The sequence below is a fragment of the Sminthopsis crassicaudata genome, chromosome 3 (genome assembly GCF_048593235.1).
Source record: "Sminthopsis crassicaudata isolate SCR6 chromosome 3, ASM4859323v1, whole genome shotgun sequence".
In the NCBI taxonomy this organism is placed as follows: domain Eukaryota; kingdom Metazoa; phylum Chordata; class Mammalia; order Dasyuromorphia; family Dasyuridae; genus Sminthopsis; species Sminthopsis crassicaudata.
In genome coordinates this window covers 66,175,777-66,319,955 of record NC_133619.1, presented here as the reverse complement: position 1 = coordinate 66,319,955, position 144,179 = coordinate 66,175,777, and the positions used below count along the sequence as shown (strand labels likewise).

The following is a 144,179-nucleotide window of genomic DNA, read 5'->3' as shown; positions in this document are numbered from 1 at the left end:
TTTTAACAGTGGAAAAATTCTCAGGCCAGTTGTGTTGTTGATAAATGTGTAGACTTTTTTCCCCATCATTATCAGAACATTGAGCAGATTCACTAATTATGATTTAATTAACTGATATTATTAAATTAATATATGACATTAGACTGAACAGATATATATATATATACACATTCAATGTATATACAAGATGAAACCAATAAAATGAATTTACATTTTTCATAATTAATCTACCACATCCACATTATTACATACCCTCATTATCACTGAATATATATATATACATATACATATATGCATGTATATCATATATGTATATATATCATATATACTATACTATGTGTATATATATATGTGTGTATATATACACACATACATACATACAACTCCATTTTTCTCAATGTAAAGCAAGTATCATTTATTCATCTTTGAGATAAAAAAATTTTCTGTGTTTAAATTAACCTTAGTTACTTTCCCTTCCACTACATGTGAAAAGTCTTCTGTTAATCAATTCCAAACTGCTAAATTCATTATCTCAAGATAATTAACTTAAGGAAGCTGGATGCTAGTTAGTATACATAATTAAATGACTTGGACCCTGCCTAGAGCTCACTAATCTGAAAGACTACATTAATTAAGAAACAGCAAACATGCATTCCCCTCAAAATGATTGGGCTGGGAAATTAATATGGTTTTGATAGCGTTTCCCTAAATATATTTGAAGGCACTGAACACCAAGATCCTCTCTTCTCTCTATTTACATAGCCTTGTGTGAAGATACTCTTGCAAGTTTTTTCTATCAGCTAAGAACACTGCATCCCAGAAGAGCTTACCAACCTAAAATGTTAGTGGATGCAGCAACTATTTAAAGTTCTTTTTAAAATTGAATGGGAACACTTCCAGGGGTGAAGCCAAAATGGCGGAGTAAAGCCAGGATGCTGCTCAAGTTCTCCCAGTTTCTCTGGAAAACGACATGAAACTAAAACTCTGAATAGAGTCTGAGGAAATGAAACCTCTCTCCAGCTCAAGATGAACTGAAAAACTTTAAGAAAGGCCAGTCTCACTGAGGTGAAAACCCAGGTCAGACAGACTCTGGGAAAGCTGGTGAGAGAGTCTTAATCACAACAAATCAGCAACTAAGACCTTCAGTCCTAGCTCAACAGGGAAGCACAGCAGGGGGGCGGCTTCCAGTCCCAGCTCAGAAGTTAAACTCTGGGAAACCAGGATGTGTCGTGGAAAGAGCAGAGAAAGCTACCCTTGCAAATACAGGGGGACACTGTGCTCAAAGCCAAGGCTCAGAGCTGCACAGGAAGCTTGGGATAGTGACCCTTTTATCCCAGGAGTAGAACTCTACCATAAAATTTTTAAAAAAAATAGTAAATACCAAAAGAAAAGGAAAGAAAATGAACAAGAAACAGAAAAGAACCTTGACTTCAGAAAACTACTATGGGGCAGGCCCAAACACCAACTCAGATGAGGATAGAATGTCCACAGAGGTAATATGTCAAACAGACATTTCTCCAGAGCACAAATGTCAAACCCAGACTCCTAAATCTGGCTGGAGCCAGAGTAAAGTGTAATTGGAATATGTTTAACAAAATAAATTTAAATAAATTTATAAATATTAATATTATTAAATATTAATAAATATTATTTATATATAAATAAATAAATAAATAAATTTAAATAATAACAGATGATGTTAATTTGTGGTTTCCTAAGCTAATATGCAGGTTATAGGGATCCATTTGTATTTGATACCCTTGTTCTACAATATCTAGAATTTGAACGTCGATGCAGAGTGGAAGTCTTTTAATTTTTGAAGTATTAGTGCTGTTTTGTCCCCTATTTTATATCCTTTACTACCTCACACTACAGGGTTAAGATTTCTCACCTGAAAAAAGACCTCTCCACATATTTCTTTCTTTTTGTGTTTTGATAAGCTTCATTAAGATGAAGCTGTTGAGGTTAGAAGAAAAACTCAGCTGGTTTGTTTGTTATTGTTGTTGTTTGTTTTTGTTTTGTTGATTTGGAAACAATTAGAAGGCTACTGAATTAGTCTCATGAGAGATAAGATAAACCAGTCCTATGGTGGTAGTTGTATGAGTGTAAAGGAGACATATGGGAGAGATGTTGTGAATGGTGAATATTGAAAAGCCAAGATTTGATAATGGATTGGATAAGTAAGTGTGAATGACTATATAAGGATGGGGAAAAGGGCTGTTGCATTTTTATTTGCCTATCCAAGCATCTAGCATAATACTTTGCACATAGTTATAGTGACAATACTATGCTTACAAAGACAAGAAAGTACATATTGCAGAAATATTTTCAAAAAAGGATTCAAACAAAAGTATTTATGATTAATCTGCTATTAGCCAGAAAAAGATTAACAATTTCCCAAGCATTTTTACTAATCAGGAGTACATTATGTCAAGGAAAATATATATCCAAAAAGTACTTAAGTCCTTGCTGCTCTCTCAAAATTATTTTCATAACTCTCAGCGAAAGAAAAATTAAAGGTATTAATTTTACCTCTACTTCTTTCTAAATATTGCACTGAATGGAGTAACAATTGGAGGGCAGGCATTCAGCATTCAACTCTTCTCCTGGAGAGTTTAATCTATTAAAATTATGGGAGGTGATAACTACATTACACTCCGGCAAGAAAACCAAAGAATAAATAAAACAATCTTTATTAGAAAATAAAATAAAATTGATTTAAATTTTCAGCTGTTCCTAATTTTACCAGTAATAATAATATAGCATATATTTCAGTAAATCTATATCCTAATGTGTTTGGTACTCCCATCAAGAGATCAAGATAAAAGAGAGAGAGAGAGAGAGAGAGAGAGAGAGAGAGAGAGAGAGAGAGAGAGAGAGAGAGAGAGAGAGATCTCCTAAAGTTTTCATTCTCCTCTATGCAATACTTTTTGGTCTTTCTATATCCCTTCATAAAGAATCTACCCAGCGTCTGTTGGATGGCCTATGTGAATTCATAAAGGCAGAAAGGATCTGAGCATCTCTAATTTAGCAATGATAATGATCTTCCTCACCCCTCAATTCTAATATGCTCATGCAGAATAGATAAGGCAAGTTGTAAATAATATCTCTTACATGGCTGGCCATGAAATAACACATTTCTTCAGGTAATTGAAACTTATTGTCATGTGTTTCATTACCACATTGCTATATTCACAATAAAACTTGTAGATGTATTTGTATACTCTTATTATGACACAGGATTCCTTAAACTTTTTCTTATAGATTCTCCTTTGGCAATCTATTGAAGATTATCAACTCTTTCTCCGAATAACTTTTTTTTAAAAACCCAAAATAAATTATAGTACCACAAAGGAAACTAACTATATTATTATGTAGTTATAAATATAATTATTTGGAGTTATTTAAAAGACAAGTTCATGAACGTTCTAAAATCTATTCATGTACCCTTTGGGATCTGTTAAGCCCAGGATAAGAACTACAGGCATAAAGAAAATCTTTGTGAATGTATTCAGTGTGGTTTTGTGATAGTGTTGTCATGTAGTAGGTGCTTAATAAATGTTTATTGATTGATTTAAAATAAGAAAATAGCTCTTGATTTCACCCTGTAGTTTTCAACCCAACAATACACTCTTTTCTCCTTTATTCAAAATTTGTTAAACCACTGCTATTTGTAAGGCAAAAGAAGCAGTGCAGTGGATAAAGGATCAATTTTTGGAATGAGGAAGATTGAGGTCCCTTCTCTGACACCTGCTGGCTATGTGACCATGGGCATCACTTAACTTCTCACTGCTACAAACAACTGTCTGTGGCTTCAAAGTTACAGAGGAATTTTAAGCCTTCATAGACAGAGAAAATTTCCACACCAGAATTTCCCAAACTGAAGAAATCATAGTGGGTGAGAGCAAACACACACACTACTACACAAAGAAAAATGAAAGTCTAATTTCAAGGAGCTTGTATCCTAAAAAGAAGGAATGCGATCTTGTGTGTCTGTGACAAGGGCAGAGAACAAATCAACATAATGAGTTATAAGAAATATGAGGATGGGATCCCTTTCAGTTGCTTGAGTAAAAAAGAAAACACTTCATGGAGAAGATGGAACTTAGATTTTAAAGAGAGGGATTTCAGCAGATGGAACTAGAGAGAAAATGCATGATCTGTCTGGGGAATGATCTGCATGAATGAGTAAAGAAGGAAGAGGTCAGGACAAAGTCAAGAACAGCTTTCTAGGTTGGCTGACACATAGAGTACGTAAAAGAAAACAGAGATAAATGAGCCTGGAAGGTCATTTGAAATCAGAATACAGAGGACCTTGAAGAGAGTTAAAAATTATATTTTATTATAAATGCCAAATTATATTTTTAAGCAGGAAAGTAACAGTCAGATGTAGAGACAAAACAGATGATTTTGGCAACTATTTAAAAGAATGAAGTGACCAAAGGAAAGAATGGAGACAGAGAGCAGTTAAAAATTCAGAAAAAAAATTATAAAGCCTTGAATAAGGGTAGCAGGATAGTTAATAGAATTGAGGGGATAAGCATGAGAAATATTTCATAGGATGAGGGAGGCAGGGATAAGTACTACTTAGCAATGAAACAGATATTTGGGCTAAAGGAGAGGGAAGAAAGAATTATTGCCTAAGATTTATTATGCTGCCACCAACAGAACTAGAGTTACTGGACAGGGTCACTTTAGGAGATGAGGAGTTTAGATTCATATTTGAATGTGCTGAGTCAGAGGTACTACTGGGACCTATATGTAAAAAAGCGCACTAGGTAAGTCAAAAAGTAGACCAGGGATTCAAGGAAGAGGCATATAGAGTTTGGAATCATCCACAACAAGGGGGTAATTGAATAGGGGTGGGCTGTGGATCAAATCATAAAGGTGGAAAGAAGAAATAGAAGAGAAGCCCAAGGCAGAACCTTAGAGGAGACCCATACTGTGGGACTAGGAGAAAGGAAATGAATCAGTAAAGTATAGGAGTGTTTGGATAGCTTATTTACCTTTAAATATACTATAATTCTCACAGTCCAAGTTCACTTATTTGACTGACCTAATGGAAATAGTTAAAAGGTAATAATTGACATATAAATGTCCTGAAGTTTACACTACCTATTTTAACTCACTAGAAGCTCATTACATTGAGTTAACTTTTATTGGTGTTGTTATCCCCAATTAACAACTGAGGTGTTTTGAGATCTCCTTTTCTAAGGGTCACAGCACATTTTTCCTAATTGAAATAACATTCTCATCTTTCATGATTCTAAGTTCAGGTGACTGGGAATCCTGTTTCTTCATTTGTTAAATGAAAGGATTATACTAGATGGTCTCTAAGATACCTTCCAGCTCCAATTATATAAGCCTCTGATTCCTTAAGGTAATTAATTTGTAAATATTTAAATATGTTGCTGTTGTATAGTTGTGTTGGATTTTTCATGTCCCCATTTTGGGGTTTCTTGGCAAAGTTATTCCTTTTCCACATCATTTTATAGATGAGGAAACAAAGGCAAACAGGATTAAGTGATTTGCCAAGGATCACATAACTTGGAGTCTTACTGACTCTAGGAGTTCTATCCACTGTACCACCTCGCTGTCCTGATTTCTCTGGAGCCGGGGAATTTTAAAAAAATGGAAAATAAGAGAATAAATACAATGTCCTGGCAACCTAAGGGAAGATATAGTACCAAGAAAGGGGTGACACCCTCATGCCATCCACTTTGATACATTTAGGAAATGGTTCTATCAGTTCTATTCTCTATGTCCTGACCCTCTCTCCATTTTCCTCAGTCTCTTCTGTCTCTTCTAAAGTGATAAGAAAATAATAATATAGGACTTAAAGTTTGCAAAGTATTCTTAAAAATACTCTGTCCCTTGATCTTTACAACAGATTTGATAGTTAGAAACTAAAAGAATTCTTTGCATATTTAAATCTAAATATACAAAAAAATGAACAAATAAAAAAGTAAGTCTTGTAATCTCGGAAGTTGATACTACCATCAGCAGTTTTTTCCCCCTGCTTTCAGTTTGGCCTCCTATCTGGGATGCACAATCACTGGGTCCCTTACCAGTAATTTTCTCCCAGAGGTCCCACTCTCAGTACAGCAAATTCTCCTATATTTGCCAACCACTGCCTTCTCCCTCGTGACCCTCCAGGGACCTCTCACCCCTGAAACCAGCTGCCCTCCAACCTGTCCCACGCCCCTACTTCGATTCTACAGTTTCTGCTCCTCTTAAATAAACTCTATTCCAAACCCTCCCACTGGCTGCCGAGTCCTTGTCCCAGTAGCCACTTTCTCTCTTCGAATGACTTCCCCCACACTCTTCTTCAAGTTCCCTCCACCCTCACCACCTAGTGTCCCCAAACAGTCCCCTACCCTTCCACGCCTATCCTTTCTCTCCTGTGCCCTCCTCTCCCAGAGTTACCCGGCTTTTACTCATCTCTCCCTCGAGTTTTCTTTTGCTCAGCCCCTTTTTACCCTCAAGTATCCACCCTTTATCCCTATGGTCCCTCAAACTGCCCCCAGCATCCCCTAGGGCCCTCTGCCCCAGCTCTCCCCAACCTGCTCAGTGTCCCCAGTTCTGCCCCCTCCCCTGCACCCCGGGCCGGGCCGGGCACACAGACACACCTAGGTGCAGCAGCTCGCTGGCTATGGCCTTGCCGATGCCAGTGCCCGCCGCCGGTGACGATAGCCACTTGGTTCCGCAACAACCCCCGCAGCCAGGCAGCTCTTGATCCCCGCCACTGTCCCCAGGACCTGCTTTGTTTCTGACCTACGGAGAGTTTGAACTCCGAGCCGCGGACAGACAGGGGGAGAAACTGACCCAAAGCAGCCGGGACGTCTGCTGACCTTCTCAGGTCTACTTTTTATTCTTAACTGGTTGGAGACGCTAATAGCTTAGAGGTGGGCGGAAAACTTGGATGGGACCAGTTCCTCGCCTCCGCGCGGCCATTCACTGAGGTTGTTCTCCCCACTCATGCTTTGCTTGCCCAGACTTCATTACAATTGTCTATTAACTAACTACTGGGCAAACCTGAGGTCGTTTTCTCAGTCGCTGAATCCCGTTCCTCGGTTAAGGTGCAGCTGCTTTTTTTAACTCTTAGGAAAAGAGAAAAGAAGGAAGCAAAGAGGAAAGAAGGGATGGAGGGGAAGAAAAGGAAGAAAGGAAGGAAGGAAGGAAGGAAGGAAGGAAGGAAGGAAGGAAGGAAGGAAGGAAGGAAGGAAGGAAGGAAGGAAGGAAGGAAGGAAGGAAGGAAGGAAGGAAGGAAGGAAGGAAGGAAGGAAGGAAGGAAGGAAGGAAGGAAGGAAAGGAAAGAAGGAAGGAAGGAAGGAAGGAAGGAAGGAAGGAAGGAAGGAAGGAAGGAAGGAAGGAAGGAAGGAAGGAAGGAAGGGAAAGAAGGAAGGAAGGAAGGAAGGAAGGAAGGAAGGAGAGAGGGAGGGAGATGGGTAGAGAACAAAGGGAAAGGGAGGAAAGGGAGGGAGAACTATGGAGACTGAATGTGTGTCAAAGCATAGTATTTTACCTTTTTATATATATAATAAAAACATCATAAAAGCAAACAACTTTGACAGGCAAGAATTCTAATCCATGTATTAACCAGCTATGACTCCAAAGGACTGATCATTGATGAAGGATGCACCCCAGCTCCTGAGAGAGTTAATGGATTAAAGAAGCACATTCTTTTGAAGTGTTCATATTGTTGTAAGAGTTTTCCTTCTTTTTTTTTTTTCCATGGGGAAGTTGGGAATGCAGAGTAGATGCAGAGTAGGGGAGATCTGTATGGGTAAAGGGAGTTTTGCCCAGAGAGTTTCCTATATTAATAAAATCACAGTTCAGGTTCCTTCAATCCCCCATATATCAAATATGAAGGATCTAAAAAATATAGGATTGTATATTTGAAGTGGTACAGAAAAATTAAAACAGAAGTATAATATACACACTGACAATGTAAACAATATACATGTATTGTAAATGCTATTTATATATGTATATATTTATATAGCAATGATAAATATCTATAAGGCTACAAAGAAAATATGGAAAGAAAAACATTTTATTTTATCCTTTTATCTCAAGAGCCTCCACCAGTGTGCTTCCCTTTAATAATTAGCCAGTAACGTAATTAACTTTTAGCCCAGGCATTTACTGTTACGATATGGTTTAAAAAAAAAAAAAAAAAGTTGCTTCAAAGCATTCCCCTTAAAAGCTGAGTGAATACACATATACATAGGATTCATGGGAAGAGTAAGCATAAACTTACCTTATTATGATAATTCAGGACATGTGGAGAAAATCTATGTGGCAAAAAAGCTCATAACTCTTGATACCCATGATATTCCTTCCTTCCTTCCTTCCTTCCTTCCTTCCTTCCTTCCTTCCTTCCTTCCTTCCTTCCTTCCTTCCTTCCTTCCTTCCTTCCTTCCTCCCTTCCTCCCTGTTATCTTTTTAGTTGTCTTTCCATTTATATCCACACATATGTATGTTCCTTGCTAGATGAATTTTCATTGTTGGGGGGGAGGGGAAGGGTAGATGTGAAGGGAATAGACACTTTTGCTGATTTCTGACATAGCTGTTTCTACAAAATGGTGGCAAGCCTATAAAGAACTCTTGAACTCCCACTATCCAGTTATTTCAAATTCCTAGAAGTATGGTTAAATTGTGGTGTTCTCTTCCTGATATAATTAAAATGGTTTATATATCATAAAGGGGTCACAAGACATAGAAACATTTTATTTACAAATTAAAACCTCAACTGAGAAGGATAGTCTGCTTAGAAACTAATGGGCTCCTACCCCTTGAAATTCTTTAAGCAAAGGCTATATGACCAATTGGGTTTTCTCCTCTTAGAACTAAGTTTTCCTAAAGTAGGCACCAAATTTCTCTTTTATGTTTTCGTCCTCAGTGCTTAGAACAATACCTAGAACAATAGTACTTAATAATTTCTTTTAACTTATTTATTCAAACATTAAAGGGTTTTTGTGAAACAGACTAGTCCTGCTTGCCCTCAGGAAGAAGAATTAATAACACTGAGTTGAAGTTACAAATGGATTTCAACTTGACATAAAAGAAAACTTTCAATTTGAGCTATCCAAAATCCAAAAAGGCTGACTTAAAGAGTTGACCATCACTGGTAGGCTAAAAATGGTGACTGGATGTTTACTTGAAAGGTAAATTATAAAGTAATATAATCTGGGTAGTAGGTTGAGTAGTTATGCCTTGGGATACCATCTAAATCTATTATCAAGTACTACATGGGACATATTAATCCCCTGTATACTAAGATCCAGAAATCAATTGTACCTTTCCCAGGATCACAGTGCTAAGAAGTATCATATCTTGCATTAGGGCTTGACGAAACTAAGCAATCTATTTTTTTTTCCTTTCAGGATGTCAATCCCTTTAGTCCCCTAAGCAATATATATGGTATGTGTGTGTGTTTTCTTTCAGGAGGTGTCTATTGTTAAGCACCACCTAGAGAGAAGCTGCAATGTGTGAATTGAGAACTACTTTAGTAGTTCTATCATTCTGGCCAGAATTTGTTATTGTCTATTGGTCCGAAAATGAGAAAGTAGGGAAGAAGCAGGGGGTATATGAAGAATAACATTCCATAGCAAAGGAGAATATATTCCTTGGTTATCCTATGACTGAGGGTAAGTTTTTCTGGTGTTACAAGATAACCATTTAATATATCAACCACTTTTTACTAGATGGTTTATTTCTTTTCTCCTTCTTCTTCTTTGTTTGTTTGTTTGTTTGTTTTCTAAAGCAATTGTGGTTAAGTGACTTGCCCAGGGTCACACTACTAGGAAGTGTTAAGTGTCTGAGGCCAGATTTGAGTTTACGTCTTCCTGACTTCAGGGCTGGTACTCTATCCACTACATCAACTAGCTGCCCCAGATGGTTTGTTTCTTTTAGAGGTATTAAAGAATTTACATTCTTTCTAAGTTATACTTGGAATTATTTCTAGGTTTATCCATTGATATATATATATATATATATATGTATACATGTATATATACACATATGTGTGTGTTTTAAGTTTCTAAGCTTTATTAACATTTGATTGGTTTACATTTCACAATGCATTTCATAGATGTAGTTCAGATACACAAACCACAATTTAATAAATTTTAAATCCTAATTTCCTTCATAATGTTTGATATGTCCAAATAAATTTTTCCCAGCATTTGATTTAGCCCAATTGTGTGATGAAATTAACTATAATAGTTTTGAGTAATGGAGTGTATGTTGTGAACTTTCCATGGGCATGGAGTTATTTTATGTTGAAAACAGATGATAGTGCTCCTAAAAATAGTTTCATTTCATAGCTTATGTGATTAAAAGCTTCTCATAGAACCACTGAGGGAGAGGGAGAAAAGAAGGGAGGGAGAAAAAGAGGAAGGGAGAGAGAGAACAGAGAAATGGAGGGAGAGAGAAAGAGAGGGGAGGGAGGGAGAAAGAAAGAATGGTAACGTTGCCACTTAACTTCTCAATGTCATAAGCAAATGACAGCATTCAAATGTGGAATTTAACCACTTCTGTTAATATGATTTTAAAAAGTGAAGAAAAGGATGGAGGAAGATACAACTGAAAAGGTACCACTTAAATCATTGAATCACTGTGATCTGAGCATATCTCAGTGTGCTATTCCTAATTCCAGCACTTCTGTAATTTAGCATAGTCACCTATGTGAATCAAATTCCTGTCTTCAACATCAGTGCCATGAAACTATCCATGAAGCAACTGCTTAAGTGAGGCCTTATAGAGAAAGTCCTTTGTTAGCAAGAGCAAAGAGGACTCAAAGCTTTCACAAGATAACAACTTCCAAACTTTTAATTTGAACATAAATTCAGTGGAAAAGCTGTCCCTAAAAATAGTCTCTTCATGGTACAGAGACAAAAGAAGTGGGCTGTGAGGGAGGGTAATATCTCTGAAAAAAAAGTGTTCTAAAACAAAAACTTCAAGAGAATTAGATGGTGGAACTGAAGCTCAGAAACTAGATGAAGCTTGGTCAGAATCTAAAAAGAAAGGACCTGAGGAAAAAATTGAAAACAAAGTAGAGATAAACAAAATGGTAGATTTGAAGGAAGAGAGTTCCTTGGAAGAATAAAGTAAATACCCTACTTAAAATAGCCATAGACATTATTAAACACCTGAGAGTACACCCGTCAAAAGAGACTCAAGAACAATATAAACAAAATTATAGAGTGAAAAACACTTTTAAAAATTAAAATAGATTGAAATAATTAGAGAAATATTAATTTTCAGAGGTAGGCAGGGTCAATATAATAAAAATTACAATCTATCTAAATTAATTTATATATTCAACCCTAACCCAATTAAATTGCCAACAATTTTTTTACTGAATTAGAAAAATAAAAACACATTTCATTTGGAAAAATAAAAAGGCAAGAATATCAAAAGAACTAATGAAAAAATTATGTAAAGGAAAAAGGTTTAATAGTACCACAACTTAACTTACATTATAAGGCAGTAATTATCAAAACTAAAATAGAAAGTAGAACAGAAATAGAAAATAGAAGTAGAAATAGAAAAGGTAGATCAGTGGAACAGAGTAGATATGCAATTTATAGCAACAAATAAATATGATAACCTTATATTTCACAAGTGCAAAGACTTTAGATTTGGGGATCAGAATTCACTATTTGGTAAAAATTGTTGGAAAAACTGGAAAGTAGTATAGTAGAAACTGGGCATAGATCAATATCTTATACCATTTATCAAGATAATGTCAAAATGGATATATGATCTAAAGAGAACTATTAAAAAACATGAAACATTTCTTATAAGACTTATGGATAGGCAAATAATTTGTGACTAAACAATAGAGAGAACAAAGTTGGCAGTAAAATGGATAATTTAAGTTATATTAAATTTAAAAGTTTTGTACAAATAAAATAAATGTAGTGAAGATCAGAAAGAAAGCAGAAAATTGGGAGAAATTTTTATAGTTTCTCATATCTCTTATCTCTCATATCTCAACTATATAAACAACTTTGTCAAAATATTGTCAAGAATATGAGTCATTCTCCAATTGATCAAAAGATATAAATAATTTTCTGAAAAAGAAATCAAAACAATTTATAGTCATGTAAAAAACTCTCTAAATCATTATTGATTAGAGAAATGCAAATTAAAACAACCTTGGATAACATTTTATACTTACCATATTGGCTAATATGATTGAAGGAGAAAAAAAGCAAATCTTGGAAGGAATATTGAAAAACTGAGACATTAATTCATTATTGGTAGAATGGTAAGTTTATCCAATCATTTTGAAGAGCAATCTGGAATTATGCCCAAAGTTATTAAGCCACCACTATGCCTATTTTCTTTTCTTTTTTTTTTTTTTTTAATTTTTATTTTTTTGGCTGAGGTAATTGGGGTTGTGACTTGCCCAGGGTCACACAGCTAGGCCAGATGTGAACTCAGGTCCTCCTGACTTCAAGGCTGGTGCTCTATCCACTGTGCCACTTAGCTGCCCCACTATGCCTATTTTCAAAGATGATTAGGGAAAAGGGAAAAGAACCTATATCTTTTAAAAATGTTTATAACATCTCTCTTTGTGTTGGCAAAGAACTGGAAATTTCTGGAATGCCTTTCAATTGGGAAATGCCTGAACAAATTATGATATATGATTGTGTTGGAATACTACTGTGCTATAAGAAACAATGAACTCAATGACCTTAGAAAAACATGAAAAGACTTGCATGAAATAACAAAGAACAAAATGAGCAGGACCAAAAGAAGACTGTGTGCAGGAAGCAACCTTTTTTGCTATCCCAAGTCTTTATTAATTGAAACATTACTGTAATATTTTTCTCATTCATAGCACATTTCAAGTAAGAATCTTAAAATACTATTCTAACATTATACAGATTAGGAAACGAGCGTCACTAAAATGCTGTGCCATGCCCCAAATCTCAATACAAGTTTGTGGTAAAATGATAAGAAGGTCAACAATATCTTCCATCTTTCACTTCTTATGGGAACACTAATGCTGTCTTATCATACCACTGTTCTCTCAAATATTGAATTTTGTTTTCACACTATAAGATACATACACAAAATTGGACTCTAACTTTTAAAATGTGCTTGTTTATTGTGTTGGTAAATCCAAAGAACTTCTAAGCAATATGAAAAACGTGTACATTGCTCTGGTTAATGTCTTCTCTTAAAAATGTATGAAATGAACTCCATTGTGAGTTGTAAAGTTTTAGTGTAAAAATTACCAATATTCAAATCTAGCTAAATTAACGTCTATCAATAATCAATGACACAATTGTCCATACTGGCTAGTGTTTTCTTATAAGCTGTAATCCTAACCAGAAGAATCACTTTTCTTATGCCATGGAGATAAGTGATCTTTGTAGGTGATAGTGATGCTATACCAAGTGAGTCAGTTCTTACATCTGAAGAACTTAGTGACGATGCCAGATATGGAACTTTATTGTTCCAAGGTACTCTCTTCCTTCAAATCCACCCTTTTGCTTATCTCTACTTTGTTTTTTCAATTTCTTCCTCAGGTCCTCTTTTCTTAGATTCTGACCAAGTTTCCTAATTTCTGAGCTTCAGTTCCACCATCTAATTCTCTTGAAGTTTTTGTTAGAACATTTTTTTTCAGAGATATTACCCTCCCTCACAGCCCACTTCTTTTGTCTCTGTACCATGAAGAGACTATTTTTAGGGACAGCTTATCCACTGAATTTATGTTCAAATTAAAAGTTTGGAAGTCTTTATCTTGTGAAAGTTTTCAGTCCTCCTTGTTCTTGCTAACAAAGAACTTACTCTATAAGGCCTCACTAAGCCTTATATGCAGAATTAGAACACAGTATTTGGTAATTGCAATTCAATAATCGAAGATAATTCCAAATGATTCATGATGAAATTAAAAGGCAATTTCAAATGATTCATGATGACTGAAACATATATTTTCACTTTCCCCCCTTTTCTATATTGGTTAATATAGAAATATGTTTACATGTATAGATCACATATGTAATGTATATCACATGTATATTGTGACTCCACATGTATAATGGATATCATGTTGATAGACTTCTGAATAGATGAGGGAGAATTTGGAATCAAATTTAAAGAAATTAATTACTAAAAAGAAATAATTTCTAAAAGTCATATAAATAAATAATTTATGTACAAATCAAGCCTGACTACTTCCTTCAGGGTGGTTATCGGGACTGGTTACATTGTTTTACAATTTGGGTCATTCTGGCAAACTTCCTGAAATATTAAATTAGAAGAAATGTTAGGAGATAGTGTTAATGCATAAAAGCTGCACTATGACTTTGAGGAATAAGGATCACAATAGAACGTCCTGAAGAAACTCCATCTCATAGATCATTCTTCATTAATATCTATGTTAGCTAGTAATTAGAAACCACTGCTTCCTTTTCTAAGTACTTACAAACCATTTCTAATAATCCATTGTACAACTTTGTTGTTGTACTCATTGATCTGCCAGTTTCTAAAAATCACTTTTCCCCCTGAAAATGAAGATAGCATTTGTTCATTTCACAGCAGTTCATTATGTTTTGTCACTTTTTCACTCAAAACCCGAAATACTTTATTGATGCTTTTTCTTTCATATGTCCCTATCACTTCTGTAAGACTCTTTCTACCCTTTACCTTGAACTCTCTTTTTAAAAAACTTTCAGTTTTAGGGAAATATACCAATATTTTTGCATATATTTGTATATCATCTCCCTGGTAAAACGACAGAAGCATGCTTCCTTCTCAGTCTGTGTAAATCTAAATTCACAGAATCATAGAAGCATAATATTTGATATTTGAAAAGGTCTTCAGCGACCATATAGTAAAAACCATGTAAAAGAAGTAACATACCTGACAAGTAGTCAACTGTACTATGTGTGTAGTGTTCAAAGAAGGGGGTACCCACTTTAAAGCAAGCCTCTCATTACCTTCTTATTATTGATAACTGTTTTTTTGGGGGGGTTTGTTTTGTTTTCTTAATGCAGCCCAAGATTTCATTAGCTTTTCTGGTTGCTATATTCCATTGCCCACTGCTGTCCAGTGGACTATTGAGATTGCAATCCATTAAAATCCCAAGTCCTTTTCAGAGCAATTACTATTTCTCTCTGTCTCTCCTATCCTATATTTATCCTTCTTTGTAAGAATTTATTTACACTTATTGTTAATGAATCATATCATAATAGTTTCAGCCCAATGTTTTAAGCCTGCCAATATCCTTTTGGTCATCCAGGACATTACCAATCCCTCCTAGCTTTGTGGCATCTATATATTTGATGAGCATTCCATCTATGCTACAATTATTTTTTCTCATGCTAACTTCCATAGATCATCAATATCTGTAAAGAATACTTTGCATTCAGTATTTCATTCTTGCTCTCCACCCCCATTCTTCCCATTGACTATGTGGCCAGAACTCACAGCCGCATTAAATCTAACTGAGGGAGTCATAGTCATATTATTTCTTTCTAGGAGCATCCAAGGGTAGGATGCTTGTTCATCATCAGGTTTCCCATTTCCCTTAAGTCCCATGGCTCCAAGGAATGGACTTATTTGTCCACTTCAGTTTGAGTTGCAGGGAGTGGAGTCTCCAAATCATGGGGCTGAAGCCAACATTGCCTTAGGAGCAGAGTTCCAGGTTGGATGTTGCTGTCATAACTGAGGGAAGTCCTTAGAAACCCGAGTGTCTAGAATGAAGCCCTGGGTATGGGGGGTGAAGGTGGAGGGGGGAATTCTGGAGTAGGAATGTGGTAGGCCTAAATTCTATATAGAAACTGAGTTAAACTGTGAACCTAACTCCCTTTAACTCCTCAGAACTGACTTCCAAGTTTACCATTTACATCATTTAAGGTGGTTTAAATCAACTGTGGAGTCATAGATTATATGGCTCCCACATTATAGCTAGAGTCTATTTATAAATTTTCTGTCAGCATTTATACCTCCGAAATCACAATTGCTTATGAATTGGGACTTGGTTTATTGTTTTGCTGATTGTCTAGATTTATAAGAATATCAATAATTAGATTATACTTAAAAGTATATATGTATACTCTTATTTTTAAGTGGAAAACCCAGTTGTTAAACCATCTGTATATTCCTGTATTGTTCTATAAATATTGCTGGGCCTTCAGAGTGCTGTCAAAGGCTGGAGGCCCAGTGATTGTACCAAGCTGATAACAACTATCTTTTACATGTATTTTAAGCTTCACAAAGTCCTTTATATCCATTATCTAATCTCCTTTGAACCACATGGTTCCCCTGTTTATAGACTTGATTCATGTGTCACCTAGATATCTCTAGAATCTGGCCCACTCATCTCCATCAAGGATTGCAATTTCTGCCTTAAGGGAAGTAGAAGGGCTATGACCAGGCATCTGTTTCATAAGAGATATCAGGCTAGACTTATATTTATATGGTCCCTTAAATACATATAGTTTTTTTTCTTCAGTCACTGAGTCACATTTGATTCTTCATAATCTTCATATATCAGCTGAGCTTACTATACATCCTGATTATTCTCTTTCCTCCTCCCTCATCTTAAATAGCAAAATATATTGCATATGTTTCTAATTAAACTTTTATTTCCAAAGGTAAAATTTAACTTCATTTAAATCAAACAGTGAAAACACATGGATATATCAATTGTCTGGCCAGAATTGGAATAGTTTCAGCAAGGGATACAACATAAGAATATGCAGAATTTGTGAAGGTACTCTGTGCTCTATTGGTGAAATATATGCAATGCCCTCCAGTTAAAGGACAACTACTTTGTTCTGAGATAACATGGCATGCCTGGCATCAATAAAACTAGTTATTTTTTAAAAGAGAGACCATATGGGGCGGAGCCAAGATGGGGGAGAAGATACACGAGAATTTGTAAGTTCCCTTCTTCCCTCATTACCAATTAGTTAAATCAGCCTCAAAAATAAAGCTGGACTCATAAAAACCACAAGGATTAGAAACACAATTTACCAGTTGAAGAGAATCTGGAATTTCAACATAAAAGGTCGGTTCCAAGGGGAGGAAAAAAAAAAAAAAAAAAGAGGCCAGCACAGACAGGGCTGGATTGGGTGCTAACCCACTGCACCGATCAGGCTGGGGAGAACTCTGAGATCAGAGAAGCCACTGAGATAGAGGAATCTGACACAGTCTGTAAGCTCTTCTCTGCTTATAAAACAGCAGTTCAGAAGAGAAATCAAGCCACTTTAAAATATAAAGCCAGATCCTAAATCCACCCCAATCTGGAAGTGTCCTAACAGATCTCCTCAGGGCTGCGCAGACTGTGCAGACTCCTTCTGCTGCCCGGAGCTACTCCTTGGGTCAGTTGAGAGCCTGAACAGCGGGGACACAGCCCTAGGCAGCCTCTAATCCACATAATTCAGGGCTCAGCCTAAGGCAATGGAATTCTAGCAGCCCCTGAATTCCCAGAAAAGCTGAACTCCCAGAGAAGTGGAACCTTTGTAGTAGGGACCATGGTTTTTGGGCAGACACTTCCTGTTTGAGCGCAGGGGCTTTTCACATCAGCTGCTGACATCCAGGGCCCCAAGGGAGGCATTGGCTGGGGTCTGTGATGCTTTCACTGTTCAGCCTTAAACCTCAGGGAAGTCCATGCTAAACACTTCTGAGGCATTTCCAGGGACAGGGGAGGGGAACTCTCTCCCAGAGCTCTCTCTTACCTCAGGCTCAGGGTTGTTGCATTCTACCCCTCCCCTCCCCCCTCTGGGAGGAAGCTGGTAAATAAATAAATAAACTTCTTACCCCAAGGGCAGACCCCAACAGATTTTTAACAATGAGTAAGAAGCTGAAGAGAACGATTGACACCTTCTACACAGAGAAAGAGCGGGTATCCAACCCCAAAGAAGCTAACAACAGAGAGTCTGCAGATAACATTCTAAAGGGGAATGATACCTGCCTCCCATCACATAACTTTCTCCTAGAAGAGACTATTAAAAAGTTAAGAGAATTTGAAGAAAAATGGGGAAAGGAAAGAGAAGCTATGATAGAGAATAATAACATCCTGAAATTTGAGTTGGAAAAAATAAAGAATTCACAGGAGGTGCAGGGAAACAAAATTTGTGAATTGGAAAAGGTTAAAAAATCACAGGAAAAGTAGGATTTCTGAATTGGAAAAAGAAAACTCACTAAAAAAAATTAGTGAAATGGAAAAAATTCAACGGAGCAAAATAATTCATTTAAAAACTCAATTGGGCATATACAAAAAGAACTAAAAATGTGAATGAAGAAAATAACTCATTAAAAATCAGGACTGAACAAATAGAAATGAATGATTCATTGAGAAACCAAGAATCAGTCAAACAAAACAAAACAAACAAAAAAAAAAAAAAAAGAAAAGCTGGAGAATAATATCAAATACTTACTGGGAAAATCTATAGACCTGGAAAATAGATCTAGGAGAGATAATCTGAGGATCATTGGACTTCCTGAAAACTATGATCAAAAAAAGAGCCTAGATTCTATTTTACAGGAAATCATCAAAGAGAATTGTCCAGAGATAACAGAAACAGAAGGGAAAATAGGCGTTGAAAGAATTCATCGAACACCTTCTGAAAAAGACCCTAAAAAAAGAACTCCACGGAACATTGTGGCTAAGCTGCAGAACTACCATACTAAGGAAAAAATATTGCAAGCAGCAAGGAAAAAAACATTTCAAATATCAAGGGGCTAGGTACAAAATAAATCTACATAAATCCTCAGCATTTTTACACATCACCAATAAATTGCAACAGCAAGAGATACAAAAAGAAATTCCATTTCAAACAAATGTCGAGAGCATAAAATATTTGGGAATCCATCTACCAAAGAAAAGTCAGGAATTATATGAACAAAATTACAAGGCACTTGCCACAAAAATAAAGTCAGATTTAAATAATTGGAAAGACATCCAGTGCTCATGGATAGGCCGAGCGAATATAATAAAGATGACAATACTCCCCAAACTAATCTATTTATTTAGTGCTATACCAATCAGACTTCCAAGGAACTATTTTAGTGACCTAGAAAAAATAACAACAAAGTTCATATGGAAGAATAAAAGGTCGAGAATTTCAAGGAAATTAATGAAAAAAAAGTCAGATGAAGGTGGTCTAGGTATACCTGATCTAAAGCTATATTATATAGCAGCAGTCATCAAAACCATTTGGTATTGGCTAAGAAATAGACCGGTCGATCAGTGGAACAGATTAGGTACAAAGGACAAAAAAGGGTACAACTATAGCAATCTAGTGTTTGATAAACCCAAAGATACCAACATTAGGGATAAAAATTCAGTATTTGAAAAAATCTGTTGGGAAAACTGGAAATTAGTATGGCAGAAATTAGATATGGATCCACACTTAACACCATATACCAAGATAAGATCAAAATGGGTCCATGATTTAGGCATAAAGAATAAGACCATAAATAGATTAGAGGAACAGAGAATAGTCTACCTCTCAGACCTGTGGAGGAGGAAGGAATTTATGACTAGAGAAGAACTAGAGATCATTATTGATCATAAAATAGAAGATTTTGATTACATCAAACTAAAAAGTTTCTGTACAAACAATACTAATACAAACAAGATTAGAAGGGAAGTAACAAATTGGGAAAATATTTTTACAATTAAAGGTTTTGATAAAGGCCTCATCTCCAAAATATACAGAGAATTGACTTTATAAGAAATCAAGTTATTCTCCAATTGATAAATGGTCAAAGGATATGAACAAACAATTTTCAGATGATGAAATTGAAACTATTTCCATTCATAAGAAAGAGTGTTCCAAATCACTACTGATCAGAGAAATGCAAAGTAAGACAACTCTGAGATATCATTACACACCTGTCAGATTGGCTAAGATGACAGGAACAAATAATGATGAATGTTGGAGGGGATGTAGGAAAACTAGGACACTAATACATTGTTGGTGGAGCTGTGAAAGAATCCAACCATTCTGGAGAGCAATTTTGAACTATGCCCAAACAGTTATCAAACTGTGCATACTCTTTGACCCAGCAGTGCTACTCCTGGGCTTATATCCCAAAGAAATACTAAAGAGGGGAAAGGGACCTGTATGTGCAAGAATGTTTGTAGCAGCTCTTTTCATAGTGGCTAGAAACTGGAAGATGAATGGATGTCCATCAATTGGAGAATGGTTGGGTAAATTATGGTATATGAATGTTATGGAATATTATTGCTCTGTAAGAAATTACCAGCAGGATGAATTCAGAAAGTCCTGGAAAGACTTACATGAACTGATGCTGAGTGAAATGAGCAGAACCAGAAGATCACTATACACTTCAACAACAATACTGTATGAGGATGTATTCTGATGGAAGTGGATATCTCCAACATAAAGAAGATTCAACTCACTTCCAGCTGATCAATGATGGACAGAAATAACTACACCCAGAGAAGAAATACTGGGAATTGAATGTAAACTATTAGCACTACTGTCTATCTACCCAGGTTACTTATACTTTCGGAATCCAATACTTAACATGCAACAAGAAAATTGGATTTACGCACATATATTGTATCTAGGTTATACTGTAACACATGTAAAATATATGGAATTGCCTGTCATCTAGGGGAGGGAGTAGAGGGAGGGAGGGGAAAATTTGGAAAAATGAATACAAGGGATAATGTTATAAAAATTACTCATGCATATATACTGTGAAAAAATTTTATAATTATAAAATTAATTTTAAAAATAATAAATAAATAAATAAAAATAGAAAAAAAATTTTAAAAAATTAAAAAAAGAGAGACCATAAATGTGAGTTAGGATTCAAAATTAGAGTTTTTTAAGGACCATATGAAAATCAATCCTCATTAACCATAATAATAGAAACAGTATCTGTGCTGATTGTATATCAGACACTGAGCTGACATAGTGTTATATCAGTTCAGTGCCTGATGTACAATGTATAGCAACGATGCTAGTTATTTGCCCACTCAAAAAAAAAATTTTATGTTGTCTCAAAAGAGGAGGGGAAAAGTTGGTAAAATAAACCAGTATCAACTGCACCTAATATCAACATTCCACAACTGTAGTCTTTCATATTTCTACTGAGAGAAGGAGAGTAAGTTTTATCTTCCTTTCTTTGGAACCCAGTCTGGTCATTGTATTTGATATGAATTCGTTTTTTTTTCCTTTTTGTCATTCAGTCTTTTCCCTTCATTCCCCTCTACCCACCATAATTAACCATGTTCTTTTACAAAAGGCTGGTCTTCCCATGTTAATTTTTAAGAATAATCAGTCTTTCCTGTTCCCCATATTCAACGTGATAAGTTTATTTGTTTCATTTGGATTTTGGAGGGGGGAGGTAGTCATTGTGCTTTTAATTTAAAAAAATTTTTTCAATAGTATTTTATATTTCCAAATACATGTAAAGAGAGTTTTCAACATTTATTTTTTGTGAAATTTTGTGTTCCAAAGCTTTTTTCCCTTTTTCCTTACTTCCCCTTTCCCCAAAAGAGTAAGCAATCTGATATAGGTTAAATTTGTGCAATCCTTTTAAATATATTTACATATTTGTGATGTTATGTAAGAAAAATTAGACCAAAATGGGAGGAAAAACATGAAAAAGAAAGAAAAAACCCAAAAGTTATAAATATTATATTCCAATTCATGTTCCATAGTTCATTCTCTAGATGTCACTGGCATTTTCCATCCCAAGTCTATTGGAATTGCCTCAAGTCCAAATTTATTAATTTAAAAATTTATTAATTTAAAACTCTATTATAGAAGTATGGTGGAGGGAACTACCTGAACTGAGAAAAAAATCCATTCTGAACAGAATCCACCAAATCTCTGGCAGCAGAAAAGGGCCCTGATAGATTCTTAGTCATAGTAAACATGTAGCATTGATGGTACCTTTCATTTTTGAACTTCAACATTTAAAACTGAATCCAGTCCTGATGAAAAGTCTGGATGTGAAAATTGTGTGCATTTTTATTCTTATAAGGGTACCAAATTCTGAAAAACACAAGCAAAAACCAGGAAAAGCACTGGTGTGGTCATCAATATTTTTCAGAAATTCCTTCTAAAATTAAAATTTATAAAACCCCAAATTCCCATTATAATCCAGTACTACTTCTTGGGTATGGGATTCACTACCAAAACTAGGGTTGATATGCACTGAGGAGCTATCTTTATTGTATTGTTATCCCAAATAGACTTATAGGAAAGAAAGCTAAGTATCTCCAGAGAGGAATTGACAATCAAACCTTCACCTACGTTTTAAGGGCATTTTTTTAAATTTAATTTTTTTCCCTGAGGCAATTGGGGTTAAGTGACTTGTCCAGGATCACACAGCTAGGACACATTAAGTGTCTGAGACCACATTTGAACTCAGGTCCTCTTGACTTCAGGGCTGACGCTCTATCCACTGCACCACCTATTTGCCCCAAGGGCATATTTTTTAAAAGAAAAATCTTTAGGAAAGAGACAGAGAAAAGGTAGACCATTTTATAGTGAAAGTTAATAAGCTATACTATATTTAATTTGGGTAATTAAGTTCTTGATGTCTGGAAGACAAATTAAAGTTCTCTATCAGATGCAAGACTATATTTACTGTTCTATGCTAGAAAGGATGCTCCAAGGGTAGTTTGACTTAACTTTCCCAGAGGCTTTTGATTTTTTTCAGATAAATGTGCTTCATGTTTTGCATGGCACTATGCTCGGCAATCTAATAGGCACAATTACAACCTTCAGGGTATGTCCATTTTGTAGTAAATAACAAAGATGGGAACATGTTTCTCCTTAAGAGAAGTATGCTACTAATTACACAAGGCTTATGTACTTTGCACAAATTATATTCTATACCACTATTTACAAAGTACTCACTCCTGTTTCTCCAGTTTTTAATAGGCAGCTTAAAGAAAAATTGACACTATTACCCTTTAGAAATAAACTTTCAAAGCCCTAGAATAGTAACTACATTTCAAGCTATTTGTTGTTGTTTCTGTGAAGTGTGATGGTCATTTTTATCCCTAAATGTTTACTCCTCGAGCAATGTGGAATTATGCCCAAAAAGTTATCAAACTGTGCATACCCTTTTGACCCAGCAGTGCTACTACTGGGCTTATATCCCAAGGAAATACTAAAGAAGGGAAAGGGACATGTATGTGCTAAAATGTTTGTGGCAGCTCTTTTTGTAGCTGGAAACTGGAAAATGAATGGATGCCCATCAATTGGAGAACGGTTGAGTAAGTTATGGTATATGAATGTTATGGAATATTATTGTTCTGTAAGAAATGACCAGCAGGATGAATACAGAGAGGCTTGGAGAGACTTATATGAACTGATGCTGAGTGAAATGAGCAGAACTAGGAGATCATTATACACTTCAACAATGATACTGTATGATGATGTATTGTGATGGAAGTGGATATCTTCAACATGGAGAAGAGCTAATCCAATTCCAGTTGATCAATGATGGACAGAATCAGCTACACCCAGAGAAGGAACACTGGGAAATGAGTGTAAACTGCTTGCCTTTTTGTTTTTCTTCCCAGGTTTTTTACCTTCTGAATCCAATTCTTCCTGTGCAACAAAAAAAAATTCTGTTCTGCACACATATGTTGTATCTAGGATATACTATAACATATTTAACATGTATGAGAATGTCTGCCATCTAGGGGAGGGGGTGGAGGGAAGAAGGGGAAAATTCGGAACAGAAGGGAGTGCAAGGTAAAAAATTATCCATGCATATGTACTGTCAAAAAAAAGGTTATAATTATAAAATTAATAAAAAAAATAAAAATTTAAAAAAAATGTTAGCTCCTCTGTCCTACCTCTCACCCAACTTCTGATAATGAATCTGGTCTTCTTTTGGTTCCCTTTTTCTACAGTGTCCTGAGTCACATAGTGTCCTGGGTTTGAAGAATATAACCAAATTTGGAATTGAGGCATGATTCAGGCTGCTGTCAGAAAGTCATTATCTTTTTCTCTACTCTAAATATTATTACTTAGGGTGGGGAACAAAGCCTGCTTTGGCACAATGTTTCATCACCTTTTCATCCACCCTTATGTCTTTCTATCCTTGCCACCATGGGGGAAAAAAATAGGCCAGTTGGAGAGATCCTTGATGGAGAAATGCCAGAGATTTTATCAGACTCTAGCAGCTCAACAATCTGTAAGGTGAAAAATCTTCTAGGCCAAATTTGCTGCAGAACCAGCCCTGGGACTTTCTCTATGTCCTGGGCAGCCAACCACTATGCTCTTTAAGACAGGGCTAGGCTACAGCAGTATAGAGACCTACCTAAGATACCACAGTTTCTTAAATATTAACATTCCACAGGTGAAGGATGACTTTTACCACTGGAGGAAAGTTTGTGGCTATGGCTGGGGAGGAGCAAGCACATACTGGGTGAATGCAGTACTTCAGAGAGCAAGAACATTTTCAGAAATGTGTGGCTAGGGGGCTCAACTGTGGCTTAGGAAAGGAAAGGAGAGGAGTCCCTGACGTTGCACCCCTAGACAGAATTCAGAACATAACAGTAATAAAACAAAATTAAAATTAAAAATGAGTAATGTCAAATGGCTCCTAGCCTAAAAAGGGCTCTTGGAAAAACTGAAAAAGGAATTTTAAAAATCAAATGAGAAAGCTTGAGAAAAAATTAGGGCAAAATCCCAGAAAATTATGAAAATGCAGTTAATCAATTGGGGGAAAAAAGAGGTATGTGGAATGTATGATCTGTGGGAATGCCAGAAGTCAGACGAACTGCCACTAAGAAGATACCATGAAACCTTCCCTGCCATGATAAACTTGTTATAATTATGATAATAATTTTGTAGTGCTTTTCGGTTATGATAATAATTGTATAGTGCTTTTCGGTTAGCAAAACACTTTATCAATATTACCTCATTTGATTCTCATAACAAGCATGGAATTTAAGTATGATTACTAGTCCTATTTTAATAATGGGAAAACTGAAGGAAATAGTAGTTAAGACTTCTATATTCTTTGTATCATACTATTATTCAATTATTTCTACTCTTGTTCTTTAGAGTTGTTCATTGCTTCTATGTTGCAGTCAGTTCACATTCTCAATGATCTTTAATTGTTCTGGATTGATGAAAATACTAGTTTAGGAGAGCAATTCAGAATGTGGAAAACTTATAAAGGCATTCTCATAGTCAAAACGAACACTCTATTTCCTGAAAGGTGCATAACCAAAGAGGGTCTAGCAGGGGTTGAGAGTAAAGAGATACTATTTAAAAGTCAGAAGCAGGGAGGGAGAAGGCTCTATCGAGTTAGGGAAGAGTTAGGGAGGATGCTAGGGGAGAACAACTTGCATGAACACTAGTCTATATCAGCAAGTGCATGATTAGAATCCAGAAACAAGGATATGCTATTGCATGGTAATTGGGGTGCTTTTATCACAAATTTTTGTATTGGACCAACTTTCTTTTCTTTCTTTCTTTCTTTCTTTCTTTCTTTCTTTCTTTCTTTCTTTCTTTCTTTCTTTCTTTCTTTCTTTCTTTCTTTCTTTCTTTCTTTCTTTCTTTCTTTCTTTCTTTCTTTCTTTCTTTCTTTCTTTCTTTCTTTCTTTCTTTCTTTCTTTCTTTCTTTCTTTCTTTCTTTCTTTCTTTCTTTCTTTCTTTCTTTCTTTCTTTCTTTCTTTCTTTCTTTCTTTCTTTCTTTCTTTCTTTCTTTCTTTCTTTCTTTCTTTCTTTCTTTTTGTAAGTTAAATAGATGTAAAGACATAGTATACTTTTTTTTTTGAGGTAATCAAGAATAAGTGACTTTCCCAGTCACCAGATAGTAAGAATCTGAGGCTCGATTTGACCTCAGGTTCTTCTTTCTCCAAGCCCAATGATCTTCCACTGTAGTACCTGGGCTACTCTTTATGGGATACTTTTGAAACATCTTAGTAAAATGGATATAATAGAAGTATCTATTTCCCAGGAGCAGCTAGGTGGTGCCAGAGTGCCCAGAATTAATTTAGGAAAACTCATTTTCCTGAATTCAAATGTTCTTCAGATATTTTAATAGCTGGGTGAACCTGGGTCACTTAATCCTGTTTTATTATTACTATTATTATTATTATTATTTATAGCTTTTTATTTACCAGATATATGGATGGGTAATTTTTCAACATTGGCAATTGCCAAACCTTTTGTTCCAACCTTTCCCCACCTTCCCCCTAGATGGCAGGTTGACCAATACATGTTAAATATGTTAAAGTATAAATTAAATACAGTATATGTATGTATGTCCAGTTATTTTGCTGTACAAAAAATCGGACTTTGAAATAGTGTACAATTAGCTTGTGAAGGAAATCCAAAATGCAGGTGGACAAAAATAGAGGGATTGGGAATTCTATGTAGTGGTTCATAGTCATCTCCCAGAGTTCTTTCACTGGGTGTAGCTGGTTGAGTTCATTACTGCTCTATTGGAACTGATTTGGTTCATCTCATTGTTGAAGAGGGCTGTGTCCGTCAGAATTGATCATCATATAGTCTTGTTGCTGTGTATAATGATCTCCTGGTCCTGCTCATTTCACTCAGCATCAGTTCCTGTAAGTCTCTCCAGACCTCTCTGAAATCATCCTGTTGGCCGTTTCTTACAGAACAATAATATTCCATAACATTCATATACCACAATTTACCCAACCATTCTCCAATTGATGGGCATCCACTCAGTTTCCAGTTTCTGGCCACTACAAAGAGGGCTGCCACAAACATTCTTGCACATACAGGTCCCTTTCCCTTCTTTAAGATCTCTTTGGGATATAAGCCCAGAAGCTGGATCAAAAGATATGCGCAGCAAATTAAGACAACTCTGAGATATCATTACACACCTGTCAGATTGGCTAAGATGACAGGAACAAATAATGATGAATGTGGGAGGGGATGTGGGAAAACTGGGACACTGATGCATTGTTGGTGGAGCTGTGAAAGAATCCAGCCATTCTGGAGAGCAATTTGGAACTATGCCCAAAAAGTTATCAAACTGTGCATACCCTTTGATCCAGCATTGCTGCTATTGGGCTTATATCCCAAAGAAATACTAAAGAGCGGAAAGAGACATATATGTGCCAAAATGTTTGTGGCAGCTCTTTTTGTTGTAGCTAGAAACTGGAAGTTGAATGGATGTCCATCAATTGGAGAATGGTTGGGTAAATTATGGTATATGAATATTATGGAATATTATTGCTCTGTAAGAAATGACCAGCAGGAGGAATATAGAGAGGCCTGGAGAGACTTAAATCAACTGATGCTGAGTGAAATGAATAGAACCAGAAGATCGCTGTACACTTCAACAACAATACTGTATGAGGATGTATTCTGATGGAAGTGGAAATCTTCAACATAAAGAAGATCCAACTCACTTCCAGCTGATCAATGATGGACAGAAATAACTATACCCAGAGAAGGAACACTGGGAAGTGAATGTAAATTGTTATTTTTACCTTCTGAATCCAATTCTTCCTGTGCAACAAAAAAATTCGGTTCTACACACATATATTGTATCTAAATTATACTGTAATATATTTAACATATATAAGACTGCTTGCCATCTGGGGGAGGGGGTTGGGGGAGGGAGAGAAAAAATCTGAATAGAAGTAAGTGCAAGGGATAATGTTGTAAAAAATTACCCATGCATATGTACTGTCAAAAAATGTTATAATTATAAAATTAAAAAAAATTAAAAAAAAAAAAAAAAACTATACCCAGAGAAGGAACACTGGGAAGTGAATGTAAATTGTTAGCACTACTGTCTATCTACCCAGGTTACTTATACCTTCGGAATCTAATAATTAATGTGCAAAAGAAAATGGTATTTACACACATATATTGTATCTAGGTTATATTGTAACACATGTAAAATGTATGGGATTGCCTGTCATCAGGGGGAGGGAGTGGAGGGAGGGAGGGGATAATTTGGAAAAATGAATACAAGGGATAATATTATTTTAAAAATTACTCATGCATATGTACTGTCAAAAAATTTATAAATAAAATTAAAAAAAAAAAGATATGCACAGTTTGATAACTTTTTGGGCATAGTTCCAAATCACTCTCCAGAATGGCTGGATGTGTTCACAGCTCCACCAACAATGCATCAGTGTCCCAGTTTTCCCACAGTCCCTCCAACATTCACCATTATCTTTCCCTGTCATTCTAGCCAATCTGACAGGTGTGTAGTGATATCTCAGAGTTGTCTTAATTTGCCTTTCTCTGATTAATAATGACTTGGAGCATTTTTTCATATGGCTAGAAATAGTTTCAATTTCTTCCTCTGAGAATTGTCTGTTCATATCCTTTGACCATTTATCAATTGGAGAATGGCTAGATTTCTTATAAATTAGAGTCCATTCTCTGTATATTTTGGAAATGAGGCCTTTATTGGAACCTTTGACTGTAAAAATGCTTTCCCAGTTTATTGATTTCTTTCTAATCTTGTCTGCATTAGTTTTGTTTGTACAAAAACTTTTCAATTTGATATAATCGAAGTTTTCTACTTTGTGATCAATAATGATCTCTAAGATCATTATTGATCACAAAATAGAAGATTTTGATTACATCAAACTAAAAAGTTTCTGTACAAACAATACTAATGCAAACAAGATTAGAAGGGAAGTAACAAATTGGGAAAATATTTTTAAAGTTAAAGGTTCTGACAAAGGTCTCATTTCCAAAATATATAGAGAACTGACCCTAATTTGAATAAGAAATCAAACCATTCTCCAATTGATAAATGGACAAAGGATATGAACAGACAATTCTCAGATGAAGAAATTGAAACTATTTCCACTCACATGAAAGAGTGTTCCAAATCACTACTGATCAGAGAAATGCAAATTAAGACCACTCTGACATACCACTACACACCTGTCAGATTGGCTAAGATGACAGGAACAAATAATGACAAATGTTGGAGGGGATGTGGGGAAATTGGGACACTAATACATTGCTGGTGGAGTTGTGAAAGAATCCAGCCATTCTGGAGAGCAATCTGGAATTATGCCCAAAAAGTTATCAAACTGTGCATACCCTTTGATCCAGCAGTGCTACTACTGGGATTATATCCCAAAGAAATACTAAAGAGCGGAAAGAGACATATATGTGCCAGAATGTTTGTGGCAGCTCTTTTTGTTGTAGCTAGAAACTGGAAGATGAATGGATGTCCATCAGTTGGAGAATGGTTGGGTAAATTGTGGTATATGAAGGTTATGGAATATTATTGCTCTGTAAGAAATGACCAGCAGGAGGAATATAGAGAGGCCTGGAGAGACTTAAATCAACTGATGCTGAGTGAAATGAATAGAACCAGAAGATCACTGTACACTTCAACAACAATACTGTATGAGGATGTATTATGATGGAAGTGGAAATCTTCAACATAAAGAAGAGCCAAGTCACTTCCAGTTGATCAATGATGGACAGAGGTAGCTACACCCAGAGAAGAAACACTGGGAGGGGAATGTAAATTGTTAGCACTAATATCTGTCTGCCCAGGTTGCATGTACCTTCGGATTCTAATGTTTATTGTGCAACAAGAAAATGATATTCACACACATGTATTGTACCTAGACTATATTGTAACACATGTAAAATGTATGGGATTGCCTGTCGTCGGGGGGAGGGAATAAGGGAGGGGGGGTAATTTGGAAAAATGAATACAAGGGATAATATTATAAAATATATATATATATATAATAAAAAAATTTAAAAAAAATAAATCTAGCCATAGACACTAAAAAAAAAAAAATAAATAATGATCTCTAAGAACTTTCCATTTTCTTTTTTCTTTCTTTTTTTCCCCCTGAGGCTGGGGTTAAGTGACTTGCCCAGGGTCACACAGCTAGGAAGTGTTAAGTGTCTGAGACCAGATTTGAACTCGGGTCCTCCTGAATTCAGGGCTGGTGCTCCATCCACTGCGCCCCCTAGCTGCCCCGAACTTTCCATTTTCTAAATTCCATATAGTCTACTCTCTTCTTATTCAACTCTAGGCCCAACTTACCCATTTGCATTATCTGTCCCAGTTCATACTGATATTAAGGCCCATATTCTGAGGTCCTTCTACATTTAAATAATGCTTCCAGTTCATCAGAATCTCCTCTTGCATTCTATTTTATGTTCCAATAGCCTATGTTCCAAGCCTGTTTCAAGCTTTTATTTTTCACATTCTAATGTTCTACCTTCTAAGAATGCTTCGAGGCCTAATATTCTGTCCTAATAGAACTGACTCCAGCTCGAACATTCTGTCCCAGCATCTTACCTTTTAAAATTCTATATTCTAGAATTCCTTGACCTTCTGTATTCTACCTACCTAAATTTTAAGGTCTTTCTAGTTCTAACATTTAAACCAATTGTGCTCTGAAGGGGCTTCCACTTCTAAGAGCGCCTTTCCCACGCTATATTCCGTTTTCTAAGATTGCTTCCAGCTCCTACCTTCTAAACGCTCACAATTTGTGTCTGAAGGCTGTTTTTAGCTCTGACAGTTTAATGTTTTCTTGGAAGGACGCTTTTGGTTTTTACACCCTATAGCCTATCTATATTCTCAAGTCCTATGGCCTATTTTCTCAGTCTGCTGCCAGCTCTTACATTCTATAAAAATAATGTTTCAAGGTCCCTTTAGCTCCGAGTCTGTTTTTTTTTAAGCTGCCTCCATCTTGCATATTCTCACAATGCATACTAGCTCCTATAAATCTGCTTCCAGCTCTTTCTTTCTATATAGTACAAGTCTGCGTCCCAAAGTCCCTTTTAGCTCCAATAGTCTACTCCAGTCAAATATTCTGTTTTCTAAGGCTGCTTCTAGCGTTTTCTGTAATCTTCTAAAAATAACTGTTGCGTCGCGAATTAGAGTTTAAAAGGAATCTATATTGACTGTTTTCCTGGTGCTCTTTGTGAAAAAAATGAACTAGAAGAACGAAATCGCAACTAGCTCCACGGCCAACTGGGGAGGAGAAGGGGGGAGACGGGGAGGATGGACAAAGCCCAATGCGCATGCGCAACGGTCTCGCGCTTCTTTTCCTCAGGCACTGGATTCTGTATCGGTTTCCGGTTCGCACTGGATTCTGTATCGGTTTCCGGTTCTCACTGGAACGCTGCGCCTGCGCCCTAAGCCTCCCCTCCTTTCTCGCCCCCACTTCTAGATCCGGGTGCTTCTCCGGAACTGAAGTTGTTGTAGTTTCGATTCCCGCTCGGAAGTCAGACAGGAGAGCCTCGCGCGGGGCGGCAAGATGGCGTGGTCAGGGAATAAGGTAGAGCGAGTTCAGGGAAGGGAGAAACCCTTGGCCCCGACGCTTCCTTGGGGATGCCGCCGCCGCGAACAGGGGGAGGCCGGGAGGGTCGGGACGTTTCTCAGTGCCCGGGCTCCGGATGCGTCTGTTCAGCGGCCCCCCGAGCACTGTCCCAGGCGCTGGACTGGGGGTGAGGGGCGGGGGAGAGAAAGGCTCGTGGGGGAATCCCCACCTTTCTACGGGGTCGGACCGGAGCGGGCCTCTTTGTGTCTAGGCCCCCTTCCCGCCCATTCATTGACCCAGCAAGCGTTTATAAAGAGCCTGCTACGTGCTGTACGCGGCTCTGTACGCCCAAGAGGCTGCCTGCCCTCAGGGAGCTTCCTCTCTGACCGGTAGACCAAATCGCTCTGCTAGTGTGAGTTATAAAGGGGTCAAAGGGCAGACGATCCACCGAATGTGTTTAAATGCATAAAATGAAAACGAAACTCATTATGTTGAAATGTATTACATGGAAATATATTGAAATAGAATTGAAATGTGATAATATTAAAATTATTGATATTGAAATAGAACTGAAATATGTTGACGTATATTCTCCTGTAGTATTATTATATTGAAATATAACTATTGAAATTCTATTGAAATATATTCAATTGAAATGTTATTGACACATGACTTAAATTTTTTTAATATAACTTGAAATCCTATTGAAATATATTCAATTGAAATGTTATTGACATATGACTTAAGTTTTTTTAATATAACTTGAAATTCTATTGAAATATATTCAATTGAAATGTTATTGACATATAACTTGAATTTTTTTAATATAACTTGAAATTCTATTGGAATATGATTATATTGGAACGTGACAATTATATTCTATTGGAATATGATCGAAATATGATTATATTGACATATAATTGAAATCTATGATTATATTGAAATGTAAATTATTAAAATAAAAAGATCACAGACCTTAGCCTTAGAACCTCCCAGAAGATGATCCCTTTGTGCTCTTAATTCATGGAGTTCACTGATTTTGCCCAATATTTTTTTCTCTAATATTTTTTGATTCACAATTAGCTGTCTATTATTTCATGTGCTTTAAGTATATTTTAAATGTACCTAGTTATTTATATGTTTTCTACATTAGAATGTGAGCTTCTCGAGAGCAAGATCTTTTTACTTTTTCTTTGGTACAGAGCAAGCACTTTTAATAAAATGCTGGTTGATTAATGGTATTGGGAATTGGTGTCAGAAAGCCTATTACTCCATAGCAAAAATCAGATAGGAAAAAAATTAAAACCTACTTTTTAATTTTTTTTTTAAATAAGGAATATAAGACTATGTCCACTATAAGCAGCATTTTCCTAAAGTGTGTTTCTGACCATGTCACTCCTTTAATAAACTCTAGTGGTTTCCCCTTAACTGTAGGATCATATATTTCATCTTTATCCTTTTTGATGTCTATTTTTTTTAAATTTTAAATTAATTTTATAATTATAATTTTTTTGACATTACATATACATGGGTAATACTTTTACAACATTATCCCTTGCACTCACTTTTGTTCTGAATTTTCCCCCTTCCCTCCACCCCCTCCCCTAGATGACAGGCAATCCCATACATGTTAAATGTGTTATAGTATTTTATCTCTATTTTTATTTAAGTTTTATAATGTACAAAATTATTAGCACAGTAGTCTTTGTATACATATAAAAGTGCATGCTCAAAACTTTTTTTTGCTGATAGAAATGTTATTAAATATCTCTTTTGGCTCTTAAAATTTGTGGCTGTTTCTCACAACAGATCAGTCAGGTAATAAGGATCCATTGTAGTAATGGAATTGGAGAATGGAGGACAGATGCTAGAGATAGGGATGTGACAAGATTTATCAACTAATTGGAAATGAGTAGGGAGAGAGGGAGAAGAGTTGAGGATGATAGGTTTAGAACTTGGGTGACTCGGAAGATGATTGTGCCCTTGACAGAAATTGGGAGGTTTGGAGAAATAGTAGGCAGGAGAAAAAACTGTTTCCTTTAAGAAAATGATGTACGATGTCCAGTAAATGATGAAGAATTGGTACTCAAGTACTTTTATTAAGGACTGGATGTGTTGATTTGAAAATCAAATTTGTACAGACACAGTAATTAAACCCATGGAAATTGAGAGATTTTATAGTTAGATATCTCTACAGATAAATAGAGTGTGTGTACTAACAGCTTGTTGTTTATAGATAGCTTCAAAGAATAAAAATGTCATAGGGATGGAAATGGAGCATCTTTTAGCTATATGGATGTAAGATTACAATTAAAAAACACCTTTCTATGAGTAGGGTAGTCATGCATTTAAAGTTTCAAGTTTATTTTAAGGAGAGAAGATAAAGTTGACATATGTGAAACTTCAGGCCTGGGTAATTTTGATCACTTTAAAAATTAAGTTCAATTCCAAAATGTTAAAATTACTAGAAAGATGGCAGGCAGATGGACACAAGCAAAAATCCTGCTGTTTTGAAGAAAATAGTTGAAGAAAGTAGATCTATTGATTAGCAGTTTTTTGTTTTTTTTTAATATTGATGAAACTTCTGGAATAAACTACCTTTTAGAATTTATATTTCATTTACATTACAGACTTGATTGTGTGTTTGGAAGATATTTATGTAAATTGAAGTCTTGGGAGCAAATGGAGTCCAAAAGAAAGAGAATAAAGAGAAAAAAACAAAACAGTATAGAGTAATCATATAGAGGGATTGAAACATGAATGATGAATTAGCAAAGAAATTACCAGAATCTGTGTACCATTATAGTGTAGAAAAAGAGGCACATCATTTCTGCCCTTAGAAATATCCATTTCATATCTTTAAAATGAGACCATTTCTAGAACCATAGTTTAGAACTGTAAGGTTCTGTAGAAGTTACTTATTATATAACACTCTCATTATTCAATGAAGACGAGGTCCATGAAATTAAGGCCTTGACTCCAAATCTTCAATTGATTTAGATGCTGTGCTTTCAGTTTTAACATTCTTTTATTACTGTGTTGTCCTCAGGAACTATACTGTATAACCTAAAATAATCCCCTTTCTAACTAAATAATTCTTCATATATTTGATAACAATTGTTTTATTTTCCATTTCCTTATGTGACTAGATTTCTCTGCCATTTGGTTGGTTAGTGTTCTTTTTTAAAATATAGCACCAAGAATTGAATACATTCTTTTAGATGTGATTTGATCTGAACAGGGCAGACTATATAGCAAGGTTACTACTTATCTTGATGCTGTTGGCCATTATGTGATCCTTCCCAGCTTTGTGTCACCTGCAGAGTTGATGTGTATCCATATGCCTATATGTGTGTGTGTGTATGTATGTATGTATGTATGTATGTATGTATGTATGTATTAATCTAAAACAAATTTATTAGAAAGATTAAAGGTAGGCCCCAGTGACAAAGGACTGGCAATGGAGTGTAGTAATTCCAGACAGTTAAACTGGGGAAAGGGAAATAGTGAAACATTTCCTGTTTCCTGACTGAGAGATGATGAACTTAAAATGCAAAATAAGATATAAGTTTTTTTCATGTATCTAATGTAGGAGTTGCCTGAATACATAGATATGTATTATGAAATACTTGGGTGTTGTATTTTTTACATTTGCTTAATGGAAATAGTAGTGGGAAGAGGGAGGATAAAAAATAAATTTTTTTAAAAAAATACTTGTTACTTGTAAAATAAAAGAAGAAAGCACTGAAAATGTGTTTTATTTCCAAAAGTTTTGTTAGTTTGTAGATTCCATGAACTTGATAGTCTTTTCCAGATGGTAGAGAGGAATGGAAGTAAAGATAAGAGTTTTTTAAAAAGATATTTTTGCTTCCCACAGCATATTTGAGTTCTGATTTTGCCATTATTAACTCTTCTTCATCCATTTAATGTTTGACCCCTGTTTCTATCTTCGAGTGGTAGGTATTTTGAAATAGATGAGACTGAGAGGTGGTGCTTCCCTCAATGATAAGAAGTTCTGGTCTTGCCATATTATAACAGGCATATTATTTCATGGGAGGACTATGATGGTGCCCTCCTTACTTGAAAAGGTTAGAGCACTTTTGTTGCCTGTATGTTTCTTTAATATGTTCTTGAGCCAGGGAGATTGTAGAGTGTGAATTTGCTGGCAGAAGAAGTCCCTTATGCCATCAAGGAGATTCCAAGAGGCTATCTAGAAAAAAAAAAAAAATTAGTAGGAAAATAAAATAAATCAGTAAAACTTTTTTTGAAAAATACATATATACTTTTTTCTTGATCTCCTGGGCTAACAACTCTGAAAGGAAAAAAAAAATAGATTAGTCTGGCATGCTATATGTTTTTGAAGTAACCTTCTTTGGATCATCACTTCTAGATATTCACCCTATTAATTTAACAGTAATTTCTAGAATTTTGCCAGGATCAAAGTCAAACTCACTGGCTTGTAATTTCTAGATGAAACTTCTTCCCCTCCTTCCTAAGGTACCCCAAGGGTACCTTTTGCTCTTCTGTAGCCTTACAAAAAGAGTTGGCCTTAAGGGGAATTAGGTTCAAATTCTGTCTTTTATACTTGTTTTGTGATCCTGAGTAAGTTACCTCCCCATGTACTAGGCAACTTCCTGAGACTAAGTTGGGTAGAAGCTGCTGATATGAATTAGAAGTTGTTTTCTTAAATGGGAGCTCTCTGTGCCACATAAATCATAGGTACAGTTTCCATTTATTATTCCTTTCAAAGCTATAGAATGGGTTACCTCACAGAAAATGCAGAAGCATAAGAGTTAGGTAGTTTTGAATGACAACCATTATTATTGTACCATCTATTCTATCTAAAATTCCTCTACTTTTGGTTCTTTTCTTTTCCTTAAGAAACTTTGTCATTAACATTACTAATAAGACATCTATCTCATTTTGATCTTTTGTTTTTCTTTCTTTCTTTTTTAATAGGAAGTGGCCATGTCCTCCATTACTTTCTGTGCATGTGTTTTTAAAAAAATCTTAAATTGACCAGCGAGTTCACTGTGCCTTTTAAAAGCATTTCTTTTAAGAAAATCTTAATTTTTTGTTATTCTGCATTTGATGAATACTGACAAACATGATCATATCCACAAATAAATAAATAAATAAATGAAACCACACCACCACAAATTATTTACAGTTTTTTTGTTTTGTTTTGTTTTTTACAAATACCTAATAGACTTCTAGCCAAGATAGTTACCTTAACATGAGGAAATCCAATGAAAAATTACAAGAAATTATTTCTTCTATTCTAAAACTGTACAAAAGGTCATCTAGAAGCCTGACAGTAATAGAAAAACTTATGCTATTGCAACTCTGGATGAGCCCAGCACATGTAAACTTGTAAGACTCTGTATAGTTGACATTAAAGACAGAGGACCCCAAGAAAGCCCCAGCATGAGATTCTTGGAACCCCCGGGGAGTAGCAACAGATAGCAACTAATATAGTGGCACAGTGCTAAGAACAGGCCAGCCTAGGCCTAACAGTTTGGAGGTCCCTAATATTCTGAAGTGTCAGAGCAAGCCCCAAAGTTGTGCATTCTGAACCTCAGCAATTTGTGGGGGTGTGCTCACCCTGGGAGGAGGAGGTCAGCACAGGCACCCAAGTGAGTCAGCTTGAGATCAAGGAAAAATCTCTTCAGCACCTAGACCTGGCACAATTCCTAATTGAACCAAAGTGAGAGTGATGAGTAAATCAAGGAAAACACTGAACTATCTTAAAAAATGTAACTATTTCTAGAGATACTCTCAAAAAAAAGGAATAAGTAATTGTAACAACTACAAGCAGGAATGGGATTTCTAAAAGGTTTACATAAATACTTGGAAGCAAGAAATCACACACATACACAATCTCTGAAGAAGCATAAATAGGTTAGAAGAACAAGTAGCAAAACTTAAGAGAGAACCTAAAACTAAATCAGACAGAAATCAAGGACTCTGTGACACAAGAAATATTAGAATAAAATCAATGATTGAAAGGAAAAGATCAAGAAAATATCTGGTACCAATAAGTGACTTAGAAAACATACTAAGGAGACAAAAGTTAAGAATTATTAGATTCCCTGAAAACTTTAATTTTTTTAAAAGAAGTCTGGATAATTATATTTCAGGAAACAATGAAGACTGCCCAGATCTCTCATGAAAAATATTTATAATGGAAAAGTTTCAGAAATGTCATGGTCAAAATCCAGAGTTGGCCATATCAAAGAAAAAGTACTTCCTGCATCCGCAAAGAAGCAGTTCAAATACCAAGGAACCACATACAAAATTTGGCAGCATCTATTATAAACATTATCTTCAAATACAGTATTTCAAATAGCAAAAGATAGACTTACAGTCAAAAATAACTTATCCTGAATGCTGAATACAATCCTATAGGGAGAAAAAAATAAGACCTTTAATAGAATAGAAGAATTTTAAAAGCATTTGTGATTAAAGACCAGAGCTGAATAAGAACTTTTAATGTAAACAAGAAATGAGAATTCTAAATAGCAAATTTATTTTGGCATTTGGAAGATAGTATATGATGATGTGCCAACAGTAAGGGGAGAGGAAACCTAGATCTTCAGAATCTTGATATCTATAGTGAGAGATTCAAATAAGAAAACATGGTTCTTGGGTAATAGATTGATTCTGTTCTAGGAGTCTGAAGACTGCAAAGAAGAAGTTGTGGTAATGTAGAAGAGGAAAAAAGGGTGAAATTTACTGTTTCTCTAAATTGAAGTGTGTGAGAACAGTTATAGATATACAGGAAGGGATATACTTGTCTCAATGAGAATGAACAAAAGAGAATTGAATACACACATTGGTATAGAATTAGCTATGTTCTCTACCCTTTCTTTGCAACAGTGGTTTTTCCATTGTTGAAATTTCCAATTTCCAAATTTTGCTAAATTTGTAGACATTTTTTTTTGTGAGGCTGACCAATAGATAATAATTTGGGGGAGGGGGAGCACAGCAACTCTTCTAACTATCTACTGAGGTGTACAGGGTTTGTGATTTTTTATTGGTGGAGAAATTACCCATATCATTGAAATCTTAGGTCTTCAAATTCTAAAGTTTTAGAAGTTTAAAAAAGATGACTTTTTAGATAGATTCCTGAAAGGATCAGGATTATTTTGGCTCCTCTGATAAAGATATTAAGAGTTTGTGTTGTCTTTATGTTCTTTGTGTTTACAAATGTCATTACAGCTTTTCCAAGTGAAATAAGTAATAAGATTTCTTCTAATAGGCTTAGGTGCATGCAACTGGACATCTTCTCTTCTCTTCTCTTCTCTTCTCTTCTCTTCTCTTCTCTTCTCTTCTCTTCTCTTCTCTTCTCTTCTCTTCTCTTCTCTTCTCTTCTCTTCTCTTCTCTTCTCTTCTTCTTCTGAGGGTTAAGTGACTTGCCCAGGGTCACACAGCTAGGAAATGTTAAGTGTCTGAGACCAGATTTGAACTCACTCCTCCTGACTTCAGGGCTGGTGCTTGATCCACTGCCCTACCTAGCTGCCCCCAGTTGGGCATTTTCTAATGCATTTTGGAATTTTTCCATAGGCAGCTGTAGTGCTGTGCCTAGATGTGAGCTTTAACATGATGCACTCATTTCCTGGTGAGGAGTCTTCGTTTGAACAAGCTAAGAAGGTGATGACCATGTTTTTGCAGCGGCAGGTAACTATAACATTGTTTTATACGCTGGTGCATCTATTTAAAATACCAAATAAACAGATATAACTTTGAAAGAAACTTTGTTAAGATGTTAATTATGGAGAAGGCTAAGTCTATTTAAACTTTCTTAAAGTGATTTCTAAATAAATTATCTTGCATGAGCCTCATAACAGGCCTGAGGCAGTAATCTTTTGACATTCAAGTAGAATAACTTTAGTGATTAAGTAGATGGGGGAAATTTTTTGGTTCTGGTAATGTTTTTGTTTTATTTTCATATCACCTCTCAGTATTAGCGTATAGTGAGAAATAGAAGGTTAGGGTAAAATGAAAAACATTCAGTGCTTTTTCTTAGACTTGTGCTAATGTTTAGGTTGGGGCTGACAATAACTTAAATTCTCAGTGGAATAAAGATATTGTCATCTAGCCTAATGCTCTTCAGCCAGCAGAGGTCTGAAGGGACAGGTTACTGATCCCTTTGACATCCCCCCTTTAAAAATTAGGTTTAATAAAATAAAACAGCATTTTAAAACTCTTGTGTGTAGTTTAGTGCCTTAATTTTTTTTCCAGGTGTTTGCTGAGGCCAAAGATGAAGTTGCTTTAGTTCTTTTTGGTACGGACGCCACTAAGAATGACCTTGCCACTGGGGATCAGTATCAGAATATCACTGTACACAGACACCTAATGCTACCTGATTTTGAATTGCTGGAAGACATTCAGAACTCAGTTCAGCCAGGCACCAGACAAGCTGACTGTATCCTTTTTTAGCCCACAGCAGGACTTTGCTTTAATCTGCAGGGGTGGAAAGCTGGGCAGTGAGGTAATGGCTGTGGAGTTGTGACTCAATGTGAAAGGGCTTTGGGTTTGAGAATAGTGCTGGGGATGATGAGAACCCAAAGGAAAGAGCTCAGTTGGGAGTCATAGGAGGACCAGGGCACATTCCAGTATTGGATCACTGCATGCAAATCCTGGCACTTAGAAGCAGAAAGCAGAATGGGAAGGAACCCTGGGGGTCCTCCAGGCCCACCCTCTCTTTTTATAGTGGAGGAGCTTTAAATGCCAGAAATGTCAGGTGTCTCGCAGAAGGGCATTTGAACTCAGGTCCCCCAACTTCAAAGATCTTTATCTGATGCCATGAAGAACTCTAGCCTTTCCAGGTCTTAGTTTCCTCAAAGTGAGGACTTTTGAATTGGAAACTGAAGTTCTCCTCTGGTTCTATATATCCAATTCTACATTGTATTAATAATACATACTAACGTACGTAGGTTGTGAGGTCAAGAGGTGGGGGGAGGACCAAGGCAGTAGAAGACCCAAGGGAGAGAAAAGGATCTTCTGTTAGATCTCTCTCAAGTCCTTATTCTAGTAAAGAGTAACTTTGATGGGTCATTGACTAGTCATGTTATAAAAACATGTTCTGGCACTACCAAAACCGCAATTACATTTGTGTTTTCTAAACTCTCAGCAAGAGGAATTGTTGTATAATGGATAAAGAACTGCTTCTCTGTGCCCTCATAATCATGCAGGCCTGAGTCCAAGTTCCACCTGTGGACATCCCCCTCCCCTCCCTCCACTTTTGACCCTGGGAAAGCCACGTGACTTTTCAGTGTCCCCCAGGAAACTTCTAAACTCCAAGTCAGAAGGATTGTGGAAATTTCTTTCCTGGGAGTATCTAGCTGGCAGTGGAGGCCCAGGTCCAAAGCAGAGAGCTCCAGAAGGCAGTGCTGGCCACTAGGGGGAACTGTGTGTGGGGCCTCCTGCTGCCTGCTCATGGGCTTCTGATACAGTATTATCTGCAGGACTCAGCAAAGAGAAGTTCTTTGACTCAGACAGTGCCCATAGTAATCCACTTGGAGAGTCAAGTGTCCCGGATTAGCATCAGAATAACATAACCCTGCGAAGTTTTCCTGTGATTTTTGAAAAAGAAATTTTGTTATTGGACCTCAGTAGAAAGCCTATGAAGCAAGTGGGCCTAGTACAAAACACAACTGATACACAGCTGATATAAGGGATGATCATCCAGTCATCCTTTCCAAAACAGCACTCTTCTCAGGATTAAGCAGTCCCAGTAGTGGGGGGTTTTGGCCCCTCCATATCCAGCCCTTTTTAATAGACATTTTGTACATTCCCTCAATAGAACGGGAGCTCCTTGAGGCAGAATAGGGATTGTTTCCTTCCTGATTGTGCATCCCCAGCACTTGCCAGGCTCATAGGTAGTTAGTAAATAGTTGTTCATTGGTTGATATCTTTAAAAGGATAATCTTTACTTCCTAAAAAGATGGGCAGCTAGGTAGTGTGCTAGATAGAATGCTGGGCCTTGGTCAGAAAAGCCTGAGTTCAAATCCTGCTTTAGACACTTAGTAGCAGTATTACCCTGGGCAAGTCACTTACCCCTATTAGCCTTAGTCTCCTCCTCTATAAAATGGGAATAAAAATAGCATTTACTTCCCAGGATTATGAGGTTCAAATGAGCTAATATTTGTGAAGTGCTTTGCACAATTCCTAACCCATAGTAAGTGCTATATAAATGTTAGCTGTTAATATTCTATCACCATTATCAAAATGCTAATTTTGTTAACAACAGATTGTAAATAAATCATCTATAAATGTTTTTGGGGAAACCTTTTAGCCTCTATTTACTCCTCCTAAGTTTTAAGGGGATCTTTCTTTTACTGTCTTGGGATGTGGCTTAGAAGTCCATGTGTACCTGCCCATATATTTAGCCTTTTGGGGGGGCATGCTTTTTAAGTTTTATATTTTTTGTTTTAATAAGACTAATCTTCATATGGCTGCCTCCCTATTCTTTTCTAACAACCATTTCTGAAACCTTTTCCAGTTGTTTTTCTATAGGAGTGTGGTAAACTGGATTGTGTGTAGTCATTCCACTTTAGGTGCACTACAATTTTGGATAAAGACTTTTCTCTTAATGAATTGAGCTGGAACTGTCATACTGTGAATGAAGCTGCCCATCCTAACTATAACAACAAGATTCACTTCAAAGCCAGAGGATCTATAAATGGTAACACTTCCAAAGTGGGCCACAAATAATAAGATGTTGCATTGGACAATTCCTTAATAGCTTTGTGACACTGAGAAAGCTGTTCAGCCTTTCCCCTCATTTTGTGCAATTCTAAAATGGGGATAATAAAAGGACTACCTCACAGCATTGTTGTGGGGTGGGATTAATTGATAAATCTAAAAAAAACTTTTAAAAACTTAGAACATTATAAATGTAAGCTATAATTATATGACTCAGACTGGGAAATTATTGGGAAATAGTTGTATGTTTTCATATTGAAGCAATTGCTTGGTAATGTCTCTTTCCCTTAACTAAATTAGTCCTCGATGCTCTTGTTGTGTGCATGGATGTGATACAAAAAGAAACCATGTAAGTATTATAGCCAAGCAGAGTTGGGAAAACCATCCACAAATATTTAGTCTCTTACAGCAGTATGGCAGTTAATTCTTTGTTAACCAAGTAGCCTAACTGGTTAGCTCCTAATTATGTTCACCAAAACTGCATTGATGCTTTCATTCCTAGATGTATTCAGTGTTTAGTTAAGGTTAGCCAAGGAAAGTGTCCTTAGAACATGAAGCTTTTGTCTTAACCATTGTCTTCTAGCTTAACACATGATGGTTACTAAGCTGTTGTAGTAAATTATAACATTCAGGCACACCTGAGAGGATGGTATTAATGTTGTGGAGGAAAGACAGTGTCTGAGACAGGAGACCTGGGCTGTACAACTTGATCACTCTAGGCCTTGTTTTTTTAATCAGTAAAATGAAGAGGTTGGAATCTCTTGACGATTTCAAGCTTGATGGCACATGTTCACTGTGGACAAATGAATTAATTTTTGCAATTAATTCTAATTTGGAATAAGCTAAGTACCAGAAGAAGTCTTACAAGAGACCATCTAGACCTTCTTCCTTATTTCATGTAAGCACATCATGCAGAAACATTATCTGTCTTTAGAAATGTTTCTCAGGAATCTTCTCAAAGAAAATTTCCAAAAATGTTGAAGCCATGGAAAAACAGATTTTAGGGGATTTTTTTTTTTTAATGACAAGCAAGTAAAGACAGTATGGGGAAATAGGGAAGCTGCTAGAGCTCTCCCTGTTTCCCTTGAAAACCACATAAAATCAAGCCATGGAACAGAGTCTAACAGAATGAAGCTTCTCTCCAGCTCAAGATAGACTGGAAAAACTTCCAAGAATGGTCAGTCTCTCGGGAGTGAGAAGGGCGTTTAGCCCAGGTCAGACAGATTCTCGGAAAGCAGGTGAAGAGGGTCTTGATCACAGCGAGTCAGTGACTCAGACCCTCAGTTCTGGCTCAGTAGAGGAGTACAATAGTGGGACAGCTCAGAAGGCAAACTCTGGGAAAACAAGCTACCCTTGCAAACACAAGGGGGCACTGTACTCACAACCAAGGCCCAGAGCTTCACAGGAAGCTTGGGACAGCACTCCTTTACTCCAGAAGGAGAGCTTAACCATAAAAGTAAAAAAGTAAAAACAAAAGAGGGGAAATAACAAAAGAAAAGCAAAGAAAATGAGCAAGAAACAGAAAAAGAACCTTGACCATAGAAAGCTACTATGGGGACAGGGCAGATCAAATACCAATTCAGATGAGGACAAAATGTTCACAGAAGAAATCTCAGAGTGATATGAATTAGTCTGAAGCCCAAAGAGGCTTCTTGGAAGGGCTAATAAAAGATTTAAAAAGCAAATAAGAGAGGTAGAACAAAAGATGAGAAAAGAAATGAAAGATATGAATGAGAGAGTTAACAACTTGGAAAAGGAAGGGAAAAAAATTTGAAGAAAACAAACTCCTTAAAAAATAGTTGGCCAAATGGGGGAAAAAAATCCACTGAAGAAAACAACAACTTCAAAAGTAGAATTAACTAAATGAAAAAAGAGAATATGGGGTAGTTAAGGAGAGAGAGAAATTTTGGGGAGAAAATTTAATACCTGTAATATTTTAATAATTTTTTTATTTTCATTCCTCTCTTGTTTCCACAAAAAGATTAAATGAAAGAGTCTCTTTCCTACCTGGATACTGTGTAACTTTATCTGATAGTACTAGAAATAGGGTGGCAGAATGGATTCATCTCTGACATATTCTTTTTTTCCTTTTAATTTTTTTTTCTCTCTGAGGCAATTGGGGCTAAGTGACTTGCCCAGGGTTACTTGGCTAGGAAGTGTTAAAGTGTCTGAAGCCAGATTTGAACTCTCCTCCTGACTTCAGGGCTGGTGCTGTATCCACTGCGCCACCTAGCTGCCCTTCTGACACATTCTTGGGGATGAACGGAAATTGGAAAGAAGCTGATAAGGGAGGAGGAAGCCAAAGAGACCTCAGTTAGTCACATTGATCATATTTCTCATTTAGTGGAAATCAGAACGATGTTTAAGGTATATAATCTCTTCTTAGACATTCAGGAACTTCCTCTAGGTTGTCAGAAATGATATTTTACTGAGGATTCACTTAAAAATTATTGTTAAATACATTAGAACTATTAAAACCATATTAATTTCATTTTGAATTATTTTGGTATCTTAGTGGTATGATATTCCTGATTACAGATAATATTTTCCTAATATAATAATTTTCTCTCTTCTAGTGGAAAGAAGTTTGAGAGGAAACACATTGAAGTGTTCACTGATCTGAGTAGCCCTTTCAGCAAAGACCAACTGGATGTTATCGTCAATAACTTGAAGCGGTCTGATATCTCCCTTCAGTTCTTGTAAGAGCCTAGGTCTAATGAGTTAAAACCTGCCCTTCTAGAAGTCCCCTGATTTAGGAATAAGATGGTAAATCCAAGGAATATGAAGCCTTCCTATAGTCTTTCATTCCAATATATCCTTGTTGTTTCTGTATTAGGAACAGCATATAGCTTAGTTACCAATTTTTTGGGAATAAGCCAAGAGCCAGAAGCGATCTTGCAAGAAACCATCTTCTGCCCATATTCTTTTTCATGTAAGCATGTCATACAGAAAGATTATCTACCTTTTAGAAACATTTCTTAAGAATCACCTTGTGGAGAGAAAATTTCAAGAAATGTTGGAGCTATGGCAAAACAGGTTGTAGAGGATTTTTTTTCAATAACAAACAAGAAAGGAGAATATGGGATGGTTCTGGAAGGGAAATTGTAATACCTATAATATTTTTTAAAACTTTGTTTCCAGTTATAAAATTAATTTATTAGTTTAGAAAAATAAAAAATGTGTTGTATGATTTGCTTTTATGAACATAGTTATATTGTCTGTTGTTTTAGAAAAATAAATGAAGACCTAGCAAGAAAATTAAGGGGGAAAATGATTTTCTTTTATCTCAGTTTTGTTATACTATTTACTTTAAACGAGGCAATTGGGGTTATTGCTGTGTGACAGGGTCATACAGCTAATAGGTGTCAAGTCTCTGATGCTAGAACCAGTGCTCTATCAGTGCTCCATCAAGCTTCCCATTACCCCTCATTTTGAAGAGACAGACAGACAATGCCTCAAAGCAGCAGTCCTCAAAGTGTGATCTTTAGATCCCTGGAGGTCCCTGAGACCTTTCATGGAGCCCAGGTAGCAAAAATCGTTTTCATGATATTAGAAAAATGTACTTACTTGCCTATTAAAATATTTTTCCCTTTTCCAACTATATAGTTATATGAAGTTGGATTTTCTTCATATATTTCAATCCAAACAATGTATTGCAACAAATTGAATGCACAAGTAGCTACAAGAATCCATCTCTTTTCTGCTAAGCTAGACATGAAAGACATTGGCAAATTTTATTCTCATTAAATTTTTTTGTTTTAGAAAATCAGTTTTGTTTTTTTTTTGATAAAAATGTTATTTATTATTTACATGTAAACATATGTAATGCGTCTGTTATTCTAAACTATCAATATTTTAAAATTTTATCAATTTAAATATAATTTGCTAAATACCAGTAGCTAGCACCCACATAAAAGAAAAGGTCTTTGGGGTCTGCTATAATTTTTGAGAGTATAAAAAAAAAGTCCTCAATAATTTTTAAGAGTGTAAAGGGGTCTCGAAACAAAATTTTGAGAACTGCTGCCTTAGAAAAGCAGAAGTTTTCTCCCCCAGACATCAATAATCTCTTGTCTCACAATAATTATAATGACTAAAACTCATATTTATATAGTATAGTGCTTTGGTAAAAAACTTTTGTAGTACCTAATCCTTCTGTTAAATAACTTATTTGTGCCTGAACTATCTGGTGAAAAGAGATCTAGGAGATTGGGTTTGGGGAATTTACTGAAGAATCCTGCATTAGGATACAGTAATGCAGTATTAGAGGAGAAGTGCTCTCTATCTCTAATGATTTGGTAACCTCAATGGGATCCTTTTTTGGTACAGTAGCTTTTTCAATGGCTGAGGGTTTCTCCTCTACAAATTTCTTAAGAATAGTGAGGATAGTTGCTTCCAAAAGATTTGTCAGATAATGGTTGGAAAAAACTTCAAGAATGTACTTCAGAGAAGTAAAATGCTGTTGAAATGACATTTTTCTTTTCATTGAATACAAATCTCCTTATCATTTCAAGGTTTCCACTTGGCTTCTCTTTCCTGTTGATGATTTGATGTGCTTTTGTATGGTTTGTATGGTTTAAGAAGCCTGAACCTTCTATCAGAGGCATCTTTATTTTGAAAAAATATAATTCAAGCATTTATCAAGTGCTTATCACTTGAGTAGTATATCTTAAGTGACAGAGAAGACTATTGTGGGCTTTAGTTTTGTTAGAGTGACAGTAAGAGTTTATACTTATTTAGAGCTTTACAGTTTACGAAGCACTTTCCTCACAATAATTTTGATCAGTATCACAGAACCTGGGAGTTGGAAGGCATGTCAAAGGCCATCTTATCCAATCTATAACTGACTAAAAATCTCTACATCATCTCAAGCAAATGGTCATATTTAGAAGTTTATTTTATTTTGCTTTAAAACTTTATTTAAATTATTTTTATTTAAGGTGAGTAGTCATTAATGAATATTTCCATATGCAAAGGACAGAAGAGGACTTTATGTAAAATTATGCATGTATCAAGTACAACTTATTTTTTTTAAGAAACACATTACCTTGAATATGGCAGTATCAGCATTGCCCTTCTTGTTTATGTCTCCAAACTTCTTTCTCTTCTAGATATTTTTAACATGTTTTATTGCTATTTATTTCTCTTTCTCCTCAAACTTGACTATGATTTTTGTGAAATTCAAAAATGAAAATTGCTGGAGAGGAAACAAGTTGCTGAACGATTTTTCTAATCCTAGTTATCTGAGCTGTTTCTTTTCATAATTCATTATCTTTCTCCTTTTTACTAAAAAAAATCTAATATAAGAGAGTAGAATTTGGGGATTTATGATCTGAGACATCCCATTTATTGATTTCTTTGGTTGGACTAAAACAAAGGAGAACATAAACTGGATTTTGGATAGACTAACTCTGAGATGACTTTTTGATCCCTTTCAGCTGCTTCAGGAGAGGTTCTTCCTTGTTTGGTGTTGGGGGGGAGGAGAGTTTGTGACAGACCAGCTTCTTCTTCACTCTGTTCTCTCCTTTTAATATTTCAAGTCTAAGCACAGTGTAACCTTTTGAGAGGTATTTAATTTAATTTTGAAACAACAGACTTCCCAAAAACAACCCTCTGCAAACTGTACAAAGTAAATTTCCTGAAAAAGAAAAGTATCTGTGCCCTGCAGCTTTTGGCCATTTAAAAAAAAAAAAAAGAAGAAGAAGCAATATTAACTGTGATATTTGACTAGAGTTCTGTTGACTTCTATTTTTGTTTACATTGTTGTGGTCATAATTCTGTTTTTTCCTGCATTAGTTTCCACCCATTCTTTAAGAGTTTATTTTCTAGTTAAAATGGCTTCTTATTCATGAGTAATAAGAATAGTGATGCCTTAAAAATACTGTGCTGGATGTCAAGTTTCTTGGAGCTGAATTGAAAGGTTGATGAATATATGAATGTTTCATTTGATTCATACATGTATATTAAAATTGCTATTCAAAAGTAGAGTTATGCATCATCTATCAAAAGAAATGAGCCTTTTATTATGCAGGAGTCCTGTTTTTATGTACTTAACAATTGTTAATAATGTTCTTTGCCTTAAGTCTTCCTTTTCCAGTTGATGGAGAAGATGGGTCTGGGGATACAGATGATAGCAGCTTTCATTCTGAGAGACACAAACCATCTCTCCCACCAAAAGGACTCACTGAGCAACAGAAAGAAGGTGTTTGTGTGGTGAAGAATATAATGATGTTACTGGAAGGAGAAGATGGTCTAAATGAAATTTACTCCTTCAGGTAAGGGAACAGGACCTTGATGGCAAGCATCTAAGATCTGGATTTGTCTCCATGACTTGACATTTGTTATTGGATCTTTTCTTTTGCCTTTATTTGAGCCAGAAGTGTTATTCCCGATTTTTTTTTTAAAGGGGTACTATATGCTTTTAAATTGATGGGAAAATATTTAATGACTAGAATAGATCCTCTGTTTCTTTATCCTCTGTTTCCAAATAACAATCTGTTTTAGTGGGGTTTGGAGATGTGTGGGTATTATAGTTTTAATTAATCAGACTGTGAGACAAAAGTATTGTCTCCCTCTCCTTCCTATTTACCTTTAGTGCTTGTCTTAGTCCCTTCTCTTTGATGTGCTAACCTAAAATGATCATAAATATGGAAAGTAGTACCAAATAATAGAATCTATATGCTTTTCTGATATAATCCTTATAGATTAAATGGTAAATCCCATTCTGTTAGTAATTTGAATGTTTGTTGATTGTGTAATATTTATTTTTTTAAACTTTTATAGTTTGTAGATTTCTTTGGACAGGTAAAAGATTTGTTATACCTGTAACTTTTTTTTCCTCCCATAATTGCAGAGAAACATAACTAATGGTAAGTGTAATCCTGCTTTTGCTGAAAAACATTTCACTGCCTAGTGAAATAGCATAAGAACATTTCTAAATAGATTCTTTCAATGAACTAGAATCAACTACGTAGTTCCTAAGTGATAAAATTCTAACTGATCATTTTACTTCAGGTTAATAAATTAATAACAGATTGGAAAACTTTGATATAGTTTGTGTGGACAGATAATAATGCATGCCCACATTCTTTTTTTAAAAAACCAATATTGCTCTTTCAAGAAACTTGATATTTTGATTCCAGTGATGAGATTATAAATTTTGACTAGAATGTTATATCTCTAATGCCTCAAAATACGACCCCAAAGCTCTTAAGTCAGTGAAGGTGTAGAAAGACTTTCATTATGGGACATTCTCAAGATCTTCTTTCCATAAACAATCTGTTTGCTCTAAATCTTTTCAAAAGACAGATCATCACTTTTTGATCAGTGATTTTATAAATTTTGATTTTTAAGACTCAGCTCATATGTCTGAGGTTACCCTAATGACTATAAAGCCAAAAAAAATCCGTTAAAATCTTTCACATAAACAAGTTTCTTTCACACCACTCACAGGCAGAAGTTACCTATTTTATTCTGTATCCTAACAATTAGAAATTTTGGTTTTGAGTTGATTATATTAGCTTGACTGATTAATCAGTGCTTGAGTTGAAATTGATCAGAATGTACAGGAAGTGACTTAGAGAAATACTTATGGATACACAGGATTGGGTAGAAAGCCACAATCCAGGGCCCATTTTCACTGACACGTATCATGGCCCCTCGGCACGGTTAACCCTGAGCTTTAGCTTCCTATTTTCTGAGGTGTGTTTTGGCTCCCTAGTGATATAAAATGTATGGTGGCAGCGAGGAAGGACATTGCCCCAATTATAAATTTATATTGAGTCATATGGTGCTAACCTTCAGGAAGAAGAAGACTTTATATATCAGGTGAAAGTCAGATTGAGAAAATATTGGCAGTGCCCTTAGGACATTTCTTGGGACAGTTTTATGCAAGTCACCCTAAGGGGATGTAAAGAGAGGCTTTTGATGAGGGATGGGACTTCTCTCTAGTCTAAAGAAACTCAGTGGAGATTCTGGACTTAAACCCTTCTGTGCTAATCCGATGATTGTTAATCCATACTCTTCGCTCCCTCCTTTGGCTCCACCCATCAGGAATTTAGGCTAATGTCAGTTTTAAAAATATTTGCAAGAGTTTTAATTATAGTGTCACCCTGAAGTTTCAGATTTGCTATGGTATAGACATGTGAATCCTCAAGGTTCCTGATCCTAGAGACAGCCCCAGGAAATAGTCCTGATGTGCCTCTAGAATCTCATTCTCTCAAAAAGTCTTAAGCTTTTTGCAACCCCTTTTTACAAGAGAAATTTTTACATGATCCTGGGCATATAAGTATATAAAATAGGTATACAAATCAAACATTTACCAGTAATAAATCTTAATTTCACCATCCCCATATTCGAATCACAGTTTAAGAAGCTTTGATTTACAGGACTAAGAAGCTGCTATCCTGGTGCCAGCCGTTTCCTTATTTGTTGTTCATTCTCTTTCCAGATAAATACCTTAAATCATTTTACCTCTTTGGAGATCAGTTTTCAGTTTTAACACTGTGTGTATTTGGCCATTTATTCGCTTGTCTCATTCCTTAATGAGAGAGCATCACAGTTAAAGACTGTCACTGGTTCTCCTGTGTCTCATGAACTTACTGGACCAGGACCCCTGTTGTAGAATGCAGGAAACTCCCTCCTTTTGGTGGTGGAATCAAATAGTCCCTTGTTTTTGCTTTTCCATGGTTTAGTAAATAATTTGTTAACTCTTGCTTGGCAGGATTAGAAATATTCTTGTCTTATTCCACAAGACTACATATGTAGTAATAGGCTCTTCTTCACCTCCCATCTGCCTTTATTTAAACAGACAGTAAAGATCAAATCTTTTATTTAAGAGACTTAAAGAGTTAATTGAATCACAGAGTTATACATCTTTCATGGAAGGGAGGAGAGAAAGCAATGTCCATCTCTTTAATTACCTAAAGATTGGTTGAAGGAGATTTAGCACAATGTCCCCACAATATATCCTATTTGTCTTCTGGGGCCTTTCTTCCCTTCAGCCTACCACATCATGTCACTGTTGTCATTAACATGAAGGAAAATTATAAGAAAGGGCTGGATGGGGAAGAGGGAGGGAGATCAGCCACGACATTCAGTGGGTTCTCCCCAACCAGTCTGTCTTCTCTCCTGGCACTCTCCCAATGAGGGGTGGCTGTTTTCCTGCCCCTCCTCCTGTGCTTCTATGTGTTACCAACAGAACAGCTACTCATTCGAGAAATCCAAGTACTTTTCCCAGCCTATGTAAAATGACTTTGTTTGCTTGCTTTCAAGTATTACAGCGTTGTCTTTCCTCTTTTTTCCCCCATTACTTAGTGAGAGTCTGAGGCAGCTGAGTGTCTTTAAGAAAATTGAAAAGAGACCCATGCCCTGGCCCTGCCAGCTGACCATTGGCTCTAATCTGTCTATCAGGATTGTGGCCTACAAGTCAGTAAGTAACAGAAATAGAATGTTCCAAGAAATGATACTGCGCCGACCCCGCCAATAGGATTCTTGGATACTTAGTTGGTTTTTCACATTGAATCATTTCTTCCTTTGCTGACTCTGCTTTTGCTGCCTCATTTTGGACATCCAACTAGTCATTAAAAATATCTCCTGAGGGTGGGTAAAGAAGGCTCAGTGAAGAAGGGCTCAGGTTGGTTCTAGTGAAATGTGTGTCATGCTCAGTCCTTTTTTAGTTAATTTACATTCTTTCTGTATCTGTACAGATAATTTAGACCTGGTAAGGTCACAGGATTGAGAGCATTCAGAGACCATGTAGTTCAGCACACCCCTTGTTTTTCAGATGAAAAAACTGAGGTTCCAGGTAGTATACTGACTTTGCTCGTAATTGTTACATGGGAAGTAAATAAGAAAATTAAAGTTGATCCAAACCCAGGTTCATTTGGGGAACATCAGGAAGGTCAGCAGGCTGGTGAGTAAAGTTTGTAAAGGAGAGAAATAGCAAATGATGTTGGAGAGTAATTGACATATTTCTAACTCAAGCGGAGAGCCTTTTCTTTTGTGTGGGGATAGGGGAGTGGGGAGCAGCAGTAATTACAGTCATGCAAATAATAAAATTTGTTGGTATGATACTTTCAGAAAGTCTTACCAATTTTTAATTTGGGTTCTCAGAAGAGTTTTGATCCATTGTGCTTTGGACTTGAATAAGTTTAACAAAAAGTTAAAAAAAATAATAATAGTAATTGCTAATATTAAAGTGCCACAAGGTTTTCAAAGTGCTTTATATCACTTTGTGCTTTATATCAATTATCTCATTTGATCCCACAATAACCCAGTGAGGCAGGTGTCATTGTCATTGCTGTTTTACAGATGAAGAAACTGAGACTGAGAGGGTTGAGTGATTTGCCCAGGGTCGCAAAGGTGGTATTCAGTATTTTAAGACATGTTTTCAACCCAAGCCTTCATGACTTTTAAGTCTAGGCTTTATCTACTGTGATACCTAACAAAACCAAATGGGCAGGTCCAGGGATTTTTATTTTTTTCTTGCTGCAGATGAGAGGAAAAAAGTAGGTTATCTCCCTCTTGCATTGCTTAGTAAAAGAAAAAGGGACCTCTTAACAAAAAGCAGAAACCGGTGTATATAAACCTATATACATATGTATGTGTACATAATATGATATGTATATATTTTAGTTGATTTAAAGTATATATTTTTAATTCCTATTTCTCTCTAAATTCTTACTGATGAAAATGATCTTATCTTCTATTTCTTCTTCAAATTTATTCTTGGAAAGTAGGAGAATACATTGGTAAAACACTTCCTTCAGGTAATTGTCTTAAAGAGAGCAAGAAAGCTATTGCCATCTATTCCCTCAAGATTATTTTTTTTTAAATAACTGACAATTTAATGTGAAAAAAGAAAAAGTCAGAATTTGTGCTGTTTTAAAGATAGGAATGATGGATCTAGAAAGTGAGAGAAGAAAATTAAAGAATGATAATGGAGATAGTTGGATCAAAGAGAATTTTTTCAAAGATGGGGGAGACATGGACATATTTTTGGCAGAGGAGAAAAAGAGTAATAAGAATGGTAATGATAGAAGGTAATGATAGGATATAGGAGAGAAAATGGGATAGAATTGAGATTACTTGGATGTAGAATGGTTTACTAGTGTTTAAAAATAAAGTTAGAAGAAGTAGCAAGTTTGGGGAAAAGAATAGTAACTCTAGATTCATCAGGTTTAGTCATTTCAGATTTTGAGAAAGCAAGAAAATAAGTCACATTTAAAAGAGATATTAATGTGCTGGCACATCATAAAAACAGCAAGTTGTTGATACTGTGAAATAGCCTTTCTGAATTCACCTGCTTTTCAGAAGAAAATCTCAACTATAATAGTCAATGTAAATTTCTGTCTGCGATTATTTGGATTCTTTGAAAGAACTGTGATAACATTTAAATGTGTTTTCTGGGGGCAGCTAAGTGGCGCAGTGAATAGAGCACCAGCCTTGAAGTCAGAAGGACCTGAGTTCAAATCTGGTCTCAGACACTTAACACTTCCTAGCTGTATGACCCTGGGCAAGTCACTTAACCCCAGCCTCAGGGGGAAAAAAAAAAGAAAGGAAAAAATGTGTTTTCTGATTGGAAGAAATTTGTTTTTCTGTATACTCCTTGTTGAAAAATGTTGCCTCAAGTCAATCATCTAGGTTGACATGTCTTTATTTGCAGTCTTGATGGTTAAATTGTTCCTCCCCTTTCACATAAGTGATTCAACACAGGCTAGTCTCCTAGTCTTTCTATATTCTGTACTGTCCTTATAGAAATGATACTTGAGTTTATAAAGTCTTTTTTGCTGCAACTTGGTCCATAAATGAAGTAATTTCCGTTTGGGGGCAAAGTCTGATCCATATTAATTTCCTTACACACTTAGAATGTTTTTTGTATTTGTTCTAAGCCCTCCTCTTTCTATTCTTTTTTTCTTTAAACTGTTTTGTTTGCTTTTTAAATATCCAAAGAGTGATTTCCAAAGTAAGTTTTAGAAATAGTTTTTATGTCAGTTTATTTTTGATGAATTGAGTATTTCTGAGAAACAGTGACACAGACTTCTGTTCCAGGTTTTCCTTGTTATTTAGAAAGTGGCTGTTTTCCTTAGGACCATAGACCTGGGAGTATAGCTTTATCTAATGATAATTATACTTTCAGCACCCTTAGAGAACATTGAAAAGGCAGAAGAGGTTTGCTCTACCCACATAAGATTGAAATTGTAGGGCTTTTACACTGGCTTTCCCTCTTGCTTTAATTGCACATTCCTCTACCTTTTAAAATCACTCATTTTCTGCAGTACTCTGCTCAAGGTGATTATTCTTCTACCTGAAACCTTAACTGTTTGCCCGGACTCCTGATGATCTCCTTCCTCTTGTTAAGTTACCGTATATATGTTTTGTATAGCTTTATTTTTATATAAAAGTTGTCTGCCTGATAGACTTTAAGTGCCTTAAAGAGAGGAACTGTTTGATTTTTTTTTTTTTTTACTATATAATCCCTAGTTCTTACAGAGACTTTGACTCAAAAGAGATTCTTCATAAATACCTGTCAATTGTTGATAAAAATGAATTTTAGTTGCATCTGACATTTGCTCTCTTTCAAGAGTCAATAAGTGAAATAGCAGACTTGGTCTGACCGTTTTTGGAAGAGCTGCTAAAATTTTAGTCCATTATCTCTGGCTCCTTAAATTCCAGTGCTAGATGTCTATCCCAAAAGCATAAAAGGGGAAAAGTTGCCATATATACAACAGAATATTTATAGCAATTTTGTAATTGCAAAGAACTGAAACAAAGCAGATGCCCATTTGATGGGGGAGGAGCTAAACACATTGTAGTACATGAGTGTAATGGAACAGGATGAGTTCAAAGAAACAAAGGAAGATTTATATGAACTGGTGCAGAGGAAAGGGAGTACAATCAGGAAACCATTATACACTGTAACTACAGCAGTGTAGAGAGGAAGAATACAGCCACAACAAACCCCAGAAATTAAGTATGGTATAACTGTAAGACTAGCCTCGACCTCAAAAAAGAGTTGAGAAAATGTACCTCCCTCTTTTCATATCAGTGGTGGTGAAGCCTATGGGTATAGAACATTTTATATCCTATCAGACATGCTTATTTGTATTTGTTATTTGTTACATGAATTTGTTAAACTACTTTTTTTAATCCTTTGTTATGAAGGACAACTCTTTGGGTAGGTTATATTTGGAACCATGGAATGAAAGCAAAATGCATGCATCACTTAAAAAGATAAAATACAAAGTGAAAACAGACAAAAATAATAGATACTAAAGTAGTTTGTCTTGATTGTGTTTGGGAATCAAAGAGAAGGCTCTAGACATGCTTCTTATGAGGGTCAAAACTGCTAGTCCTCCCTCATTTGTACTTTTCTTTTGGAAATAAGGTTACTCAGGAGAAAGTGAAAAAAACTTGGACGGTTGTAGATGCTCGAACTCTAAGGAAGGAAGATTTACAAAAGGAAACTGTTTATTGCTTAAATGACGATGATGAAACTGAAGTCCAGAAAGAAGACACTATCCAAGGTATGTCTGCTTTTCCCCAGTCATGCCAAGTAGGGATCTGCCTAAAGGAGGTTTTATTCAATAGGTGAGGCAGGTTAGAATTTATATTTTAAGAAGTGAATGACTTGAAATGTAACAATGCATCCTTCAGTGAGTTTGGGGCAGTCTGCTCTTCTGCGTTATGAGCGGGTAGAAATTTGAAATAAGAACTTAGCAGGCCATTCAACTCCTCTCTTGAGTCTTGGACTGTATGGCTTGGAGTATATTTTGATATTCTGTCATCTTGACTTAGCATACTCAAGGAATAGATTTCATACCTGATTGTTTTTTTAGTTGTTTTTTTTTCCAATTTTGAGACCTATTAGCCAAGGGAGTGCTTGGATTCTTAAGTCTTTCTGCTTACATGAATTTTTCTTGTGGTTTCACTTTCTGTTGAAATGTTTCCTAAATAAATTTGAAGGATAATGAAAATCATTTACTTTGATTTAGTGTTTTATGTTTGATACGGTCCTTAGAATCATGTGTATTAGTCCCCATTTGATGTTATATAATCTATCTGAATGGAGAGCAACCGTGACTAAGAGTTTAGATGATATGGCTAGAATGGCTAGATCCCAAACAAATGTTAAGGTAGAGATGTGACTCTTAAGTATATTAGTTATCACTTTACATTGTACAAAATTTCATATAAACAAAAATACTTAATCTGCATTCCTGGGGACCTGTAGCATTGTTTGTTTGGTTTTTTTTTCTTCCTCTTGCCTAGCCATAGACTCCATTTTTTGCCATTCTGCAACTGTCCATTGCTGACAAATTTTTCATGATGTGGGGTCCCATTGCAGTTTTTTTTTTTACCTTTTTATTGTTCTCTACTGTCATATCCTTGTCTTTATACCCCAAGCCTCCTAATTTCAAATAGAAAGGATAGTTAAGTCCATGTAGAAAATAAATTGAGGATGTTCTATACTCTTCAACATGTTGAATATTGCACTCTCCCCCCCCCAAAATTTGCAGAGCTCTTATTTGATCTGTACGCAGATTAACCAAAAATTGTAAGATCTTAATTTGAATGTTTGGGTTCCTATTAAAATTAGAGATTTACTGATGACACATGGAAAAATTGGAAAAATATTTTTCTTAGACATTAATGTCATGAGCTATATTTCCTAACTAGGCTCGGGGGCAGATGGGATGTTATATTTTAGTCCTTAGTTTTGAATTTAAGTTAGTAAAGACTTTTCCTGGATCCAGGAACTTGCTTCTTTTCTAATTAAAAAATTATGACAGCAACAAGAGAGTGAGCTTTGTTTATCTTTGTTTCTTATAGTTGAGCTATGTCTGCTCTTCATTTCTGCATCCAAAGCCATAATCTTCTTATTCTGATGACTGTGTGATCTTTTCTACCAATAGTAATGTCATAGATAGAAGAGCATTAACTTTCCCTGAAGGAGAGGTTATGAGAATAGAGATGCATGTTTAATAAGAAACCAAGAGTTTGTTTTTATGAATCTCACATAAGTAAAAAGGGGAAAAAGTAGTCTTACTCCAGGAAAGAGAGACAGACTGACAGAAAGAGAGATATAAATTACCAGTTGAAATGTTCAAGAATGAAGGTTTTAGATTTCTTTTTTTTTTTAGGTATCTGGTAGTCTTTCATATAAATTTTCCACAAGTGTCTTCTGTGATGTGTGTTTTCTGGTTTGTATAAAAATGTATTTCTGTTATTAAATTTGCAAATCATGCTTGTCCTGTAATCAGCCAAGGGTTGTCTTTAAAATATAACTTCCTATACTGTATTTGCTGCTTTGCCTTTTTTTTTTTTTTTTTTAAGCTATCTACAAAATGTGTATGCTGTTTTTGGTGTGTATGTTTTCTTTTTTTCTTGGTCATAGGGGAAAGTAATTTGATTAAAATTCCAGAAAGCAGAATTTAGAGGCTAGCTTCAGGGTGTGCATTCTTTGTTAATGTATGCGTAAAGCTAATTTCGGTTTGTGAAAAAATGTAGCCCCATATGCCTACCAGATGCTCTTCTCTTGTTCTCCAGGGTTCCGCTATGGGAGTGATATCGTTCCTTTCTCTAAAGTGGATGAGGAGCAAATGAAATACAAAACAGAAGGAAAATGTTTCTCTGTTTTGGGATTCTGTAGATCTTCTCAGGTGCAGTATTTTTACCACATTTGTGTGTAAAACAAGTACAAGCTGTTTTCCTAACTACTCATTGAGAAATCATACTAACCTATCATTGATACATGGGCACTACTTCAGTATTCCTCTAATGCCTCTTTGGGGTATAGAAGTGATGCTGGATTCTTTAGTCCTGCCAGACTGCATCATAGTACAAACTCTTTTATATGCCCAAATGATTTTCTCCAGCAAATTTTCTCTTCTGCCATTCCCACTCTCACTAATCTCCAGTTTCTCCTTTACTGATCGCATATACTCAATTCAAAGGCTGGAGAGCTGACTGGGGCATGAATTGTGGAATTAAACCAGCCACACTTTCCCCTCTAATAGAATCAATAGGATGTGAAATTGGTCCAAAAGTAATATGTTTTTAAGCAACTTGTGTTGGTACAGAGATTGGTATTGTTGAGATATGAGGAAGGCCCCTCATATATTTGGTGGGTCCCTATATGGTGAACTTATGGGAAGACATGGAATTATGCTTCTGTAGGAGGTCTCCTGCTACCCTCAGAGGGACCTGGCAGATTTACCTGTAGAATTAAAAGTCTGGCACCAAAGAGATACATGATTAACAAATTTGTTTATAGATGTAAGTATCCCTTTTTTGTATATGCCTATAATTTCTGGACATGAAAAAACTTAATTTACTATAAAAATATCCAAAAGTTAGTTAAGTAAGCATTTTAGAAAAACTTGGAAGTTCTGCACATCCCCTTATAGAAGACCGCAGATGTTGGGAGACTCTGAGAAATTTATACTTGAAACCAAGATACTTACAGCAAGGTGTTAGCACAGTGTGATTGATGAGATGATGGTTCTCTAATTCACATATATTTAGTATTTAGTATGGTGATGTAATAGTTCTACAGTTGGCACATGTTCCGTATGCTGTAGTGATGTAATTGTACTAAGGTATGCAAGGGCTGAGGGCTGAGAGGACTTGAAATAAGCTGACTCGAGTGAGTGTGTGCCTTGAGCTCTATCTCAGACTAGAAAGCTAGCTGGGACATTACATCCCCCTTGATGGCCTTAGTATTGTCTACCTTTGGTTTACTTAGGCAAGTAGCCATCAGATACATCATTGTAGGTATGTTTCCTTTTTTTTTTTTTTTAATTAAAGCTTTATTTACAAAGCATATGCATAGGTAATTTTTCCAACATTGACCCTTGCAAAACCTTTTGTTCCAGATTTTCCCCTCTTTCCCCCTATCCCCACTCCTAGCTGGCAGGTAGTCCAATACATGTTAAATATGTTGAAAGACATGTTAGATCCAATACACACACACACACACACACACACACACACACACACACACACACACACACATATATACACACACATACACACATACATATTTGTACAGTTATCTTGTACAAGAAAAATCAGATCAAGAAGGAAGAAAAAGAAAAATTGAGAAAGAAAACATAATGCAAGCAAATAATAGAGAGTAAGAATGCTGTGTTGTGTTCCACACTCTGAGAACGGTTCTCTCTCTGGGTGTAGATGGTTCTCTTCCTCACTGCATAAGTGGAACTGGTTTGAATCATCTCAGTGTTGAAGAGAGCCATGTCCATCAGAATTGATCCTCATATAGTCTTGTTGCCATGTATAATGATCTCCTGGTCTTGCTCATTTCACTCAGCATCAGTTCATGTAGGTCTCTCCAAACTTCTCTGAAATCATCCTGCTGCTTGTGTCTTACAGAACAATAATATTCCATAACATTCATATACCACAATTTATTCAGCCATTCTCCAACTGATGGGCATTCACTCAGTTTCCAGTTTCTTGCCACTACAAAAAGGGCTGCCACAAATAATTTTACACATGTGTCCTTTTCCTCCTTTAAGATCTCTTTGGGATATAATAGTAGAAACAGTGCTAGATCAAAGGGTATACACAGTTTGATAACTTTTTTAGCATAGTTCCAAATTGCTCTTCAGAATGGTTGGATCCGTTCACAATTCCATCAACAATGTATCAGTGTCCCAGTTTTCCCACATCACCTCCAACATTCATTATTATCTTTTCCTGTCATTTTAAGCCAATCTCACAAGTGTGTAGTGGTATCTCAGAGTTGTCTTAACTTGCATTTCTCTGATCAATGATTTGGAATACCTTTTCACTTGGCTACAAATTGTTTCAATTTCTTCATCTGAAAATTGTCTATTCATATCCTTTGACCATTTATCAATTGGAGAATGGCTTGAAGTATCAGAAATTTGAGTCACTTCTCTATATATTTTAGAAATGAGGCCTTTATCAGAACCTTTGGATGTAAAAATGTTTTCCCAGTTTATTGCTTCCCTTCTAATCTTGTCTGCATTAGTTTTGTTTGTACAAAAACTTTTTAACTTAATATAATCAAAATTATCTATTTTATGATCAATAATGATCTCTAGTTCTTCAGTCACAAATTCCTTCCTCCTCCTCAAATCTGAGAAGTAAATGATCCTATGTTCTTCTAATTTGTGTATAATATCATTCTTTATGTCTAGATCATGAACCCATTTCCACTTTATCTTGGTACATGGTGTTAGGTATGGGTCTATGCCTGCTTTCTGCCATATTAATTTCCAGTTTTCCCAGCAGTTTTTGTCAAATAGTGAATTCTTATCCCCAAAGCTGGGGCCTTTGGGTTTGTCATATACTAGGTTGTTATAGTCATTGGCTGTATCTGGTATAACTAGGCCACCTTCGTTTGTTTTTTGTTTTCTTTTTTTCATTAACTCCTTTGAAATTCTTGCCCTTTTGTTCTTCCAGATGAATTTTGTTGTTATTTTTCCTAGGTCATTAAAATAGTTTTTTGGGACTCATATTGGTATAACACTAAATAAATAGATTAAAACCTAGAGAGAAGAGAGTTTCAGGTTGGAGAGAGGGATCAACAGTGTCACAAGTTACAGAGAGATCAATAAGAATGAGGATTGTGAACCCCATTGCATTTGATAATTAAAAACATTTTAATAACTTTGGAGAGGGCAGTTTCAGTTAAATAATGATTAGAGGTCAGGAGTTGTCTCAGAAGATGTCTCCAAGTATAAGATTAAAACTGATTGCAAATAACACAACTGTGCAATGGCAATTTATTGTCATCTTTATTATATTCACTCGACCTCTCCAAGAACACTTGATATTTTTTTCAATTGCTTAGATCTGACTTTTATCAACAGCTATTTTAAGTGGAATTTCTCTTTGTATCTCTTGCTGTTGAATTTTGTTAGTAATGTATAAAAATGCTGATGACGTATGTGGGTTTATTTTGTATCCTGCAACTTTGCTAAAATTGTGGATTATTTCTAATAGCTTTTTAGTTGATTCTGTGGGGTTCATATCATCTGCAAAGAGTGATGATTTGGTTTCCTCATTACCTACTCTAATTCCTTTAATCATTTTCTTCTCTTATTGCCAAAGCTAGCATTTCTAATACAGTAGTATTATGTATTAATGAATAGTAATGGTGACAGTGGGCAATATTGTTTCACTCCTCATTTTATTGGGAATGGTTCTAGTTTATCCCCATTTCATATGATGCCTGCTGATGGTTTTAAATAGATGCTACTGACTGTTTTAAGGAAAAGTCCATTTATTCCTATACTCATGTTTTTAGTAGTAATGGGTGTTGGATTTTATCAAATGCTTTTTCTGCTCTATTGAGGTAATCACATGGTTTTTATTAATTTGGTTATTGATATAATCAATTATGCTAATAGTTTTCCTAATATTGAACTACCCTGCAGGTATGTTTCAATTAGGACTAAGGACTATTTGAAATTCCTTTATCTCTGTTATTTAATAAGCATTTATTAAACACTCACTATGCAAACAACTATATACAAACAAGCTATATACAGGACAAATATGAAATAATTAACAGAAAAAAGACACTATAATTAAGAGGGAAAGATTTTAGCTGGGACTTTAAGGATGCCAAAGAAGTCAGGGAATAGAGATGAGGTGGGGTGAAAGCTTTTCAGGCATGGAAGGCCTGAAAGAAAATACCTAGAGTGAAGATATACAGAATGGCTTGTTTGAGGAACACCAAGAAAGCAAATATGTGGGGAATTAGGTGTAATAAGATTGGAAAGGGAGGCGGGGAGGTAGGGAGGCTAGATTATAAAGGGCTTTGAATTGCAGGGGATTTTTTATGTGGTAATGGGAGGTGGTAGGGAGCTACTGGAATTTATTGAGGCTGCGAGTGGGGGTATGGAGGGGTTAGAGAGATGGCTGAACTTGGACTTCAGGAAAATCACTGGCACCTGAAGGGAAAATGGACTAGAGTGAGGAGTTATGGCAGTCAGATCAACTGGCAAACTACTGTAATAGTCTAAGTATGACATGGTAGCTTACAAGAATCACCAAGTGAAGTACTATCCAAGGAGAAAAGAAGGGACCCCAGGAGAGAGAATCCAATGGTGGTGGATGTGACCTGGATGAAGGTCAGGCAGTGATTAGATAGGTAAAAAGGGAAACAGGAGAGAGTGTTGTCAGGAAAAACCTAGAGAGAAGAGAGTTTCAGGTTGGAGAGAGGGATCAACAGTGTCACAAGTTACAGAGAGATCAATAAGAATGAGGATTGTGAACCCCATTGCATTTGATAATTTAAAATATTTTAATAATTTTCGAGAGGGCAGTTTCAGTTAAATAATGATTAGAGGTCAGGAGTTGTCTCAGAAGATGTCTCCAAGTATAAGATTAAAGCTGATTGCAAATAACACAACTGTGCAATGGCCATTTACTTCTTGAATTGGTAGCTTAATTCTAACCTCTCTGCAACCTACCTTTCAACAGATGTGGAATTCCAAAGAAGTATGAAAGAGAAGGAAAATAATGTATAGAAATGAAATGGCCCTTGAATCCAATTCTGAAAAAACTGGCACTCCCTGTGATTTCTTGTGTTACATAGCTTTAGTGTTCTCAGAAACAAAATGAAGGTCTTTTGTATAATGTTTATATATTTTGGATACTTTAATTTCCATTTAATAAATTTTAAAGCCTTTAACTGTCCATGTGACAAAAAAATGAATTTTTAACTTCTTTTTTTAAAGTAGTAACTCCTATAAACATTTTATAATTGGGTATATTTGTTTTCTTTAAAATATTTTCCTTTTAGTAAACTGCTTTCAATCCCTTCATTAGTTAACTGATTTTCAAATCATTGTTAGAATTTTTACTACCTCGTAAAACTTAATCTCCATGTCTTAGCCCATACTTGCAAAACTAAAGATTTCTATCCATCATTTTAAAAGAAAAACAAACCAAAACAAAACTTTTCACTTTGACAGTTATTAGTTTTCTGCCTGACTCACTATTTCTCAACCCTTTCAAGGATTAAGAAAACTGTTGGCTTCTAACCATTTGACTTCAAATGCTATTCAAATGAAAATGATCTAAGGTTATCAACAGTTTCTTAGCCTTTTTGTAGCTTTTAACATTGTTAACACGGCTTCTTCTCAATTCTTCTGCTTGTCCCATAACCTCTCTATTCGTGGCTGGATTATCATCCATCTGACAATGTCATTGACTCTCTTTCCTTTTCTGATTTCCTTTGTATTATCTCTCCTGAGTGATTTTCAGATTCATAGTTCTTTCTGTTCTAAATTGTAACCTGTATCATAATTATCATATGTATGTCTTAGATATTATTGGATTGTTTTGGGTTTTTTTAGTTTATATATATTCTATTTTGTGAAAGTAATGTGAATAGAATTTCTTAACGACATACTCAATGTAATTAATGTACATGGTCTCTTTCATTAGTTTTAGATAAAACTGTATTTCTCCCCAACTTTGTATCCTTCCTTGCAGGTACACAGAAAATTCTTTATGGGAAACCAAGTTCTAAAAGTGTTTGCTGCAAAAGACGACGAGGTGAGATAACCTTAGATCTTTGGACCTCAAAAAATAAATTTAGGTGTCATCGTGTGAAAGTAATATCCTAGTTTAAAAAAATAAAATAAAATCAGATACCTTTGAAGCTCTGTCCAGCACCAACTCCTATGGCACTGACACAGGCCCATTGAAGGCAACACAGGCTAATTCTTTTTTTTTTTTTTTTTTTCCCCCCCTCCTCTGAGGCTGGGGTTAAGTGACTTGCCCAGGGTCACACAGCTAGGAAGTGTTAAGTGTCTGAGACCCGATTTGAACTCGGGTCCTCCTGAATTCAGGGCTGTTGCTCTATCCACTGCGCCACCTAGCTGCCCCGACACAGGCTAATTCTTAGACTGTTTCCATTTGCCATTTCTTACTTTTCTGACTCTGTCATGAAAACAGGATGCAATGTGACAAACCTCAAACCTATGGCTTTCTCTTCCCAGGCAGCAGCAGTTGCGCTTTCCTCCTTGATTCATGCATTAGATCAATTAGACATGGTAGCCATCGTCCGGTATGCTTATGACAGAAGATCTAATCCACAGGTTGGCGTAGCTTTTCCTTTTATCAAGCAAGCGTATGAGGTAATAGTTAATACTTGATTGATACTATCCTTCTTGATCTCCTAACGAGAAAAGATTTGTATAGAATACTTTAAGTATAAAGTAAATTTTTAAAAATTTAATTGAATCAAGGAATTTAGTGACACTTCATTTTGTTTCTTATAATTTCTCTGTGAAAGGGCGAACACATTATATGCCTGATGGTATATCGTAAGATGTGTCTGAAAGTTTTCAAAAGTTTAACATATAATAAATGAATTGTGTTTTTATAGAAGGTATTACTAATAAGCATCTTCAGTTTTGTTTTTGTTTTTTTTAACCATTATAAAAAATTCCTTTTTTTCCCCCTCACTTTCATCCCCCATCCACTAGGGAAAAAAAAAATAGAAATACAAAACCCTTTATTCAGCACAATTCAGCAAAACAACTTTCCACATTAGGTCTTTGCAAAAAAATTATTTTTTCCCCATGTTGGTTTATCATTATCATTAATGTATCATAAGATATGTAATGTTCTCATAAATCTTTGGGAATTAGGGTTGATCCTTTTTACAATTGTTTTTTCTGATTCTGCTTATTTTTCTTTGTACCTGTTCATAAAAGTTTTTTTGTCTCTTTGAAATTTTATTTCTCATTTATTAAAGCATAGATTACATTCATATACCAGAATTTGTTAAGCTAGTTCCCAATATAGGGGCACCTTTACTCTTTTTTTGTCATAAAAAGAGTTATATATATTTTTGTACATTTAGGACTTTTGCCATTTCCTTTGATTACTTTGGAAGTTAGCCTAGCAATGGTATTGCTAAGTCAAAGGGCATGCACTATTTAATAATTTTTGGGACATGGTTCCAAATTATTTTCCAGAATGGTTGGATCCATTTATAGTTCAACCACCAATGCATCAAAGTATTTGTTTTTCTACTGCCCTGTCTTTTTTGGGGGGGGAACAGGGGAGGACCATTTTCTCTAATCTTAACAGACATGAGGTAGAATTGCTTTAATTTGCGTTTCTTTTATTATTAGCAATTTGGAGCATTTTTTTGTTTTGTAGCTATAGATAGCTTGGCAGTTACTGAGAACTGCCTATCCTTATCTTTAGAGCATTTAGCATTTGGAGCCTGGCTCTTATTCTTATAAATTTTGAATCAGTTCCTATATATGTTGAAAATTAGGAAATGTCTTGGCATTTAAAGTACATACAGTCTTACTGTAGCCTCCCACTCTCCCCTTGATAACCTGTGCCTGCCCTTTGCCTCCTACCCATCCCCATTTGTCATCCACTTCCTGCCCCTATCTGGCACAGATTCCCCTTTCTTCTTTTCTTCCTCCAAACTCCACCTTTCTTTGGTCTTTTGGATCAGGATTTTAAGAAATATTTTCTTGATGCCTTTTGTCATAGTCATCTCTCTCTTCCCTTCCTCCCCACAAATCCCTCTTTTTTTTGACACTCAGTTATTACCTCTCCCATAAACAGAAGCCATCAGTTATCTTCCCCAAGCACAGCCCGTGTCAGGCCTAGTAGTGTGTCCTCAACACCTCAAGGACCTCAGTGCTTTCTCCATAATAAAAGTTCATTCATTTTTATTGAGTTGAGTATTAAAGGTCTTAAAGGGGCAGGTAATATTTCACTTTAAAATATGAATGATGACCAACCGGTGAGAATGAAATATATATTATTTTTTTCAAATTCTGTTTGCTAAAGCACCTTCATGTTGAAATGTTACCTAGGCTGCCTTACAGTTCATGGAAGTAACACTTTGCTGTCCTCAAGAGAGTCTCTCTTGACTATTGGAAGGTCATGGTGCCCAGAATTCTAGCATTGATTCAAGTATATTGAGAGAGTCTCTATGTCATGTTTTTGAAGTTTTTTTTCTGGTATTTTCTGGCATCATTTTTTTTGGAAATTAATTTATTCAAAATCCAGTGGTCCCCAAACTGTATTTGTACAAGGTTATTAGCAGGAATAAAATACTTTGCTTGGCATGTCCCTTATGTGTAGCAGCCTGATTTGCTCTATGTCTGTGTGTTACATAATACTTTTATAGGGAAAGGATCAGTCAGCTTTTCCCCATGATTCAGTTGCTTCTTTTCTCATCCCTTTTCTTTCTGTTATAGTGCTTAGTGTATATACAGTTGCCCTACATGGAAGACTTAAGGCAATACCTGTTTTCTTCCTTGAGAATCAATAAGAAGTGTATTCCCACAGGTGAGTGAGTTTCTCTTTTCTTTCACAAAATAACTAAATTCCAAATGTTCTCTAGGAAATCTTATGTCCAGATAAGTTTCTGTTTGGAACCAGATGGACTAGAAATTTGATGAAATGTTTTGTCTTCATATACCAAGATGATGATGTTAATTCTTTTCTAATTTACAAAGTTGTGAAGATCAAATGGAACTGTATTTATGAAATGCTTAGCGTAGTACCTGACACATAATAGGTGCTGCATAAATGCTTATTCCCTTCCTTTCCCTAAAAAAAGAACTTTGTAGAGTACCAGATCCCTTTTGGTGTCCCAGGATATAAAGCACCCAAGGTCATTTGTCCCGTGATTTGACTTCTTTTTTGTCTTTCCCCTCTGTGAGAACTGGTTATTAAAGCCATTTAGTATTTACTAAGAATGACTAAGTATGAATATATCATGCCTAACAGGGTGGCAGGACTTTATTGTAAAAGAAGTGAGAGAGAAAGGAATGTTTTTTTTTAATAGAACAATATTTGCTTACCGTCAAGTATAATCTAATTTATCCCTGAGCCCCTGGCATGGTGGTAGTGCTGACACTTGAAACATTAAGCATTGGCCTGCTCTAAAAAGTAGACATTACATTACAGCCTAGACATTATATTATAAAAAGGGTCTGGACATGGTGGGACAAGTTTGTAATCCTTTGATTGAGCCTGAAAGGATACCTTGAGTTCAGGAGTTTAAACTGAAGTAGGTTAAATTAGTCAGGATCCCCTATTAAGTTTGTCATCAATATTGTGAGCCTTTTCACTACTGGGTTATCTGATAAGGGAAGAAACCAGCCAAGCCCAGATAATGCAGCAGGTCAAAGTTTATCTGCTTGTCCTGATGGGATCCAGTCAATGAGTTTTCTAGCCTGGGTAATTAGGGGAAACTCAATCTCAGATAAGGAGGAAAGGGGAAGGAAAAAAAGACTGCAAAAATGTTTCTTATTAAATAAGTAGATATTTAACTCCATTTTACAGTAGATATACCAAGAGAAGTTGAGAAACAGAAGCATAAAATAATTTTCAGTTGCTCTTTACTCTTATACTTTCTTTTAGTGACTGATAACTCAGAACCACTGTTTCAGGTGAATGTCCCAGACCAAACCAAGCTATAAATAACAACAGTTTAACCAGAAGTATTTTTACTTAGAAATCTTTTGTACATTTTGCTTTTGAATAATCCATTTTGAAGGGAAAAGCCCAAAAGATTAATAGTAATTAGTCAACAGGTATTTATTAATAAACACCTTCTCTAGGTAAGATGGCGTGGTGGGTTTTGATGAAGTTTATAAAAGACTTATCACATCACTAGGATACTTGTAAATTTTTCCATCTTTAACTCATTGAAAGGTCTGACTTATGGGTTTTTTCCAGAGATGGATTTTATCTGAATGTGTACTACTAACTAATAAATAAAAACTCTTTCTTATGATGTGCTATAATGATGTTAGTATTATAAGAAGAGAGAACAAAAAAAGAATTACAGTGAACCAAAATGGAACAATTGTTTTTTACTCTATGTTTTTGTACTTCATTTTAGAGGCTCAGCTTTCTGCAGTCGATGCTTTGATTGACTCCATGAGCTTAGTTAACAGAGATGATGATGAGGATACCCTTGAAGACTTGTTTCAAACTTCTAAAATTCCAAATCCCCAGTTTCAGAGGTTGTTTCAGGTGAGAGATGGATAACCTATAGCCTTGATTTTTTTATTTCAGTAATGGAGACTGTACCACCTGCTTTGCTCACTTTGCAGGGCTTTTTAAAATCACTTATTTAGAGCTGAGAAAATGCCTATCTGTGCTAGGCACTACACTAGGCCCTGGAGATATGGAGATAAACAGAAAGTGGTCCTTGTCCCCAAAGAGCTCATATTCCATGGGAGATAACCTGAGAGTACATACATATACACATACCTATGTGTGTAGGTAGAGACTAGACCTGTAATTTCTTTGGCAGTAAGGAATTCCCAGATGAAGAAATTCTCCTGATTAATGTACTTCAGCACCTTCTCTACAATTTCTAGTCTTAGTGAGTTGCCTAGAGCACTGAGAGATTAAATGACTTTTTATGTAAGTATATACAGAATAAATACAAGGCAGAGATTGTGAGGGATGAACTAGCAGCTGGAGAAGATCAGGAAAAGCTTCGTGGAGGAGCCAGTGCTGGAGCTGAGTTTGAAGGAGACAAAGGATTTGGAGATGTGGGCACCCCTGCAGGAGCATTGGGGACATTGCATCAGCCAGAGAAAAGCCCAGAGATAATGGAGGGAGTGTTTCGTGGTGAGAAGTAGCATGTCGTGTGGCCGGACCTCAAAAACATCTGTCATGGACATGGAGGGTGAAGGGACAAATAGTAAGGCTGAGAAGGCAGGCTTGAGCCGTGTTGGGAAGGACTTAAAGTGACAGTTATAAGAGGCTCTATTTGATCCTAAGGGTGTCAGGAAGCCACTGGAATTTATTATGATAAGTTAACAGTAATATGATCAGACCTTCTCTCAGGAAAATCACCTTGGTAACCATGTGGAGGTTGGACTGGGGCAGGGAGACTGATTAGGAGGTTTGTATTATAGTCCAATGGAAATAAAGAGATGGAGCAAAACAAATGGGCAGCTGAGCAGATGTGGTGTGAGGGAAAGCGAGGTGCTGATGCCCTCACGATTGTCATCTGAGTGTTGTGTGTGGTTGTGATTGTTGTTGGTCTTTTGTTTTCCAAGAGGACCAGGATACGAGGGAGGTGACACCATGACACACAAGTAAATTGGATTGAAGTGAAGGAGACTGGGCAGTAGCACCTGCCTCACCTTCTCCTTCAGAGCCATTGGGGTCAGTGGCCAGACAGATCAGGATGGCTGGAGATTGCCCTGGATATAAGGGAGTCCTTGGACCTTTTGAGCTAATAGTGACTAGAAGGATGGCACCTCTTTTTAATCTATAATTATTCTTTCCATTCTTAAGCAAAATTTTATATTCAAAGAAAAGAAAAAAATTTAGTGAAATGTAGAACATCTCTTCACAAAGATGTTTTCCAGTAACCCTTTTTTGTTAGAAATCTCTTAATTGAAAATGGAAATTCAATAAATATTTCAATTTAATTTAACAGTACCTATTATAAGCAAGGCTCTGTCTCTGTCTCTCTTGCTCTTTTTTTGGCAATGTAACTAGTATGGAAATGTTTTGTATGATTTCACATGTATAATTGATATATTGCTTGCCTTCTTTGTAGGTGAGAGAAGAATGGGAGAAAGGGAGAGAATTTGGACCTTAATAACGAAAAAGGAATACTAAAAATAAGTAATGAATTTTTTAAAAAAAAAAGTTCCTTTAAATCTCCCTAAAATGACCACATCAGATATACTTTGAGAGCCACATTTTATTCTAGGGTATCCATCCTTCTTGTCTCTCCAAATCTCAATAGTTGATATTGCTTAAGAATGGAAAGTCATTCTATAATTATAGATTAAAAAGTTTAAGATAATTAGGCCTAAGGTAACACTTTACAAGAGTTTTTAGTCTCCAACCCACAAATTAAAAAAAAAATTTAACTTTTAATATAATTTATTTCCTTTGCAATCATATATTTTGTTTTAGCTTTTAAGACATGCTTGACAGAGGTGTACCCAAGATGGTGGGAAAAAAGGCAGGGATTTGCCTAAGTTCTCCCAAATTTCTCTCCCAATAACTTTAAATCTCACCTCAGTACAAATTCTGGAGTAGCAGAGTCTACAAAAAGATGGAATGAAACAAATTTTTTAGCCCAATGCAATTTAGAAGTACTACAGGAAATTCTGTTTTGCTTGAGTAAAAGGGGAGCTAACATCAGCCAGTCCCAACACAGGTCAGCACCAAGAGCCTCCATAACATAACCACCAGACCTTTGGCAAAAGAAACTTGGAAACAGTGCCCTCAGGCTAGAAGCAGAACTCACCTTAGAAGTCAAGAAATATGCTGGAAAGTATACAAAAAAAACAACTAAAAACCCTGACGTAGAAAGCTACTGTGTAAACAGGGAAGATTAAAACAGAAATTTGGAATAGGAAAATAACGTCAAAATGCCTAGTTGTGGGGCAGCTAGGTGACGCAGTGGATAGAGCACCAGCCTTGAATTTAGGAGGACCCGAGTTCAAATCTGGTCTCAGACACTTAACACTTCCTAGTTGTGTGACCCTGGGCAAGTCACTTAACCCCAGCCTCAGGGAGAAAAAAAAAAGCCTAGTTGCAAAGCCTCATAAATATGAATTTTTGTCAAGTCCAAAAAGAACTCCTGGAGGAGCTGAGAAACATTAAAATCATACAAGAGAAGCAGAAGAAAAAAATAGAAAAAGATTCAGTTACACAAGATAATCATGGGGAAAGGATTAATAGTTTGGTAAAGGAAGCAAAAAAAAGGAAAAGGATGTACAAAAATTCATTGAAGAAAAGAATTTCTTGACAACTAGAAATAGCCAAATAGAAAAGGAGTTACAAATGCTAATTGGGCAATTGAAAGTTAATGGCTTCATGAGATGTTAAAAATAAAACAAAATCAAAAGAATGAAAATAGTAGAATAAAATGTGAAATATCTCATTGGAACAACAACTGGCATGGAAAATAGATTCAGGGGAGATAATTGAAGAATTATTGAATTACTTGAAAACCGTGTTGAAAAAGAGAACCTGAACTACATCTTTCAAGAAATCCTTAGGGAAAACTATCCTGATGACCTATTACCAGAGGGTGAGATAGAAATTGAAAGAATCCACTGATCTCTTGGAAGAGATCCCAAAATGAAAATTCCCAAGAATATTATAACCAAATTCCAGAACTCCCAAACCAAGGAGAAATACTGAAAGCAGGCAGAAAGAAACAATTCAGATATTAAGGAGCCACAGTGAATATTCCACAGGATGTAGCATTAAGGGAGTAGAGGGCTTACAATATAATATTCCAGAAGACAAACTAACTTAGATTACAACTAACATTCACTCAACAAAACTGAGCATAATCTTTCAGTGGAAAAAAATAGATATTCAATGAAGAATAGAATTTTCAAGCATTCCATTTTCTTTGGTTCTGTATCTTCTTTCACAACATGATTCATAATGGCAATGTGTTTTCCATGATTGAACATTAATTTCATAGCCTATATCAAATTGTTTACCATCTCAAGGAGAAGGGAGGTGAGGAATCAAGGGAGAAAATTCAAAATTCAAAAAGTTTAAAAAATATATCTTTACATATAATTGGAGGAGGGAGAGTTACATATATGCGTGTGTGTGTATATACACACACACATACACACAATAAATAAATAAAATAACATATTTGAAAAGGCATCTCTAGGGTCCACACTGTCAGGAGAATCTGTGATAGGAGAATTCCCTACCTTTGCAGAAATTAGGGAATTTCCCTCCAGATAGAGAAGAGCTGTGATACCATTTTTATAAAAAAAAAGTCCCTCTAGTAAAGCTGATTGACACCTTCCTTTCAAGTTATGGTTAGTAATATAACCAGCATTAGGTAATTTTCAAACTGGGTATATAAAAAAAGACAAGAGTCTAAGTGAATGGCCTGGGGCTCTGGTAGGTTAGGTGATTTGCCCATCAGAGCCCAGGCAAGACTCAAAGCACAGCACCTACATAGTGTAAGTGCTTAGTCAATGCTTGTTTATTTCATTTGATTTGACCTGAATTCGTATTCTTTATTAACTGAAATAGGAAGAAAAATGCTATTATTTTTTTCTTCTTTCACTTTTCTTCATTTTGATGAATTATCTACGCTGCATATTGACCTGCTTAGAAGGGTAGCTTTCATTATCTGACGTAATTCTTATTGGGAGAAGGAATTGAAGTCTGGATTCATTTTGGAGTAGTGCTTTTAATTAAAATGATGAATTATATTTAGGGGGAAATTCTCTGACATAAAAAGAATTCTTAAACAAAACAGCATTTGCCATACTGCCTTATTCCAGTATTCAATCAAATACAAATATATGAATGGGATTTTCTTTTTTTTTTTTTTTTTTTTTTTTTTTTTTTTTTTTTTTTTTTTGGCTAATGAAGAATGACAGAAAAGAACATAGGAGTTTCATTGATAATGAATGGAAAAGATAGGTCATTAAGATGAGGAAACATTTCAGAAAGAAGCAAGGGAAATAAAAAAAAACCCTGCCATTTTGACAATAAAGAATCCTGTTTACCTTGTTAGGAATAGAGGCTATACAGTTAATTATTTTTAATGCATAATAACTTTTCATGATTTAAACAATATAACAACAAATGTTATCAAATGAAGTAGTCCATCTAAAACATTCTGCAAAGCTGCTTTGTTATTGTAAAGGAGCTTAATGTCTAGGGGATATGTTATTTAAAATCTCATAATGTTTTTGGAAATTCCACTTGGTTGGGCATGGGGTGCAGAGCAGAGGGGAGGGGAGATAATTATTTTAGGTTACTTTAGTAGTTTCAAATGGTCTCAGCTAAACAATTATTCAACATTAAGTCCTTGTAAAACCTTGTGTTCCAAAAATTTTTATTTTCAAAACACATGCATAGTTTTCAACATTCATCCTTGCAAAACTTTGTGTTCCAAAATTTTTTTCTCCTTTTCTCCCTACACCCCTCCCCTAGATGGCAAGTAATCCAGTATATGTTAAACATGTGTAATTCTTCTATACATATTTCCACATTTATCATGCTTCACAAGAAAAATCAGATCAAAAAGGAAAAAAATGAAAGTAAAAGTGCAAGCAAACAACAAAAACAGTGAAAATACTATGTTGTGATCCAGACTCAGTCCCCACAGTCCTCTCTGGGTGCAGATGGCTCTCTCCATCACAAGAACTTTGTTATCACATCACATTGGAACTGACTTGAATCACTTCACTGTTGAAAAAAGGCCTTTCATCAGAATTGATCATCGAACAATCTTGTTTCAGCAGAGCTACTGAAATATATCATGAGCATCATTAAAGTGCCTGCAAGGCAGGTTCTTGGATTTCTTTATCCTCTAATCTTCTGACCAATCTGATAAATGCCCTTCAGCCCATTGCTTTACCAGATAGCTGAGACTAGTACCTGCATAAAAGATGAGATCTTGGGCTATGGGGTAGATTCCAGAGTTAATTAAATCTTATTCTTGCCCTCCTTTCTTTTAGCTAATGACCTTTCTGCTATTTGGATTTCCTTTGTATAAGTGACTAACTGGTTTTAACTCACCTGCTTCTTCTTTTAAAAAATTACTTTTGAATTGTTTTTCAATGAACCAGTTACTCTTTTAGAAATATTTTGTTATGGAAGGCAGAAAAAATAACAATTGTTGGAAAGAATTAACTTTGTGTTGTAACTCTTGAACAATTTTCTTAAAAGAGGTGAAGTAAAATATTTGCTTTCTCTCTGCTGAACTTTTGCTTACTAGCTTCCATAATGCTGCTAATTGAGCTTCTAACTTAAGAAGACTCTCAAAATATATGGCAAATAGACTTTGTTGGATTTAAATTATTAGAATTTCTTCAGAACTTTTTGAAATGGTATTTTAGAAGAGGATATTTTAACATTAGGATTGAAGTGAAGCTCTTCAATTAGGATGATGTTTTTAAGTCCTGGGGTTCCAAATCATTTTTGTTTTCTAAAGTTAAGATTGTGCCCTGTGGTCATTAAAAAGTATATGAAGCAATTAAAGAGGAAAGAAGAGAGAAGTTGAATTCTAAGACTGGGAGAAGATAGAAATGTTGATTAATTTTCTAATAAATAACATAAAATTTCAAGAGAAAATTAGCACCTTGCTTCCATTTCAAGAGTATCTTAGGCAGTGAGATGTTTAATTATGGATAATCTTGATTATTTTAGCTTTATTGATACAGGAGAGGAGGGAAGCAGAGGAGTACATAACAAACTACTTGTACTACAGGGAAAACAATGCTTAGATGAGTATTCTTCATTTTATTATTTAAACACTCATTGTAATCGCAAGAGTTTTTTGTTTCCAGTTTATGCTATTTTGAAATAACTTCTAAAATTTTCACTGCTTTAAGGTAGGGATGCTTAGTGGGTAACCTTGTATCCCAGCCTCATTTTGAAACTGCTCACCATAACAGGTATAAACAATGGCCAAGCAGGCTCGGATTTTTCTCTTCAATATTTTTTTTGGGGGGGTGGTGGCTTATCTGTTATATAGAATAGAGTGCTAACTTTCATAGGCAAGTGACAATACACAGCTAAGGACTAATGCTACTCACCAGAACATGTGCATTAGTGAACAGTAATCACTAATATGGGTCTTAAGGATGTTAGTTTCATGAGCACTGGAGAACTGATTTGGAGTGAATCTGGAATACTGCATTCTGATATCTGCATCAACATGCAGTGGCCTAAGAAATGGCAATAGTACTAGAAACTATTCAATTAAAAATAATTTTGATAAATTTTGGTTTTACATCATTAAAATTTGCCCCAGTATCTCATCTCACAGAGCAGTATCCTATGCAACAAATAATATTTTTTAAAGGAACAGGGGGAAGAAGAGAGGAAAATAGCTAGCTAACCAGTCATTAAAGTAGAAAATGTTTGAAAATATAGTGTTCAACCCCCATGAATAGCCCAGGTCTACAAAGGAGTGAGGTGGTGACTTCTCATTTCTTTTTTGGGACACCATGCTTTTTCTTTGTAATTTTGCAGCATTCACTTGTGAAAGTTGCTCAGTGTTTTGTATGTCATTTTTATATGTGGTTTTCTGGAGTTTTAGATTGAGAATCCGTGCTCAAGAAAACATATGAATTATCTGGTGGTTGTTGCCCTGTGAACTGAATGCTCTCTAACTTTCTCCAATAGTGCCTGCTGCATAGAGCCTTGCACCCCAGTGATCCTCTGCCCCCAATCCAACAGCATATCTGGGACATGCTAGATCCCCCTGAGGAGGTGACAGCTAAGTGCCAAGCCCCTCTCTCCAAAATAAAGACTCTTTTCCCTCTGACTGAAGCCATGAAGAAAAGGGATCAAGTAACAGCTCAGGATGTCTTTCAAGATAAGTAAGTCATCTGCTTGGTACTGTCATTGTTTTAATCATTTGTTTCAGATTACAGTTGATAGGGAGGGATGGTAACAGATGGACACTGAAAAATCAAAATGTTGAAAATAGACCTGAGGGGCAGCTAGGTGGTGCAGTGAATAAAGCAGCAGCCTTGAAGTCAGGAGGACCCGAGTTCAAATCTGGCCTCAGACATTTAACACTTCCTAGCTGTGCGACCCTGGGCAAGTCACTTATCCCCAATTGCCTCAGAGGGAAAAAAAAAGAAAATAGGCCTGAAAAATTGGAATGTTCCACATAAAAGTCCTTTTAGGACTTAAGATTCTCCCTGTTAAAATGTTGACATACATCTTACCATCAAAAGTTTAAGTTCTGTTAACTTCCATCCCCATACTTAGATCATCTGTAGGCACATCTGTAGTGTGTCTGGGCTCTTGAGTTTACCTGCCTGGTATCCATGTTACTTGGCTGCTGGAAGAACTTGTAGCCTTAGTCTCAGATTCTAGTCAGATTCTGAGTCTTTGCCTTAGCCTGTGACATTAGAGGCAGTTTTTCTGTTTCTGAATCACATGTGACATTTCTGGTATGTAATAGAGAAGCAGAAGGCATCTTAGAGAGCCAAAAATATCAGATACAGTAATTTATTTCTTTGAGCTTTTCAGTAGCCATTAAGAATCCCCATCCTCTCTAACCCTTTTATCAAGTTGTGTTTAAACTTCCACTAATTTTCATTTGGTTAAAGTAAATCAGCAAGGTAAGATTGTCTAATGAATTCATTTGTTTCTCTATGGCCTAAATGGATGGATTATTGGGAATCTTCCAGAGTTAGGTTTTCTAGTCTGGCATGCTACGTTTCTTTAAGCATCACACTAAGATCTATTTAGGACCCTTCCAGATATTTTCTCTGCTTTCCACTGATCAAGTGAAACTTAACAGTCACCCCCTACCCCAGCCAAGGATATAGTTGATTCTTTTTTCTTTGGCAATTTATAAAAGCCCTGAGGATTTAATTGTATTTTTGTAAATTATTTCTCACATTAATATAGAAATCTCCATTTTCTTGGTAGTTTTTATAGTTAATAACACTTGGGATATCCAGAATAGAAATAGTTGTAAGGTGTTAGTGTCTGTGCTGCATATGCCAGAAAACACATCAAAAATGCAGTTTCTTCCCACAAGATGCCAGTATTTCTCACCATTTATTTTCATCATGATCTTTTCTCTGTGTATGATCCCTTAATGGAATTATATTTTCCATGTGCTGCCCTCTGAATTTAACATTTGGGGCTAGTTGAATGAAATGCTGACTCTTTCTCTTCTCAAGATAACCTCACTTGGCTTTACTTCAGTCATTTCATTAATCTCAGAAACAGAGATTTTGTGGGGGCGGGGGGGGGGGGGAGAAAGACAGTCTTATAAATTTTAAAGCTTCAGTCTGTGGTTTTTATTACCTTCTGGTGTCATTGGAAAGAAATGGGCCTTTCTCTCTTCCTCCTTTGATTAAAATGTAAATTAGTTACTTAAAAAAAAACCCTACCTACCCAAAACACTATTAATGCTATGCTTTGATTATAGCTTCAGATCTTTTTGTACCATTCCCTCCTGAGAAAACTCCCCTGCTTGTGTTTCTTGTTCTCTGTTCATTCACGGAGCTGTTGTTCAGCTACATTTCCTGAATGAATGTCAGAGAAGTTTCACATGCCCGTGTGCCCTTTCTTCTCCCACCCTCTAGCTTAGGAGCACTTCAACAAGCATTTATTTATTGAGTCTGTGCTATGAACAAGGACCAGTGCCAGGTCCTGTGGAAGTCACAGGCGTGCAACTAGAGAATGTTAAGAGCTGGAAATGACCTTTAACAGACTATTCCATTCCGTTCATTATTTAGATGGGAAAATTGAGATCCACAAAAGTAACTTGCCCAAGTTTACAGAGGATAGTAAGTGGCTAATCCAAAGCCCCAAGTTCTTTCTTCTACACCTTGATAACCCCTCAAGGAACTTATAATTAGCATCTCATATAATTGCATTATAATTAACCACTGAGTCATCTGACTATGAAAGGAAAAACTGGCCAACAATAGTCTATCCATCTATAAACATCAGGTTTGCAATACATAGTTCAGTTAATTGACACCTAGGATAGAGGGCCAGCATTTAATAAGTATGTGTGAAATGGTTTTTTAAACTCAGTGTTTTATAGAAATGCCAAGATTTCTTGGATAGTTTTTCCTCTGTGTTTGCCATTGAACTTTTTATATTGTTATTTTTCACTTTCTTAGACAGGATTAGTGTTTTTCAGGATACATTTCTTTTTCTTCCTGCTTTAAGCCATTTTCTCATTATAAAATCAAGCCTAAATATCTCCTGAGTAAAGCGCCTAATACTAAGAATATGGCTACAAACACCAAGGTGGAGTTCATTGGGCTTTCTCTCTCCCCCTCTTTTCCTCTGTGATCTTGGTTAAATTATGTTCTGTTTCTGAGACTTAATTTCTCATTATTGCAACAATGGAGGCTTAGACTACTTGACTCACAGGACAGTTGTGAGGATTAGATGCTCACCTATTTCAAAATCCTTTCTGTTAGCAAAACTGCACAAAATGTAAAGCATTTTTTAAAAACATCAATACTAATAATAATGTGTTTTGGAATTTGGGGTGTCTTATCTATACAGGTCATCATGGATCCCAGGATTCTTTTGTTTATATCAAAAAAGTTAAAAGAATTAAAATACTGTTCAAGACTAGATATCTAATAATTTATTAAAAGTTATCTTAATAATCTGAAAAAGTAAAATTCTTTACTTATAATATGAATATGAGTATTCTTTTCTTGAACTTGACTCTTAGGACATCTAGGTTCTGGTAATGGTTTTATCACATTATGATATTGAGTTATTCATATTCCTTCTTTATCACCACTCAACATTTTCAACTATAAAATGGACATGCTAATTAATCTTTACCTTTCCTTACCTCATAGAGATGCTGGATAGAATTGTTAAATTCTGTCTCCTCTGTAAAGCTTTTTTTCTTAATATCTAAGGGTAAATGATCCCTTCTCATTTCTAGAAAAAGCTTTCTTAACCTGGAGCATGTGGATCTTTGGGGGATCCATCAACTTGGATGGGTAAAAAAATGATCTCTTTATTTTCACTATGCTCCAACTGAACTTTAGTGTTTCCTTTAATTATGACTCTGGGCAGCAAAACTAATAAGTTCCTTGAGGGTAGAACAACCACCTTTAATTTATTTTCTTATGCTTCACAGCACCTAGTACAGTATGTTGTACATTATAGCTCCTTAATAATTTTTTATTAAATGTCTATTAAGATGATTTGACTTAGGGTTTACAGAATACTTTATGAGTGCTTATTAAATGATATCAACCCACTTGTGAGATGGTCAAGTAACAATATCATTTGTATTTTTGCCTTTCCCCTCCCCTCAAGATCAAACATAATCATCAAATAGATATTTTATATTTATTGGTTATATTGGTATTAATTCACACTCAATGTTGATTTAATATTGACAGGTTTTCCTCAACAATCCTATAAGGTAAATAGTACAGGATATAATAATACTAATCTTTTTTTCCCCACTTAATATTTTATTTTGTCCAATTTAATGTAAAAATAGTTTTCAGCATTTGTAAGATTTTCGTTTCCTTTCCTCCCTCCCCCCTCTTCTCCCCTGGCAAGATGTTCTAATGGCAAGCAGTTTGATATAGGTTATGTACAACATTATCATATTTCAGATGAAAAGTTGTTTAAAAAAAAAAAATCCCTAAGGCCATGATATGGCTTTGCCAACTCCAAATTCATGCTTTCTCCACAGCAATGTATTTGTTCTTGGGTTTCATGTAGTGCTTTTCACCCAGTGAAGGATGATTGGTGTGTTCTATTGCAGCCCTATTAGTCTTCCCTCACCCTATGTGTCTCGTCCTCATTTCTTCTCATTTCTATTTATTATTCCAGATTCTGGAAAGAATAAAGCTGTTCTGATTTTAATCCCCCTACTTGGCCATAAGAGGTGATTCATTATTTAAATGTCACTGACTTACTTCCCAGTGGCCATTGTTATTTTTAAGATTACCACTTTTCTGTATCTCTTTTTTTTAAATTTTATTTAGAATATTTTCCCACAGTATATATGAGTAATTTTTTTAATAATATTATCCCTTGTATTCATTTTTCCAAATTATTCCCCCCTCCCTCCACTCCCTCCCCCTGATGACAGTCAATCCCATACATTTTACATGTGTTACAGTATAACCTAGATACAATATATGTGTGTAAATACCATTTTCTTGTTGCACATTAAGTATTAGATTCCGAAGGTATAAGTAACCTGGATAGATAGACAGTTGTGCTAATATTTTACATTCACTTCCCAATGTTCCTTCTCTGGGTGTAGTTATTTCTGTCCATCATTGATCAACTGGAAGTGAGTTGGATCTTCTTTATGTTGAAGATTTCCTCTTCCATCAGAGTACATCCTCATACAGTATTGTTGTTGAAGTGTACAGTGATCTTCTGGTTCTGCTCATTTCACTCAGCATCAGTTGATGTAAGTCTCTCCAAGCCTCTCTGTATTCCTCCTGCTGGTCATTTCTTACAGAGCAATAATATTCCATAACCTTCATATACCACAATTTACCCAACCATTCTCCAACTGATGGACATCCATTCAACTTCCAGTTTCTAGCTACAACAAAAAGAGCTGCCACAAATATTTTGGCACATATATGTCTCTTTCCCTTCTTTAGTATTTCTTTGGGATATAATCCCAATAGCAGCAATGCTGGATCAAAGGGTATGCACAGTTTGACAACTTTTTGGGCATAATTCCAGATTGCTCTCCAGAATGGCTGGATTCTTTCACAACTCCACCAGCAATGTATCAGTGTCCCAGTTTTCCCACATCCCCTCCCACATTCATCATTATTTGTTCCTGTCATCTTAGCCAATCTGACAGGTGTGTAGTGGTATCTCAGAGTTGTCTTAATTTTTTCTGTATCTCTTTATTAGTTTAGTTTTTCACTTAAGCTTAGGTTTTCATGGCAGCATGTTGTTTACAAGTATAGTACTTGTAACATAGTTTACTGATCGCAGCTCTCATTTAACCATTTTTCACAGTAAGATTTATACCAAATTGATTTTGTTCATTGGGATAAAAAAAATCTCACATTTTAAGCAGCAGAAAAGAAATTATGGGCAATGTCTTCGGACTTTATTTTTTACTTATTAACAAGCCTTTTCTCTTTAAGATGTGCTATTAAAAGCATACATGTTATTTGTAGGACTTTTTATCTTAGAATAAAGGTACTTTAAAGATTCATGTTAGAATGTAGCCTACAATTGTATTTAGATTTAGAAGAGAAAATTTAAAAGTTGCTTTTTGAAAATGATTTTTAAGATTCAATTTAAGGCATTCTTGCATATTTAATTAAGGTTTGTCCAGCAAGTTTTAATAGCTTTAAGTAGAAGTTTATAAAGCTCTCTTATCTGCTAATAGAGGGAAGATAGTTATACATAAAGGTCCTCTGTATGGAGAGATCTTAATAGCTATCAATTCTGCAACAGGAACTAGCAAATAATATCTGAAAGGTATTGGAGTTCTTACTTAAAAATTAAGTTTCTATTACCTGTGCATGCATTTTCATCTTCATAAGAGAGCCTTGATGTGTATGCTAATTACAGTGATTATACTCCTGGAATACAAAAGCCAGGGTTGCTGCAGCCTGGCAGTCAGGGAGGCAGGCTGGGAGGGAAGAAGGCCCTTGTGCAGCTGCCTCTTTTGAATGGTTGGCAGAATGACTTTGTACATTTCCTGCCAGTAGTTATGATTCTTTTTCTTTTTAAGATAAAAGTAGTACAGTGCAAAAGTAATTTGGTTTTTGGTTTTTTTTCCCCCCAGCCATGAAGATGGACCTGTGTTTAAAAAAGCCAAAATTGAGGAAGGGGAAGTCAACTTTAGTATCTCCAGCCTGGCTGAGGGCAGCATCACCAGTGTAAGAAAGTTAACTGTTTCTTCACTTTGTCAGAGATTAAGGATTTCATTGCATGGCCCTCAATTCTAATAGCCATATCACTGACAAATCACCTGCTCTCTTTTTATTCCTCACCTCTTAAAATATAAAATAATAATAACTATTATACACTTCCTTCTTCTCTTTTCTTCATTTTGATAAATATAGTCAGAAAATTCTCTGTACAATCCATTGTTCCATTCGCCTGGTTGGGAGGGTAGCTTTTAGCATTAGAGATTATTCTTGCTGGGAGAGTGAATTAGAGTTTGGATTCATCTTTGAGTTCTCCTTTTAGTTAGAATGATGAACTCTGGCCAAGGGGAAATGACATTGGTCTCCTTTTTTGCATACGAAGAATTCTTAAGCAAAATGGCCTTTGTCATGCTGCTCCTTTCTCTATGACACCATTAATTCAGGATTCCTGAAAGTGGACGTTTTCCATATTAATGAGAGAATACTTGGAATGTAAAGATACTGCTTTTGGGTTAGTGAACATTAGGAATAATGATGAAAGGAAGCTTCTTAAAAAGAAAGAAGTTGGAGCTGGTACTTAGTATTCTTTTGAGAAAAGAGAAAAGAATGGACACATAAAACAGTGAGAGTAGTAGACATTTCTATAGTACTTGCAGGTATAATAATGATCTTGGGGCTGGAAGTAAAAATGAAACAGCTTTTGAACATTTATAGTATCTTGTAAGCCATTTCTACTATAATCTCTCCTACTGATTCTTCATTTTGGGGGAAATTTTGATAGGAAATAATACTGTCACTTCTTGATTTCAAGGCCAGTCACTAACAGTAAAAAAAAATTACACATTATTAAGTGCTAATTGTAGAGATGAAAATTTATGTGCAATTTATGAATACAGATTCACTTTTACTCATATTTTCAAGGGAAAAAGTGCTGGACTTTATCTTTCTGTAAGAACCTGTCCTACTTTTTTTTTTTAGAATAATACCTACACAAGCAAATTAGAAACATGCCTTTAACATCATGTAGCAAAAGTTTGTCTTCTGGAGAACTGCACCCTGCATCCCATTCTGGGAGCTAAGTGGTTCCTATTCTCATGATGGCTGGGAGACAAGATGAAGAAACATAGGCATGATCTTAGAGTGCTATGCTCTTTGTGGAGCATGGATTCAATGCTCTTCCAAGTGTCTTTATGTTTTTTGGCATTCCCTCTATGCATGTTAACTCTGGGCATTCACTACATTTGTGAATACCCTTGTTCTACTCTGCATTCACTATTGCCAGCCTCTCCCAATTCCCAGGCCCTCAGAGAAATCTACGGTCACTGTCTTTTGCAGTGCTTAAACCAATTTTACCAAGCTTACCTCTATTTGAGGTCTTCAGAGATCTCTGGCCATCATTTCATAGGAATGATGGCTTAGATACACAGTAGAGTGCTCGAGAACAGCCATGTGCAAGCTCAGTATCTTTTATTCATGTGTTCACATCCTGCCTAGCTGACCTCCTGCTAACTCCCACTGAACACCAGGCCAAAGAGGGTGACTTCTTCTGCCCTACTGCTTAAATAAGGTCTATGAGGTCAGAAGCACAACCAACCAGAGAAGGAGACGCCTCCTGTTAGCCATGTGATCTCAACGTAGCCAGAGTTCCCACCCAGAGTTCCCACCCACGAGACAGTCTCTGTTTACTCACAGAAATCAATTCCGGCGTATGTGACCTGACCCTCTTTAGGAAAATGTCCAGGTTCATCATGGCCAAGCATATTCCCAGAATTTTAGTTGCAAATGTCAACATGCATCATCTCTTATCTTCCCCTCAGAAGAAAGTGTATGGGACAGGTGCTAGACCCTGTTCCCCAAATTAACTAATCAGAGACATCTTCAGGTACAAAGAGAAAGCATTTGTTTAGTCTCTGCTGGGAGAGACTCAAGCAAGCACAACTGGGAGGCATCCCAGCTCCTGCCATGTGCTCATGGAACCTGAGAAGCTTCTGGCTTGTCAGGATTTAAATAGCAAAAGACCAACCTTTTCATTGGATAGACTAAAAGGAAGTAACCATCCTTGACCAATAGTCACCAGTGTTGTCTGCTTCCTGTGGGTCACATCATTTCCTGTCACTGGCTTAGGGTCTGACTTTTAGAGACCATGTGACTTCCTACAACCCAGGGTCCAAGACCTAATCTGGCTCTGGGAATAGGGATCATGCGATTTAGACCTAGTCTTACAAACTAAGAAAACTTCATCCAATCAGTCCCATTCAAGAGCATCTAAAAGATGCATCCTTTAAAAGCTCAGAGAGAAATGAGAACCACTTAGCTGTCATCAGGATCCCTGTGGGCTGTATACCAAAAATTTAAAAATGTAACATTGTCTATGTTTTATTGTTTTTACTTATTTTGTTAAATATTTCCCATTTATATTTTAATCTGGTTTGAGCCACACTTAGAAGTATTATGGTCAGCATGTGGCCTGCAGGACATAAATTTGACATCTGATTTAGAGAATCACACGATCTTTGCCTTATGTTAGGGTGCTGGGATGAGTAAGCAGTCTATGCTACTTCATTTTGAAATCAGGCTCAACTAGTTGGTTGCTTGAGTTGCAGTTATTTCTGACTCCCATGGAAAGACTAGCTGATAAAAAAGTAGTTAAATGGAAGCTTAGACTATAGGATACTGGCCATGGGACACTGCCGGCTTTTGAATAGAGATATGAAAAAGAAAATTAATAGAAAGACGTTTATCTTCTATTTCATAAGAGCAAATGCACCCATGTTAAGCTGCATGTGTTGCCTGAGGTGATGCCAGGGAGAGAAGGAAATTGGTTTGAGTGCCATTGTTTTTGTATCTTTTCTAGGTTGGCAGTGTGAACCCAGCTGAAAACTTCCGTGTCTTAGTGAGACGAAAGAACGCCAACTTCAAGGAAGGTAAATGGAGGAACCCTGCCAGTCCCCCATTACAGAATAGATATTTAATCGCATTAACATATTTAAAATCTTGACTGTGAGCAAAATTGAGTTGTGGGATTTCATTTAGCACTAATTCTCAGAAAGGATCTCGAAGATTATCCCTCAATGGAGCTATTTTATAACTAGCCTGGAGAGAGGCACTCCCACAAGTTGTGAACTCCTGTTAAAATTTGTTGATGATTTCCCATATTAATACAAATTATGGACTAGAACTTAGAAACATTCAGTGTAGTTTCCCCCAAACTCCTTTGGAGTCCTTAACTTAACCTCTCTAAAAACTTGGAATGATGCAAAATAGGCCCAAAAAGGTTTCTATGACTGGATCCAATTCTAAGGAGTTGACTTTAGAAGAACCATTTTAGTTTTCTCCCAGTGTAGTCAAATTCAAAAGGAAACAGAAACCACTAAACTATCCATAAGGATCCCTGTGTGTCGCTTAATTTTAAAGCTTAGTATTGTCTGTATTTTATTGTATATTTATTTAATTAAACATTTCCCAGGTTACATTTTGATCTGGTTCAACCCCTCCCCCCACCTTGGGAGTGACACCTAGTTTATTGCCTAAGTCCTGCCTCAGAGTGGATCTGAAACCTCCTCTTCCTCTCAATACTGAACTATATTATCCTTTAAATTCTTCAGACCCTGTATGTTCCAAGGATTCCTCTTCTGTCACCCAGAAGTAGCTTGGGTGAGATATATAAATGTGCAACCTTTCCCCTCACTGCTTTCTGTCTCAGGCTGAACACCCTCCACAGGTCATCATTGCAAGATGCTCTTGATGGTGTCATTGTGTATCATTAGCCTTGTCTGTGCATTGCATTATGGGGGGTATCTGTCTGTGTCTGTGTCTTCTCTTTGTTTGCTCAACTTACTTAGCACCTAAAAAGTGACTGTAGTTGTGTAGCACTGACCTTGTCAGAGTCACTCTAGTGGGATAACTATTTCTCATATCTGTGACACTCACGCCTATTATGGAATTGATTAAGGGCCATCATGACCAGGTGAGTTTCAGGGATAATGTTGGATCTTTTGAGTCAGACCTGATTTTTGGTAGAGGATCCAGAGGCTGGCCTAAATGGGAGAACTTTGAGGGCAATTCCATCATTTTACTAACCTCAGGAATTTTGGAAAATACTTAGCCTTCTTCTTGCAGGTTGTATAGACAATGTATAGACAGTAACATATTTGTTTAGCTTCTTGCAGTTTTATTCACAGTTGCTGTAAAAGAAAACATTGAAATTTTAGCCCATTGTTAAATATTGCAATGGATCTATTATTTGTGTGAACAGATTATAGCTACAGACCTTTTCATTCCATGTGACTCTCTTCATATCTTTTATTTTTCACAGGGGTATCCCCAGTGTGCTGGGTATTATCTGTGTTTAAAGGGAAGTAGGATCTCCTCAGCCTTTAATCATAATATACTGTTCACCTCTTTTGATTGAGAAGTTACAGGATCTCTTTAACCTGTTTTGTATTAAAAGGTCTGTTTCACAGTCTAGAGATCCAACTACTTAGAATTTGTGTGGTGCGTATATTTGGTTAGTTGGTCTGATTCATGATTGCCCCTATACGAACCCTGTTATGATAAATAAACCCAATTATACCTACTTCCTAAGCACTGGGGTTTCGGGGCACTTGGGTTTTTGTTTGTTTTTATTTTTGGAAGATTGTATTTGTATGGCAGCTTTCCAGATCCTATCAAATTACCTATCTTGCGCTAATAGATTTGATCTTGTCTAAGACTTGGTGAGTCAGAGTTGTGTCACTTCCTCTCAAAATCAGGCAATCTTCTCTTAGGCGCATCTTTATAAATTGTCATCAGCAGTATAAGCATAGTCTCATTTCTCTCTTATCATGGGAAATATGAAGTGTGTGTCAGCAGCTCCCAAAGACTTTAAATTCCAATATATATATATATATATAATTGTTTTCACCTGTCTTACCTAGTCTTTTATCAGAACTTCTTATTAGGAGTAATATGATATTTAATGAATTTTTTTTTAATTGAGTGAATGAATGAACTAATTGGCCAAAAGCTCATTAGGAGAGAAAAGTTGTATTCCTGAAAACTAACCCTCATATTTCATAATGAGTCTTGAATAATTGAGACCTTTCCATATTCATTAGGGTTCTATTCAACGTGTGACATTTGTGTAAAACAATTTGGAAGTTTTATCTGAAGAAGACAGAGTTTGTGCTTCATACAATTTAATATAATTCAGTTTAGCAATCACTTTTAAGGTCCTTGTCTATCTTATCATCATGGGCAGAATATTATGCTAGATGTTGTGCAAAATACATCATTCAGATAAGATATTGATCTCTCTCTGGTGATGAGAGTTATAAAAAAAAAAGCAATAATATAAAATAGAGAATAATAGCTGCACAGGAAAGGTTCAAAATACTATTCAAGTGAAAGAAAATTATTTCTAGGGGAATCATGGAAGTAGAGATGATAGCACCTTTGCTTATCCCTGAAGGATGAGCAAAATTTCAACAGGTTATTGTAGACAGTAGGGGTAAAAGTCCCTTACTTCTAGGCATTTAGGACAGCATCCGCCCCAAAGCATAGCGTTAGGAACAGGTGGGGCAAGTTTGGGAAAGAATGAGTGATCCAGTTTGAAGGAATATAGAGAATGTAAAAGAGGGCGATGATGATATTGATAATAATCTCCCTCACAATAAATAAGTGTATCAAACACTTCAGAAATCTTAAAGCACAGTATTCTGTTGGTTATTTTCTTTTTTGGGAAGAGCATAGTATTCTGAATTTGTGGTTTTATTGGTGTGGGCAGTGGAAACATTCTCTTCTAATAAAGATGGGCATTTGTTCTGCAACTTAGAGTCTTAGAGGGTTACCCAGGAGGACTGAGAATTCAAGTAACTTTTTCAGGGTCACACGTTCAGTACATCATTGTAAGAGGCAGAACTTCAGCTTGGGTCTTGCTGGCTCAGAGGCCGATTCCCTCTCCACTTGGCCATGCTATTACGTTTTGAAAAAAACGGTGAAGGGCTTTGAATTACAAGTTAAGGAAATGGGAAGTCCTTAAAGGTTTTGGAGGAGGAAAGTGATAGTCAGGGCTGGGTGCTGGAAAAGTGGCCAGTGTAGTATGAAAGGTGAGCTATGATGGAGTTAGGGAAAACAGCATAAGCTATTAAAATAGGGCTGGCCAAAAGACAGTTGAGGAGGTAGAATGGACAAGGGACACAAGAGCATCTGTGGTTCTTTCATATAGGAAAATTCTTTGATCCACTGTAGATTTCACTTGTCTGTTTTAAATTAAAGCTGGTTGTTCATTTCTCTATCATTCTCAGGTCAATTTTTTTTTTTTTAAACATCTCATCCTTTAGAGATGAAAAAAGGAGTGTTTTCTCTTGAAAATGCCTTTAATTATGGTTATATCTAGCTCCCATGGAAACCCAGAACAATCATTCCTCTTCTGTGTTTTTTGATTAGTCTGAGCTATAATAGCTGAACTAGTAAAGGAGGGGGCGCAGTCCTTGGCACATCGTCATTACCAAGCAGCCAGAGTCTGTATTTAGAAAATGATTGCAGTAGGCACAGAAAGCAAGAGTAGTACCAGTGGGCCACAAGGTTTTTCATGGAATGTGTATCTGCAGTTGTAGTCAGAAGTCACTGATAAACTAATTCAGATTGCAAAAAACACAGAATAGCAAGAAGTTTGCTTGACCATGAGATTGGAAGAAGGTGTGAGCCTGTGCTGTGCCTTGTGATATATTTCAACTAGTTTTCTCTAGTTCTGGTGAAAGACCTTGTGGAAAGGGTAAATTGTTCATCTTAAAGCTTGAAAGGGGATGCCGTTTGAGGGTTGGGATTTGAGCAGGGAAGTGACCTGAAGAGAAGGGATTCAAATGAATCATAACAACAACAACAAATCATTTGTTGTAGCCACCTGAGTAATTTGCTTAATACTTTTGTCCTTTTGTTTGGCTTAGCATTTTCCCATTTGTACAGATGTAGTAGTACTAACTGGGCCACATTATCTTGATTAGAGGCCCTGCGTTTACTTTCCAAAGCCATAAATCCAGAATGGACTAGCTTGACTGTATGCACAGAATATAGAAGCTTCTGCTACAAGATATAAGTCACACATCTCCTATATTTCTAACTGGCTCTGTTCTGTGTGGTGGTGGGTAATCTACCCTTTGTAACCTTGTTTTCTGGATTTTCTAATTTTATGTAGAGAGTCAGACAGATGTTTTTAGAAGCTCTAGAATTGGTGAGAGAACATGGAATTTAACTGTCTTTACACGAGATTTGTTATTTCATAAATTACTAAATTAAAATATGTAAATTGCATTTAGGATCTTGGATATAAGGATATTAAATAAAATCAGCCAAATAGCCTTATTAGGCCCATGAAAGTTTTTACAGCTTGATGCCATTCCTCAATTCTTCTCATAAATTACAATAGTGAGTAATCTTAGAAGAAAATTCCAGAACTCAAATACTCCAAGAGGCACATATTTTAAACTGCATTAATTGTTCAACTTGCCCACAACTTTTTTTTTAACCTTGTCTAATTTTTTTTTTAAAGATCTCTACAATAGATTGGAGATTCTTTTCATAGCTTATTTTTCTTTTTTTCTTTTAAAAATTTATTTTATCATAGCTTTTTATTTACAAAATGTATGCATGGATAATCTTTCAACATTGACCCTTGCAAAACCTTCTGTTCCAAATTTCCCCCTTCCCTAGATGGCAAGTAGTCCAATATATATGTTAAAATATAAGTTTAATCCATTATTTGTGTACATATTTATCATTATCTTGCATAGCTTTTTTTTTCAAAAACAAGTAATTCTTGAGTTAAAGAAATAAACCAGAAGTCATTTTATTTGAAATTGCCTAATGAAATTATATCAGGGACATCTTAATACTTTTTTTAAAGTATGATACTTATATGATATTTAATGTATATGAAGAGAGTATGTAATCCTTTGTTACCCTCTTATTCAAATCATTTTTATAAGTAATCTCTTACGTGGAGAGGCTTAGTCCAGAATTATTAAAATCCTGACATTTCAGCTTGGGAAGCTCGTATGTGGCCAAGTAATTTAGGCTATACCTTTAATAGAAACCCTTTTTAGAGCTTCCTTAACAAATGTTCATCCAGCCTCTACCTACAAACCCCAATCATATACTCCAAAATATAACCTCAAAATACTGCCCTAAAATGGTTGGCCACAGAAGATAACCACATGAGAGCAAACCCAAGGTAGAAAGGGATCCTGCTGTAATTGTACTCTTAATGCTCCTTCAAATTACGATTAGTAAGAAGGCAGTAAGAGAAGCTGGTAAATTATGTATTCCGCTCATAATTCTCTTAGAAATAGGTGCACTTAAAAGTAATACTATACTTTCCTATGAACTTGTCATTCTTAAAAATATTGAATCAGCTCAGATAATAAAAAAAGATTGTACAATTTATATTAACTTGTGAAGTTAAACACAGTTAACTTTGATCAAGGTCAAGGGAGCAATAACTCTAAAGCTAAGGAGACCTTGAATAGATAACTTGTCTCCTATTGGAGAAAGTTTCTAAGAGAGATGAGATCTAAATTCTGTAAAGTTGATCTCATATGCTCTTTTGGATTGCATTTCTTTGCCTCTCATTTCTTCAGATGACACAAAGGATAGCTGCACCATAAATTATAATTTGAAAAAAAAAAGTGTCCACGCAAGAAATTGAGATGAAATGGTTTAAACCAAACCAGAATGAACAAAGATGTTAGGTTCTGTAAGTCCAGGGCCAATGAGCATTAAGAAAAGCAATAGTTAAATAGCATATTAAAATTAATCATCTCTTAAAAAAAAAGTCAATTCTTAAATGAGTTGAGAGACTTTTCTAGTTAATATGAAAGTGTGTATTAGAAAATCTGTAATTAGAGTAGAACTGTGGCAAAATGTAACCTAGATAACCATTAAGAAAGTGATACTATATACTGATATATACATATGCTGATACTATATGTAAAAAAAAAAAAAAAAAAAAAAAGCATGTTTTCTGTACTCATATTCTCAGCAATCACTCCATGCACTGATTTTTTTTCCTCAGAGAACTAAAGATAGGTTGATAAATCATACAATGATTTATATTTTATTCCAATACTTTTATTTTCTTGTTGTGTGTTTAATCTTACTTGTTTTAAACATGCTTAGTATTTGTGAAAAAAGAAATATATTCCCAACATGTTCCACAGCCATTAAAAATGTGATTGACATCATTCAGGGATTGACATCAGAATCATTTAGAAAAGAAAGAGATTCTGTTTCACATTAAAATGTTCATTGATAACCCTGCATTGAAGAACCTATATGATTTCCGAAGTAGATCCCTATATGTTTTTGCCCTGAAGTTATCTTTATCATTTAGTATTAGAGGGAAAAACACAAGAATACAGACAAACCAGTCACATAGTTCTTCAGTCCAAGAGATTTCAGGCTTACAAAGAATGCTAATGATCTTGGCTTACAAGTCAAATAAGGGAAGAAATACCATCATGAAAGTTCATTATGTTTCCCCCACCTTCCACAAAGTGTGACTGATTATAAATCCTTGTCACGTGGTATTGTTGCCACTCCATTTCCACACTAAGTGCCAGAATTCTTTAGTGTCCCTGATTTAGAATGACCTCAAGGCTTGTTCCGTGGACCCAGCTGGATAAAGAAAGAAAACTGATTTCAGATTGTGCTGATGGGACAAACTGCTTTTAATTAATGACTTTTACTGACTGTTCATAGCAAATAGAATAAGCTGAAACTCTCAACTAATGAAGACATTTAGGAAAAGATGTTGGGCTTTTGTTGAAAATTGTCGCTAATCAGCTGAAATGGCAAGGAGAAGCCTAAAAACATCTTGGGAGTCGCACTTGGAGGCAATAAAAATGTTTCATTTCTCCCCCCTCCAAAATGTAATCCAAAGACCCCCTTTCCCCAAAAAAATGCTGACATAGAGGGAATTAGCAAAAGTAATTTGATAGTTAACCCCATTCGTTTGATTCATGTAGATCTCCATGAAGAGATAAAGGAAATAAGATATGTTTGCTTCCTTCATCAGAGAAAGAAATTCAAGCATTAAAGTCTCCTCCAGTGGGAGATAAGAATGTTGTAGGGACATCTTTGAGAGAAGGAGAGTTTTTTGAAGTTCCATTTAGACAATTTGGGAACCTTACTGGGAGATTTCATAAGCTTGATAAGAATGTGAGATTAAAGGCTGCCCTTTAGTTATTTGTCTATACAAAGGGCAGCTAGATGGTATAGGGGATAAAGTGCCAGACCTGGAGTTGAGAAGACTACTCTTCAGTTCAAATCTGGCCTCAGATCCTTACTAGCTGTGTGACCATGGGCAAGTCACTTAACCCTGTTTGTCTCAGTATCCTCATCCTAAAATGAGCTGGAGAAGAAAATGGCAAAACACTCCAGTCTAGGTTCATGAAGAGTAGGTCATGACTGAAAAAAGTATACAAAGTCTGCGTGAGCCTAGAAAATTCCTCTTTCCTTATTTCTTACAGGGTCATAAGATTCTACTTGGAGCACTTGAGCCTATTGTTCCCATACTTATATTATAGGAATTCGGAGTCAGAATCTAGTTCTTTATGCAGTGTTCTCCTTTTGGGTCCCAGCAGAAATGGTTTAAAAAAAAAAAAAAAAAAGTTTATTGTCTTAGTTATTCTTTTAACAGAAAATCTCTTCTTTCTCTTGGTGGAAAATTTTTGTTGCTCCAGAAATGGTTTCTGGGACATACCATACTTGTTTCTGTGTCACATGAAGGATTGGAAGCTAAGCTTTTTGGGTTATAGAGGTCTTTAGACTATAATAATTCAGCATTTTCATTTACCGTACTCTCCACCATAGGCAAATCAATGAGAGTCTTCAGTGTTTTTTTTTCTCTGGTAGAGTTCTTTTCTACTTTTCCTGATTAAGCAGCATAGGTCTATTACTCAAACAGAAAAAATAAAGGCATCTAGAATATGTTTTTTTGTTTATTTGTTTTTTTTTTTTTTTTTTTTAATAAACTCAGGTATAAATCTGTAGGTTTGCTGTGTTGCAAAGATTACATTCATTTCAGATATCTCTGCTCCAAAGAAAGAGCCTATTTATGTTACTAGATAACAAGTTTATCACATACGGAAAAATTTGGGAAGATTTCAAGAATACCTAAATTTGCAAATATAATTAATAGTAAGCAATTAGAATTAATTTGAATTCTTGTGACAATTTGTGTTATAAAAAGATTCTTCAGTATTTTCTGATTTGAAGAATCAAATGGATGCTATTGGTTTTTAGAAATACATGGAATAATAACCATTCCATTTTTTTGTTCTTATATATTTTTGTATATTGCCTACAATATATCCTTTTGACAGAGATGGGATGGGACAGTGTTTATTTATTTCTGGCTTGGAGAAAAGAAATTCCTACCAAAGATCTTACATTGAATTATCTCAAGAGCTATACTATTCTTCCTCCTATAGCCAGATAGTGGCATCTAAGTCAATTGAGAATTCTAAATCATCTTAACTTTATAAGTTTTTAGGTAAGTTGGTGATCCAAATCAAGTTAGATGAAACTTTAGCTTCCCCAACTTCATTTGAGCTATCTGCCTAGATCCAGAAATAATATTTCTGTTCTCAAGATTTTTAAACAAACAGTAAACATAACAAAGGAAGTATATGTCACACAAAGGATAAAACAAAAGGATTACAAATATGATAGGAATAAGAAATAAAAAGCCGTAATATGGCAATAGTACCATGATGCTTTGTATAAGTGCTATTCCACAAATGATCTGTCATTAACCTGTAAATTAACTTTGACTTATTACCAGCATTAAAATTGTAAATTTTTATTAGTCAGGTTAAAGTCTTTTGGCACATTATGATCTGCTTTTTATAATCCAATACAGATATTAAATCACATAACCCTAGACTTTGGACAATTCTCTTACATTTCTCACAGTGACTTTACAAATATCTGGGGTGATTTCTTCAGTGTTAAGTAACTTATTATAGGTAGTCTAGATTCCATCCACAGTGCTTTATATTAAATTCCTCTTCATTCACATCTACTACATGGTAGACTTTTTAAAAAGGCACATGTTAAAACTTTTGTCCATAGAATTTTAAAAATTCTTTAAGTCTGTCTAGTATCTCCTTATTAGTCTTTTTACCCATTTTGTAGCTTTTCTGTGAATACCATCTCTGTATTCTCCACATCAGTTAATTTCATTTCATTTCTTCAAACATTTATTGAACAAAACAAAACCTGTATAGAAGTAGGTAAATACCAAATATATACAAAGGGATTTCAAGAGGGAGAGATAAACAACTGGGGGGAGTTAGGAAAGCCCTCCTATAAGATATGGCACCAGAACTGTGTAAGTGAAGAGTGATTCCAGAGGACAGAATCGAGGAGAGAGTGTATTCCAGGTAGTGGAAAACATTTGTGCAAAGGTATAGAGATGGGAGGTGGAATTTTGTATATAGGAAATAGCTCTGGGCCAACTTGTTTTGAAAAAAGAATGTGTGTGTGTATAAAGTAATATGAAATAAAATTGGAAAGGTAGGTGGGATCTACATTATGAAGGATTTTAAATGGAAAATTCGGGATTATATTTTATCCCAGAAACAACAAAATTGGGGACAATATGGTATCATATCTTTTAAAATTGTTAGTTTAGCAATTATATGCAGGACAAATAAAAGAAAATAGTGACAGAATGTCACAAGCAGAAAATTAGGAAGTTGCTGCAGTATTTGAGTTAAACTTGGTGAAGGTCAGAATTAGGATAGAGTGTAAATGGAGAAAAAGAGGAGAGGGATGAAATTTGTTGTGAAGGGATAAACAACAGGACTTTTAAACTAATTAGATATTGGATTAAAGGAGAGGGAAGCCTCCAAAGTTGTGAACCTGGATGACTGGCAGGATGATAAAGCCATCAACAGAAATTGGGAGATTGGAGGAGAGGGAGGTTTGGGGGGAACATGTCCTTTTTGGACATGATAAGTTTGTGATCCTTGGTAATCCCTCTTAAATTGTACAAACCAGTTCTAAATTCTAGTCTTGTCTATAACATTGCTTCTCAAAGTGTGATCTAAGTATTCCTGGAGAGGTCTATGAGACTTTTCAGGAAGGAGATCGATCTAAAATGTCAAAATTATTTTCATAATACTACTGAGGTATTCTAATGTCTAATGTGATAAATATCAATACATAATGCCCACATGTAAAAATTCTTTAGGGTCTTCAATCTTTTTACCTATTTTTAAAAATAAATTTTTATTAATTTCTATTTCTTATATCACCATACTATCTCATATCCTTCATTCTCTTCCTCCCTGAGAGCCATCCAATGTGACAGTATTTTTTAGAGAGGAGAAAAGAATAAGTATAACTGATCAAAAATTGAAAAAGTCTGAAAACATGTGCACTGTGTAGCACCTTTTGACCTCACACCTTCATGAAGGAGTAGATTGAGGGTGTTTTTTCATATTTCTTCATTCAGATTTTACTTATTTTTGGCTTTTTGATGTGCCATTATTCTTTCCATTTAGATTGTGATTATTGTAAACATTATTTTCTTGGTTCTGTTCATGTCACTCTGTCAGTTCATCTTGATCTTTCAGTACTTCTCTCTATTCATCACATTCATGTACCATAATTTTCTTAGCCATACCCCAATTGAAGGGCATCTATTTTGTTTCCAATTCTTAATTATCACAAAAAATGCTGCTATAAGTATTCTGTAGTATAGAAACTTTATTCTTACTAATGACTTCCTTAGAACATAAACCCAGTAATGAAGTCTTTAGAGTTTAAAGGGTATGGTCATTTAGCATTTTATTTGCAAAATTCCAAATTGTTTTCCAAAATGATTGTACCACTTCACAGCTCCACCAACAATGTATTAGTATGCCTATCTTGCTACAACCTTTCCAACATCGATTGTTACCATTTCTTTGTCATTTGCAGAGTATGACATAAAATCTTAGGGTTGTTTTGATTCTTTTGGGTAATCATGAATAGTTTGCAGTTCTTTTGAAAACTCTTTGTTCATATACTTTAGGGATCCTTAATTTTAAAGAATGTAAAGGGTTTCTGAGATAAAAGTTTGAGAACCATTGTTATATAGCACAGTGGCCGTTAGGAATAAAAGGAAGAATTAGTGTTTGGTTAGAAAAGACATGTTTAATTTCCATTAGTATAGTGTGGTATTTGTATCACAATTCTGAGCATTTTCTAAAAATTCTTTGAGATTAGGTTCAGGAGGTTAAGCCAGTTTCTGGGTTTCCATAGGCTTTTAAGGTGGAAATGAGTCTATTCCCAAGGGATATGAATGACATGTATTTATATTATTATTCCCCTATAGAATTTAAATTCACAGAGAGTTTTCTTCACAGTAGCAGCCCTATGAGGTGGATATAGTGTACTTATTAATATCCCAATTTTATAGATGAGGAAACATTCCTAGTGATTTATTCGTAGACACACACACTATCTTCATTTCCATATATAACTTTCTTCCCTTTATACCTTTGTTCATACCATTCTTTTTATTTAAAACATGCTTCCCTCTCTGTATCATCCTGCTGAAAGTGAATGTGTCCTTTAAGGTCTAGTTCAAATGACACATTTTGAATGTCTCTTTATCTTCATGTGTGTGTATATATGTATACATATCTCTCTTGTGATATATCCCATGTTGCCTTTAACATATAACTAGACATTTCTGCATTATCTTTCTACCTTCTTGAGGCTACGGATTATTTTTTATTCATAAGAAGTTAGAGATCAACTATAACAATTCCATCATTTTATATCTTTTGATCCTTATGATAGTACCAAAATACTTTTTATGTAGGCAATTGGTAAATATTAGATGAAGGTGTAGATTGTTTCAGTACTAATATTTTATTATTGTTCCTCTATAAGAGCAAAATGTGAGTATCACTGCTTCTGAGAGGTATTGGTAGGTAGGGACAGTTGTAATATACAATTAGTATCGAACTCCAAAGAAAAGCGAAAGTAAAGGATGTTTTAGAAGAACTCCCCTTTTTAAAGGGAAGAGAAGATGTCTTAGTCACATGGCAAGATTGTGGGATGGACATAATTCTCCACTGGTTCTCTTACCAGTGTTGAGAGAAAGTAAGAAAGACCATTGGTTGTAAGAAAGTACATTGGTTGGACTCCATATGCTAAACTTTGTAGAGAACATGAGCAAGAATTGCACAGAATGAACACATTTAAATTAGTTGCAATCAGTATTATCCAGAGCAAGAGGATAAGTAAATACTTCCTAAATGAGAAAATAATCACAGATCTTTCTGAGTAGATATAAATTGTGTATTGGCCAGAGAAAAGAGTTTTTTAAAACATAGTTTGGCAGCTGGTTGGATATAGAGGATAAAGAATAGAATTAGAGTGATTGAAATGATTAATTTGGATGACTAGAAGGATGATAATGTCCTCAACAAAAGTCGAGAAGTAGTGAGTTGGTGGAAGATAATGAGATCCGTTTTGGACATTTTGAGCTTGAAATGCCAATGAGTTGTCCTGTGTGCTGTTATTGATGCAAGACTAGCATTCAGAGAGATATTAGGGTTGGTTATAGATGTAGGAATAACATGGAGAGAAAAAAGCCTGGAACTTTTTGCAGCTAATGAGCTCATTGGTAAAGAATGTAGGTGGAGAGTAGTTAGAACCCTGTGGACCACCATACTGTGGGAATAGAATAATTCAACAAAGGAGACTGAGGAGTGAGACTAGTTAAAGGAGAACCAGCTGGCATAAAAGCCAAGGATGACAATATCTGGAGGAGATTTGGTTAACAAAATCAGAAGCTTCAGAGAGGTTCAGGACATTGAGAAATGAGAAAAGACCTTTGCTTTTTTTATAGACATTCAGAAAAGAGCCAGTAAGAAAAGGCAAACTATGAGACACAGAAGGATGAGTCATGGGAGAGGGTTAATAGATGGATCAAGCTCTTGAAAGAGATGAGAAAGACTGAACTGTAGAGCACAAGTAGGCGTTTTGATTTTTAAAAAGATAGTGTTTTCTTCATTATTGTTCCTTTCTACCAAGCTGTTGAAGTTTTTTTCATGATTTTCTTGTTCTTCCCAGTTTTTCCTCTACCCTTCTTACTTGGTTTTTAAAATCCTTTTTGAATTCTTCCATGGCCTGAGACTATTTTTCTTTGAGACTTTGAATGTAGCTTTTAACTTTGTTGTCTTCTAAGTTTGTGTTTTGATCTTCCCAGTCACCATAGTAACTTTCTATCATCAAGATTCTTAATTCTTAACCATACTAAAGTAGGACTCTGTTTCCCTTTTAGAGATAAGTCTGAGGACCTGTAAATTTCCTCTTCTTCTAAGGTGGTATGACCTAAGGAAGGGCTTCTTAAACTTTTTCCACTCTCAATACCTCTTCACCCAAAAAATTTTTACCTGACCCCAGGTATATAAGTGGCATTTAAATAGGCATTTAAATCAAACATTTACTGACAATAAATCATCACAATTTTGTGGCTCCCATAAAATTGTCATGATCCACAGTTTAAGAAGCTGGGATCTAGGAAGAGATGTATTTACTATTCTCCTGGCCTACACGCTGGTCTTTGACTACCTGCACTCTTTCATCCTGCAACCATGACCAGAGTTCCAACTCTCCTGTTGCTAAAAGTACTAGTGTGCTGCTCCTCATGCTGGTCCCAGGATTTTAACTAGATCTAAATAGGGGCAGTATAACAGGAAAAGAACTTCTGTAGTCTCTTTTTGGCCTCTTTTCTATCTGTGGGCTGAGAGAACTAAAAAACACCATTGCTACCACTGACTATACCCCCAAGTTACCCTGGTACAGCAGACCTTTCCTGCTGACCTTCTATGTTGTTTTGGGCTGGAAAATTGGTTTAATCTGTCCTTTTGTGGGTTCTGTCACTCCAAAATTTGTTTTGAAGCATTATTTAAAATTGTTTGGAGGAGAGCTCAGCTGAGTCCCTGCCTTTTCCCTGCTATATTGGTTTCTCTTCAGTTTGGCCTTTTTTCCTCCCCAAAAAGTTAAGCTACCTTTTTTCCTCAGAGACAAGTGTAAGAAAAATGGATGGATGAATATTTAGAGAAGTTTTGAGCAAGGAAGATGAGGGAGTCAATTTTATTGACTTGAATATTCCATTTAGGAGGTGAAGGGCCTTGAGGTTTGAAAGAGCTGTTTCCAGAATGACATAGTCACTCAAGAGAAGACCATAAGGATTGTCCTGCAGCAGTGAAGGTTCCACTGAGATTAGATGACATAGATCCATTTGGCACTGTGTTATTCAGTTGCTTGTGAGAAAGGCAGGTGATGATCCAGAGATGAGAATTGGCAGAACGTTGTCAAAAGTAGGCATTGCTCATATATTTTGTTTGATTTTACACTGTAATTAATTTTATTCTATACATCCTGTGTTTTATAGTTTATTTCACTCTGTAGTTGATTCTGTCCTAAAACCATTCTATATAACAAACTACAACCTCTTTAAGTGAAGAAGCTTGTGAGTGCAAGTCAGCCACTCTCTCAGAGTTAGATGTAAAAGTTTGACTTTTAATGAAAGAAAAACTCTTAAATGAAGAGTTTATCTCAATACCACATGCAAATTATTCCTGTCCAAGAAAGGAATCCTTGTCTTCTCTCATGACTTCTGCTCCTAAGAAAACTTTATGCATTTGTCTGTTATCCTTAGGCACAAATTGACCTTGTCCCATCTTTAGCCTCTTCACTAATTAAAGGAGGTTTTATCTACTTCTCAGGCAACTATGAGTCTATATCTCTTAGTTCATAGTCAGTGATCTCAGGATGCAGCTGGACCTCTTACATTTATAAAGCATTCCTTTGAGACAGAGAGAAGTAATCTTCCCATTTGTGTGTTCCTGTCTTCCTTAATGTAAATAAATATGATCCCTCAACCCCTTGATGCTGCTAGTTCCATAACCAGGATAAGATTTTTGTTGTTTGTGTTTTGTTTTTTATTCTGTGGTTATAAAAATTAGTTCCATCTTTAGATACAAATCTTTGGCTGGACACTGAGGCAAGCCATCGACCTGCTTTATTGGACAGTAGTGCCCCTGCTAACAAATAATTATCTTGCTCAGTATCTTATATATTGAATTCTCTAAGTTTAAGGACATAGATGGGGGAGAGAAACTATGAACCAAATATTGAACTCCCTGAGAAAAAAAAGGAAAACTGGAGTCAATAAGTCAATAAATATGCCAGGCACTACACTGAATATGTACTGAGGTTACAAAAAATTATAAAAGATGGTCCGTGTTTTCAAGGAACTCACAGTATAGTAGACTGTATGCAAATAGCTATGTATAGACAAACTATGTACAAGATAATACCACAGAAGGAAGGTACTAGCATTAGAGTAGATTGGAAAAAACTTTCTCTAGAAAGTTGAGATTTTAGCTGGATTTCATGGAAACTAGGAAGCACAGATGAAAAGGAAAGCCTTCCAGGCCTGAGGGCTAGCCAGTAAAAATGCCTCCAGTCTAGAGACCAGTATCACTGGGAGGGGTTTATAAGAGACTGGGGGGAGGGGCAGATGGGGCATGAAGGACTTTTGAACACCAGACAGAATCCTGAAGATGATAGAGACCCATGGGTCTGAGAGGGGGAAGGGGGAAGGTGATGTAGCCAGACCTATGTTTTATGAAGGTCATTTGGACAGCAGAGTAGAGGCTGTGCTAGAGTGGCAGGCTGGCCAATCAGCAGCCATTGGCAAAGGTATGTCCAACTGGTGACAAGTGTCAAAAAAGTAGTAGTTGTTCAGAAGTTGCAGTGAAGATAAAATTAATGGGCAAGGCAATAGGTAGTGAAGGGAAGAGATGGTCCTGAGTTGAGGATTGCACTGGGAAAAGTGCAATCCTCAACAGGAAAGCATGAAAGGAGGGCTTTGGGGAGAAAGATTCTAAGTTCAGTTTTAGTAAAGTCAAGTTCAGGAAGTCTATGGGATATCCAAGTTGGGATATCTAATAGGCAGTTGTAAGCATGAGACTGAATGTCAGCAGCAGTGGGGAGGGCTGAAGAAGGAGATGGGGGGAGGGAGAGAAGTGGGCCCAGAACAGAATCCTGGGAGGCTGAGTGCTTCCAGGACAGGACCTGGAGGGAGGTCCAATGGAGTAAGAGAGCCAAAAAGAGAGTAGTCTGTGACAGGCCACAGAGGGCCAAGAAGGCAGAGAAAAAGCTCTTACATTTGGCAATGAGAAGATCATTAAGGGGAAGTCAGATGGTGAAGTGCAGAGAGCTCTGCCCGAAGTCATGAGGGCCTGAGTTCAAATGCTACCTCAGACACTCACTGGCTGTGTGACCCTGGGCAAGCCCTTTAATCCCAATTGCCTCTCTTAAACAAAAAGTTTTGGAAGAGAGACCATTAATAGCTTTGGAGAGAATAGTTTCTATTAAATGATGAGGTCAACAGCCAGAATAAAAAAGTTAGAGTGAGAGGAAAAGAAAAATGGAGCTACCTGTTGAAGATGGTCTTTTTAATGAATGCAGCTACAAAAGGCGGGAGAAATAGGGGATGATAGTTCACAGGGATGGTGGGATAAAGAGAGTTTTTTGAGGATGAGACAGACATGGGTATGTTTGTAGGCAATAGGGAAGTAAAAGTAAGGAGTTATTGAAGATAAGTGGGAAAGTAAGGACAATAGAAAAGGGAATTTCCTGCAGGAAAATATAGAATGGAATTAGATCACCTATGCAAATAGAGGAGTTTGCCTTAGCAGGGCTCTTCCTTGTGAGACAGTGGAATGGATAGTGGCAAAGGGTAACCTGGGTGTTGTGAGATGAGGAGAAGGGGACAAGAGGAAACTCTTGGCAAACATCCCCAGTTTTTTGTTTTTCTTGTTTGTTTTAATGAGGCAAAGTTCTCAGCTGAGAAAGTGGGAGCCAAGCGAACCATGGGAGTTTTGATATAAAAAGATTTGGAACAGCCACTAGAGTGGGGTTAAGTCTTGCCTAGGGTCTGAGGCTGGAGAAAGTGTGTTAATTAGGAAGGTGTGAAAGGATTGCCTTGCAGCCATGTAGCACAAATTGGCATCAGCATATTTTTAATGGTTTTTCTCTAGCATTGTTCCATAGCATGTGAGTGGGCTAGTAAATCAGTCATATGGTTAAAAGATTTTTAATCTGGGGTCAGTGAACTTTATTTTTAATGTGTCAGAATCATAGATTTTCTTTGTAATTTATATTATGAACTTAAAACCAGTATTCTGAAAGTCTATAGACTTCACCACACTGCCAAAGGGGTCTGTTTCAAATTTTTTTTGAATTCTGGGGCTAAATCCCAGAGTAGGAGGCTTCTTAAGTGGTAGTAGCAGAGAGTCTATAAAGTAGTGAAAAGCAATAAGTACTTTTATAACTTTTTCTTCTGGTCCACTGTGTCAAGAGACAAGTGGGCATAAGTAGCTAGCAATAATAAAAAGGTATCTAGAGATTAATTGTCTATTGGTGAGAGCTAGGTTTCCATGAGTCCAAGAAGCATTAAAAAAAATTTTTTTTTGAAATTTTAAAAAGCTTGATGAAGGGAAGTTATAAATGATCCACTATGAGTTCCACAGGCTTCCATGTAAAGGGAGAACAGAGAAAAAATGAGCTGGGGAATGGTAGGATGGGCAACTAACAGAGAAAAGGAGTTCTTAACCTTATAAGTTTAGGAAAACAGGAGCTAACCCTGGGTCAGAAGCTGTGGGGTCTTCTACTTTCTGGAGACCTATGATCATAGGGAAGAGCTCAGTGAAGACATCTGGATTGGGATCTATTTTGAATTTACATGTTGCACCCTCTTTCTTAGTGGTTACTTCCTAAGGTGGCACATGTGGAGAGTGGACTTCAAACAACCAGAAAGAATTTGGTTAGTGCTAGACACTAGCAATAAACAGACAAAAGCCAAGTAATCCTTTACATAGTAGGTATTAAATGTTCATTGATTTCTGTAGTTAGAGTAGTGTGCTGATTGAGACAAGGGAAAGTAATTCAACTTACTGATATACAGTAAAATAGTTTTACATCATAGAAAAAACTTTTAATGTGTAATACATCTTTGCTTTGTTTGATTTTGAGAAGTCAACAAGAATTTATTAAATTCCCACTGTGTGCCACGCACTCTGCTAGTTTACTAGCTGTACATACAAATAAAGGCAAAAACCAGTCTCTGCTTTCAAAGGAGTTCGTAGTCTAATGGAAAGAAAACAGCATATACAAGATAAATTAGAAATCATTTTTTTAAAGGCACAAATATTAAGAATCCCTAAGAAAAATAGAATTACAGAAAATAGAATTTTAAGTTGAGACTTGAAGGAAGCTCACAGAGACAAGGAGGAAGAGAGTTCTAGGCATGAGGAACAGCCTGTGAAAATACAGGGAATCAGAAGAAAGAGTGTTATGTAAGGAATAAGAAGGAAACCAGTGGCATTGGATTGCAAAATGTGGGGAAAGGTGTGAAAAAACTGGAAAGGGAAGAAAGGGCAAATATTCTAAGTCTAGCTTTTATGATAGCCCATTTCTTTCTTTTAAAATTTGTTTTGTTGGGGCAGCTAGGTGGCGCAGTGGATAGAGCACCAGCTGTATAGTCAGGAGGACCGGACACTGAGACACTGAGGTCTCAGACACTTAACACTTCCTGGCTGTGTGACCTTGGGCAAGTCACTCAACCCCAATTGCCTCAGCAAAAAAAAAAAAAAAAAAATTGTTAAATATTTCCCAGTTACATGTAAAAACATTTTTAAGTCATTTAAAAAAAATGTTCCAAAATCCTTCCTTCCCAGCTTTCTCCCCTCCTTTTAGAGGCAATTTAATATTTAACTATATTCACGAAATCATGCAAAACACATTTCTAATGTAGCCATGTTGCAAAGAAAACACAGATAAAAAGAAATATAACAGGAAAAATAAAGCCCAAAAAAAGTATACGTCAGTTTGCAGTCACAATTCTGTCTGACACATTTTTTTATAATGGATTCTTTGGAATTGTATCATTGCTTTGATTAGAGTAGTTATATATTTCATAGTTGATCAAAAAAAGAATTATTACCATTGTGTATGACTTTATGGTTCTGTTTGCTTCACTTTGCATGAAAATTTTCCTAGGTTTTTCTGACTCCATTCTTCTCATCATGAATTGTACATTTCTTGTAGGGGAAGAAGGTAGGGAGGACAGAAAGGCCTCCTGCCAAAGGTGGCTTTTAAGCTGTGTATCAGGAAGGAAACTATCAGAGATGGAGAGATGAAGAAGAAGAAGAAAGAGCCTTCCAAGCACGAGTATCAGCCAGTACAAAAACACATGGGTGAAGAGGAAGTGAGAAAGCTAGGAAAGCTAGGCCATTGAATCCATGGAGAGGAGTAATGTATAAAAAGTCTGTAGATGTGGGGACCAGATTGTGAAGAATCTTAAATATCTAACTGCACTGGAGTTCTCCAAGTGGGTAGTGACATGTTCTGAAGTGCACTTTAAGAAAATCACTCTGGCAACTGCATGGAGACTGGAGTAGAGAAGTGATTTGATGCAGAGAGGTCAATTAGCCTTCTGTTGCAGTATTCTGAGAAGGAGGTGATAAGAACTTGAACTGAAGTGATAACTATGTGCACAGAAATAGGTCAACAGCAGATCAATAGATGTTGAGATAAATATAACATAGACAAGGTGTCCCAAAAGTCTTAGTGCAGCCTTAAGCACTAACAGCTTCAGGGAGTGAGTGACAGATCTGTTCTCCTGGTGGCGTTTTGCCTGTTATTTGAAGCTAGAGTGCAGTGCACGAGGTCATCTCTTGAGGGTCCCATCTTCTGGATCCAGGCCTGATTGGGATAGCACTAGGCTTTTGTCTGAGTTCCCAGTCTTTTGATTTTAAACAGTGTCTGAACTAAGTCCTTTTTTTTTTTTTTTTTTTTTTTTGCCTCGAATTCAACTAGAATAGGATGCTTAAATGTAAGCCAACACTTCAGAGTCCATTTCAAGATGGATTTTATAAGCAGCTTAGCTATTATAATTTAATGGGTCGTTCACTGCATTCCAAAGAATCTTCATCATTGATTTTTGTTGAAGTATATATTTCCTTATCTCCTGAAATATCACTTAATCTCCTGAGTCCCTTAGCTCCTTCCTTCATGAAGTCACACTTCTGGCTCAAAAACTTGCAATTTGACTGTCAGTGTCTAAGATCTGTAAATGAATAGAAGAGAAAGACTGAACAGTGAGTAAGCTGAAAACAAAATAAAATAAAACCTTTCCTTTGTTTTTCTCCCCTGTACCCTCTCTGACTCCATTTGTCTTCAGTTCAGTAGATATTTAGTAAGTAACAATAATGTATCTAATAATGTAATACACTTTGGGAGGTGCAGAAGATATAGCAATATTGTCCTCAAGGAACTTAAAATCTTACTACTTCAACTCTTTCCTCTCATTAATTTAGCAATGGCAGCAGAAGAAGAATCCATGAACCGTCTGCCTCACCTCCTCTTTCTCTAGAGAATTACTTATAGTAGATATGTCTGTAATATATTTGACCTTCTTGACCCAGTATCCAGTTGTAATTGATATTATTGATCGACCCATCATCATCACTGAGTTCCAGTAAATTCCAGTTTTCTCGTTCTCTGATCTTCATTGCTTCTTAACCTTTATGATCACAAGGTATTATCCTTATGTGCAGGGCTCTAGGAATTAAGTGAGACCCAAATTCATAAATTATGTTAAACTTTTTACTCCTCCAGTTCTTAGGATCCATTGTGTTTAATTCAAGCAGAAAAGGAGAAATTCACCTTTTGTGCTTTTTACTTTTGCCTTGAGTCTACTTCCATGGAGTATTTAAGAGAGGAATAAGGAAAATATGAAAGAAACAGGATTTGAGTCCTTTGAGTGTTACATAGGTTCGATGATTATCTTTCAAAAATGACTCCCAAATCTTTTTATGCAGTCTTCATGTCTTTTTAGAATCAAATCACATATTACCAAATGTTTATCTTATGGTGATTTCAAACTCAGCATATCCAAAACTGTCAAGGTCCAGGCTAGCTCCTCTGAAGGGCTCAGAATAAGTCCTTGTCAGGATAAGCAAAAGTGCTTGCTCCACATTGGGCACCAAATTGTAAAGATCCGGTTGTCTCTAAGTTATCCTTCCAGACTGCCATCTCAACTCACTCTCCCAGCCTAGACTCTCCTTCCAGTTCACTGTCTAAACTCAGTCTCCCAGTCAGACTATTCTCCAGGCCCAATGTTGCCTCTTTTATCCTCCCAGAGAATGGGCCTGTGAGAACTCCTACAGCCAATGAACTTGCTCCTTTTAAAGGTGTAAACTCTTTTAAATATGTAAACTCCTCTAAATGTGCAAACTCCTCTCCAGAAGTCCAAAGGTGTAAACTTCCCTTAAAGGCCCAAACCAAAGGTGTGAATTCTGAGCTAGAGAATTGCCCAGACAACCTGAGTTATCACCTTGTAATCCTAACACAAAACATAATTCAATGTCTTTCATCCTAAACCTATTCCTCCAGACTTCTCCAGTTGGTGGGTTACAGGGCACTATCACTGATTAGTACACAAGCATCTTTTGGATATTCACTATGTGTTGTGACTGTGTTGTACCCTGGATATCTTAGAATCAGCTGGAGTCAGGATAAGCGAAAGTCTTTATTCTTGGTCTTTTGAGGTCGCTGTCTGGGGATTAGACATAGGAATCTCCACACCTCTGATCTCTCTCACCCTTCTCTATCCACACCCACAGATGGAGCCAGCACCGAGTTGAATAGCTGCAAGCATAAGTTAGAGTATTGTCCAATTGTAATTAGCCTCAAGTCCTCAGTTATCTCCATTAAGTGCATCTGCTCAGTTCTAGCCCTTTACAACTATGTGAATATATTCACTAGGCATTGGGGAGACCCAGGGAGACATGAAATAGTTTTTACCCTCGTGATAGTTATGTTTGACAATCAGGGAAATAATATGTACATACATGAAAAAATCTAAACTATATACAAAACTAATTGAGACTAGTTTGGAGAAAACTGGCAGCTTAAGGGATTAGGAAAGGTTGCCTATAGAATGTGATACATAGATTCTTGAAGGGAAAGTGAGGAGATAAGGGCATCCCAGGGGTGGAAGGCCACTTGAACAACGGTGCTGAGATCAAAGATGGAATGTCACATTAGAAGAACATCAAGGGAAGTGTGGCTAAATAAGAGAGTATGGAAAAGGAGGGGATGCATTCTGAGGCCGAAATTAGAAATGCCACGCCTAGAAGCTTATATTTTATCCAGTAGACAATGGAGAATTCCTGCAAGTAGCTGAGTAAGGCAGTGACCCCATCAGACCGTTTTGGTAGGTATGTAGGAGGTGGATTGGAAAGGGAAATGACACAAACTGGGGAGACCTTGCTGCGAGGTCTCCCTGGGGTGTGGTAATCATAGAAGAAGTAAGATTTGAAGGGGGCCTGAATCTGGGTGGGGTTGTCTATGGTTGGAGAGTTGAAGACAGATGTGGAATTAGAAATTATACGGTTTAGCAGCTGATTGAGTGTGTGTAGTTAGAGTGTCTAGAGAGGATATTGAAGTTGCAAGCCTGAGTGTCCAGAAGGATGATGAAGATTTCACCTGAAGTAGAAGTTTCAAGTGGTCTGATTTGGGCAGGTAAGAGTTTTTTTGGGCATTTTGAATTTGAGATGTCTCAAGGAGGTGGATAGGAGGTAAACATTTATGTGGTACCTGCTATGTACCAGCTGCTGTGCTAAGTGCTTTGCACACCGTCTTATTTGATCCTCAGAACAACCCTGTAACATAGGTGCTGACATAGAGGTGTCTGTAGTCAAGACAGATTATGAAGGACAAACCAAGAAACATCTAAAAGTTATGGAGCACCAAACTTGCTTTTATCTTATTTCTTTTTCCTTTTCTACATCTTCCATTTTCTGGTTCTTAAAGAGACCTGCTTCCAGCCTGAAGGTGAAATTTCTCTGGCTGTATTTTTCACACACCTCCCTCAATTTGGATGAGGTAAAGAGTTGGAATTCTCCTTGCTCCAATTGTTCCTTCAGTTCTTTCCTCTACCACCATCTTCAGTAATCCCTCCAGTGATTCACTCATTCCACATCTATCTCCCATTCAAAATTCTGGTAATTGTTGTCTTCCCTCCTCCAAGGCACTTCCCTTAACAAGTTTGGTACTTTGCTTGGAGTTTTTCCTTCCTCATTTCAACCCTCGTAGTAGGAAATTTGCCACCATATATATTAATATGCCTTCAAGTATCCTGACCTCATAGTTGCTCATTTCCCAAGATCTCTTCTACTCTACTTGATCTTGACCTTACCCATAGCACCCACTGCTGCCTTTTTTTGAGCTTTAAAATTCCTCTCATCTAATTATAGTCTTATTTTCATTTTTACCCTCCTTTGCCTCATAACCTGGAAAACCTGTTCTTTGTACACATCATAACCTCCCATCTCTTGATTTCTCAAGTCTTACCTAAGCCATCATTTTGGCACCATCTATATTCATCCTTCCTCGTATTGACCCCTTGACGAACCGTTCAGCTCTCCTGTCTTCTCTTAACTCTCCCGCTGCCCTTGACCTGCCGAGCTTTGGCTCATTCCCACTGACCACAGCCTTTGCTGCTGCACATGTGAAATTGAACAAAAGTGGAAAAAAATCAAGACACCATGCTGTCTACATCCATTACAAATTAATTTTATAAAATCTTACCTGGGTCCTCATTGCTTCCAGACATTCCTTTTATACCTTTTTAATTAATATGCCATCCCTCTCACCATAGTGGCTCTTTTAGATCTTTTTATTACTCCTCATATCCCCTATAACCTTTCCCTCCCACTAATCTCTGCTAAAAACCTTGATTCATATTTTATACCCCCCCAAAAAATCAAGGCCATTCTCTATCTGGGACTCTTTTATTTTTCCTCTATCCTGTTTCACTTGGTGCTAGCATCAGCATAAATTCAGTTTTCATCTCTTTACTGATGATTCTCAGACCTATTTATCCAGCCCTAATATCTCTGCTGATCTCTGTTGCCTATTGGGCATCTTGAACTGGATGTCCTGTAGACAACTTAACTCAGTATGTCAAAAGCCAAACTCATTTTCCCTCTCCTTCAACCCCCCCCTTGTTGTAACTTCTTGATTAATCCTTTCCGTCAACCAGGTGCATAACTTAAGTGTCATCCATTGCTATTAACTCTTACCCTTGTTATCCAATCTATTGCCAAGATTACATATCCTTCTTTGACACTGCTACTACCTTGGTGCATCATTACTTTATACCTGGATTATTGCAATATCCATCTGGTTGGTCGGCTTGCCTCGTCCTTGCAGACTCCATTCTATCTTCCACCTTGTCTCTCAAGGCATTTCTCTCCCCTTTTCCCTCACCCCCACCCCTTTAACACCCTATTTGGTGAACTAAGGTAACTCCTACTCATCTCTGGGATCAAACACACACTTTCTTCCTCTCTCCCTCCTCCCCTCTTTCTCCCTATTGCCTCTTTCCTTTTTCCCCTCCATCCCTTTCTACCTTCCTCCTTTTTTCTCTTCCCCCCTTTCCCCTTCTCTCTCCCTCTCTTTCCTTCCCTCTCCTCCTTTCTCTTTACCTCTTTCCTTCTCCCTTCTCCCCTCCCTCTCCTTCCTCTTTTCCTCCTCCCTCTCCCTCCCTTTTCTTTCTTTTCTCTTTCCTCCTTTTCTTCCTCCTCCTTTTCCTCCCTCCTTTCCTTCTCTCTCCCTTCCCCCACCTCACCCTCACAGTCTTCTTTGCTCTTCCTCAAACAAGACACATCTCCTAACTCCAGGCATTTTTATTGGCTGTCTTCATACCTGGAATGTTCTCTCTCCTCTCCTCCAACTCCTAGCTTCCTTTAAGTCCCAACTAAAATCCCACCTTTTACAGGAAGTTCTTTCTGATCCCTTGTAATGCTGGTGCCTTCTTTCTATTGATTTCTAATTTATCTGGACATTATTGTTTGCATGTTGTCTCCGCTATTAGATTGGTGAGCAGCTTGAGAGCAGGCCCTGTCTTCTGCTTTTCTTTATATCCCCAATGCTTGGTGTGGTTCCTGGCACATAATAGGTGCTTAATACATTTTTGTTAACTGACTGACAGAATCTGGAACAGAAACTTGGTAGGGTATTCTCAATAAGGCTATACCAAATATATTAAGAGTTATTGACTCATAAGTGAGTAGTCACACAAGTTTGGACAAAAAGACCAAATATCACAAAATCCCAGGTAGAGAGTGTAATTAGGAGGTTACTGTCAAGGACTGCAGAAAGGTCAGGAAGGACTGGAATTGAGAAAAGACCATAAGATGTGACAACTGAGAGATCACTGGTAGCTTTAGAAAGAATATTTCTAATGGTGAGATCAGACGTTAGTTTGCAAAGAGCTAAGAAGCAAGTGAAGGAAAAGGAGATGAAGTAAAAGGCAATGAGTGTAGACAGTCTTTTCTAGGAGTTTCATTGTGAAAGGGAGGTAGACATAGATTGGTAGGATTTGTTTAGTGTTTTTTAAGGATGGTGGGGACTTGGGTATATTTATAGGCATCAGAGAAGGAACCAGAAATAAGGAAAAATTGAGGAGGTGTGTGTTAGATCATATCTTTAGAGCCATCTTTGACACTTCTCCTTCAGCTGCTTTCCACATCCATTTATTTCACATCTTATTGATTCTTTCTTCTAAACCCACATTTTTATCTTGGTTCAGGCTCTCATCACCTCTTATCTGAATAACTACCACAGCTTCCTGTTTGGTTTCCCTGCTTCTGGTTTTTCCTCTCTTCAGTGCATCTTTCATATGGTTACTAAAGTAATCTTCTTAAAACATGTTATTCTCCCATTCAAAAATCTGCAATGGCAGCCCATTAATTGTAGGATAAATCTGTCTTCTTTCCAATCTTGTTTTGTATCTTATTTTCCTTAATGAACTCTACATTCTAGTCAAGCTTTGATGTTTCCTACACTTAGTCTTTATTCTGCCTCCTGATTTTGCAGATTGTCCCTCACCCTCATACTTGAAATGCTTTCACTTCTCATTCCATTTTTTAGGAAATCAGAAATTTTGTCAAAGCTCAACCCAAGTGGTACTGTCTCTGAGAATCCCTGACAAATTCTCCTAAGGGTTAGTGCTTTTCTTTCCTCAAAATATGCTTTTTAGTCAAATAGAAAAGTATGTTTGCATACTATACTATAGTATAGTTTTAACTATAAAACAACTCTAAGGTACCACCTCATACCAATCAGATTAATTACTATGACAAGAAGGAAAAATGATAAATGTTGAAGGGAATATGGGAAAACTGGGACACATAAGGCATTGTTAATGGAACTATGAACTGATTCAGCTACTTGTAATTATGCCAAAGAGCTATAAAACATATGTGCCCTTTGATATAGCAATACCACTTCTAGGTCTGTATCCCAAAGAGATTAAAAAAAAAAAAAAAAAAAAGGATGGGAGTGTGTTTCTGGGGAAAAAATATCTATTTGTACAAAAAAATTTATAGTAGCTCTTTTTGTGGTAGTTAAGAATTAGATGTCAAGGAAATACTCATCAATTGGGAAATGGCTGAATAATTTTTGGTATATGAATATAATGGAATATTATTGTTCTATAAGAAATGATGAGCAGGGTGATTTCAGAAAAACCTGGAAAGACTTACATGAACTGATGCCAAGTGAAGTGAACAGAACCAGGAGAACATTATACACATTTTATGATGAATTGTGAATTCTCAGAAATGCAGTGATCCAAAATAATCTCAAAGGACTCATAATGAAAAATGCTATCTGCTTCTAGAAGAATTGATGATGTCTGAATATAGATTGAAACATACTATTTTTTCATTTTCTTTTTTTTCTTGTTCGTCTTGTACAAAATGTCTAATATGGAAATGTTTTATTTGATTGTACATGTATAACCTATATCAGATTGTCTAAGGGAGGGAAGGAAGAATAGAAGTTGGAACTCAAAATAATAACAAATATTAAAATTTGTTTTTATATGTAATTGGGCACATATTTTTTAAAAAACCATATGTAGCATAAAGTACTTTGCCATCCTTAAAGCACATGTTATATGATATTGTTATTAAAATATTATTGTTTCTCAATTATTAAAGTACATGTTAATGTTAAGAGGTAGGAGCAGCAGCAGCAGTAGTAGTAGAGGAGGAATAGTATTTAGTTGCTTACATGCCTCACCTCCTATAGAAGATAAGCTTTTTGAAGGAAAGAACTTGTTTTGGTTTTTGTATTTCTAGTGTGCACACAGTATAGTTTCCTATAAATAATAGGCACTTAATGTTGAATGATTTGTGAATGAAAGTATTTTCAGAATCTCTGTAATTATTATTTCCTTTTAATATTGAGGAATACTCTTGTTGCATTAAAGACATTGAATGTGTTCTCTCTCCCCTTCTAATGTTTGCAAAAGCACATTCAGCCAGTACCCTGGTTCCCTCCTGAGTGAGAAATCTGACTCATCACTCACTAGTATCTCTTCAAGTGATACATGAATTTTAATTCCATTCAATTACCAACTTTTAATTGGATTCTTTTGTCAAGTTAGGAGCATACTCCAGAATGTTTTATTCCAAATGCAGTTATTTAGCTACTTGGTGGTACTAGTTTTTTTCTTTCTGCCTGGTTTGATGATGTCTATTCTAACATGATGATCAATGATAGAGGTAAAATAAGTATACTTATTGCTCCATTTTTTGGGGGTGTCATCTTTCATTCTGCTTTCCTACCATTTTCCATCTGAAATTTCTTGTAGGTGGTTAGGTATCTTTTTCATCTCTGTTTCTGTTTTCAGTTATTGTGGTTTGTAATTCTGTGGATGGAAGTTACCTTGAAAGGTTATTGTCTTGTCTCAGGTCTGAGCAAGCTTTACACAAACTAGTCAGAGAAATTAGTATCTTACTTAGTAAAGGTTGTTTTGTTTTTGTTTGGTTTTTTAAGTTTTCCCGTAGCTACTGAAATTTAATGTAACTATACTGGTCTGCAATTTAATCCTTCTTCTATGGAGATAAAGATTGGTCAAACTAGAGAGTATTTATATATATATACTAAATATATCTATTTGCCTGTCAGGTTGAAGCTAATAAGGGAACGCAATGTTCTTGCTGGGCTGCCATACACTCATTAATTTTTTTTTCTTCAACACATTTTTTTTTTTCAAAATACATGTAATGATATTGTTTTCAACATTGATTTCTGTAAAATTTTGAGTTCCAAATTTTTCTCCCTCTCTCTCCTTACCCCTCCTCCCTCTCCCCAAGACAGCAAGCAATCTGATATAGGTTAAACATGTGCACTCTTTCTAAACACATTTCCATATTTGTTATCTTGTGCTAGAAAAATCAGAACAAAAGAGGGAAAAAAAACATGAGAAAGAAAAAACAAACCAAAAAAATGGTGAAAATATTAAATATGCTTTGATCCACATTCAATCTCCATAATTTCTCTGTATGCAATTTTTACATGGCAAATCTATTGGAGTTGTTGTAGATTATTGCATTACTAAGAAGAACTAACTCTGTCATAGCTGATCATCACATAATCTTGTTCTCCATATTCTACTCATTTTACTCAGTATCAGTTCATGTAAGTCTTCCCAGGCATTTCTGAAATCAGCTTGCTCATCATTTCTTATAGACCAGTAGTATTCCATTACCATCATATACCACAACTTGTTCAGCCATTCCCCAGTTAATGGGCATCCACTCCTTTTCCAATTCTTTGCCATTACCAAAAAAAAAATGTTGCTACAAACATTTTTGCACATGTGGGTCCTTTTCCCTCCTTTATGATCCTTTTGGGATGCAATTCCAATACACTCATTAAATATTAACTAATAAGCAGACGAGCTTCAAGTTCTATGTATTTTGTTCTTTGACATTTGATAGAATGAATTGGTAGGGAAAAAAATTAGGAAAGCATTGTTTTATAGCACTTCCTTTGAGTTGTAGCTGAAGGTTTGCCAACTCTTCTGAGGATAGACATGCTGTTGTGCCCAGAGGCTTTCAAATGACAAATTGTGGTACCTCAGGAGAAAAACTGCTTCTAAAAAGGTGAACTCACTGACCAATAGGTTACCTGAACAAAGCTTGTGTCTCCTCTTAGTTGAAGCTCCAAGTTATGCTTTGGACCAACTAAAGAAGTGACCCACAACATCATCTCTCCGATGGCTTCAAAATTGGATAAACAGTAAAATCAGACAACAAAATAAAATGGGGAAGAACTCATAGTGTGCAGGAATGGGCTCTGACAATAAAGACTTTGCTTCTACTCTTCTGTTAGTGCCTGGGGTTTTAATTTAACACATCAATGAAAAGGCAGCATTTAAAAGAAGAGAAAACACCCAGCAGGACTTGCTTTTATTAGTGCAATTTGTAAGAAATTACAGCATTTAATGAGAAAATCGTTAAGCATGAAAAAAATGGACTGTGACTTAACTTGTGGAGCTTAAATGGTAAGGTTTTAATTGACTTTGTTAGTTATTGATAAGAAGAAATGATGATAATGGTAATAACAATAAACAAAACTGTGAGTGCTTCTGTACTGTTGAGGTGGTCAGGACTGTACCTGCCTTGATTCCCTTTCCTATGCCACCAACTGTGCATATTACCATTCTAGTCTGCTCCATCTGTCTTATGACCTCTGACATTGCCCCTCTTTAAAAGGGGAGGAGTGGCATTAAGCTGGTACATGAGAAGGATTTAGCCCCACAGTTGAGCATAATATTTATAAAGATGAGGGCTTTGTATTTATATATCTATTTGCCTGTCAGGTTGAAGCTAATAAGGGAACGCAAGGGGTGTGAACAGCATCCTTAAATACAATAAAGCTCATGGCTTTTTCTAGCATTTAGGTCTTTTCTCTGTCCTTAATATTCTATACATGAGAATACATTTTGTTTTGTTTTATTTTTAAAACCTGTGCCCTTCCTGCAAACTCTTGCCCAATGATGTTATCAGTTCCCACGAGTTCATCTCTACACAGACGACTTCCAGCTCTCTGTAATTTTCTCCCTATCTCTCCTAAGCCCTTGTCTCTCTTCACTGACTGCCTGTTTGACAATTTGAAACTGGATAACCTGTAGGGACTGTTTGTGTCCAACCTATGCTGAACACTGAGCTTGTATTGGTCTGAGCAGCCATGGTTGGATACACTGTAACTCATCTCTCTCACAGTGTTGTCATTTTGTTCCTCTTTGAGAACAAAGGACAACAATCGTTATTTTCCCTACCTCCCAGTGCTCCCTTCCCTTATTTGAGTTGGAGGTACCATCATCTTTCTAGTAACTTTTGTCCACACCCCCAGGGTCATCTTTGACTCTGTTCTCTACTCTGACCTCACATTGACTTACCAAGCTTTTTTTATTCTCCTTTGAGACATTTTTCCTATCTGTCTCCTCACCATTTGCCCTCTATCAGCCTGGTCCAGGCCTTCATCATCTCTTCTCTGGACTATTGCATTAGCCTCTGAATTGGTCTCCCTGCTTTCAGCCTCTGCCCTTATCAGGCCATTCTCCACTTAGTTGCCATATGATGTTTCTTCCCCATTCAAGAAGTTCCCACTTGTCTCCAAGATAAGTTATCCACTTCTCTGTTTAGCATTTTAAAGCTCTTTACCATCTTATCCCAGGCTAACTTCCAGGCATATTATGTATAACTTTTCATGTACTCTTCATTCCAGTTCACCTAGCCTACTTGCTATTCCAAAGTCATAGGATAACTATCAATTCCTCTGTTTGGCTTTTAAAAGTCATTTATGATTTAGCTTCAATCTCTCTTTTTTTCCCCCATTTAAAAAAAATGTTTATTTTTCCAAATACATGCAAAGACAGTTTTCAACTTTTACTTTTGTAAAACCTGTGTTCCGTATTTTTCTCCCTTTCCCCCCCCTTCCCTAGATAGCAAGTAATCTAAGATAAAGTTAAATGTATACAATTCTTGTAAGCATATTTCCATATTCATTGTGCTGTGCACAAAAAATCAGATCAAAGGGGGGGAAAAAACATAAGAAAGGAAAAAAGCAAACAACAACAACCAAAAAAAAAAAAGGTAAAAATACTATGTATCTATCCATATTCATTTTTTATAATTCGCTCTCTGTGCGGATGGCTCTCTCTATCACAAGTCTACTGGAACTGCCTTAATCACCTTATTGTTGAAAAGAGCCAACTCAGGGGCCAGCTAGGTGGTTCAGTGGATAGAGCACCAGCCGTGAATTCAGGAGGACCCGAGTTCAAGTCTGGTCTCAGACACTTAATACTTCCTAGCTGTGTGACCCTGGGCAAGTCACTTAACCCCAGCCTCAGGGGGAAAAAAAAAAAGAAAGAAAGAAAGAAAAGAAAAGAGCCAACTCCATCAGAGTTGATCATCATATAATCTTTTATTATTAAAGCTTTTTATTTTCAAAACAAATGCTTGGATAATTTTTCCACATTGGCCCTTGCAAAACCTTGTGTTCCAAAGTTTTCCCTCCTTCCCTAGATGGCAAACAATCTAATATATGTTAAACATGTTAAAATATATGTTAAATCCAATATATGTATGTATATTTATGCAATTATCTTTCTGCACAAGAAAAATCAGATCAAAAAGGGGGAAAAATGGAGGAAGAAAACAAAATGAAAGCAAACAGCAACAAAAAGTGAAAGTGCAATGTTGTGATTCACATTCAGTTCCCACAGTCCCCTCTCTATGTGCAGATGGTTCTCTTCATCACAAGATCATTGGAAGTGGTCTCAATCATCTCATTGACCATTAGAATTGATGTATAATCTTGTTATTGCCATATATAATGATCTCCTGGTTCTGCTCATTTCAGTTAGCATCTCTTCATGGAAGTCTCTCCAGGACTTTCTGAAATCATCCTGCTGATCATTTCTTATAGAACAATAATATTCCATAAAGTTTATATGGCATTAATATATTCAGCCATTCTCCAACTGATGGTCAGTTTCCAGTTTCTTGCCACTACAAAAAGAGCCACGGCAAACATTTTTGCACACATGGGTCCTTTCCCCTTTTATGATCTTTTTGGTATACAGACCCAGTAAAGATATTGCTGGAACAAAGGATGTGCACAGTTTGATACCTATTTGGACGGAGTTCCATATTGCGCTCAGAATACTTGGATCATTTCACAACTCCACTAACAATGCTTTAGTGTCCCAGTTTCCCCACATCCCCTCCAACATGTATCATGATTTTTTTTCCTGTCTTCTTAGCCAATCTGAGAGATTTGAAGTGATACCTCAAAGTTGTCTTAATTTGCATTTTCCTTATCCATTGTGATTTGAAGTATTTTTTTTCCCATATGACTAAAATTGGCTTTAATTTCTTCATTTGAAAATTATCTGTTCATATCCTTTGACCATTTATCACTTGGTGAATGGCTTATATTCTTATACACTTGAGTCATTTTTCTAGAAATGAGGCCTTTATCAGAAACACTAGATGTAAAAAAATTTCCCCTAGCTTTCTGCTTTCCTTTCTAATTTTAGCTACATTGGTTTTGTTTGTGCAAGAAGTTTCTAATTTAATGTAATCAAAATTATCTATTTTTGCATTTCTTAATATTCTCTTCTTCTTTAGCCATAAGGTCCTTGCACAGATCTAATACATAGACTTTCTCTAGTTCTCCCAATGTGCTATAAAGCATTGCTCTTTATGTCTAAATCATGAATCCATTTTGACCTTATCTTGGTATAAGGTGTTTGAGAAGCTCATATAGTTTGAGATCTGATATTGCTAAGCCATCTTCCTTTGTATTTTTTTTTTCATTAATTCCCTCCATATTCTTGATCTTTTGTTCTTCAAGATGAATTTTATTTTATTTTTATCTAGCTCTATCAGATATTTTTTTGGTAGTTGGATTAGTATGGCACTGAATAAGTAAATTATTTTAGACAAATTTTTCATTTTTATTATATTGGCTCTGCCTACCCATGACTAATTTATATTTTTCTAATTGTTTAGATTTGACTATTTGTGTGTAAAGTGTTTTGTAATTTTGTTCTTAAAGTTCCTGGATTTATCTTGGCAGGTAGACTCACAGGTATTTTATATTGTTTATATTTGTTTTAAATGGGATATCTCTATCTCTTGCTGCTGGATTTTGGTGATCATATAAAAAATACTGCTGATTTATGTGGGTTTATTTTTTATCCTACAACTTTGCTAAAGTTGTTAGTTATTTCAAGTAAATTTTTAGTTGATTCTTTAAGACTCTCTAGTATTATAACATCATATGCAAAGATTGATAGTTTTGTTTCATCGTTGCCTATTCTAATTTGTTCTAATTCCTGCTAACATTTCTAGTACTATATTAAATAATAGTGATGATGATGAGTATCTTTGCTTCATCCTTTATCTTATTGGAAAGGCTAGCTTAATCCCGCTACAGATGCTTGTTGATGGTTTTAGATAGATATAGCTTATCATTTTAAGGAATGCTATCTTTATTCCTATGTTTTAAATAAGAATTTTTCTTAGTGTTTTTAAATAGGAATGAGTACTGTATTTTGTCAACAGCTTTCTCAGCATCTATTCAGATAATCATGATTTCTTTTGGTTTTCTTATCGATTCAGTCAATTATGTTGATGCTTTTTATAATATTGAATCTGCATTTCTGCTATAAATTTCACTTATACTATATAATCCTTGTGATAATATGGCTGTAATTGCTTTGCTTACATTTTGTTCAAAATTTTTGCATCAATATTCATTAAGGAAATTGGTGTCTAATTTTTTTTTTTTCTGTTTTAGTTTTTCCTAGTTTAGGTATTTTTGTTTCAGTAGACGGCCCATTCTTAAAAGTTGAGGACTGCATAACTTGCACATAGCAAAAATTTAATAAACTTTGTTAAATACACTTAAAAGAGAAGAAATTCTCCTCAAACATTAGTAATTTCTGGTTTTTGGAGGAATCTTTTTATGAAGTTATTTCAGACCTAAACCATTCTATAAAATACCTCTTTGTGCATAATACAGTGTCTAAGTATATTAATTATTCTGAAACATATGAATATATTAGAGTCTTGTCATTTCTGTTCATAGTACCAGAACAGGAAAAGAGCTTGTATTTTGGTTAGATTTATTGATGTGCCTGTGATTTCACAGCACCACGTAGAATACAATTTTGCATATTTCTAGCATGTTTTAAAACAGTGATTTTAATTTAGCATATGCATTTGTTAATAGGTATCAGACAATTGGCTACCTGTTGTTTTTCAAGTGGATAATTTGCTTGTTTTGATTACAGACATCTTGTTTCCATTTCTTCTCTTACAATAACAACAGTATTGGTAGTAGTAAAAGTAGCTGGCAAAATTGATTCTCTTGTGATTGGCTTGATTTATGAGTGTTTATTTTTGTGATTTAAAAAAGACATTTAAGTAATATTATTTAAAGCAAAAATTTGTTTTCCTTAACAATTAAAGATGATGGAACTGTTCCATTGTTCAACTCTCTGCAGCATGCATACTTTGTAAACAACTAAAATTAAGCTTTTGGCTCTGCGCCTGAAGAACTTCGCTATCTTGTATGTGCTGGGATCTAGGATTGCAGCCCAAGATGCTTGGATAGGCCGTGATGTATGGCAAGTTTAGTGACCCTGGAGACAGGAGAATCACCTAATAAATGACTTTTCCTTATTCCATTAAAAACACATTGTTTGCTTAGGACAGTAGGCAAAAGCAAAAGCAGATAGGTGCACAGTGCACATTTGCGTGCACCTGTCTAGGGGTGTGTGGTGGAGTGCCCCTATCTTAATAGGACTTTTTCCTAGTATCATAGTCATCTCTCAAGGGAAAGTAAACGGAATATGCTTGCCTTCAAGAGAAACTAGTTTAAAGAGAAACAATAAAGATTTTGCACTTGTCATGTTACTTGTTGCCTCTGAGAGTGGCATAAACATTTTTAAGCTTCACACTCATGGCAGCTGTGTCTCAGGGCTAATTTTGTATATCAGCATCTATACTCATTCAGGATAGTGAATTAATGTCTAATGCATAGAAGAAAAACGGAAAATTGCAGACCAGATATTTTCTGAGAGACTCCTTAAGATAAATGATGGCACTTCAGCTAACTTAGTGCCCTGAGATTGATAGCTATTCCACTGATCATTTTCTGTATTAACTCCTAAAGGGAATTATTGAATCACTGGCTAATTTTGAAGTCCATTATAGCGAGGTATAATTGTAGCTGTGATTCACTGGGTATGCAGACTGACAGGGACTGTTCCCTAGGCTTGTGATATAAATGAAAGCCAAGGGAAATATACTAATGATGAATGACTCTTCGTATGAAAAAAATGCAAAAAACATAAGCCAGCTAAAGCTGAATATTATTTTTGGCCACCATCTCTTTACTTGTACCTTTATTAGAACTGATAGTGAAATGCCACCAAAGTATTGAAGAGAAATCTCTTCTCTTTATTTCTGATAATTTTGATGTGTCAAAACTTCATCCATCACAGATCTTCTTAGGTGTCATAATGGTTCATTATATTCAGCAGATCAAAACATGGTCTCTAGAGACTGTTGGAGCCTAATCTTCAAACCATCTGAGTATTCCTAATGGAATGGAATTCAGTGCATTTTATTGTTCTGACTAATCTAAGATTAAAAACAAGTTTATCTCACTACTTTTCTGAAAGCTATAGAGGAAAAACCAATATAAATCCTGTAAGCAGATATGAAAAATAGCAATGCATATTATCTCCTTGTGAAAAAATTTGAATCCAAAAGAGACCCCAAAGATTGTCATCTGGAAATATAGGGGTGGGTGTGTGTGTGTGTGTGTGTGTGTGTGTGTGTGTGATTTTCTCACTTTAAGAAAGCTCATTTCTCTATTTGGTCCCCGGGTAGCTTGGGAGCCATTGAGTTAAATATCTCTTAGAAGCAGTTTTGTATTTTGTAATATGACTTGTATTTATATCACACTTTCTCAAAGTAAGGAATCTCTCCATCCCACTATAAGAGAAGCCAGGGACCCTAAGTCTCTGTGTAACATTCTCTGAACGCTTCTATTTCTTAGTTGTGTCAGATTTTCTAGTTTTGAATGAGCTGAATATCAAAGCATATGAGAGAATATTCTCATGTGTAGCTGGTGTAGGAGATAGCAAATATTTTCATTACTTGGTCTTTTCATGCTGGCGAAGAGAGATAACCTTAGCCAATTGGAGCGTTTCGGTGATGGTTTTCTGTTCTGCTTACTAATCAAGGATGTGCTCCTTGGTTACTTTACTAAAAGGGATTCATCTGAACATGCATTCTTTCTTTAGAACTGAAGATAGATATTAATTTAAAACTGCAGAATGAGTTGATTAAATTTCTGAAGTCATAGGCAAGTGCTTTCTATTGATCCTTCAAATAGTTTATAATGAAAAGCATAATCACCTGGCTGGTGTAAAAAAGGAAATAGTTTACTAGAATGTTTTTCCCTATACCGTTGATATGCTAGAAATAAAATTTGCCTTTTCACATATATTCAAGGGGACTTAAAAAAAGTGTTTGAAATTGGATTTTATGTTTTTCAGAAGACATAGACCAGTGTACAAGCCATTGTTGTTGGCAGTGTATTGATTAAGTTTTATTAAGAATGTCATCTGACAATGTCAATGTCCCTTCATAATCACAAAAGTTCAAAGTTGAATAAGTGGTTTGAACAGCTGTTCATCTTGGAATATATTAGTCATTGAGCACTAATTACCAAACAGCAAAGAAAGTATCTGTAGAAATAAATGAAGAAAGATTATTTCAGAATAAGAGTGCTCATCCAGTCAAAAATCCTGGTGGTTCTTCTGTGTCTGCACTCTTATTTATTCATTTAAAGTCTAGTTTATTACTTGTTCAGCAGCCTCACTTTAGAGTCCATTTTTCAAGTCATTTCAGCCAATTCATGCTCCTTGCGAATTAGAGCATCTTTGAAGCTTTCTCAGGATGGTTGTCACGGCTTGTCACTAGTTTTCTGTTTTTTGTTTTTTTTTTTTAATTGAAAGTCCAGGGTTTATGAAGTATAGAACAACATCATACAGATTATATAGGCCAGCCTGAGTGTGCAGTGTGATTTAACCAGTAACATCTATAAATATATGAAGTGATCATATTTAATTAATGAATAATGCAAGAAGGAAGCATTGCCTAAATGGTCTTAGTACATGTTACCAAAGAAAATTCAGTTCTGGATTTAATCAGACTTCTTACATCAGATATATTTTGTATTATGAGTTGATATAAAAATGCAACTTTGAATGGCTCAGCTGACCACTAAATTCTAAAATGGTCCTAGTAAAAATTAATGATGCTGAGATTTCTATACTAAAAAAGAACAATTAACTATAATCAGACCCATCCTAAGCATTAAATATAAGTGAGTATTATAGTGATGAGGAGTCTGTATGTAAGATAACTGTTTTCTTAGGAATTAATTTTACATATAACTTATCCCTAAAAAGAGCTTTATATATATATATATATATATATAAAATTGAAAGATCTAAAATGTAACATGAACATATAGAAATGACCACTTTTTTTCCTTATCTTTCAGTAAGCTGCCAGTTGATACACCATATTTACCAGTTTTTGGAGACCAAAGGACTACAGTACTATATGAAGAGCCTTGACTGCATCAAAGCATTCAGAGAGGAAGCTATTCAGGTATCAGAAATGTTTTCTTTCTCTTGTCTAGGACGCAGATCTTTCCATAACCAGGAACAGCATTAAAGGGTAGATTCTAGATATCTGATATCTAGATATCAGTGAAACATGCTTGACTTTGGAAATAATCAGTCTCCCTTCTCATCACTGGTGACTGTAGAATAGGACCAGAGAATAGAGAATTCATTGACGTTTTAGTGTCACTTTAAAAGGAAAGGACAAGAATGAATTGTTAAAGCATTTATATGTATTATCATATGCTCTTCCTAAGGACATGCACATTTCAAGCTCTGAAGATAATCTCAATTGTAAGAAAGGAACTGTATTTTGTGACTGGATAGAAGAGAAGGCACATTGTGAAGTGTGAAAACAAGAAGGGGTTGTGCAGGCCCAGAATCATTACTGAGAAAAACTGATAGAAAAAAAGTTTTTGCCTTTTGTTCCTCTTCTTTTCCCAAGAAGGAAAATAAGCTAATACAAGAAATCAGATCTTCAGACAAGGCAAAAATATATTATCCATTAAATTGGCCTTGATTTTTGTTTTTGTTTTGTTTAGATATCTGAGAAGATTGTACAATCAAAAAACATGAGAAAAAATGGCTAAGCCCAGTATAGAATAAAGCAGATTCAGAAGCCAAAAACCTTAGTATAGTAGTAGAAAGTAACAGGGAAAGATCTGAAAAAAACAAAACCAGGAATATTTTGTGTTTACTTTTTCTTTGTCTTTCCCCACTAAAGTTGTCAGAAGAACAGAATTTTAACAATTTCTTGCAAGCCCTTCGAGACAAAGTGGAAGATAAAGCTCTAAATGATTTCTGGAATATTATTGTTCAAGGTAAAGTGGCATTTTTTTGTTTCCTCCAGCTAGGTGGATTATTGTCTTAAACTTAAGTGATCAACTGAATTAGTCATATTATGTAGTGATCTGTTGGCTTCTCATTTAGACTTAAGAAATGTTCTTAAGTATAGCCAAAGCTGCCAAATTATCATAAAAAAAACATAACCTAAGTGTCAAACATATTTTTAAAGATGGCCCATTTAATTAACGTCAAGCTAAAATGACTTCATTCCAATATTTTTAAAGACTGTGCTAATTAAGAAAATTACGAAGCTTTGTAAATAAACTCCTAAAACTTTGCTGAGTTAGTAAGAAAAAGGTATTCTCTCTTAGGTTTAATATGAAATTCACTTTCAGTCCATTATGTGATTTCCATTAGACCTATCCTCATTTTTTTCAGATCCCACTTGCAATGTTTATTCACTGAAATTTCAGTTTATTCACTGAAAATATATGTGTTGAAAGGAGCTGATATTGGCTAGAATAGTCACTCATTCATAATAAGAATTGGAAATTATTTTCAACTTTATTCTTTTTGTACAACTTATTTGTGGAGGCAGTTGAATATAATCTATTCTCCTTGAAATAGAACTTCATCATATGGGCAGCTATTTCTCTGACAGTTAATTTTTCAATTCTTTTAACTTCTGCATTGGGAAGCAAAAGTATAATTAAGTGAATGGGCATAATGAGAGAGATGGACGGAGAGAAACTTAACCACCTAGGATCCCACAGCTAGCTAGTAAATGTCTTGAGACTATATTTGAAATAATAATCTTCCTGTGTCTGGATCTCCAGCTATGTCCCCTGTGCTACCTAGATATCTATAATAATTGTAGCTAGCTTTTATATAGCATTTTAAGGTTTGTAAAGAGCTTAAAAATATTCTCTCATTTGATAATATGAATATTATCTCATTTTGCTTAATTCACATCATCTAGGTCTTTGCAGACCCTAGATACATTAGATAGTTGTCATATGCTTAGAAAGCATATTGAGTTCAGGACAAAATTTTGTAGAAACTATTTTATCCCTTGATCTTCTGAGAGCAGCCATCCTCTTGAGATAAAACACATTACCATTACCATTTTTAGGAGCAAATGGGTTAAACCATTGTGTAATTCTACAGGTACCTCCTACTTTAGTCACTTGAGAATGGAGAGAATCATGGGGTGGAGAGGAAAGGTCTTCTCCATTTGAATTGATCTCAACAAACTAAGTCAATATACTATGCTGGAATAAAGTTTATGTGTGACATGGGTATTTTCCTTCTGCCTTTTTTTTTACAACATGCTAACATAATAATCAAGAATTCTAGGCATATGCTGTTTGCAAAGCACATTGCAAAATACATACCCCTACTCAAAGGATTTTCCTATTGTGGATTTTGCACAATCCCATGGTATTTTTATTGTTGTTATTATGTGTGTTATTAAAAACTATAGTTTCAAGTCTGGGAGAGGATTGGCTAGAGGACAGAATTAGTTTGTTGTAACTCCTGGGACTTTACCATGTGACTTTTTTTTTTTTTTTTTTTTTTTTTTTAGATGGGATTACTCTGATCACAAAAGATGAATCTCCAGGAAGCTCTGTGACAGCTGAGGAAGCCAAAAAGGTATTGGTAGATCACTGTATCTGTGGTTGCTGGGTGATTGTAGGGAGCAGTGTTCAAAAAAAGGGGCTTCCTAAACTAAACAAAATCTTAGAATGCCTAATTAGCATTTTTTTCCTTCATTCATCCAACAGACACTCACAAACTTCCTGTGGTTTAAGTTCCCATACCTCAGGGTTGTTTCTTAAAACTCTTTAATATTGTTGAATGAGAAGAGGTTAGTGTGATCACATCATGGCCTGCCTACTGACACCTTAGCCATGACTGCCAAAAGTCACTTAAACTGTTTAACCTCTTCTTGCAAATAAACCACAGTCTCATGGTGAAACCTGTTTTCTCTCCCCCAGTGCTACATAGTTAATGACTGCTTTTGAGTACTCTTCCCCCTCTCCATCAGTTGTGCTATTTGCAGAGTTAATGTGTCCCCCCCAGGTAGAAGCTTGTTTAACTAATTAACGCTGTCACTTGGCAAACATGTTCCTGGGTAAGAAATGAGGGGCTACAGTTTACCAAGCAATGTGGTTGTACTCTGCTTTGTATGCTTTGTTTTACTTTTTAAAAATTTACTGTTATCTTTTATTTTTATATCCCTTTCTTTTTTTAATATATCTTGCCTATAACAGGAAATTAAGAGGGGAAAAAAGCATTTCAGCAAAACTAACCTATTTGACAATTAAAACAGTATATTCAGGATACATTTAAGAATAGAGGTAACATGTTTTTATGGAACTTACAAATGGGAGGTAGAACTTCCTAAAATCCTCTGTGAAGAGAGAGCATTGAGGACTGCCTGAGGATCAGTCATTCAGTTAGTTCTCCCCCTGTGGCCAGACTCCTTGACTGGGTACTTTGAGGGCTTTTAAAAGCAAGACAAGATATGGACCATATCTTAAGAAAGAGAATTCTGGATCTTCTTTTAGCATGGGCATTCCCGTGGGTTTCTCATTGTTGTATAGCTTTTAGAATTGTACTTATTTAAAAAATATTTGCTCTCAAGGATTTATTACATTGTAGTAAGAATATTTTGAGAGTTAAATGAATTACCCAAAGTTACAAAAACAATTAAAAGGAAAGCCAAGACTAAAACTCAGGTCTCCTGACTCCCAGACCATTAACCTTTCCACTATACCTCATTCATTGCATATATTTATCTATAATTCTAATTAATTTCTCTCCATTCAAGCATGTCTTATCTTCAGGCTATCTGAGAATTCTTTATTAGTGAAAGAGAAAATAGAAATAGAATGTTTTTTATTACTATAGTAATGTCTTTTCCCCAAGAAACTTTATCCTTGTTTTTAACAGTTAACTGGCTATGAGCATTTAATCTGTTGATTTTAAGAGGTATTAGGTGAGGTACCAAGAAAGGGAACTAATAAATAGAATTGTCAGTGAGACTTTGATTTATGAAAGCCAATCCCTAGAATTTTGCAGGATTTGCATGCCTCAGGTTATCTTCAAAGCCAAATTTTTAAAAATATAATTATTTTTGGCCAGACACCCAAAATATTCATTTTTATTCCCTTCAAAGTAAATGTTGAGTTTGGTCATTTCCCAAATAATCAATTAAAGGAAAATGATTACAGAGATTGTAAGATAATCCTCACAATTAATTTAAGTTCTTCTTGATTATTTGCTTTAATTAAATAGAAAAAAACCAGTTTGTCAAAATTCTTCAAATATTGACAATTTAAGAGATATACTTATCCCAAGAGGTTCTTTTTTAATTTAAAAAAAAAAAAGTTAAATTATAATTTGGCATGTATGCACCATCCAAAGAGGGAACTGACTCCCTTTACTCTATTCCAGGAATGAAGAGTAAATATTTTATGTCATGGGCAGAGAGATCATGTTCTGATAAACTGCTCTGACATGTTGACTCATTTCTTAGTATTTCTTTTAAGTTTTCTATTTCCTATCTGATTTTCTGAGATTCAATAAATTACATTTTAAAAGTACATTTTCTTATTTATTTTTTTATTATAATCACAGTTTGTTAATAAATTTTGTCTTTTAGACAAATTTTTTATTATCTATTGTTATTGTTTAGGATTTCATCAGCACTTAATATTCAGAAAAGTTCATTTATTAATTTTTGTTGGATTTTTAAAAATGTATTTAAAACTTAAAAAAAGGAAAAAAAATTGCCACATACACAGCTGAACATAAGAGCAGATTCAAAATATGAACGGATAAATTTCCATTTCAGGAAAGCCTAAATTATAAGTACTACACATTACGTTCAGAGCTGCCTTTGCTTCTGTACAGCTTTTCTTTTGTTCTCTGCTGTTCACTTTTTAACCTTAGTCTTTTTTTCCCCTTCTTCTTCTCCACAAACACATGCATGTATGTAGATATCTATAATCATGTACATATATACATACAAACATCTAAGGCCATACTATGCTTCTTGGTCCTCTGTTTCTCTAAATGTGGATAACATCATCCTTTATAAGTCCAAATCTCCATATTTTTCTAAGTCCATCAATTCATCATTTCCTATTTTACAGCAATATTCCAGCCTTATAATATTTAATTATTTTAAATACCTAAAATAATATTGATTAGTATGGCTGACATATAGTGTAGTTTTCCCCTAGCTTTCTTTTTTGATTAAATCTATTTTAGTTTTAACTTTGTCTGAGATGTTATTATTCCCCACTTTTTTCTGATAAATTGTACTCCTGATCATTATTATTGTTTCTATCCCTGCTGACTCCTCTACTTTACTTCTATTTGCTTCCTTGCCTTGTTATTATTTCATCTACTTCCCCTTCAATCTTCTTCTCCAGACCCTTTCCCTCCCTCTTTATCCCATTCTTGTTAATCTGAACACCCTTCTGTGCTCTTCCCCTTATCCTATTCCCTCCCCTTCTTATTTGTTTTAAAATTTAGAAGGCTTTTATACACATAAATATATAGATATAGACAGATAGATAGACAGACAGGTCCCTCTTTAACCCATTTCCAGAGAGTAGGATTCCAGAACTGTCAGCTCTCCTCCTCCATCTAATTCCTCTATGTCAGTTATTCCTCTCGAATTTCATTTCTATAACATAATTATTCTTTTTTATCTTTTTCTACACAGTATTGCTTTTTAGAATCACATCATAATCAGCTATACCCTTACCTTTCTTTTGGATTACCCAATTACTAATGACATACAGGTTACATTTCCTTATATAAGGCATAAACAATTTGTACTTACTGAGTCCCTTGAAATTAGTCTTTGATGATTCCAATTGATTAATGATGGACAGAACCAGCTACATCCAGAAAAGGAACACTGGGAAATGAATGTAAACTGTTATTTTTACCTTCTGAATCCAATTCTTCCTGTGCAACAAAAAATTCGGTTCTACACACATATATTGTATCTAGAATATACTATAATATATTTAACGTATATAAGACTGCTTGCCATCTGGGGGAGGGGGTTGGGGGAGGAAGGGAAAAAATCTGAACAGAAGTAAGTGCAAGGGATAATGTAAAAAAATTACCCATGCATATGTACTGTCAAAAAAAATGTTATAATTATAAAATAAAATAAAAATTAAAAAAAAAAAAAAAGAAATTAGTCTTTGATGGTTACCTTATATTTCTCTTGGATCTTATATATCAAACTTTCTAATAAGTTCAGGTCTTTTTGCAACAAAATCCTGAAAGTCTGACAATTCATTGAAAATCCTTTCTTTTTTTTTTTTTTTTTTTTTTTTTTCCATTTAGAATTATGCTTAATTTTGCCGGATGTGATATTTTTAGCCCCAACCCTAGTTCTTTTTTTCTTCAGTACATATAATTGTCTTTTAATGTAATTGCTGCTAGGTCTTGTGTGATTCTCATTGGTGCCACTGTATTTGAATTTTTTTTTTCTTACTGCTTGTAACATTTTCTTCTTGACCTAACGATTTCAGAATTTGACTATGATGTTCTTGTAAGTTTTCCTCATATGATTTGATCTCAGTAGATTTTTATTTGTATTTTCCCCTCTTATTCTTCTAACACTTCAGGATAATTTCCTTTAAAGTCTTTTTTGAATTCTCCCATGAATTCTTTTTTGACCAAGTGATCATTAGGTGTTATTCTTTTTACTAGGAAAGGCTTTTTTGTGCTTCAGTGTCCTCCTCTGAAGATGAGCCCAGGTCTTTCCAATCTCCGTAGCAGCTCTATGGTTGGGTTCTTTCTCCTTTGCCTGATCATTTAAAAAAAAAAAAAAAAAAGTCTAGCACATTGTTGGTGTTAATCTAGTTTTAGGGGATAGGGGATGGTACCTTCAGCCTTAGGGCCTCCTTTTCCCTCTGGCCTGGCACCTGAAACCAAGAGCTCTGCTCTCCTGTGAATGGTGTTCCTGTCCAGATGTGTGAAGGCTCCTTCTTGCTCAGGGGTACATCTCAGGTACCACAGCTGCATACTGTCTGGGAGGTGAAAATTCTTGGGGCTAGGGCTGAGCCTACCTTCTAATCCAGCTAGCCCCAGGGCAGGGCTTGCCAGTTACTGGTTTAGAGGAATTAGCCTGGACATTTTTATACTAATTTTTACTTGGGCCAAATCTCAGTCTTACTATCTTTCTTCAGTTCTTGTTTGTCCCAGGAGGCCCCTACTGTTCTGCTTTAACTCTTGTTTCTGACAGCTCTACCTTTATCCTAAAATGCTATTTTGTCTCAGTTGTGGGGGAAATTGGAGAACTTAGAATTTTCTTGATCTCCTCTACTATCTTCCCAGAATCCTCCCAATTTTCATTGAACTTTTACTTGGAAATTCCTAAGTGAAGTATAATATACAAAACAAATTCGATAATAGCCTTGATGTCACCTGTGAGTGAGTTCCCAACTTGGATTGTATCACATTAACAGTATTATATTTTCAGTTCTGGGTGCCATACTTTTGAAAAGGCATTGGATTATCTAGGTGAGACAGTGAATTGAGGATTTGCCCTGGAATCAGGAAGATCTAAGTTCAAATCCAGCCTTAAAATTTTATACTCATTGTGTGACTTGGGCAAGTCATTTAACCCTAATTGCCCTCACAAACAAAACAAAAAACCTTCACTACAAAATGAGAAAAAATTAAATTACCATATATACAGCAAAACATCAGAGAATTACAGTATAAAATAATAAATTTCAATTTCAGAAAAACCCATGTAATAAATATTATACATTGTTTTCAAAATTTTCCATCTTTTCTTTATTTTGTAATGTAATTTCCCTATTTTTCTCTTTTCAATAATCTGTTTTAGCTTTAACTTTGTCTGAAATCCATGATTACTTCTATTCTTTTTTTTTTTTTACATGATAAATTCTACTTCTTTCCTTTATTTTATCTTTGTGTATATCTCCCAATTTTTTGGTGTTCCCTGAATGTAACGTATTATTGAATTCACATTTCTAATCTGCTAAACATTTCCATTTTATGGGTAAATTCATCATATTTACATTCTAAACTATATTAGCTTATGTATTTTCCTCCTTCTTCTTTTTCCTCACTGTCCTTATCACCTGTTTACCCTACTCCTCCTCACTCCTCTGTTTTACTTCTACCCACATCTTTATCCTGCTATTACTTAACTTAGCAATCTCTCCAACAGTCTTTTCCCTTATCCTCTTTGTCACCCTATCCCTTTGCCTTCCTATTTCTTTATGAATTTAGAAGACTTATACCCTTCTAAATATAAATAAATATTGTTTCCTCTTTAGCTCATTCCCAATAAAAGTAAGATTCCAGCATTATTCACCCTCCCCTTTATTGGTTTCTTCTGTATCCGTTTTTCTTTTTATGCTGTTTTTATATTACTCCTTTTAACATCTCCCTACACAATTATATATTTTAGTCACTCGATCATGAACAGCTCAGCCCAAGCTTTCTTTCAGAGTACCCAAATAATGATGATAGTCACAAGAGATTGATAACATTTCAAAAATAAAAGGTAAATTTGAACTTATTATATCCCTTATCATCAATTTTAATGATTTATCTTATTTTTCTCCTGCATCTTGTATGTCTAATTTTCCATTAACTTCTGCTGCTTTTGTCACAAATACCTAAAAGTCTTTCAGCTCATTAAATGTCCTTTTTTTTTTCTTCCCCCATTCCAGGGATAAAAGAGAATGTTGCTGTCCCCTATAGTTTTATTATCTGTTTTATCTTCTGAAACTCATTTAACTTTTCCTTTAAGAATTTGGATGCAATATCATTTGTTCCATAAGTTTCATATTGATATATTGACAATTGATATTAATATTGATTTACTATGTGTAATAGATTTTAGTTTCCCTGCTTATTTCTTTTAATTACATCTATTTTTGCTGTTGCATTGTCTGATCTCTTGATTGTTATCTTTCTCTGCCTTTTGTTTTTGGTTTTTGGTTTCTAGTCTATTCTAACCGCTTCCATTTTATAGATGGAAGCCCTCACATTCACAATTATGATTACTGTATTTTCTTCCACTCTATTTTTCCCCTATCCTTCTCTCTTTTTACTGTGTCCTTCCTTAAAAGTGTGTTTTGCTTCTGCTGCCTCCTTTAATCTCATCACCATTTTATCATCCTTTCCTTTTTCTTATCTCCTTCCCCTATTTCCCTATTGAATGATAGATTTCTTTTTTTTTTTTTTAATTTAATAGTTTTTATTTACCAGATATATGCATGGGTAATTTTACAACATTGACAATTGCCAAACCTTTTGTTCTAATTTTTCCCCTCCTTCTCCCCCCCCCCCCCCCCCGCCATGGCAGGTTGACCAATACATGTTAAATATGTTAAAGTATAAATTAAATACAATATATGTATACATGTCCAAACAGTTATTTTGCTGTACAAAAATAATTGGGCTTTGAAATAGTGTACCATTAGCCTGAGAAGGAAATCCAAAATGCAGATGGACAAAAATAGAGGGATTAGGATTCTATGTAGTTTTTCATAGTCTCAGAGTTCTTTCGCTGGGTGCAGCTGGTTCAGTTCATTACTGCTCTATTGGAACTGATCTGGTTCATCTCATTGTTGAAGAAGGCCACGTCCATCAGAATTGATCATCATATAGTATCGTTGTTGAAATATACAACAATTTCCTGGTCCTGCTCATTTCACTCAGCATCAGTTCATGTAAGTCTCTCCAGGCCTTTCTGAAAGCATCCTGTTGGTCATTTCTTACAGAACAATAATTGAATGATAGATTTCTATATCCAACTGAGTGTGTTTCTTTCTTGCTTACCTTTTTGTGCTTCTCTTGAGTTTTGTGTTTGCACATTCTGCTCTTTTCTATTTCTGTTCTGCTCTTTTCACCAGGAATATTTAAAAGTCCTCTGTTTCATTAAATGTTAATTATTTTCCCCTGAAGTATTATACTTAGTTTTGCTGGGTAGTTTGTTTTGTTTTGTTTTATTGTTGTTGTTGTTGTTGTTCTTGTTCTTGTTCTTGTTGTTGTTGTTCTTTGGGTTTTTTGTTTGTTTGTTTTAAGTGATAAATCTTAGTTCCTTTGACTTCTGGAATATCCTTTCTGAAGCCTTCTGCTTCTTTAATATTGATAATGTTAAATCTTCCATTATCCTGACTCTGGATCCCCAATATTTTAATTTTTTTTTTTGGTTGTTTTTTTTTTTTCCTGGCTGCTTGCAGTATTTTTCTCCTTGACCTGGGAGTTTTCATTTTGAGGTCTCTTTCAGGAAGTAATTGATAGATCCTTTCAGTTTTTGTTTTGCCTTCTGGTTCTAGGATATCAAGGAAATTTTCTTTGATAGTTTCTTGAATGATGATGTCTAGGCTGGGTTTTTTAAATAAATGGCTTTCAGGAGGTATCTTTTTACTCATGCCTGAGTTGGATTGAAGTGAAGCAGGCTTGCACAAACTTGTGAGGTTCACTGTCTCCCAAAGACACCGAAGCCCAGACACAATTCAGGAGGACAGTTCTGGTACAGATGACCTCGGGCTCCTGGCTGTCTGACCCAACTCTGAGTGCGCCACGGTGCCTGCCTCTGTTGCCCCATTCGGCTGAGGGGGATCTTTACTGTCTTGAAGTAGATCCTTCCCCAACAGACCCCACCCCAGTTACATCCGCCAAAATGCCCACTGCACATGCTATGGCTTCTTGGAGCCCTAGGTGAGTGGCAAGTGAATCAAACGTACACCAGAGGTGGAAAGCAGCACCGAGAGGGCTCAGAGCTCTCCCACCAGAGGGACCAGTCTTCCCTGAACACCTGCACCCCTTCCCGAACCTCCTGTCCTCCTTTCAAAAATTCTTACAGACTATTTGTGACCATATTGTAGGAGAGCCTTTCAAGCTCATGTTGGTCAGATGCACCCCTCGTGCTGTCTGAGCTCTCTGAACCCCAGTTTTATCATCCCTGAAATGCGAACATTGGACTAGGTGATTTCTCAGATCCCTTCTGGCTCTAAACCTTGTTATCTTTTGAATGAGAAATAAATAAGCAAAGAGAATTCGTTTCAGAAAAGGATTAAAAACCAGGGAGCTTTGGAGAAAGTGAATGGGGACGTGGAAATCAGGCAAGGGAAAAGGTAGTGGAAATCCATCTAGGGCATCAGAGGAAAAGGGAGAGACACAGAATTGAACCTCTAGATTGTGACTCCCAATATTTGCTTCCCATTTTAACCCCCAAGGCCTAACCTTGAAAATATCCTGAACAGAGAAACTGATGGCTACTCTCCCAGCTCACTTATTAGAATTGCAGTGGTAAAAACTCAGACCAAAGAAATAGTTAGCAACAGCACTGATGCTCCTACTTGTGTAGTTTTCTTGGGCACTAGGAACCTTGGCCACTTCTGGGTTATTCATCTCTTTTATCCATTCAAGACCCTGTAATAAGCAGCAGTGTTGATTAAGACAGACATTGCAGGCCTGAGAAGGCAGCAGCTCCTAGCCAGTGACTGCCATGGCCCCTGGGGTAACCCGCCCTCTCTCCCCAGAGGCACCAGTAAGCAGAGTCAGCAGCACAGGGTTTGTGTGTGCTCATCTGCCACGGGCAACTTTCTGAGCCTCAGAGATCACAGATGAATAGTTAGCTTCCCTCCTTACTACTCTCCCCCTCTTGAGACGATGACCTACAGAGGGCATGGATAAAACCCTGTCCAGTGCTGAGCACAAGCAACTTTCATGTAAACATAGTGTCCTTCAGGACACTTGATACATCTACATCTTAGCCCATAATAACTTCCTGCTGGAGCCATGCTTCCAATAGCAGCTGTCTGAGGAGCAAACCAAGGTCAGTTCATCTGTTTTCCAATTTTAAAGAATCTTAGTGATGGTGACTTAGATTTTCTACTTCATTCCTCTGCCTTCAATCTGGATAAGATTGCGTCCCGACCACGTTTGAACAATAGCTGTCTACCTCTTTTTTTTTCTTTTTTTTTTTTTAAGATCTTCAAATCTTTTTTTGACAAGACAGTATTTTAGGGAAAGAGAGTGGCGCCAGAGAGGTGATCTCCAAAAATAGGAGTAGGTCCTCTGCAAATCTTTTATTTTCCAAGTGTATTACAAAGAGAATGAGCAGAAATGAAAGTTGACTTTCACTCCATTGTACTGTGTGCATATTATCTGTTTCTTTTATTGAGAAAACAGGCCCATCACTATATTCCAAGCTAGAGCTGTATCCTCCCCATCACTGTGCAGACTGGAAATTACTTGCAGTTAAGAGCTTGGAGCATGGGGAATGATAAGTTGAAGATATCTGCTTTGCCAGAGGCTTTGGGAAGGATAATGGATGGCAGCTTAGCTTTTAGACATAATTTGCTTACGCAGAAATGCAAAGTGGATCTTGTCAGGAAAATCAATTGCAGATGTTCGGTGCTTGGTGGAAATGAAACTTTCTGTTTGCTACTGTGTGCTTCTCCCTGGAAAATTAGCTCAGGCTCCAATATTTAATTTTGTGTACAGTGGTCATCCTGAGCAAGCAAACTTATCTTCTAATTCAGTCTTTAATTTCATTTTGAGGTTTGCAATGGTGGTTGGGAGGTGACTGGGAAATAGAGCTTTAAAAAGTTAGCAGTGTCACAAAACCCATGAAATTTTCAGATTAATCATCTATAAGTACTTTTAATGCCCTTACTCTGTGCCTAGCGCCTAAGTGATAAGGAAGTTATGAGAGAAATATTAGGTACAAAATCTACTCTTGTGAAATTTATAATTTGGTCAGGAAAATAATGATTCTGAAGTCACATGTCTGAACTGAAGTGGAGCACATAAGTCATACATTTATGGCCCAGCAGGGGTTTTTGGCAGTGGTTGTTTTCTCTTCTCCTTTTAGCTGAACATTTCTAATGTCAGGTAATGATGCTGAGTGAGAGAGAGAGAGAGGACAGAAAATGGTGTGGCCTTAAAAGTGATGAAATTAAAGAGTATAAATAAAAATGCTAATTTGGAAATTACAGAGCAGATCATACAATCAGGTATATAAACTATATGTAAATTAATATTTCAATCTCATTTCATTTGCCTGGTTGGGGCCTTTGGGAAAGCCTAATCACAGTTTTAAGTGGAATTAAGAATATCATACCTACTTATTATTTCCTTGACTTCCTCTAGTACCACTGGTTCCCATTTTCAAGTCAAGACCCATATTGGTGTCAATACCTTCACAGTTTCTTCCTGAAACGATTATTCCCTCACCTAGCAGCCAGACTTCTTAAAGGAGGGAAGTTGGTGACTGGCAGAAAGAAAGGCTCATTCTGGGACCAGCATCTCCATGGGCACAATGGCAATATTGGCAGAGCTTATAATTCCTTCTACTCCACCTTTCCCTAGCAACAACATCCCTACAGTACATCAGATACCCCAGCTCCTTGGGTACCAGACTGCCATCTCTACTCTTTTTCTGGATTCCCAGAAAACACAGAGAGTAGAAGAAACAGCATGGGAGCTGGAAGAAGGGTGGCAGATTTATATAGCCAAGGAGCTTGAGAGATGCCTAAAGGCTTGGTTTTGGTTTTGGTTTTGCCAGTGACAAAACTCCTGATATTTACTACTCTTTTAGGTTTGTTTTTTTTTGTTTTGTTTTGTTTTGTTTTGTTTTGTTTTGTTTTGTTTTGTTTTTAATACCTTAGGATTGCAAAACTTCAGTTGTATCTAATTTTAAGAGTCAATGCAAAACAAGTTTGGGAGCCACTGTCTTATAAAAACAGACAATAAGATCCATGTGAGCACTTGGTACCATATTTTGATGCTAGAAAGCAGTGGAAACATTTTTATCCTACTCTCAATTTGTATAAAGTACCGAAATTTTTTGAAAGATGGAGAGAGACAGGCATCTGCAGCAGAACAAGAAAGTTAGGATTGACAGGAAATCTTTTTTTTTTCTTCTCTATTTTGTGTGGAGACAACTATATAAGTAAAGGCCTGGATGGAGGAGGCAGTCTCACTAAATTAATTTTCTGTATATACTGTCATTAAGAGAATGAGTCACAAGAATAGTAGGGCTATCTCCCTCTGCCCCTTTCCTTTTAGATGGGGGAAAAAAAGCCACTGCTGAGGATACTTTTCCACCTATTAAATTATTTAGAATTGACTTCACTCTGCTACTAGATCATCTCCTAGGATTGTGGATGATGAAACATAGCTGTTGGTACAGTAAGAAAGAATGAATACAGAACAAAGGTGGTCTCGTCACTACTGTGGCCCCAGCCAGTTCCTCTCCTTTGTAGGTCCTGTGACCTGAGCTGTCCCTGAATCTCTTGATTGTCTTCAGGTGTGCCTCTCTGGCTTGGTTGGCATCCTAGAAGCAATCTGGTAATGTCTTCAGATCCCTTCTCAGAATCATACAGTCAGAAGAATGTCTAAGTCAAAAACCTGTGCCCAGGAAGTTAGCCTGTCTATCTTCCAGCATCCTATTACCATGGCCACTTTGCCAGTACACCCTAGATTGGAAAGCTCCAGACAAGGACATTATCCAGCCACCCATGACTTAACGCCTTTTGAAAGATCACAAAGTCATATATGTGGAACTGGAGGGACAGTATCAGATTATCTTGACTATCCCATCCCCAAAGTCAAAGGTGTTGGCCCCATTTCATTCACTTTTGGAATCTCCAAACACTCTACACCACCACATACCTCCAGCACACATGGACCTTTATATCTTATTCTGTAAAAGTCTTATTTGCTCTAAATGCCCATTCTTTATATAGTTTTTCACAAACAAATCAAGTCCATAGCATTTGTTATATACTTCTACTTTCCAGGCACCATATCAGAATTGGGGATTCAAAAAGAGGCAAAAAGAAATCTCTATTCTCAAAATTTCATTCTCTAATGAGGAAGACAGTATGAATTCAACTCTGTACAAACAAAACTATACGCAAGATAAATTGGAGATTATCAATAGAAGGGAATGACACTAAGATTAAAGAGAACTGGGAAAGATTTCTTGCAGATGATGGGGCTTAGCTGACACTTGATGGAAGCTAGGAGTTCGAAATGAGGAAAGAGAACATCCTAGGTATGAAGAAAGCCAGTGAAAATGCAAGAAGTCAACAAATGGATGTCATGTACAAAGAACAGTAAGGAGATCCATGTCCCTGGATCACAAAGTAGAGGGAGATAAGATCTAAGACAATGGGAAAGATAGGAAAGAGCTATGTTATGAAGGGCTTTAAAAGGCAAATAAAAGGTTTTATATTTGATCCCTAAGCTAATAGGAAGGTACTTGAGTGGGATTCAACATGGTCAGAGCGATACTTAAGAAGATCACATTTGACAGCTGAATGGAAGATAGAGTGGAATGGGGAGAGACTTGAGGCAGGCTGACCCACCAGCAAGCTGTTGCAATAGTCTGGTTGTGAGGTGATGAGCACCTGCATTAGGAGATTGACAGTGTCAGAGGAGAGAAATTTATAAGGCCTTCAGAAACAAGTTGACTCAGAGCCTAAGTGGGGGTTCTCTGAACCTATAGCTTCTCAATAAATGTTGACTGATTTAGCAAGTTCTTTTGATCATTTTTGAATTCTTTTCTCCAAAAGACTTTCTACTGAATCCCAAATAACCTTTTTTTCAGAATCCTCAATTACAAGGGAAGAGATAGGTCAAGATAATGTCATACCTCTTCTGGAGCCCTTAAAAGGAAATACTATTAGAGTAGGTAGTCTTGAATATATAAAGAGAAATAGAACTCTCCTGTAGAGCCAGAGAGAGAGAAAAACACTCCAATAATTTAATTGACTTTATATCCACAGTTCCTAATCCCAAAGGAGAAAGCAGCTGAAATCATGGATGCAGCTGAAGAAGGAGGAGATGTGGATGATTTAGTAAGTATTGGGAGCACAGACTGGCTGATTGTGTGGCTGAAATTGCCTCAGCTGGGAAGACAGCCTGGGAAGCAGCTTGTGAGACTTAACTTCTTTACATTTGAGTTTCCTACACAGTAGAATCCCCCTACATGAGTTACTGAGGTCCATTATAAATTTAATCAGATAGGTAATTTCATAATGGCAAGTGCTGGGTTCTGTGGTTTCAATTGTGTTGTTCACAAAGATTAATCCTCCCTTTTGAAGGGCTAAAAGAGAGCCAGAGAGAGTATTTCTTTGATAACAAAATGGGATCATTTACTGAAATTGCACTTAACTAAAAATGAGATATTCACATAGCAATTTGTGTGGGTTTACAAATAAAAGATATTTTTAAAAGCTTAATTTTTAACTGTTCTCAGTGAACCCAGTACAGACAAACAAGACTCATAGGAATTTATAGGTTTCCGGACTTTTTTATCCTCTATTGTTGATGGCTGTGAAAGCACTAATGTGTTCATGACTGCATCTCTAGCTTTCCCACCCAAAAACTTCCTTCCTTTAAATCTTTAGTAGCAGCCACCTGCTGAAGTCTGCATATTGTGATTTCAGTTTTCATCATGAGAAGCGCTCTTCTCTCTGGGTTTTCTACTGAAGTGATTCCACCACAAAAGTCTCCCACAGATGTATAGTTATTTAAAGTTTCAGTAGACTGTGTGTGCATATGCATTGTTTGTAGATTTGTGTCTGTTTTCATGAAGCTGTTCCTGTCTGGCATCCCTTTCCCTTCCCTTTCCAGTACCTTCCTTGTTTATAGAATGGTGGCCTGGCTTGTTTCCAAATGCTTCTTCTTTATTTATTTATTTTTTTAGCTGGACATGATGTAAGCTATGGAAGAACTTAAGAACATGAGAGCAGAAGGACATTGTGGTGGCTGCAGGGACTAAGGAAGATTCCACAGAGGCTTTTTCAGGGTGGGTTACAAGCAAGCCATTCCAGGAAATCTGCAGTTCTGACAGGAACCCATGGGTTCCAGATGTTGAACATCAATTTGTATATTGATATTTTCTTTGAGTCAGTGAGTTATTTTCTTAAGCTACAGAAAAATGTACCTGATATATGGATACAGAGAGAGACAATGACAATTCTCTTTTCAGTGTTCTCATCTTTATCATTGCTACTGATATTGGAACATTTCTCAAATATTCTGTTAATTCCAAGTGCATAAATTTCACTCTTGAACACCAGGGCTGTACATATATCATTGTTGTGAAAACAACCAAAATAAAGTCATTTTTTTTCTTTGCTACTAGTGTTTCTGGCCTAAGGCACATGGGACCTTCGGTGAGCTTTGGTGGGGAGATAGCTTCAGGAAGAGCTACCGTCCAAGATGAGTCACTGTGTACAGTGTTCACTGAAGAGATTCTTTTTCCTGCTGAGTGGGATTCTGGGCTAGAAAAGCAAGAGTGCTTGCTTCATCTCCTGGAAATGGGTGCTAGAATCATGAAACACTGGCTCCTGCCCCTCCCATGGATCTCAGCTCATCACTAATGAGCTTTTCCAATGAAGACAAAAGAGTTCCTTTCTTGAGTGAGTAACCAGACAAAAAAGCCTTGTTTTTTAAGGAGTCAGAAGAGTTCATGTTCTTGATCTGAAGCCTTCCAGGCATATGACTGGCTTCCTGTGGTCACTCACAGGCTGTGTGCACGAACCTGACCTCCCCCCTCCCCCCAAGCTCAAGCCTTTGGCCTCCAAGTTCAACATTTATTCCATTGTAGTCACTCCTGTAATTACTGAGGTCCTTTTTTACTTCTAAATGTGGTCAACCAAAGTGATAGTAGATTGCACAAGACTAACAAAATCTGTTGTTCTTTCAGTTTCTCACCATTCCTTTCCCTCCTGCTGAGATTCTACTTCTGACTCTAGGGGAACCAGCCTTTCCTAAGATCAAGAGAATGACAGACTAGTCATTCTTCATACTCACTTTTCCTACTCTTTCATCAGTCCTGACACCTCCATCCTCAGGTCCCTAGCCTTTTGATGCTGTGCCATCCTGTTCATCACCTTCCCCCAAATGTTTATCACTGCCATTTGCTCTGTGACCTTAATGCACAAATCATACACAGATGACACAATTGAACTCCTTTGGGTTACAACTAATTACTAAAGCTATGTAGCAGAATCCTTCAGTGCTGAGAAATGCAAAGGTACACACCAAAAGGGGATGTCATGGACTTTTGACATTGAGGGGAAGAAGTGGTTCCATTTGGACCTCTAGGTCATCTTGCATCTTCCATTCTTGGCGCATGATTTACAGTTGTGAAATAAGTACCAAGAAAAAGATGCCATTGTCTTACTAATTTATGTATTTCCTGCTGCATGTTTGTATTTTTATGGACTCTGAAAAATTTCCTAGAAACAGAAGAGCAAAGGTGAGACTTAGCAAATATAATTCCTGCAAACACACAGATGCTCACTTTCTTTTGCAACAAAATAAATTTCCAAATGGAATAAGCTGCCAAATTAAATTAAACATTTATTAACCTCCATCTATGTGCTAGAAGCAAAAGAGCTTATATTCTTTTGGAATTACAACATGTAAATAGATATGTAAATATAAGATACTTTAGGAAAAAACCATGCTGACAGCTCAGGGAATACGAAAGATTCCATATAGGAGTGATACATGAAATGATTCTTGAAAGAATAAAGAGGTACTGAGGAGGAACTCAATGAAAGGCACTGAATGACTTGTGTGGAATGTTAAATTTGGGAGATAGGAACTGGAGCAGAACCTTAAGAAACTGAGGGATAAAATAAGGAAAGTCAGTTATGGGTCAATATGCAAACTAGACTTTTAAATGGTTAACTTCAAAGGTTTCTGAGAAAAATAAAGTAGGAAACCATAGCCTAAATTCTGCTGAGGAAGTCAGCCCAGGAGGACTAGGAAGTGCTCAATAAATAAATACCAAAGACAAAGAAGCAATTCTGAGGAGATAAAAAAGGGGTGGGAGTTTGTCTAGACAGCAGTGAGGATGCACAGGGAATTCAGCAGCCAAGGGAGACTTTTCCCCCCTCCCTTTTTTTGACCAGACTTCACTGCTGTAGTTCCCTAGTGAGGAAACCCTTTCTCTCAATAGAAGTCAGCTCCTGCTTCTCATCTTCCAGTCTTAGAAAGTTGTGGGGCATTGAAGGTTAAATCACTTGATGAAGCAACATTGGCACTATATGTGTATGTGTTGTATATATGTGTATATTGAAAGGTGAAATCACTTGACCAAGCCACATAGGAACCATAGAGATGTATCGACATGTATGTCCTGGGTCCCCCAAGCTAATACCAAAGGCTGGAGAGTCCTGCCCATTCCTCAACAGGACAACTGATGCCTTCTGAACAGAGATATAATCCTTGCCCCTGAGATAACAACAGGTGACAGCAAAACCTCCGAATATTGCAGCGCACTGTGAAATATGGCGGGCTGGATTTGGAGTGGATGGCAAGTGCTGGCTCCTTCGGTTACTTTCAGGTCAGGGGCACACTTGAAGCCTGTGAATATTCCGGTCTTGAGCCAGCACAAGGCTTGTGTCTGTGGGGAGAGTGCAGCAGGTCAGGAGTGATATAACTTTCAACTTAGAGTGGAAACTGCCTGGGAGCTTCAGCCCTGATCCTTGAAGCCAGGTGCCTCAGCTTCTGTCCTCTGACTGGCTTCAACTGTAGGCACCTGTTTGGAGGAGAGCCCATGAGGGGCTAGTTGTCATAAACGAAGGGTGACAAATAGTAATAGCATTAGGAGATGTTGGTTATCTCTAAATAGAGTAGATACTAGTAGACTATCTTGGATACTAAAAAGAATAGTAAAAATGTGCTTGGAAGGAGCCTCGGTTATTTTGGAGGGACAGAACAGAACAAGGCAATTGGAAAAAGTTGAGAGAATGGGTGGATAAAGTGTTTTACTTTGACATGCAAATTTATTTGTTATAAGATAACAAAATACAAGCAAAAAAGGATTATAATATTTAATTCAAAAATTTATATTTGGGAAAGTGTGTCCCCCAAAGGTGTGGTCACATGCAGCTTACAGTAAAAAATAAATAACTATGTAGTAAGTATGTGTTACCCATATAGGTTTTGTGTGTATCCACAGAGATTTGTCTAAACGAGGCTCATGGGAAACTTTGATAGCCATTGCAGTAATCTTGTTCACCTTTCTTCAAGAGAGGTTTTGATTCTTTCCTAGATAGGACTAGAAGGTGCTATGAGACTAGCTAATTCTACTGTCCTTAGATGAATAAACACCCCACCGCCAGTATTGCTAGTCTATAGGAAATGATTTATTTAGTTTCCTTAAGTTTAAAATATTTTCCTGGTCAATATCCTTGAAAGAGGAATGGATTCCCCAAGCCTCACAACTTCCCACAAAATTCTAGCTACACAAAAGACCAGCACAAATTGTGAATAGTTGGCAAACCTATTTATCCAAGCATATAGCAAAATAACAAGAAGTTATTAAAATTAGATTAGAATATACCAACAACAATTCACAGAGTTGAATGAGTTCTTCCACTGGAAGTGAGATGTCTCCGCTCAAACAAGAGAATCCCCAATAATAACCAGAGGAAATTCCCTGAAGTCTCTTGGGAAATAGGCTGGAAATCAGAGCAAACCAACCTTCTCCTACAGGTTTAACTTCCAAAATCTTTTCTTTCTCTGGACATCTCCCCAAAGTAGATCTGAAACCGTGTCTCTTCTCGTGAAGAAAGAAGAATATATACCCTCTCATTCTTTCCACCAATAAGGAGAACCTTATTAAGCAAATCTAGGCTTGACCCTGGTTACAAGCATAATAACAATAACAAATGATCCATCACTTAACCCCACGTTTATAGGTAGGAATTCATAGATCAATAGCACTTCCATGTTCAAGGTGCATAACAGTCAAAACAAGGCACTGACTAAAAGAAAGGGCACCGTGGACAATGGGTCACATTTAATTTGAACCCTGACTCGGACGTGTGCTGACTAGAGGCAAGGGCAGCTAATAGAGAATTAACATAAAGGTACGTCGTCGGCCAGTTGTCATAACCTAAGAGTGATTTATAGCAATATCATTAGGAGACGGTTATCTCAAAATGGATAATCTTGGATAGTAAAAAGTATAGTAAGAATATGTTTGGAAGGAGCCACTGTTGGTCCAGATAGACAAAGGCTTTCAACAAAAACAGAACAAAAAGGGTCGAGTATTTGGAGTTTGTTTTTGTTTTTAAGTCAATCTAAAAGAGGATCAAAAATTTTAGGACTACCTTTCAGGATAGATGGGATGTAATAACTAGCCAATGAGAAAAAGTATAACTGGTCCAAGGAACCGGTTTCAAATACCATATCTTACGTTTACTACTTTTGTGATCTTGGATAAATCATTTAACTTTGTCCCTCAGTATCCTCCTCTGTAAAATGAGTGGGTTGGAAAGGGGGTTTCTGAGACCCCTTCTAATGCTGTGTTATGGTCCTGTGAATAATACTGTTGGATACTGAAGTAACTGCCAACTATATGCAATTACTGAGCCACTGTCAGTAACCTTGAGAATGGGAACAATGTTCTTTTTCCATTAAATTGAAAAAAGGCAGATGACCCCATTCTCAAAAAGTAGAATATAATGTAATCTACCAACTATAGGCCAGTGACCTTGACTCTGAGTCCTAACAAAATTCTACAATTAAAAGCATTAGTAATGAACATTGCAAACATGGCTTTGTAATGACGATTCGTATTTTCAGAGCTTCCCATGTTTACAGGGGAAGAGACGCTGAAGTAACACAAACACCAGCCAATTGGAAGGACTTCAGAAGCCCAAGGCTGCCTTGACATGCCAGTGATCCTTTCAAGTGGACTCTAGCTAAAGTTGGAGATACTTCAGAATAAGCCTGGAGCAGCAGCTGCAAACATGACATTGCTTGGGATTTTTAAACATCCTACTTCCTGACTTACTGTACCTACAGATGTCGTCGTCTTTACCTGAAAGCTGAAAGCTAAAAATGGCTGATATCTCACCATTTTCCACATTCCCTTGAGCAGCTGAGAACTCTTCCTTGTCTGGTCCCTTGCAAGCTTTTCTCAGGCAATAAATGCTTTTGTGATTTGTGATCAGACTTTTATTTCATGTCCCTTTTTGGGCCCACGAGTTTTTTGTTAACGTGCAGAGAAGAAGGCATCTTAAGATTCTTTTCTGATCAACATCCTTTGAAAAGGGAGAGGTGCCCCAAACCTGTATCCAAATAACTTCCCATCAAATACTAGATACACAAAAGATTGTTACAGATTGTGAATAGTTAGCCCACTTATCTGAGCAAATAGCAAACAAGACTTAGAAGTTATTAGATTTAGAATAGAATATACCAGATGACAGTTCAGTTAGCGTAAAGTGAGAGTTAATGTGGTTTCAAGAACTGGTGCTCCAGATACTGCTCATTTCCTTTTCTGACAGGCTTCATTTAGATCTTACTAAGATATAAC

At 36.1% G+C, this 144,179-nt stretch overlaps 1 protein-coding gene and 1 long non-coding RNA gene across 2 annotated transcripts; one reads left to right on the top strand and one right to left on the bottom strand.

Annotated features, from left to right (window-relative positions):
- Positions 1 to 31,114: 31,114 nt before the first annotated feature.
- XRCC5 (X-ray repair cross complementing 5) lies at positions 31,115 to 138,976 on the top strand. The gene is made up of 21 exons (XM_074298741.1): positions 31,115 to 31,252; positions 38,801 to 38,914; positions 39,479 to 39,662; positions 42,245 to 42,293; positions 44,521 to 44,643; positions 48,025 to 48,216; positions 51,257 to 51,371; positions 55,329 to 55,467; positions 57,491 to 57,603; positions 63,440 to 63,502; positions 63,949 to 64,086; positions 66,184 to 66,274; positions 67,839 to 67,972; positions 75,104 to 75,300; positions 81,219 to 81,312; positions 84,158 to 84,227; positions 121,882 to 121,991; positions 122,730 to 122,826; positions 124,377 to 124,444; positions 137,617 to 137,688; positions 138,540 to 138,976. Exons 1-21 carry the CDS (start codon positions 31,232 to 31,234, stop codon positions 138,552 to 138,554), a joined length of 2,199 nt encoding a protein of 732 aa, XP_074154842.1. The 5' UTR covers positions 31,115 to 31,231; the 3' UTR covers positions 138,555 to 138,976.
- On the bottom strand, positions 34,959 to 51,347 carry LOC141560504 (uncharacterized). The gene is made up of 2 exons (XR_012487733.1): positions 50,399 to 51,347; positions 34,959 to 35,444 (listed from the first exon to the last, which is right to left on the bottom strand). It is a non-coding gene; the product is annotated as an uncharacterized LOC141560504 (long non-coding RNA).
- Positions 138,977 to 144,179: the final 5,203 nt, after the last annotated feature.

Coding starts and splice junctions, on each gene's coding strand:
- XRCC5 (XM_074298741.1), top strand. CDS start 31,232: ATGGCGTGGTCAGGGAATAAG. Junction 48,217..51,256: donor AATGAAATTTACTCCTTCAG/GTAAGGGAACAG, acceptor CCCATTACTTAG/TGAGAGTCTGAGGCAGCTGA. Junction 81,313..84,157: donor CTGAGGGCAGCATCACCAGT/GTAAGAAAGTTA, acceptor TATCTTTTCTAG/GTTGGCAGTGTGAACCCAGC.